Source organism: Rhinolophus sinicus, linkage group LG01 (genome assembly GCF_036562045.2).
Source record: "Rhinolophus sinicus isolate RSC01 linkage group LG01, ASM3656204v1, whole genome shotgun sequence".
NCBI lineage: Eukaryota > Metazoa > Chordata > Mammalia > Chiroptera > Rhinolophidae > Rhinolophus > Rhinolophus sinicus.
Genome location: NC_133751.1, coordinates 17,984,756 through 18,128,934, shown reverse-complemented (window position 1 = coordinate 18,128,934; position 144,179 = coordinate 17,984,756).

Genomic DNA, 144,179 nt, shown 5'->3' with positions numbered 1-144,179 from the left:
TGTGCTTTACTTATAAAATTTTGATATGTCACTGTTTTTTAAAGAACGTAACAGTCTGAATATTAGACTACATATTATATCGATGTATCTATCAGTCCTATTATTATTTTTGTTATTTATATAATGATAATAACATGAATTTCTGATAAACTGGCATCTATATAATACACTTGGCATGTATTAATAATGTTCTCAAATATTTGTAAGAAACACAGTGCCATAATACAGAGTTAACACATAGCACAAAGATAGATGTTCACCTTTTAAATTTTATTAAGCATTACATATGTCAAAAGCTTTTAATTCAACAAAATCTGCATTATCTAAAGGTATTAACATATAATACCTAAATTCAGAATTTTAAAATAAATTATCATCTTGAGATTTAAAAATTATAGAGAAAAGGCAAAGTATTTGAATGCCTTGATACCACGTAAAATTATTATAGATTGTATTATAGCTAAAAATAAGAAGAATTTTACTAGCAATATTTATCACGTCCTACTACATCATTTTCTTTTTATTTGAAATGCAACACAGATAAACCAAGGTTATAAGATACATCAACTAGAAATATAGAAACATTTAAAGTTCAAAGTGCCTATTAACTTTTCAATTTCAGTTTCCAAAATTGTTGCTTCTTTCATTTCACTTGGTCACTACAGAGTTAGTTCTCAACTTACAGCCCCCACTAAATGACAGATTTTTCAATTTTTATCACGTATACCAAGTAAAACCAAAGCATCATTGCCTGATATTCCTAGAACTAAAGATAGTCTAATAAGAAAAAGAGATGTCAATTAGACTATCAAAATGGAACCACCACTTGACACAATATAAAATATCACTTAGACATGTCAGCATTTTGAAATATTACATGTGATATTTTAAAAAAGGAGAAAAATTTTGTACCTTTTAAAATGAAAATTACATTATTGTTAAAAGGTATATGTATTTGTGGAGTTTAAAAAAAAAATAGTCTAGCTGTTTTGCTCCAGTTAGATTTCAGAATTTGGAGTAAAAAAAATTTAATTTGGTAATTTCAAAGTAGGTTATATTTGTTTTTATGTACAATTTTTCATGTTTCTTTAGACATGTATTATTTATGCACATGCATATTTTGTCTGATATGTCATTGTTATATAAATGTTAATATAGAAAGGGATAGCTGCAATCAGTAACAGTAATTACAATATCCTTTTTTTTTTTTTTTGCACTGTGTATACATCAATGCTTTGTGAAAAGAAACAAGAACTCAACCAAATATCTGCATAATTTCTTGGCAAAACAGAAGCAATATGGATAACCAGTTTATTAATTAAAAAGATAATGACTATCTTGATAATGATATAATGATATGTTTCCTTTTGAATTGCAAATTTAGAAATTTGTAATCCAAAAATACGTGTTAAATGAAATTATCAGCTTTATGGTAATGATTCCTCCTCCCACCTTTGGTCAACTACAACTTGTGTGTATTTCCTATTAAAATTATATAATTCTAAATGTGCTTTCAAATGTATTTTTCAAATTAATACATTCATGACCTTTTTACATATTTTCTTTCTGAAAGTGAGTAAGAAAAATTCCTTTTACATTTCATCCTAATAAATCTTCAGGATGTATATAAATATAGAATAATTTCCTATAGGAAATACATTGTTTATCAGTGATTTTTAAATATCTGTGGTAGTTTTAGACACTCTTAAACAATCTCATGAAAATTCTGAACACTATCCTTGGATAAAGAATATACTCATAAACACAGAGGGTGCCAAAAAAATGTATACAAGCGGACACTTTGGTCAACATTGCTCAAGCAGTAATTTGCCATAATCACAAGTATCTGGATGCTGATAGTAACCATTTTGAGCACCTCTTGTAATTGCAGAAGTCAAACGTGACTTGTATTCATCTTTTGTTATCGGTATATATTGAGTATTACAATTTTAATATAGTTTTATTTTGTTTGTTTCTTAAAGTGTGTGTACATTTTTTGACATCCTCTGTATGTTTTATAGTATCTTAAATTGGTTTTCAAAAATCCCTCTAATGATTATTATGCTGTATACTATAAATTATTCTGAAGTGATCCTTTCAACAGATCATTAATGTTAACAATATTCATAAGCATTTTATTCTGTATGGTATTAACTATGAATGGAAATGATTGATGATTATAGTGTATTCTGCTTAAGTCAGAAGAAATTATCTGTTAGCCATAAACACAGATGGTACAAAAGAAAATCGGAAAGCCATATAAACATCTCTGAAGTCCAAATAAAAATATCAAAACAACAACCACAAAAAAACAGATCAGGGCAACCAGTCTTGTCTAAAAAAAAATGTAAGTTATTCTGTAAATTATGTTGTTAAGCTATTTTGTTAAGGGAGAATCAAGTTGCCCAATATGGGAGATCTTATGGATGGGCTCCTTTAGCATCTAGTCCAAACTCTGTTTATATGTCTTCCAAAGGACGCCTGCTAAAAAGAAGTATGCTAAGAGAAGACAATGATATTGCCAAGTTTGGAAATATAAACTGCATTTCAAAGTGCTTTTGTAGTTGGGGTATTGGATGTGAATTGAGTTCTGCTGTTAGTGTGAAACTTGAATTCACTTGGTAGTAATTAGGCCAGACTTGTGGGTGTGGTCATCTTGTGGATGTGGACTACTGCAGGGAAGGTGGTTTTGGAAATTGTAGTTGTATTGGCTGAAGGGAGCAGCAAATATGGTTTGGGGAGTGATTGCTGTAAGTTCACTATGAATCTATCTGCTCACCCCTTTTACTGATTCTGAGAGTGATTTTCATACCCAGTACACATTCACTCTCTGTTTCACTGAGCTATGATATCATATATCATCTGCCTTGAAACTTAACCCTGACCACTGCACTCATCGTGGTTATTTTTACTGTTGTTTTCTGGTATTTGTTCACATACAATATTTTTAGTGCATCATATAGACCCTGACTGTTTTTATCTTCTCATCCTCACTTTATACCTCAAGTTTTGGGGGATGCTTCTCCCCCAACTGTGTCCTATTTCCCTTTCAATCAGTGGCCACATTCGCTGCCACCAACCTTTCCATTATAGGAATAAGGTAATGACCTGTCTACAAATATGAATATTAAATCTCTGGACAAAGTAATTGGTTCAAGCAGTGTATAAAAGTCTCAATGTTAACCAGTTATTCACTAGGTTTGTTATATAAATACTGAATGACTTTCTTACTCTACAATGCAGAGAATTGTTAGTTAGCAGTGAAGGGACCTGAGGAGAGAATGAAGCAGGGATGGGCTATGAATAAATGTCATCAAGAAAGACTGGCCAGATGAGTCCTCACCTCCACTCCTAGGGTCCGAGTAATCACAAAGCATCTTTCCATTCTGTGAGAATCTCAAAAGCCCCTCACCCAAATTACTGCTGGATTGGATAGTGTTGTTTTTGTTTCTAAAATAAATGAGTTCTTTGAGCATTAATAATAACACTGACTTGCTCTTTTAATTTATAATTTGAAGTCAATCATGTTCTGCATGAAGTAGGCTATTAAAATTTTGATGGAAGTGACTCCCTAACTTCCATCTCTAATATTTTTAGTGCTTTGTTCTCTGATGAAAAGACTACTGTTCCTTTGCATGACATTTTAAGGAAAAAACAAATTTTTTGTATTTTAATTCCTCATATGTATATTAAATGTCAAAGGGAGTAATAGCACTATTTTTTTTATTGTATTACCTGTCCTATAGAGGTGGTTTATTCACATTTCTTGAATTACTGAAACAGCAAATTTCACCAAGATGATGATTTGTTTCTCACATTTCAAAGGCTTAGGAGAATTTCCTCTTAACTCCTTTTTAAGTAATTGGACATGACTGTGGTATTGTCTTGCCTACATTTTCAATTGTAAATCAGATTTGGTTTATTTACAAATATTTTCTCTGAAATATTTATTTTCAGCTCTAGTACTATCTTTTGTAGAAAATTTCACTCCGCATATTATAGATGTGAGCATTTAATAACTACAATATTGATTACCTCAAATTTATTCAGCCATGAATTATTTAATTATATTATTTAATATGGTAAGGGAAAAGTGGTCTTAATCTGTATTACTTAAGAATACATTGCTATTAAATAGTGACACAGTTTTGGCTAAAAATACTCTTTTACCTATATAAGTTTATAATATATATTGATAAGAATAAATTAGACTGATTATAATTTTAAAATTAATCACTTTCATATAAATAAGTATACATTAAATATCAAGGAAAGTGATCAATAAACGTGTATATAATGATTCTGATGCCTTTTTTCTTAAAATCAGATTTTTTTTGTTCCTTTGGTTGTTTTTTTTTTTTTTTACAAAATAGTAAATATAGAATGCTGATAGAGCATTTGCTTATGTTCCATAAAATGTATTTAATGAATACATCATCAAAAATATATATTTTGCTTCTTAACGAACATTTTCTAGTTGAAAATCCATGAAAGTAAATAAGAAAGTTAGATGACAGAAAGAGATTGATTGATATGTATCATATCAACAGATCTGGACTTTTTCTTCATGTAACTTTTATTTTCTCCTCTCAATCAGTCAACGACCAAGTATTGATAAATGACCCAACTATATGTTTCTTAAATTCTGTGCAATTATTTATCCTGTAGGAGTTCAGAAAAAGTCACCCTGATATGTGGTACGTGGACTATTTGGGGCTAAAGACAATTGAGACCTTGCAGCCTCATGAGAAAGTTATCTGTCCTTAAAGAATTTAAATTAGGGGCCTTGCCCATAATAAGAATTATTACCAGAAATAACTTTTTATGACCTATCTATAGGACAGAGCCAAATTCTACTTACTGAATATTTGCTCTTCTTATTCTGCAAATGAACCTATTCTCTCTGAAGCCCCAAGGTGCCTTACCTCATCCTTAGCTCAGAATGTCACATATATCTCATTTTCCCTTTTTGTCTCTGAACTTCTCATGAATGTGGGGTATCTGACTCTCTCACATATGTGAGATTCCCATACATACACATGGAATTAAATGTGGGCACTATCTCTTATTAAAATGTCTCATGTAGATATAATTATTAGATCACCTGAAAGAACCTAGGAGGGTAAAGTTTCTTCCTCCCTCACAATCCCCACTGTTGATACAGGCCAAACGAAGGGGCTGCTCACAATAGTGTCTTAGCTCCCTAGCACCTAGTTATAATCATTTTTCAAATCAATTACTTAATCATAAACAATAGATTGTTTTTAACCTGAATTATAGAAATATCCTACCCCTTGCTTTAGATAATTACCCTAAAGCTTATGATTTATGCTTGTCAATTATAGTCATTGTAGCACAGCATTCTTTCCAGGCCTACTTTCCAGGTAAACAATAACTGAATGGCCTGTTAAACCAAAAGAAAGGCCACAGGCTCCATGAAGCTGAACAAATTTTTCATCACACTGTCACCCTGTGTCAATGGCTTTGAGTCATGCTTCTTGGACCAACACTTTTAATTCTATTAACTAAAATCTATCTCTCCTCATATAGGGACCATTAGGATACAAGTGATGCCCCACCAAAACTTCCAGTACATCCTGACCACAGAGATCTACATGGTCCTCCAAGCGGATCTCAAGACCCCCACCCCTCATCTAAGATCAGATAGGGTGAGAGTCTAGTGAATCTCCAATAAGCAGGGACAATGGGCACATTTAGCAGGAAGCAGATACAGAAGAAGAGATCTCCTGTCCCTCTACTTCCCATAGAGGTTTATGGGGATCAAATCTCCCAAGGGGGACGTAAGACAGACATTTAGAGACAGGAATTGGGTCTCCGAGATGCCTCGATATGTCAGGTTACATTCCTGCAGGTCCAACATTACCTACAAGAAATAACCACCCAAAAGACCTCCCCTCTCTACCCAAACTTTCCCTTGTTTACCATAACCATTAGCCATTACAAGGAAGCTAAAGAATACAGAATACCTAACTATATAGATTAGACCAGTCACTCTCACATCTGCGCAATCTAAAAAGATGAGGTTAATCACAGGTATTAATCAAATAGCCCCATAATTAGAAAGGAGTAACCCATTGTAGAAAATAAAGGGATAAAAACCACCAGGGCTTCATTAGTTGGGGTCCTTGAGCCACAACCTTCTGCTTGGGCCCACGCCCACATCTTTGGAGTATACTTTTGCTTCTGATAAACTGCTTTTTCACCACTGTATTACTGTATCTCATTCAATTCTTTGCTAGAGATTCCAAGAACTTGGACACCACACCAAGAAGGGCCTGCTCTCTGGTAACACTATCAAAGTCTTAAATCAAGATTTTAGTGTATTTTCTCAGTGACATTCTTACAATTCAGCATAGCCACTGTGAAGGAAGAACAAACTTTCCTCGAGGTCCTTCTGGCTGGTTTAATAATCAAATAGACATGAGACAGAGAAAATAACCAAATTTAATACGTACATATGTGTGGAAGACCTCTCCCCCCCATACGCGACAGAGTCAGAGACCCCACATGTAGGAGAGGATTAGAGACAGAAAGAGGGATTAAGAGATAAGGTAATGCTCATTGAGGCTTCAATAGGTCACTGAAGGGAGAGTTCATGTTCAGTTTTATAATACACACGTTTTATAAATGGTTACCTAATGAACTCTCACATTATAGTATGCTCAAAAGATTCTTAAAAATAAATGAAGGCATATAAAGTTGCAATGTAAACTTTAAGAAATCACATGAAATATTAAAGAACAAAGGTGCTATCTTTGATATACATGTAAAACAGATGGACAATGATTTTAAATTCACTTGCCGTTCTGCTATCCTATTAAAGTGTTTTCAAATGGAAGGCTTCATTCGTGATTGAAAGAGAAAGTATTTATGCAAGGCACACTCATTGTTCGACAATTAATTGCTTTGCATATAAGTGAGGTCAGAAGGTTCTCAAATGGAAATCAATGCAATTTCCCATATCCATCACCAAACTTCATTATGTTAAGAATGGCATATGTATGGTAATAGTTTTAGATTCTCATTGTATTCAACAGTAACACTCAATGATCGTTAATGATAAGGCATCCAGTTGGGATTCTAAACAGTGAAGTTTGTCTTACCTTAGCAAATATAGATACAAATTATACAATTAACTTTTAAAAATAGATTTTTTTTTTTATTGCATCCAAGTTCTACTAAAGAAAAAAACAGAGGTGGTCTTGTATATTGGTTTGATATGGTTCAGATCCATTTGACTAAGACAAAAATGAAGTTGTTTTTAAGGGTAAAGTTGTTTTGATATACAAGTGAAGTAAGATGTGTCAGGATGTCATCCTTTCATCAGTTATCCTTAATAAGCCCTCAGCAGCTCAGCTGCTGAGGAGTATAGCTGGGTCCTTATCAATTAAAAAGCAACTGAAGAAGCAAGGATAGCAAGAGGACATTTAGACTATAAACACTGAGAGTTTGTTAAGACTATTGGAGAGTTTCAGCTTGAGCAAGTTGACTCTTTGCTGACATAAATAACTCTGAAGACTTTTGGGGAATTAGCTTCTGCCCATGGTAAGGTTACTATTTTACCTACAGTGGTGAAAGCCTTTGTGGCTGGAAAAGGGGACATATGCTAAACCTGACAAGCTCAGGGGAGGCCTGCATGGTGGGCCCTATAAACTCAGAGACAAAAGTAACTACACAGGATGGTCTGAACATAAAAATTCCTAACTAAAAGAGAGTCATAGCAGGTATTCACAACCTAGACCTGTAGCTTCCTTGACAAAGGTCAATCTTTAAGTGAGTCTGTCTGTGGTCTTTTGTATCTAAGATAACATACCCTTGGAATGTAAGAGTAATCCCTTTTTCTGGACCCCTAAGGGCCCACCCACCTCACCAGAGCAGGAGAACACAGAACACCTCATTGTTATCTGGTTACCCAAATATCATCTCTATGTATAAGGGTGAAACTCAGGGAACTAATAAAGTAGCTAGTTTGCAGTTTGATCCACCCTGAGAGTCAGCAGTTTTCTCTTTGTTTCTCCCTTCACTGATTGATTTAAGAACTCTGTTTTGTTCCCTTTCTACACATACCGTATTTCCCCAAAAATAAGACCCAGCCGGACAATCAGCTCTAATGTGTCTTTTGGAGCAAAAATTAATATAAGACCCAGTCTTATAGCAAAATAAGACCCGATATCATATCATGTCATATCATATCTTATCATCATATCATACCATATCATATCATATATCATATCATATCATAAAGACCTGGTCTTATATTATATAAGATCCGGTCTTATATTATTGTAAAATAAGACTGCGTCTTATATCATGTTTTTCTCCAAAAGACACATTAGAGATGATTGTCCAGCTAGATCTTATTTTCGGGGAAAGACAGTACCTCATTAATACATCTAATCAGCAGAATCCTAACCAGAAAAGACTATTTTCTTAATCCTCAGGTACCTGGACATAGGATTGCATTTTGCTCCCTTGCAGTTTTTGCTGGTAACACATAAAGCCTCAGGTCACCGTGGCTGAGTCCAGAGATGACATTATCTTAAAACAAACCAGACCCTAGGAAGCCACATCAGCCCTAGGACCTGCCTGACCAACTCCTCTTTTCCTTTGTTCTACTTCTTCCCGTGTACCCATAAATCCTTCTGTGCCTTCTAGGAACTGGGAGATGGGCTTTGGACAGGACTCTGTCACCCTCCCAAAATTCCAGCACTCTGAATAAACTTGCTTTTTTAAAAACAACCTTGCCTCTCAATTTAAAAATTTTTTCAAGTGGCAGGCAGCCAGATCTTAGCACGGTAACATATATGAAATAAATGTTAATTATTAATTATCCTGTACTCACCAATATAACATAAGTATATATCCCCGTTTTACTTTTTATTGAATCCCAGAGTTTTCCTCATTTTGCTTTCTCCCAACACCTTAATCTACCACAAATGCATTTCATGTAACCCTTCTTACATCTCCTTTGATTCCAATGTATAAAGTAAACTGCAAAACTGCCACTCCCTGGAGCATTTGCCTAATCCACTCATATTCTGCTTCATGGCAATATTGTCTGTTTGGCTAAAAGAAACATAAAGATTCTCTGCAGGTTTGGAAGTTTCTTATGTCAACACCTTGCAGTGGCCCTGCAAAGATCAGCATGTCCATCAATACTGGTGTCTTTATCCCCCAGCAAGAAGCTTTACGGAAACAACAGACTTTTACTTTTGCTCTGGCAGCTGGACATAAGCTCTTGGTTGGCTAAGGTGTGTCTGTCTCTTGAGTACCAACTGCTCTGAAGGTACACCTTTATTCAATTTGTATTTTATTCCTTTTATCTCCCCTTGCCTAGAAAAATAGTGTGATTAACACATCATTCTTTGAAGTATTCTATTTTTATTGGCTTATTAAGAGACATTATACTATATGCTATTGGCTTGTGAAATGATTATAATTCCCACAGTAAACTTCTGTTAAATAAAATATTGGCAAAACAATCTTAGTCTTTGAACATAAGTTTGCCAACCAACACAGAACATGTGGGGACATACATTTATAGGATTTACAAAATCAGTTGATTTTTGTAAATAGGCTTTTATTCCACTGGTGGCAAGCAGAATCTGTCACCCAAAAATATGCCTTTTTGGCATATGGATTATTTTAGGTTGATTAATTTAAAAAAATAGCAGATATAGGAAAAGCTCTGAAAAGCCAGACGTTATCTTTTTTGTAAGAGAACATGACATTTGTAAGGGAATTCTTCGTTTGTAAGGTGGTCTCCCTCTGTACCAGAAAGAGTAACTAGATCTCTAGGAATTTATCAATGGAGAAGGAATGGACTTAAATCTGCATAACCATACCCTTGTTTACTGTGCTTTTCCTGATAATCTCATAATTGGCTCCCCCTGCCCAATTTATTTTGTCATTAGCTGGAGAAAGGGTTTAAGGTGATGGTTTGGACCATTTGAGAGAGTTACTCAGTTTTCCTGGGTATTTCCATGTATACAGGAGGTACATGTGTTACTAAACTTCTGCTTGTTTTTCTCCTCTTATTCTGTATTTTTATTATTGGGGTAGGAGTGGGTCTCAGCCATGAACCTAGTAGGGTACTGGGAAAATTATTTTTCCATCTCTACAGCATTCAGCAAGTAGTTCGTAACGGAAATCTCAATGAAATTTGAATGTTGAAAATTCCAATATATGTACAAGAAGTAAAAAAAAAAAATCCTCCAACTTAGAAGCAATAGGAACTTTTGTTACACACACACACACACACACACACACACACACACACGCACACACACATACACACATTTTCAGACAAAATATTTAATTTCATCTTCTGTTTTGCTAATGTTATCACTGAAAGCCCAATGAGGAATTTCAAGGTACACATTTTCACATCAAAAATGACAGTTTTTAATGTCTAATTTAAAACATAAAATAATGTACTCAGATATGTATATATGAAAGAGAGACACATATACTGAATAAAATATAATTCATTGTTCATTGTACTTAATTGTAATTAATAATTACAATTCAGAACCCACCAGTATATTAGAACAGGTCTCTATTAATGTGATATAATTTGCCAAATAACACTTTAATGATTACTTTCAAGATTGTAAACATATTCTCATTGTAAATCAATTTTACATGTATAAAGCATTACGTATTGTCTCTCACTCTGCTCTACCATCTCCATAGATAATAATGAATTGTGCATTTACTTTCCTCCTGTATACCTACAAATATATTTTATTTAATGTCCATTTATTTGCTATTTTAAGCTATAAGTTTGTTAAAGAACATAAAGAAGTCCTTCCCTTCTGATTAATTAAAAAAAAAAAAAAATCACATCCTGCATTTCACACCCTGCAAAAGTTGTAGGTTCATCCTGTGCTGAATTCACCCAATTGTGGGATTTCTGTTGAAAGTGAGAAAATTTATTTAGGATAGTAGACCATTGTATACTTTCTAGCACTGTGCCTGGCACAAATTAGATGGGCATGCATATTATCTTGTTTAAATCACACATTTATAAGTTCCTGTTATTCAGCTATTTGATCTAGTCTACTATATAGTTACTAGGCCGTATATAAAATAGTAAATATATACGGTAGCATCTGAGCTTATTCTATTTTCTAAAATAAAATCACCAAACTATCCACTTAGGTATAGAAATGTTGCCTGCTGCATCCTGCTTACACAGGAAAATATATAACCAAACAAACACAAACACTAATACCCAACTAATTACCTAATGTGTTTTATATACCTTTCAGTATAAATAAAACACATTGCTTTCATGCACAAAAATATATATATATATATATATATATATATATATATATATATATATAAATTAAAAATTAAACAGAAATATATTATTGAATTTTTATTAACAAATATCACATGTGCCTATTCACTGAAGTTGGAAGATAGTATCTGGGATTTATTATTGAAACTCATTTAAGTTAAAAGTATAGTCTATTTATGAGTCTATTATGTTGTAGTGGCTAGATGGGAGGGATTTGGGGGACTGTGTGGAAAAGGTGAAGGGATTAAAAAGCACAAATTGGCAGTTGCAAAATAGTCCTGGGGATGTAAAGTATAGCATTGATTAAAACATAATCAATAATATTGTAATAACTACAAATGGTGCCAGGTGGGTACTAGACTTACGAGCACATCATTTCATTAATTATATAACGTTTAACTACTATGCTGTACACCAGAAACTAACATAATGTTGAATGTCAACTGTAATTAAAAAAAATAAAATATAATTTTTAAAAAAAGAAGTAATGTCCCAGTTTAAAAAAAGAAAAAAAAGTATAGCATGAATAATATTGAGATTCCATATTTATCTATAAATTGAAATGTGAATGTGTATATAATTTTAAAATATTAATTAACCATACCCTATTATGCCATTTAAGACTATCTACTTAATGGGGAAACTATTAGGGACAGTGGGTTTTTAAGAAAGAAATTATGGGTCTAAAATATTCATTGCAAAAAAAAAAAAAAATGTCACCTGAATGAATGTCCAGACATGTTGTTCAACTGAACATTATAGCACAAAAATTACGGCTAGAAGATCATTTTATGTGTCTAATTTTATGTGTCAACTTGGCTGGGCCACAGTGTTCAAAAATCAGTTCAAACATTATTCTGGGTGTTTCTGTGAAGGATTTTTTTTGGTTTTTTTTGAGATTAGTATTTAAATTGGCGAACTTTAAGAAAGCAGATTATCCTCCATAATATGGATGGGCCTTCAATTAGTTAAAGATTTAACTTGTCAGACCAAGAAGGATTTCTGCAGAAGACTGCCTTCAGATTTGAGCTACAACTCGTCCCGGGGTCTCCAGATTACCGGTCAACCCTGCAGATTATGAATATACCAAGCACACAAAATCAAATAAAACAATTTTTTAACATAAATCTCCCTCTATCCATCTACACATTCTGTTAGTTCCATTTCTCTGGAGAACCGTGACTCATACAATGATTTAGTCTAGGAGTAAATGGGTTATATGTGTAGACGAGCTGATACAAAACTATAGTAAAACTGTCTTCCAAGAAAGAGGCCAATATTCAAAATCACCTTAACACCCGCTCACTTCTTTGGGGGGGACTGGAGGGTACCATTACCAGGTTTGTCATTATTACATCATATTTTTGGTGAAATTTGACTAACTAGATTAGCTTTAAAAAATACTGGATACATATAAAGAGATTTGGGTAAATGTAGAGACGCATTTTAAATTCCAACACATATAATTATGCAAATAATAAAACCAAAACTATAAATAATTCTTAAATGTTATGGTTTTTTGCACACGAGTTGATGTCTCCCAGAATGATTAATAATAAAAACTTGCAATTAGTGATATAATGTCTAGCATTTATTGAGTGTTAATTGTGTACTGGGACTTAAGCTATACATTTTGTATTCATTAGCAATGAAAACCACTCTACCAGGTAAATATTATTGGTGATATATTTGAGAGACAGGCTAAGAGAGGAAAAATAAATTGTTTAGGCTTGCAACAAGTGATTAGACTGGGAAGGAACCCAGGTCTCTTATTCCAGAGACTCAGAGTGAGTCATCAATCCCTTGAATAATAGCCTACCTTAAGTTGTTTAGAGTAAATGGCCCCTTTATAATTATTCAGCATCACCATTTTATTTAAATCTCCATCCACTTCAATACATTTGGAAATATCCAAGTACCATTTTTATTTTCAATTATACTGGAATATTCATCTGCCAAATTACTGTAACTTAGGTTTGTCAAATGTTGTATGCTATTTCATATGATATCAGGGTCTTGCATTTCTAAGATATTAAAAATTTAGGTCATTGTTATAAAGAGCATGCACATACTGTCCTGTTTGATCTTTTATGGATGAAACATCATCTGATATTGTTTTACTACATTTTACTAATGATTGATTCAGAAAACTGTACATTGGGAAGTTTAAGGGCATAGTCTTTAGAGCCAGAATGTCTGGGAAAAAAATCTTAGCCCCTCCCACATCTAGCTGTGTGAACTATGACAAATCACTCAAATCTCTGGGTCTTAGTTCCTTCATGAGTAAAAATAGACATGGTAAAGTTTTCACCTCGGAGAGCTTGTGTGGGGTTTATACGAGTTCATATTTGTAAAGCTTTTAGAGAACAGTATGTGGCAAGACATAAACATGGTATGAGTTTTTGGTAATATTACATTTATTTTAAGTAATAGTTTCACACATATATAACCAAATGGAATTGTGTATTTTGAGATAAAATTGCAATCATTTTATACTATTAAGTAATAGTTCACTTATTGTTGTTGTGGTGATATTTTGTAAGCTATAAACTTTTCTTACTTTGATTTCATTTAGCTTACAATGCTTGCTTGCTTAGTCAGCCTTATAAGTCAAGCCCAATTCCAATCAGAGACTCAGCCATCCATTATGCTAGCTCTGTTATTTAGGATCAGTGGTTAATGGATTTCTGAGGTAGATGGAAGTTTTTGTGTAACTGAGATATCACTTTGACAGATGAGGTCACAATAGCTTTAACTGATGCTCTTTCAAGTCTGAGGAGTGCTTGCTTATGTAGGTTCAGCTGAAGCATTTCAGAAGCAATGCATGGTACCAAGCAGTCTAGATTATTCTTTACAGACACATATTATTATTTTTTCAACTTTTTGTTTCAAGACTTTTAATAAGCTTTACAAATTGATAAAGGAAAATTTTTAATTAATTATTCATAATCTTTTTAATGGATAGTTTGATAGGGCTAGACGTGCTCAGTACAATGGAATGCTATATTTGATAGCATTTTCATTAATTTAAATTTAAATTCAAAGATATTAAATTGAGTGTCTTTTTTTCTTAACCTTTACTATGTCATTTATATCACTGTATTTTCTGAGTAGAGGTGCTCAAACAGGAGCAGTTACAGTAATAGAACTTTATTTAAATGTTGATTTTTTTTTTTTTTATTAACCACTGCTATCATCACAATAATATTAAGGTGCCATGTAAAATCTGTTAGGATACTAAGACATTCAATTTCTTAGGTTATTTTCGTTATTAAGAAAAGAGCAAACACAACTGGAAAATTACCTTTAGAATTTTTTTCATCCTACCTTAAGCAGTCAAATGTCACTTTATAGTTCAAATGAGGCCAATTTAACATTTTTATACATTTCAAAGAATAAATATAAATATATATGTCTGTGTGTTGATACTAATAGCATAAAGTATTTTCATATAAATTGATAAAAAGAAAAAAGAAATTACACATAATGTATAGAGAGCCAATAAATTTAAAGACATATTGTTCTCAGTAGCATTCATAATTATAACTTCAAACACTGATAAATTAACTAAAAAATTTACGTAGGTTTTGTATTTATATAACTTAGTTGATTTACATGACTTATTTGATTTAAATGATTCTATTTCATTCTGTCAATATCGGGAAATAAAATAACTGAATGTTCTCTATACTTTCTCTTTCTCAAACTCACTTGACGCATTTCCTAGAAATAGAGATTTGTGTGGAGATGTTGATTTCATATGCACATTTGCTCATGAATGTTTTTAATTGGGATCACAGACAACTGCATAACTACCTAAAATTAGAAAATTAAAATTTAATTTATTAAAGAGTATTTGGTTCCTTTTATGTAAGAAGTGTACTAGGTAATACCAGAGTTGAAAAAAAACAACATAGCCATTTATCCTAATTATGGGACACATAACACTTATATAAGCATTAACAAACAAAATTTCAAATACAATATAATTATAATGCAAAGCAGTCAGTCAAAACTGATACATATGTTATAATATATAAAGCATTTAGAGGAAACATTTCACTATAGATAATAAATGATCACAGAACAAAGGAATAAAGCCTTACTTCAGGTTTGAAATATTTCGTTTCAATTTTTTAGATTGGAATACCAGACATTTGAGAGGAAGGACAAGTATGCATTATATGTAGAGAATTGCCTCAGTGACGGCAAGGAGGGGAGGATGCAATGTATCTTTAGAAAATAGCAGTTAGATCTCACGGACACTATTTTCTTATAATCCAGAATAGGAAATAAGACAGTTTTAGGATATTTTCATACATTGGCTATACGTTCATTACTTCAGAGGTGCAAAGCAGAAATAATAACAAGGAGTAAACATTGAAAATAATAAGATCCATCTTCCAGGAGCTTATAGTTTTATGTGGAGAAAAGAAGTTAAACTACAAAGTGATTTACATGACAGGAAGGTAAAGCAGAGCATCCTATGGGAGAATATAAAGAATCACCTTCTAAAGTTGGAGGTGGGATCAGGTAGGTAAGGCAGGATTTAGGACAGGCTTTCCTACTGATTTACATATAAGTTGGAAGCTGAGGTGATAACTTGAAGTAGTATGTGGATTAAGTATGTACGCACATGTGCGGGGTGTATGTGTGTGTACCTACATATCTGTGAGTACTGGACTGGGTTTTCTATGTAGAGTAAGCTTGACCCAATCCAGCACTCACAGATGTATGATGATGGCATAACCATATTTTTGTTTCAAAACCTGATTTTTTTTTATTAAATCAGACTGAAATATCAAAGAATGAATTAAGAGAGCCAAATCTAGAAGGCAAAAACAGTAATAAACAAATTAAATGAAACAATAGAAAAGTATTGAAGTAATTCAAGAAAATTTGTTCAATAATTATTTGCTGAACTACAGCTGCTTCCAAGGTATTTTCCCAGGAACCAGAATATGAGGTCTGACAATTTTGTTTGTGAACTTGCCACTATGCACTTACGTTAGCAGCACTATATACACAGCTTGGTAAGGTTTCATAACCTTGGTATATCAATGTCTCACAGCTGTATTCTTGTCGACGTGTGATGGTATCTTGCTGAGTGGCATTCATTACTGTTGTGTGTTTCTGTGTGCTGTCATGAGAATGTCTGAGCTTGAATTAGAGCAATAAACAAACATTAAATTTCTTGTTAAACTTGGCAAGAGTGGAAGTGAAATCAAGCACATGTTAGTACAAGTTTATGGGGATAATGCCGTGAAGAAAATGGCAGTGCAGTGTACAAATGGATTAAATGTTTTTTTCTGAGGGGAGAACACATGTCCCTGATGAAGAGTGGTCAGGTTGGCCAGTAACAAGCAGAACTGATGAAAACATTGCAAAAATTTATCAACTTGTGAGTCAAAATTATCGGCTGACTGTGAGAATCATAGAAGACCAAGTAAACATTGATAGAAAAATAGTTAAGAAAATCTTAACTGAAAGTCTTGTCATGAGAAAGATATGTACAAAAATGGTCCTGAAGGAGCCATGTACCAGCCCGCTGTCTATGAGGGAGTTTTTAGCCAATAAACAAGTAATTGTATTGGGACACCCTCCCTACTCACCTGAACTGGCCCCAATGACTTCTTTCTTTACCCGAAGATAAAGGAAATATTGAAAGGAAGACATTTTGATGACATTCAGGACATCAAGTGTAAAACAATGACAGCTCTGCTGGTCATTCCAGAACAATAGTTCCAAAATCCGTTTAAAAGGCAGATTAGGTGCTAGCAACAGTGCATACTCCCAAGGGGATTACTTCAAATGTGACTGTAATGATATTTAGCAATGAGGTATGTAGCACTTTTTCTAGGATGAATCTGTGAACTTAATTGCCAAACCTTCATATAACTTCTCACAACACATTTCATGAAGAGGGTATAGTATAGAATTTTGTTTCAGACTCTGTGTTTTTACATAGCACATTTCTAGATTCAGGGATATTCTTTTATTCACCTTTCTAAGCTTCTTAAATGATTGTTTTAAATTTCCTTTTCCAATGATTTATATATTGTTGATATAGAAAAGCAAATATAAGAAAGAGAAGAGAAACAAATTTTCTTTATCAGTATGCTGGTATGTACTTTGAACATCAGCAGTCTTAACCGAAAACTAGCAATTCTTAAGGGAATGACTGTATTTTATTTAGAACACAATTGAATGTAGAAAAATATAGTTTTGTAAAGTGATGACTTGCATAAATTGTTTAAAGAAAGCATGGGAGATTGATTTCATAGGCATTTACCTGGCAACCAGATGTCATGTATCCGTATCTGAAATGCCTAAAATTGTGGTCACACTGAGTTATGTCAGCAGTCTTGTCATCTGATAAATGAACATTATGAGTGGATTAAAGGAAAGTCATGTTATGAGAATTGCTATTGCAATTACATTCTTTGCTCATCCTAGTAACTATTACTTTGCCAAATAGAATGAGACAGTATTTTTTGAGGTTTATAATGAGTTTTTAAATATAAGTAAACAAATTTTATATCCATTTTCTTCATCTGGAATGTTTTTTAGAGATCCTAGGATTGTTACTGAAAAAATGTTATTTCTCTATCTCACTGCCACATCTTCCCAGGCATCTGGGGACTACCTCTCTCATCTCATTTCAATTTTTTAAGATATGTTCATAAATATAAGCGTCCATGAGTGCCTGGGACACTCTCCAGGTAATATTTTCCAATTTTAACATCCAGAAAATAGGTGAGTAGTTTATTAAGGGAAATTTTTCTTCTCGTCAGTATGCTGGTATGTACTTTGAACATGGTATGTACTTTTCCTTTCAATATTGAGACTACCTTCTAAATAATACACTAGTAGATCCTTTGCGATTGCCTTTAGCTAATTCAAAGGCTTGGTTTTAATTTTGGTTAAAACAAACATACTAAGCTCTTCTAAAATATGTATTGTGCTATTTTTCAAGAGCTCATACCTTGTGATTACAAATTTTGCACATAATCTATATTATATATTTTGAATAATATATATTTCCAGCTTTAATAAAAATGAGTGTAATAAAACCCATAGAAGCAAACCATCATATTCAAGTTTATCATTGAGAATTATTACTTGATGAGTAAAACCAAGTTCCTGGGGTAGATTTTGGAATCAATATACACTGTGAATGAATCTGAACAACTGAATTGATTGTCTCTGGATTTTTAAATAATTCAACATTTTTAACTTAAATTTTACCTGAATAAATCATATTGTGTCATTAACCTTAGGGTCTTAATGCTGTATCCAACATTTTATATAATTTAATGTATGTATTTTTTTTAAATTCATTGTAACAACCAAATATTAGTTACTGTCAAGATATATTCAGAGTGTGACATCAGCAAGAGGAAAGCTTGGACTATTTTTCCACCCGTGGACATGTTGGTTCAACAATTTTACACAGAACAATTCCCTTTGTAAGAATTGCAGAAAATATTTGAGTGGTTCCTGCATCCTGAGCAATTAAGAAATCAGCCACAAGGAAGCCAGTAGAAAAATTTGAGACACCTTTATTCTATAATCCCTAACTCTGGCACCGTGTCATACAATGAGGAAGAAATTCCCATCTCCCAGTTTGTCTCTGGGGAGGGAAGAAAGAACTGGACCATATGTCCAATATTATGATTTTTCTGTGAGGGATAATATGTATGTGATTGCAGTTGTTATCAGCTTAAAATAGACTGCTGTAATCATAAGATGCCTTATATAAGCTCCATGGTAACCACAAAGACAATACCTAAATAATATACATAGAATAAAATAAGAAAGGAATCAAAGTATGTAAACTGCAAAAAACAAAAACAAAAACAAAAAACAAACAAATCAACAACAACAAAACATCAATGAAATACAAAGGAAGACAGCAATAGAGCAAAAGAGGTACAAAAGAGGTACTACATCAACAGAAACCAATGAACAAATTGGCAATACTAAGTCCTTCCTTATCAATAATTACTTTAAACATAAATGGATCAAACGTCTTAATTAAAAGATATGAAGTGGCTGAATGAATATTTTTTCAAAGCCAACTATGCACTGTCAGTAAGAGATTCATTTTAGATTGAAGGACAGACATGGGCTGAAAGTTCACTGGAAGAAGACATTCCATATACATGGTAATGAACAGAGAGCAGGGGTGGTCATACTTATAAAAAAAAAAAATCAGACTTTAACTCAAAAACTTTGAGAGACAAAGAATATAATTATACAATAATAAAATGGTCAATTCACCAAAAGGATATAATGGTTACAAATATATATACATCTTAAATCAAAGCAGCTAAATATATAAAGCAAACTGAAAGAACTGAAGTGAGAATAGATAGAAATACAACTATACTAGGAGATTTTGATAATTACTTTCATAATGGATAGAAATCACAAACAGAAAATCAATAAGGACACAGTGGAATCCGACAACTCTAGAACATTTGGACCTAATAGACATACATAGAACATTCCACCCCAAAAGAGCAGAATACATATTATTTTCAAGTGCACACAAATCATTCTCCAGGATAAATCACTTTAGGCAACAAAATCATTTCTAACAATTGTAAGAAGGTTGAAATGACACCAAATATCTTTGCCAACAACAATGGAATAAAATTAGAAATCAACAGGGGTTAGGTCATAAGAACGGCAGCAGTGAGGTAGGCTTCTTGAATTTTCCCCTGGAAGTTACCACAAATTAAACATCTATAACCTATTAAAGGATTCTCTGCTCATCACACAGAATAGCTAAGAGACTCGCACAAGGATTGTCTGAAGGTGGACAAATTGGGCAAGCAGGGGAAGAGGGATGGGAGTGGTAAAGAGATGTGTCCTACATCCACAGCTGCGGGGATGTGGGGCCCCAGGACACAGACCAGAAATCGCAAAAGCCAGGCCATTGCGCCCCACGGTCTGGCTGAGAGATCAGCACAGGGGACAGCATTGTCCAGTGTTTGAGGCAGAAACCTTAGCTGAGAACTGAGGCTGGGCTCTCTCAGCCCATACCTGGAGATGAAACTCCATACCTGGACCTCTCCCCCCATTCTCCCATAGCTCTCCCATCCCAGCCCTTCCAGAGTCCTAAGCTGTTCCCTGAACTGAGGAGTAATGTCAGATTACAGAGGAGCTGTAGCCCTGAAGAACTGTAAAAACCAAGTTTGTAGCTGTGACTTAGGGAAGAGGCTGGGAAGAGTATGAGACTCTTGAGCTGGACAGGCAATTCCCTACCCAGCCTCCACCCGAAAACCCAGACCACACACAGGTAAGAAACCCACCTCCAGGTGACTGGCTGTGGTGCTCTCAGTGCCCATTTAGGCAGGTGAGAGCAGAAACTGCACTGACATGTAAAAACTACCAATCACACCCCATAGCCCTACCCATCAAGAACTGCATTGCCAAGGTCACTCTGGGCACCAGGTGGCCAGTGCTGTCTCTACAAGATGCAGAGGAGTTTTTGTACAGCAGAAGACAACCTGGAGATAGCTTGGTGGGCTTAAGCCTAGACTGGATTTAAACCAAACCAAAACTGGTTTTCTTGGTATATATATATATATATCCTTTCTCTCTTTCTTCTTTTCTTTTTTCTTTTCCTTGCTCTACTTTTCCTTGTTCTTTCCATTTTTCTGTATTGATTTTTTTTTTTGGGGGGGCGGGAGCTGTTGCTATTTTTTGTTTTGTTTCTTTTTTTTTCTTTTATTCTATTTTTGATATTTTTGTTTATGTTGATTATCAGTTGTTTTTTACATGTGAGTGCATTTGTGTTTGTTTGTTTGTTTGTTTTTTGTTGTTGTCACTGTGCTTGTAAATTTGTTTTGTTCTGAAATTGTCCTGCACCAGGGCCCAGCCCAAGAGGCACAAGAATCAACACACCCAGAGGCCAACTCCAGACCAAACCAGAGCATTACTGGGTTTGACCTACAAGTGACACACCCGAAGGGAATTCTTTACAAGCACAAGATCCCATAGGGCCCAAGACTCATCTGAGTGGTCAACCCTCACATAGCAGCTCATACACTGTGGGCATAGACAATTCTTACAGCTAGTCAGCCTGGGAGTCAATCCCACCTACTGACAAGCCAAAAGCAAGTAAAGCTCAACTTCAACAGAAGACACACAACAAATGGGACACCTCTGGAGCACACACACAGAAGAAAACGTAAATGGTGCAAGTCAAATGTAAAGGACACATATTTCATAACACCACTTTGCAAAGACTGTTAGAACTAGAAGATTTACCAAATAGTTTGAAACAAAACACAGAGAGACAGCCAGAATGAGGAAACAAAGAAAAATGTCCCAAATAAAAGAACAGAAGAAACCTCCAGAATTGGAAAAAAATGAAATAGAGGTAACCAACTTATCAGAGACAGAGTTTAGAACACCAATGATAAGAATGGTTATGGAACTTAGTAAGAACATAAAGAAGGATAGAGAAAATGTAAAAAAAAACAACTCAGAACTAAAGAATACAATAGTTGAACTAAAGAACATATTTGAAGGAATTACCAGCAGATTAGATGAAGCAGAGGATCAAATCAGTGATTTAGAAGACAAGATAGCAGAGATCACCCAAGCAGAACAAGCAAAAGAAAAAAGAATAATAAAAAAAAAAAAAAATAGTTTAAGAGACCTATGGGATAACATCAAACGCAACAACATATGCATCATAGGAATACCAGAAGGAGAAGAGAGAGAGCAAGGGACTGAGAACATGTATGAAGTAATACTGACCGAAAAATTCCCTAACCTGGTGAAGGAAATTGACATACAAGCCCAGGAAGTGCCGAGAGTTCCAAAAAAACGAACCAAAACTGGCCCACACCAAGACATATTATAGTTAAAATGGCAAATGTTAGAGACAAAGAGGGAATCTTAGAAGCAGCAAGAGATAGACAGCAAGGTACTTACAAGGGTTCTCCCATATGACTATCAACTGACTTTTCTATAAAAATTTTGCAGGCCAGAAGGGAGTGGCAGGAGGTATTCAAAGTGTTGAAAAACAAAGGCCTACAACCTAGATTGTTTTATCCAAAAAGGTTATCATTTAAAATCGAAGGAGAGATACAGAACTTCCCAGAAAAGAATAAGCTAAAGGAATTCATTACCACTAAGCCAGCAATGCAGGAAATGTTAAAAGTGCTTCTGTTAATAGAAGAAAGATGAACACAATGTAACTAATGAAGACCAGAAATATAAATAACAAAATGGCAAAAACTACGCACCTATCAATAATCACTTTAAATGTAAATGGATTAACAGCTCAACCAAAATACATAGGGTGGCTGAGTGGATAAGAAAACAAGATCCTTGCATATACTGTATACAAGAGACACACTACAGATCAAAAGACACGCACAGGCTGAAAGTAAAGGGCTGGAGTAAGATATTTCATGCAAATGGAAATAAGAAGAAAGCTGGAGAAGCAATACTTATATCTGACAAAAGAGACTTTAAAATGAAGAATATAATACAAGACAAAGAAAGGCACTATAATAAAGGGATCAATCCAACAAGAAGACATAACCCCAGTAAACATATATACACCCAACATAGGAGCACCTAAATATATAAAGCAGATATTGACCAAAATAAAGACAGAAGTCAGCAGTAACACTATCATAGTAGGGGACTTCAACACACCAGTGACAACAAAGGGCAGATTCTCTAGACAGAAAATCAATATGGAAACAGCAGCCTTAAATGACACATTGGACCAATGGATTTAATTGATATTTTTAGAGCATTTCACCCCACAGCTGCAGAATATACATTCTTCTCGAGCACACTTGGAACATTTTCCAAGAAACACTACATTTTACGCCACAAAACAAGTCTCAATAGATTTAAGAAAATTGAAATCATGTCAAGTGTCTTCTCTGACCACAGTGCTATGAAATTAGAAATCAATTATAAGAAAGAAACTTGAAAACACACAAATAGGTAGAGACTGAATAACATGTTACTAAATAATGAATGGGTTAAAAATAAGATCAAGGAAGAAGTCAAAAGATACCTCAAGACAAATGAAAATGAAAATACAATGACAGAAAAACTATGGGATGCAGCAAAAGCAGTCTTTAGAGGGAAATTCATAGCAATGCAGGCCTACCTAAAGAAACAAGAAAAATGTCAAATCAACAGATTATCCTTACACCTAAGGGAACTGGAAAAGGAACAGCAAAATAAGCCCAAAGGGAGTAAAAGGAAGGATATAATAAAGATCAGAATGGAAATAAATGAAATGGAGACCAAAAAAAAAAAACGAACGATCAATGAAACCAAGAGCTAGTTTTTGTGAGAAGATAAATAAAGACAACAAACCTTTAGCCAATCTCATAAAATAAAAAAAGAGAGAGAGAGAAACCAGATTAATAAAATCAGAAATGAAATAGGAGAACTGACAACAGACACCACAGAAATACAAAATAAATAAATAAATAAAATACTATAAGCAACTATACGTCAACAAATTAGACAATCTGGAAGAAATGGATAAATTCTAGAAGCACACAACCTTCCAAGGCTAACTCAAGAAGAAATGGAAACTGAATAGACTGATTATTACCAGTGAAATTGAATCAGTAATCAACAAGCTTCCAACAAACAAAAGCCCTGGACCAGATGGCTTTACAGGTGAATTTTACAAAATATTAAAAAATGTCCTCCTCAAACTATTCCAAAATATCTAGAAGGAGGGAAGCTCCCAAACACTTTTTACGAGGCCACTATCACCCTGATTCAAAAATCAGACAAAGACATTACAAAAAAAGAAAACTATAGGCAGATCAGAGATGGAAAAATCCTCAACAAAATATTAGCAAACAGAATTCAGCGATACATTAAGAAGATCATACACTATGATCAAGTAGGATTCATTCCTGGTATGCAAGTTTGGTTCAATATTTACGAATCAATTAATGTGATATGCCACATTAATAAAATGAGAAATAAAAATCATGTGGTAATATCAGTGGATGCGGGAAAAGCATTTGACACAATCTAGTAGCAATTTATGATAAAAACTCTTTAAAAAGAGGGAATAGAGGGATTACATCACAACATAATAGAGGCCATGTATGATAAACCCACAGCTAACATCATACTCAATGGGGAAAAGCTTAAACGATTCCCCTTAAGATCAGGAACAATACAAGCTTGCCCACTTTCTCCACATGTATTCTACATAATTCTGGAAGTTCTAGCCACAGCAATCAGACAAGAAAAAGAAATAAAAAGCATCCAAATTGGTAAGGAGGAAGTAAAATTGTCATTATATGCAGATGACATGATACTATATATAGAGAACCTCAAAGACTCCACAAAAAAACAAAAACAAAACAAAACAAAACAAAAAAACAAACAAAGAAAATGATTAGAACTGATATATGAATTTAATAAAGTAGCAGGATACAAAATTAATATTCAGAAATCAGTGGCATTTGTATACACCAATAAACTATCAGACGGAGAAACTAAGAAAACAGTCCCACTTACAATTGCTTCAATAACTATAAAATAGTTAGAAATAAATTTAACCAAAGAAGTAAAAGACCTCTACTCAGAAAATTATAAGACACTGAAAAGATAAATTAAAGAAGATACAAATAAATGGAAACACATCCCATGCTCATGGATAGGAAGAATTAATATAGTTAAAATGTGCACACTGCCTAAGGCACTATATAGATTCAACGCAATTCCTGTCAAACTACCAATGACATTTTTCACAAAAATAGAACATACGATACTAAAATTTATATAGAACCATAAAAGACCCCAAATAGCCATGACAATCTTGAGAAATAAGAACTAAATGGGAGGCATCACAATACCTGACATCAAATCATAGTACAAGGCTATAGTAATCAAAACAGCATGGTACTGGCATAAAAAACAGACACATAGATCAATGGAACAGAACAGAGAGCCCAGAAATAAATCCATGCCTATATAGTCATTTAATCTATGACAATGGAAGCAAGAATTTACATTGGGGTAAAGATAGTCTGTTCAATAAATGGTGCTGGGAAACCTGGACAGACACATGCAAAAAAATGAAGCTGGACCACCTCCATACACCATATTAAAGAATAAATTCAAAATGGATTAAAGACTTAGAAACCACAAAGCTCCTAGGAAAAAAACATAAGAAGTAAATTTTCAGGCATTACCATTAGTAATATTTTTACTGCTATTTCTCCTTGGGTAAGGGAAGTAAGAGAAGAAAATAAACATATGGGATTACATCAAACTAAAAAGTGTTTTCACAGCAAAGGAAACCATCAATAAAACAGAAATGCATCCTACTGAATGGGAGAAGATATTTGTTAATGATACATCTTATAAGGGGTTAATATCCAAAATTTATAAAAAACTAATTCAACTCACACCAACAAAAAAAACAACCCAATTAAAAAATGGGCAGAGGACATAGAGAGACATTTTTCTAAAGAGGACATACAGATAGCAAATAGACACATAGAATAATGTTAAACCTCACAAATCATTAGAGAAATGCAAATAAAAACCACAATGGGATACAACCTCACTCTAGTCAGAATGGCAATAAATCTACAAACAACAAGTGCCTGCAAGGATGTGGAGAAAAGGGATCCCTTGTACACTACTGGTGGGATTGTAGATTGGTGCAGCCACTATGGAAATCAGTATGGAGAAATCTAAAAAAACTGGGAATGGAACTACCTTAAGACCCAGCAATTCCACTCCTAGATATCTATCCATAGAAATCCAAAACACTATATTATTTCGAAAAAAAAATGTATGCACCCCTATATTTATTGCAGCATTATTCACTATAGCCAGATTATGGAAACAACTGAAAATGCCCATTGGTAGACGATTGGATTAAATAAACTGTGGTTCATTTATGCAATGGAGTATTGCTCGCCCATAAAGAAGAATGTAATCATACCATTTACAGCGATATGGATAGACCTTGAGAACATTATGCTAAGTGAAATAAGTCAGACAGAGAAAGATAAATACCATATGATAAATACCTCTCTTATATGTGGAATCTAAAGAATAGAATAAATGAACAAACTAATCAGAAATAGTCTCAGAGATACAGAGGACAAACTGAGGGTTGCTAGATGGGAGGAGGGGGGGGATGAGGGAGAAGGTGATGGGATTAGAAAGCACAATAGGTAAACACAGGATTGCCACAGTTTGGGGAATGTAATCAATAATGAAAATATTTTTTAGGGTATCCAATGGGCATTTGTCTTATTAGCTTATTAGGGAGACCATTTCATGGACAGTGTAGGTGCCTGACCAGTGCACTGCACACCTGAAGTTGAAGCTGGATAATAATGAATGTCAACTATAATTTTACATATATATATATATATATATATATATATATATATATATATATGATGTGGAGTACACCATAAGGAATAGAGTCAGTGGAAATGTAACAGCTGTATGCGATATCAGAGGGGTAGTGTATTGGGGGAAGAGGGTTATCACGTTGTGAGGGGTATAAATGTCTAACTATTATATTATTTTATACATCTGAAAACTAATAAACAAACAAACAAATAAACAAAAAACTAGAAATCAACAGCAGAGGAAAAACTGTTAAACACATTATATGGAAATTAAACACACTCTTGAGTAACCAATGAGCAGAAGAAGGAATAAAATAAAAATAAAAAAAGCAAACATTTTGATACAAATATAAACAAAATAAAAACCTACCAAACTTATGTGATGCCGAAAAAAATAAAATAAAAAACTGTACTAAGAGAGAAGTTTATTGCAATTAACGTCCTCATTTAAAAAGAAAGAAACACCTCAAATAAACAACTAACTTTACACTTCAAGTAGGTATAAAGAGAAGAACAAATCAAGGCCAAAGTTAGCAGAAGAAAGGATACAATGAAGATCAAATCATAAATAAACAAAATAGAAAATAGAAAAACAATAGAAAAAATAAACAAAACTGAATTGTTTTGTTGGAAAAGATACTCAAAATCAAGAAACTCTTAGTTAACCAAACTAACAAAAAAGAGAGAACTAAAAATAAGTCATGAAAGAGGAGACGTTACAATTGATAACACATAAATGCTAAGCACTATAAAAGACTACTATGAACAATTATACACCAACAAAATGGACAACCTATAAAAAATTGAATAAATGTCCAGAAACACATACCCTACCCAAGACTAAATCATGAATAGATAGTTTGAATAGACTTATAGACAATGTATAGACAATGAATATAGACAATGAATCAGTAATTAAAACTTCCCCAAGAAAGAAAAGGCCAGGACCAGATGGTTCCACTGGTAAATTTAACCAGATATTTAAATTAGAATTAAGGTGAATCCTTTTTAAAATCTTTCATAAAATGGGGCAAGGGGGACATTTGCAAAATCATTTCATGAGGGCAGTATTGCCCAGTTACTAAAGCGAGACATGGACACTGTAAGAAAAAACAACAACAACAACAACAACAAACAAACAAAAAAACCAAACAAACAAACAAAAAAAACTGCAGGCCAAAATCATGACAAATTTAAATGCAAAAATCCTCAACAGGATACTAGCAAACAGCACATTATAAGGATCATACACCATGACAAAGTTGATTTATCTCTGGGATGCAAGGGTGGTTCAACATATGCAAATCAACTAATATTAGTTTGGTGCAAATGTAATTGCAGTTTTATCAATTAATTTTAACCTTTTAAGCCTCAATTACATTTGCACCAATTTATACACTACAGCACATTAACAGAATAAAGGATTGAAAACATGTCCATTCAACAGATACAGAAATAAGTCATGTAACAAAATTCAACACTCTTTTGTGATAAAAGATATATATATATATATATATATATATATATATATATATATATATATATATATATATATCAAACTTGTCATGGAAGGAATGTACCTCAACGTAGTAAAGGTCAAAAGCCCACAGCTATAATCATACTCAATGGTGAAAACCTGAAAGTTTTTCCTAAGATCAGGAAACAGGCAAGGATACCCACTCTTTCCACTTCTATTCATCATAGTACTAGAAGTACCATGTTTCTCCGAAAATAAGACCTAGCCGGACCATCAGCTCTAATGCATCTTTTGGAGCAAAAATTAATACAAAACCCAGTCTTATTTTACTGTAAGTAAAATACATACTTGTATAGTATAATATAAGACTGGATCTTTAATATGATATGATATCATATGATAATGTAATATAATACTGGGTCTTATATTAATTTTTGCTCTAAAAGATGCATTAGAGCTGATGGTCCGGCTAGGTCTTATTTTCAGGGAAACACAGTAGTAGCTAGAGCTAGTAGGTAAAGAAAAAGAAGTAGAAGCATCTATACTATAAAGGCAGAAGAAAAATTCATTGACAGAATTTTTCATATGAAAAACCCAAAGAAGCTACAGAAATACTGTTTGAGACTAGTCAATAAATTTAGCAAAGCTACAGGATATAAAATCAACATACACAAATCAGTAGTATTTCTATAAGGTATCAATGAACTACTTGAAAAGGACATCAAATAAAAATCCCAGTTATAATAACATCAAGAAAAATACTCAGAAATACACTTAACCAAAGACATAAATAACTTGTACACTGAAAACCACAAAGTATTGATAAAAGAAATTATCAAAGACATATATGTCTGCACTCCCATGTTCATTACAGCATTATTCACAACAACCAAGACAGAGAAACAATCTAAGTACCCATCAATGGATGTATAGAGAAAGAAAATATCATACACACACACAGGAATGTTTTTCAGCCATAAAAGGGGAGAAATCCTGCTATATGCAACCACACGTATGGACCTTGAAGGCATTATGATAAGTGAAATAAGTCAGACAGAAAAATACAAATACTATATGTTCTGACCTGTATATAGAATCTAAAAATACTCTATTCATAGAAGCAGAGCAAAACGACAGTCGTCAGGCTGGCTATTCAAAGGTATAAAGTTGCAGTAATGAAACATGATTAAGTTCTAGATATCTGTACGACATTGTCCCTATAGTTAACAAATACTGAACTGTGCCCTTAAATATTTGTGGGAGGTAGATCTTATGTTAAATGTCCTTACCACACACACAAAAGCTTTCTTCAGTGACACTCAAATAACTCCCCATTTTCTCCTACTTGCACAAATGGAAAGCAAATGTATTTTATTTTGAAACAATGCATTAGAATATTACAGTTCAGTAATGTCATTTGGATGAAATACAAGATTCACTATCTATTCTTGTTCAACCTGTTTGAAAAATACACACAATACAAGATGTCAGCAATAATTATTGAAACCAATGAATGATATTCATGCCATGGGATAATTAGATAACTAAACAGGAGCATGACTATACTGTGGTTAAAGGTCAATTATAGCACTGGGACTGCTGCTTTATGTCAAGCTGTAACAAGCAATCAGGAAGGTAGACGTTGATGAGGGCTGCTCAGAGAGAGATTAGCAATGACATTTCAATGTGCTTGATTCAAACAGCTCCCAATTCTAAGTTCGATGGTCTTATGAATTTGCATAAGCAAGCTAGGATAATAAGTAGAATTCGTAATCCTGTAACTATAGTCTTAAGTCATATTTCATTGTATCCATCTCATTTTTATATCACAGTAAACAGCATATCTTAGATTTGATGAATGAAGCCCAAATTAACTTCATAAAGTTTGAAATAAATTTATCCTTATGCAGAATACTGGGAATTTTTAATAGTAAGAATAAATTTAATAGTAACTTCTAAAAGATATCCATTCTAATTACAACTTTCGTTAAAAATAAAACTTGTGATAACATTACATATTACACATATGTGTATGATGCTCATACACACATATATCATAACTTAAATATTTTAAAATAAATTCTAAAATATAAACATATATTTTCCACCATTTAAAATTATTCAACCCTTTCATCTCTGGCAAGATTTATACACATTAATATTATATCTAGGACACTAGACAGACAGCTTTATAAAATATATGACTAAGTGGAAATATCAGTATTTTAAAAATTCATCAGTGATTCTCATATGCCACCAAATTTGAGAACCAACATTCTACAGCAACATATAAATCACTTCAAGGACTACAGAATAAATAGCTACCACTTATTCTTCTAAGAATCACTTTCCTAATTATTTCTGCATTCAAAGAGAGATTGTGGATTTAAAACAGATATACTTGTGTGCCAAATTAGTGTGCATGTCTATATTTTATACAGTCAGTGTGCTATAGTAAGCTTATGTTGTATTTGAAGGGACTGGAGTGATCAATGAAAAATGAGGTTAGTCTGTAAATGGTTTCTTGAACTAAACTAAGGCAACTTTTTTCATGGAGCAATAGGATATATCTTGATAAAGACGAAGTCAGATGCAGTATGTTACTGAAGGCATGCTGACATATTTAACACATTGGTAGTATAGCAAGAGCTTGTCAAATTGTCAGAACTCCCATTATTAGAATTCACAAGTAAAGGTTCCTGAAGCTCTAAAAAGGTCACGATTCTGGGCACAGGGTGGGCCACTGAATGATGTATACCAATTTTACAATTTCAAGAGGAGAAACAAATGTGGGTAAAACGACATTCTCCTCCCCTTATTTATTCTCAAAATATTACTTTCAGTTTAATGTATGCTTGCATGGATGGACGGATGGATTTTGAATTTTATGGCTCCTATTAACAAGGATCTGCTGGAATTCAAACACAATATAAAACCAAATGACCCTTGTATTACCCAACCAGCCTCCAGCTCACACTGTTTAAAAAGTGAGTGTATCGATACAATTGATGCAATCATTCAGTGGTCCTTTTTTCTCCAACACACTGTGGCAAATTTCACAAAGATTTAGAGTTACAGGTCCCAAACCCTGTGTAATTTACTTTACTCTCATGTATTTCTCAGAACAAACACTATAATTACTATCTGTGGTTCAAATACAATAAAATGAGTAGAGACCTAGAAAAAACCATTCCTTATATATTTTTCTAAAAAATTGTCAATTGTCCTTTATACTGCAGAGTTTTCATAATGCTTCAGAGAAACTTTAAAAGTTTACTTTAATCAATGTTCATTTATTAAATTAGTACTCATTAATTTTTATATTTAACTATGAAATGTATATGTGAATTATGAGGAAATAATGCAGCTTTTACCTCTTTGTGGAAGCACATTATTCTACTGCAATATACTTTGAAACATATTGTTCTAGTCTTAAATTTACTTTATTAACACACATCTATAATGCTATATTTATAAACAGATGTATATAATTGTAATTTTACCGTCACTATTTTTGTGTATATATCTTGATGGTTAATTAACATCCCAAGAGTCCATTATAGTCTCTTCAGAAAAGGATCTTTTGTTTGCATCTTTATCTGTAGAGCATGCAGGCTTTCCTGAGTGTACATTATGCTCACCACTCCCCTCTTACTTTCTGATACCTTCTCTTGGGTATCCAAGTGTGTTCTCTATTCTCTGTGTTAGTCTTACATTTTCAATTGCTTGGTGATATTTTTACATAAAGATTTTCCAGAGTAAGTATATTTCAGACAAGTTAGACAGAAAGGGCAGAAATGATAAGGTTTCAGGTTGTAAATCTAGAAATTTTATAGTTGATTCTACGGTGATGAATGTTCAGAGGACTGTTCCTGAAATAATCACTTCAGTGTTGGATCTGTAAATAATTTTAAGGATGATGACATCATTATGACAGGGATATGTCAAAAAAAAGTTCATTTACCAGGACGAAACACATGTTCTTTCTGATACTAATTATGCATTTAGTCTACCTTCCTATTCTACGATAAGTGACATGAGCATACAAGGATCACTGTTTTATCCTTTGCTATATAATGCAAAATTATGAAATTTATATTGCATGACTATTACATTACTTTATACAGGAACTGTTTATACAAACATGTTTCTATAAAAATATTTACTTTGAAACATTTCTGTCTCATAATTTTAGCATGATGCTCTAACCAACTGAGCAACCAGCCACCCCCCAGCTGTCTCAGAATTTTATATGTTAAACTTCGTTCTTTTCAAATTCACTGTGACATAAAAATGCTTATGTTTTAATTTCACTGTCTGTGCTAACTGTCTTCTCAATCTGGAATTCTTTTCCCCATGTGTCTTCTGTCAACTCCCTTTCCAACCTCAAATTTGTTCAGATACCACCTTGAAAAGATGAGGCTAACCCTGGTAATCGTGTTTAACATATAGACTTGCCCACCAGAATCTTTATATTCTCTATTTTTTAAATATAAATAGTGCCAGTTATCATACTATGTAATTCATTTTTATGTTATAATCTTTGTTTGTCCTTTTCTATCCACTAGAATGTAAACAGCATGAGGAAAAATATGTTTGCCTGCTTTGTTCTCTGACATATCTCATGATCCTAGTGCAGCACCAGCATCAGAATAAGTACTCGGTATATATTTGTTGAATAAATGCATGCAGGTGTGTCACATTGGCTTAGGAGCAAAAAAAGGAGGGTTCTAGGTGCCACAGATAGCATCATTATTGTCATTGTTTTTATTAGCACTAAATGCATGCAGGTAAAGTTCTTTGCTGGCCATATTTTTATTATAAAGACATGGATGACTCCAAGACAAAGCCATCTGTCTCAGTGTAAAGGGGGGGGGGGGGCTATTGATCAGTAAGTTGCATTTAATTCCTTTTGGAAGTAATGAAACTGTATAACACTAATAGGAGGCATATATAAACATGACAGGAATTTTAGACCTTACTGGAAATCATTTGAGATGAAACAGTAGCACATTCAAAACCATGTATATATGAGCTAGAATTGCAATATGTTCAATCAATGTATATTTATAGAGATACCTTGACAGAGACAAGAAGGGGGTGAAATAAGAGTCTGCTTCCAAAGAGAATGATTTATTGTTTTTGTGTGCCAAAACTGAAATACTACTATTTAAAATTTATTTTCCAATGATCTCTAATGTAAAAGACTTACACCTGAATGGAAATTCATAAATTTAAGTCTTACTGTATTTGAAGAATTTAGATTAGGAATCAGAAGAGCAAATGTCATCTGAGGCACCTAGTTAAAATGTTTTAGTTTTATAATGAGACTAAGCTTTAAGCACAGAAAGTAGTTCAGAATACAAGCTATCCTTGTTATGAATAACAGTGGAATTTTAAATGCCCATTCTCCAGTTAAGATAGCCATTTCACAAAGCATTAAGATCTCACTGATCTCTGCTCTAGACCACTGAAGTCTTATGAATAAGTGATTTATTACAGATCAAAAGCATTCACCATTGTTTGAAATTAGATGTCTCTAAAATAAATTATATAATGATAAATGATTCATATTTAGTTGAAAATATTAGGTAGGGTTAATTTCCATTTTTTTTTAGTGCATGTTCAAGTCCTCATTTTTTGTTTTCTGCTAATGTTTCCTGACATGTCATACTTTGTTGATTGTGAGAAGCTAAAGTTTCTGTAGTCTCAACAGGTACTGACAAGGGACTTAATTACCATTGCAATCTGGATTAATTTAATTCCATTCAAATGAGCATTGATTGGCATTAGGATTACAATTAGGACATTATTCAAAACATACCCAGCTTCAAATATTTCCTTGGTTTATCTGCCCTGTATTTAACCTTCTCATGAAATTAGACAAATTGAAATAAAAAATAAGCACTTGTTTACATAAAGTTAGATATTTTTTATAATCTTTATTATGTAGCAGATTGTAAAGAAGAAAATTCAAAAGAGTTATGTCATTTTCTTAAGAGTTATGTAAATTTTCTTTGTGTAAACCAGCAGAATTTGGTAAGAACCATGGCTGTTATTGGTCTGCAAATTAAGTTAAAAACATACCATAAAATTAAATTTCTGTCAATCTTGTACTGACTATAATATCAAGACAGAGAAACACTTGGTTATAATGGTCAAAAATATATCTTAACTAGCAGGACTAAGAGGTAGACAACTTCCTGTCTAACTTTCCAGACTTTTTATGCTTGTTAAGTTCATAAGAAAAAAAATCTGGAAATGTGGAATATTCATAAAAATATTGTATCATGGCTCCATCTAACCCATTTTCTATCCCTGACATTTTATGTGAGGAAGATATGTTGATAAATTTGGCAATTCCTTTTCCAGATATCAATGCAGTATATCTGATTAAGGTTACGGCGCTGGTAAATCTAACTTTATCTCCATTATCTATTATGAACTGTAATAGCTATTGTGCTGTGTTTCCAAATATTTTCATCTGTCTGCCTTCCTATTCAATGGCATTTTACCATTTATTTCTCTGTCTTTGCTTTGGCCATCTAACTGGTTGAGGTCAATTAATTGCAAGAGGCAGTGGTGTGAGTCACTGCCAGACAGGAGAATTTAACTGCCAATAGAGGAGTCTAGGGCAATCTCTTTAGCTCTGCCATAGTGACATGCAAATGTCAACTTAGTGGCCTTTCTAATCAACTGGATCCCTGGAGTGAGGGAATATGGAATATAGCCTGTAGTTTGTTTGAAATGGACATGTTAAGAAGAGGGAGACATTAATTCTTGTTGTGTAAGATCACTTTTGTTCAAAGATTGTCTTTATACCTTCATGTAACCTAATCTTATATGTGAAATATTTTTATAACTCTTTTAGAGGACCATCTATGTATATGTTCTAGGCACACTGAATATACCTATGAGCACGACTGACATACTTCATGAAATAAGGGTTAAGATGATAAACATAAAAAATAAAGTTATATATTTTCAATGACATATAAGTACTATGAAGGAATTAAAACAGAGTAATTATAAGGAACATGTAAAGGATGTGTCTGAAATAGTGAGATTTGAACTGAGAAGATAAACAAAGAGGTAACACTATGAAAATCTGGAGAAAGTGCATATTAGATATAAGAAAACAGTTTCCAACAATAACCGTCATTTAAATTGAGGAGACAGAACAAAAAGTCCTATATGTCTTAAGATGACAGAGAGAGGAGTCTGAAATTAGACTGGGGTGAGAAATGGGAACAGTTGGTATATAGCATGGAAAGATGTTTGCTATAACAGTTTATTAAAATGTTAAAATGAACAAGGGAGGGACCTGATCAAATCTACATTTTGAGGAGATTATATGCCACACTGCGAAAAATTAACTTTGGCTGGGTAAAAATAGAAGGGAGAAGTACAGTTAGGACCTTCCATCAGGATGCAATGTGTAAGAGCCTATTGACACTAAATAGATTTTTATGACGGGAAATAGTAGAAAAATAATAGGAAGAATCTGAGCTATATTTGAAGGTAGCACAGAAAGTACATTCCATTGCTTGGAAAAAGTGGTGTTAAAAAACAGAGATAGAAGGATCAACCTTAGGGTTTTCACCTAAGCAAATGTGTGTATGGTGGTGTAATTATGGAGAATGGCAAGAAAGGTGGAAATTTGCTATTATCATACATTTCCTCAAAAAATCATGTTCTTTACATTCTAATTATAATAGATATATCCATTTTTTGGACAGGGAAAATGGTATCACTTTTCTCCTTCTAAGTACATATCAGATACCTCTGGTAGCACAATCCATGAAAGGTCTACTGAAGAAATCCCATGCTGCTAGAATGTTTTCAATATACTAAGGACTGACATAAACTAACAGCATTTATGAGATGCATCAATATGATAACTATAAATACATTCAAATAAACACCATTAAGAGTAATGTTAAAATTCAATAACTCTATTATTAAAATAAAATCTTCAGTAATACGAATAATTATCAATTAAATATTAATTTATTTTAGGTCAAATTATTTTGAATACTTTTATACACTTTATTTTACTAGCCTTTCAAATCTACCATTAGGTAGGGATGATTAGCTTCATATGACAGTTGAGAAAAGACCATCAGATAATTTTAAATGACTTGCTAATAAACAATAGGTTGGTGGCAGAAACGCTATAAAAATTAAAAAGTGGTGACTATTAAACTAGTATGTTTGTTTGGTAGCATAATGCACTGTAGTTTACTAAAATTTCTTCCATGGAAATTTGTCACACATTTGAGAACAGAAGGCAAGGTTAAAAGAAAAGAAAGATGAGTCCCATCTATCAAAAAAGTGTCCCATTTGATTTCTTATTTGCAGATAAAACTATACAGGTAACATAATTCTAGAAGATAAATAAATATCAAAATCTCAGAGGAGAAAGAAAATGACCAGAAAAGTATCATGAAGGTTTTTTTAGAGGCTATTCGACAATGTGACACTCCTTAACATTTCTATTTTACTGAAATCAGACACAGCACGTTGAAAACTAGCTCTTAATTTTTATTTTTTTAAATTATTATTATTTTTTAAACTGAATATGTTACCCAGGGTAGTCTGTACACAGTAAGAAGTTATCTCACTTTATTTACACTTGGGTGGAGGGGGAGAAAGGTTTTATGTGAGGTAAAATAAGATGAAATTGTTTCCCATCTATTCCTAATTCCCCCAAACAAAGGGTTTGGAGGCTTTCTCAATCCCACATCCTTAAAGCGATTTATTTCCATGACTTGTTTCATTGAATCACAGTTCAATATATGTGAAGAATTTAAAGCACCATTTCCCAGGATAATATGTATATGTATTTGCAAATGGTAATAATACTGGTCATAGCCTTTGAGGTTTCACAGCTGTCAGAATATAGAAATATTATGATGCCAAATGTCTGTTCAGCATCTAATCTTTATTGAAGGCAAAACAATATTTTTGTCAAGCTAGTTTAAAATTCAATTTCTGTCAGTTACTACCAAAGAGTTCTGACTAATTGAAGAGAATTAAATAGAACAAGTGTTTTTATTTCCAACAGCGAAAGGTCTGTTGTCTAGGAAGTCAAGTGGACTATCATTAACCTTTAGAACTTAATATTAAATATATGATTGTAAATAAAAGTACTTGAACAAAAGTAAATTTGATTATGTAACCTAGAATCAGGAGCTCCTGATCAAACATTTAACTCTATGATGCAACCTGAGTAATATTTTCATGTATTTATTTATTTATTTATTTACTTACTTACTTACTTATTTATTTACTTATTTATTTATTTATTTATTATTTTCAGTGAGGCTATCCAATTGCTCCAAGGAAACTTGATTGAGAAAATCAGTCATTTCCCAAAATTGCAGTGGCAATAACATTAAAAATAAAGTGACAGTGCACACGTCCAGTCTGTTCTTTTGGCCACTTTATCTACCTTCCTTGACCTTCATTCAATTCCAATGACTCTAGTTTTACCAAAATTTTAAATCTGGTAGTATCTTGGTCTTCTACATTTCCATTACAAACTTTAAAATCAGACTATAAATTTCCCCCTAAAAGAAAAACAAAATTGCCGTCTGATGATTTGAGCTTTTATTGAATTTGTAAATCAATAAAATGTTTGAAAAATTAAGCAAAATAATTAACTAAATAACTAAGCATATTATGCCTTTCAATGCTTAAACATGGCATATTTCTTTAGATTTTTAAATGTTTTATATATAGTTTTTAATGCACATTCTTATTTGACATAGGAATTATTTAAATTATCTTGCTTAATTTGCAAATATTTGGTGATTTTCAGTTATCTTTATGTTATTTATTTCTAGTTTAAATCCATTGTGATCAGAAGATATGCTGCATGAAGGCAATTTGTTGAGTTTTTCTTTTATTTTCCATACCCAGCATATGATCAATTTTAATAAGTGAAGGTAGAGCTTTCTGCATGCTTTTAATGTAATGTTCAAAACCTGTAAACTAAGTAAATTCATTAGTCATGATTTCAAATAGTATATATTAATATTTTTTTCTGCTGCATTTCAGTTACTGATAAAGACAGGTTCAAATTTTAATTATGTGTCATTTTCAGATGTCTCTTTTTAACACAATATCTTTGTTCATTTTACAGAATTCCCGCCTTATTAGGAGGATCAAATATTAAGAATGGCATGGGCTTCTGCTGTTTGAATCTTAAATCATTATCTCTTTTCCCCAAAATAATACATTTGTTCTTAAGATACATGTGTTTGTTATTAATAGAATCATAGAACACTTCCATTCATTAGTGTTTACAATATAAAACTTCATATATATATACATATATATATATATATATATATTTTTTCTTTCCTTTCAGTTTTAATATTTGTTCTTATATTTATAGTATTTCTTGTAACCAGTATACAGCTAGGTGAGGTTTTTTGTTTGTTTGTTTTTGTTTTTTTAATCACATTTGGGAATTGCTGACTTTTGTAAAAAATGTCTGTCTTTAGATAAATTTAGACTGACAGAAGAAATGGAAATAAAGAGAGTTGTTGTTTTCCTTTCCCATTTCCCCTCATATGTACATTGTACATTTCTCAAAGAAATGGCTAGAGAGCCAGCTGACCAAGGAAATTATCTTTCCTGTCATGAACCTTAGTTTCTCTACACATTGCTTCTTCCACAGCCCTCTAATGTCTTAAAAAATATGACATATTTCAATATTTTCATTTATTTCTATTATAGCTATTGAAGAAGGAACTATGGCTTGCTGCCTATGACACCCTATCAGAAAACAAAATTTATTCAAATTTAAACTATTTGTGATTCAGAAATACTTTTATATTATCTACTAATTAAGTAACAGTATAGGGGAAACATCTTAGATTTTTTTCACATATTTCCCAATATGTAATAATTCAAAGGATAGATTATTTTAGATGATTAAATCTACTAATGTTGTACTTCTCAAAGATACCTACTGACTTTATTAGTTGGTATATATTGAAGTGTTATTTCCAACTGTGAGTGTAGATTTATATGTAGTTATTTTCTCACTCCTTTATTAGGTTTCCCTAGCAATCAATAGCTGGATATGAAACATAGATTGACAAGGATAGGACTGCTTTTGTAACCACTAAACAAACCAACCTCAATTAGTTTACATAGTGATCACAAGGAGTAAATAGAGGAAGTTATTCCTAATTTAATAAAATTTCTTGTCTGTTCTAAATATCCTATACATGCTAAGTCCCTCCCATGCTTCTTCACATTCTGCAAGATGTGTTAAATTCTATTGAAAAGTTTTGTTCATTTATATTCAATATATTGCATTTTTAATGTGAAGATACCACTAATATCAAAGCAATATAGTTTGTGGTAAAAAGATGGGTTGTAAACAGTTGTGGGTGGAAAGACTGGGCAGAAGACAGAGACAAAGTTTGAAAGTAAAGGGAAAGAAAAACTCATAAAAGAGAATGGTCTCTAGAGCAAAACTTCCTCATTGTCCAAAGTGATAGCAACCTGGCTTTTATTGGAAAACTCATCTGCCACTAGCTAAATTTGCAATTGTTCTAAAATACTTAAGCTACCTGGGATGATAAATGTAAAATATTAACAAGAAATCCAAAGCATAATAATAGATAAAATCTTTACTATCAATGATTTTAGAACAAATGGAAACAATTTTATAACAAGCACAGAATATTAGTGCAAAGCCAGATATGTTTCATGTTACAGAGGTTTCCAGATGTACTGAATATATGCTGAAATAAGTGAATTTGCTGGAGGTAGTATTAATCATGAAAAATAAAGGGAGAAAGAAGTGAAACTGACAGAGAAATACATTTCTAACCTGAAATGTTAAATAACTCTTTATTCTTGATAGCATTTTGTGTTATGTTTCTGCTTTATGTTTCCCTAAAATAATATACTGTTATCATTAAACACAATAAATATTTTTTTAATTATAGCTTTTTTACAGTGCAAAATTTTGCATGGGAAGAATTTTATACTTCAAATTAAATGGATCAAAAGTCTCTATGAAGAGATTTAGTAGCGAAATTGCTGTCACCTTAAAAATAACTTGATATTCATTAATGCCAATTTTAAGTCATTTGCTTTCTCAGCTGGCTTTCTTTTCCTTTTCTGTGAAATCACAACTAGTTGAGCCACACTGTGATCTTCTCATTAACACTTCAGAAACATATAATTAGCACATTATTATTTTTTTTTTTATCTAATTGCCTATGCAAAAAGATTAACACTTTATATTCTGTTGTAGTAACCGAAGATTGTTAAACATGTGCTTTTTGACTTTTCTATTTTTCAGGATAGCAGCTTATCTGGGGGCAATCAATATACCAAATTTGATTTGTAGCTGTATGGGACTTTCCATAGTTTGAGGCATATGAGAATATACTTTCTAAAATTATATATTTGTAAATCCGTTTCTCTCTCTCTCTCTCTCTCTCTTCACCTTTATTAAATTGTTGCCTTCAAAAGCTTAACTTCACTAGCTATAAAGAAAATGCAAACCAAAACCACAATGAGAAGTCACCTCACACCTGTTAGAATAGCTATTATCAATTAGAAAAATAGCAGCTGTTGAAGAGGATGTGGGGAAAATGGAACCCTTCTACACTGACCATGGAAATGGAGATTGGTACAACCTCTGTGGAAAACAGTATGAAGGTTCCTCAGAAAATTGAGCATAGAGCTACCATATGACCCAGCAATTCCTCTTCTGGGTATGTACCCCCAAAATTTGAAAACATACATTCATAATGCTATATGTACCAATAGTTCATTACAGCATTATTCATTGTGGTCAAGCCATGAAAACAACCTAAATGTCCTTCAATGGATGATTGGATAAAGAAGATGTGATACATATATATAATAGAATACCACTCAGCCATGAAAAGGGTTGAAATATTGTCGATTATGACAACATGGATGGATCTTGAGAGTATCGTGCTAAGTGAAATAAGTCATATGGAAAAGGAACCACACCAATTCACTCATATGTGGGATATAAAATGGGAAGAAACAAAGGAAGAAATTAAAAAAAAAAGAAACTCATAGACACAGAAAACAGTATGGTGGTTAACAGAGGCGAGGTGAGGGAGGATGAAGAGGGTCAAATATATGGTAATGTAAAGACACTAGTCTTTGGGTGGTGAGTACATAATGTAATATACAGATGATGCATTATAGAAATGTACACTTGAAACATATAATGTTATCAACCCATATTATACCAATTAATCAAAAAAAAAACTTCATGTGGCTTCATAATACAAAGGAAATTTCTAAGAAAAGGCAAATCCAGGGGAAAAGTTTAATGTATTTTTATCTTTCAGATATTTCTTATCATTATTAGCAAATGATAGGCTCTGAAGAGTTATATAAGTTAAATCTTGCTTAAAAGACTATTTCTTATGCTAGTTTGCTGAAGACCCTTTGTTTACACATTAATATATAAGGATAATCCTTTGAACTAATGTTCCATCAACCACACTTTCATAAACACCTGAGTGTATTTTTGGAAATTTGGCATATGTTTATTTTTATATAAAGAAAATTGCATAGAATAACATCTTATTTTACTTAAATTTAAAGCATAATTCAAATATCTTTTCAATTATCACTATATGAGGGTTTTTCTGTATTTAGCACTAATACTGAAGACATATCACTCCTATGTTATGCATAGCTTCCCATTAACAATTTTTACTATTGTTAGTTTTTAACAAAAAAAGTAATTTAAAATTTGCTTTCTGTGTGTTTTACAAGGTGTTTGTCAATATAAACGAAAATAAATGTAAGAAAGAAGGAGACAATCTATAAAATAATTGAAAGGTATTGTTTTTATTTAGAGAACACTTTGAAAGAATGGATTCCATATAGACAACTTTGGTTTAAATGAAAAGGGTGTTTTTATGATTCTTTCTTGGAATATCTGTTAAAATAGATAGAATTTAGTTTTCTTTCTGGCTATCCTCTATTCACAAGATCAATGAGACAGACAGAGAAAGATGAGAAAGAAGGAAAATAAAAGTGAGGCCTATATTTTAAAAATAGCAATATTTTCTAAGAAAAAAATTGCCTTCATCTAAGTGAAGCTGGTCTTCAAGAGACAGTTGTTCTACTCTATTAAATAATAGCTCCTAGAGATCATGGATATAGTGTATTCAACGCTCATCTTTGTTTTTAGCAGCAATAACATATTCCAAGTTAATGGCATATTCCAAGTTAAATAAATTTTCATATACCATAATCTAGAGAGAATAAAATGTTGTGTGTGTGTGTGTTTGTGTGTCAGTGTCTGTGTAGAGAAGAAGAAAGGGAAACACTTTGGGCGTAAAATTTTCTAATTCTCTATTTCTGGTTCAGATAAAAAAAGTAACTAAGAAATTTTGGATAATACAAGGAAAGGTAAGAATGAAGATGAGGATATTTCAGTGTTGGATATTGTTGTTGCCTCCCTCTCCCTAGCAAATTTTGGCTATTCTCTTTGGAACATTCACTTAGAAATATATTCTAGATTGAAATTATACAGAGTTGCAGAAAATTTTGTGTTATAGTACGTGAGAAGAAAAATATTGTTTCCAAATCTGTTCTCTGATTAAAAATACCACTTTCACAACTTTGGAAAACATTATACAGTGAGAGTTTAACTCTGTGATAGGACAAAACATAATAAGGAAGCTCAGCCATATCTGATATCAGCCATATTATTTGATACACTAAGCAGCACTAGCTTTGAGATCCAACATCCACTTCTAGTTCCACATACCATGTTTCCCCAAAATAAGACCTAACCGGAAAACAAGCCCTAACAGATTTTTCAGGATGACATCCCCTGAACAAGAGCCCTAATGTATCTTTTGGAGCACGACTTAATATATATAAGATCCAGTCTTATTTTGGGGGAAACATGGTAGAACAAGCAAAATAATAGCTCGGAATCAAAGAATATCCAATACTTGTTTGAAGTGAGATCATGCTCCCGAGAAGGAATGTTCAGATGATGAGACTCTTTTCTTTTTGGAACATTAGACGACTGGGTGATGAGAAGCATTTAACACGATTGCCTTAAAAATTGGTATTTTAAAAATTACTTACTTTCATTTCATATTGCCTGGTGCTAAAGAGTGTTTGTTTTGGATCAATTGTTTTAGTAGACTAAAATTTTAAAATTATTTGTGGATAAATTAATTTAGCTCACAAAAAAGGGGGGGGAAAAGGAATTTGTGAATATCGCACCTAAAAATGAACCTATGTCTGTCTGATATCAAATGTACTGGGTATGATGAAAGATTATCATTTTTTTTCTTAAGTATTATCATCTTGTTTCTTCACTTTTTATTAATTAATACATATGAGGATATTTTATAAAATGGATTTCAGCAATCATTTAACCATATGACTCTTCTTTTTCCTCTTTCTCTCTTTCCCTCTCTCATTATAACTTAACTTATGTTTACATCCCACTCTCAAAAAAAGTAATTTTCTATACATCATTTTTACTAAATTATGAATAGAAAAGTAAACATCCACTTAGTGCCCTTCATAAAAGGTAATCATTCACAGAGGGATTATCTATGAATCCGTATGTTTTAAATCATAAACCACCGAAACAGATTCAGGATTTACAGAGTGATGTTATTAAACAAAAAAACAAACAAACAAAAAAAACCAGAAAAAACCATAGACCAGCTAAAGAAGCCTTGAATGATATTCTCCAAGGCTTTTTTTGTTAGTGATCTTTATTACAGTTTCTGCATTTCAAAGTTCTGGGAAGCATATAGACAAAATGTGTTAGCCCAGATAATTAGCAAGAATGGTGGCTAAGCCTCAGCAAATCATATCATATGTATTCTGCAGGCATGTTGTTTTTTTCCTCATAACACTGAAATTTGTGGAGTGGGTCTAACTCAAGTATAGATGTATGTGTAGGATGAGAAAGAGAGAGAGAGAGAGAGAGAGAGAGGAGGTATGGTGCAGCTATGTTTCCAGAAGTAAGAATGTGAGCTTCACTCACTTTTGTTTAATTTTCGTCTATATGTTCTCATCTGGCTGAATATTTTAGTATCCATAAACTTTCACTCCATATCTGGCATTTTAAAATGTTATGGATTTTAGTATATTTTTAAAAATACTATCTTTCCTAAATATCTTTTTAATCTATTATTTCCAATTGATCCTATGATTTCTCATGTGAACAATTGTAATAATCTTAAATTATTATAATTTTATCTCTGTGGAAATATTTATATTGTAGCTAGATTAACTGTACTCTATAACTTAATATTAAAATGTTGTTCCTTATAGTTTGAAATGGAAATAAACAAAAGGATTTAACTTATCTACTTTCTCCTCCAAATCTTTGACTGACTCATAGTAACATCTGCATCTAAACATCCTGTCAATTCACATGGTTCCTGTGAAAAGATTGACACTATCAGGAGTGACAGATTCTGAAGAATCCATATAATATTATAATAGCCATGCAAGACAGAAATCAGGTGAGCAGGTGGTAAGAAACAACTGCTAAGCATGCATGTTAAACTCATTAAGAACATCATGATGGAGAGGCCGAATCAAGAGAAAAGTTATAGATGCTCAACAAAAATAGAAGCAAGGCCATCAGATGTAGCTCTTGTCAAAGGCCAAACTCTTTTCTGTATTATAGAAAAAATTTTGCTGTATGCAATCAAAGATATCATGTTGTTAAATGATTCTTAAAATGTACTAATTGTAAAGTAAATCAATAATGTCTATTTTCCCATTAAAATACACAGGTACAAAAAATAAACTTATATGTTCAATATTTTTAGAAGTGGATAATTGTGGCTTTTACAATTCATTTGTTCAAAAAATGCTGAAGTTAGTCAAGTTTCCATTTTATTTTAATTCAAAATAGCAATTGTTAAAATAATTGTGGCCTCAATTAACTATATATCACTGGTAGCCATATAATAGTATTGTCACTATGGGTTAAAATAAAGTCATTGGAATTTTTCATGTGGCAGTTTTCCACACAATGGTAATTATTACTAAGCATATGGTTAAAGTTGGTTAGATTAAATCTTACTAAATTTGTATGGTATAAGTTATTTCAATGCTTTGTAGCATTATTCCTTAAAAGGAGGACACTAATAATTATTTGATAGGGACCTTGTGAACATTACATGGAAATGTATAAAGGGTTTAGTAAAGTAAGTGGCAAAAAGACTAAAAATATTGGTTAAACAAATAAGCCATATTGGTCAATTAAAGCATGTATTTAAAGTTATTCCTCAGATTCTACATTTGTAAATTTCTGTAACTCATTACTTAATGAACACGATCTATTCTTAAATAGTTGCATTTTTTTTACCTTAATCTTTTTTGTTTGATTTATTTGTATACATGTAATTTTTGCTTTTATTGAATACTTACACATGAATTCTTGCCTAACTTGAAAATTGTTTTCTCTACTTCAGAAACTCTGAATTAAAGTCTGTTACTTATATTACACATATTCTTGAAGTATTCTGCTCCAAACATTATTTTTTTTTGCCTGTACTTGGAATATTTTGTATTTTTAATATTATTTTGAAACAATTTTATACTTACTGAAGAAAACTTGCAAGAATATAAAAAAGAGGGGTCACATACTCTTCACTCAGAGATTCCACTCAAATTGTGCCAGATGCCCCAACAGTGTCCACAGCAAAAGGATCTAATCTGGGATCAAGTACTGTATTCAGTTGTATTTCTCCAGTATCCTTCAGTCTGGAACAGTCTTCAGTCTGTCCTTGCCCCCTACTGATGATTGCAGACTAGTCATTGTAGAATGTCCCTCAATTTGGATTTTTTTGCTGTCTCCCTACAATTAGACCCAAAGTATGCATTTCTGGCAGAGTGGCACAAAACATTGCCAACTTCCATTTCTGATGCTATTAACACTAGCTTTGATTGATAATATTTTCCAGATTTCTCTGCTGCATAGTTACTTTTTCCTCCCTTTAAAAAAACCTTTTGTAAGACTTTATGTTCTTAGAGCAATTTAGATTTACAACAATATTGAGAGGGAAGTACAGCTATTTCCCATACATACCCTGCCCTCATGCATGCATAGCCTTGTCTGCTATCAACGTCACTTACCAGAATAGTATTTTTTTGTTTGTATTTAACCATGGATGAACCTACATTGACACATCACAATCACCCAAAGTCTACAATACTTTACCTTAGAGTTTACTTTTGGTATTCACTTTATGGGTTTGGACAAATGTAAAGTGACATATATAAATCATTATAATATCATACAGAATACTTTCAGTGCCCTAATAATTCTTTGTGCTCTGCATATTACAACACTATCTCCATATCCGTGATTTCAGTTACCTACAGTCAACCATGGTTCAAAAATAGTAATGGACAATTCCAGAAGAAAAAAAAGAAGATGCTTTAAATTACAAGCCATTATGAGTAGTCTGATGAAATCTAGCACTATCCAACTCCATCACCTCCAGGGCATGAGTCATTCCTTTGCCCAGCATCCTCACACTGTATAGCTCCCTGCTCATTAGTCACTTAGTAGCCCTCTAGGTTATCAGATCACCTGTCAGGGTATTGCCATGCTTGTAGTCAGATACCACTTATTTTACTTAATAATGACCCCAAAGTGCAAGAGTAATGATGCTAGCAGGTTGGATATGTCAAAGAGGAGACATAAAATGTTTCCTTTAAGGGAAGAGGCAAGGATAGTATATAAGGTATTTTGGAAAAGAGAGACTACATATAATAGTATACTATAACAAAAGTTACATGTAATTGTTCTATTTCATTATTTATTTTTTTAAATATTTTACTGTGCCACATTTATAAAATAAGCTTTATCATAGTCATACATGTATAGGAAAAAAGAGAGTATGTATAGGTAATTTCCACAGTTTTAGGCATCCCTTGGGGGGTCGTAGAAGGTATCCTTTGTGGATAAAGGGGGACTATTTTAATATGTAACCCCCTCACTCCTCTCCTCTGCAGCCACTGAATGTTTTTATTTTCTCCATAGTTTTTGTCTTTTCAGAATGTCTTACAGTTGGAATCATGCAGTATGCAGCCTTTTCAGATTTGCTTTTGTCATTTAGTAATATGCACTAAAGCGTTCTCTACGTCTTTCCATGGGTGATAGCTCATTTGTTTTTAGTACTGAATAATATTCCATTGTCAGAATGCATCAGTTTATTTATCCACTCATCTACTGAAGGACAACTTGGTGCTTCCAAATTATGAATAAAGCTGTTATAAACACCTGTGGGCAGATTAGTGTTTGGACATGCACTTTCAAATCCTTGGGATGAAAAACAGCCAGCATGATTACAGGATCATATGATAAAAGTATGTTCAGTTTTGTAAGAAACTGCCGCACTATGTTCCATAGGGGCTGCACCCCTTTTCATTCCCACTAGCAATGAAGGCGAGTCCCTGTCACTCCACATCCTCACCAGCATCTGGTGTTGTCAGTGTTCTGGATTTTGGCCATTCAATATGAGTGTGGTAGTATCTCATCGTTGTTTTCATTTGCATTTCCCTGATGACCTATGATATGGAGTAACTTTTTCATATACCTATTTTCCATATGCATACCTTTTTTGATGAACTGTCTGTGAAGGTCTTTGGCCCATTTTTTAATGGGATTGTTTTGTTATTTTGAAATTTAAGAGTTCTTTGTGCATATTGGATTAACAGTCCTTTATCAGATGTGCCCTTTGCAAATATTTTCTCCCAAATCTATGGCGTGTCCTCTAACTCTCTTGATAATCTTTGCAGAACAGAAGTTTCTAATTTTAATTAAAGTGCAATTTATAAATTCTTTATTTCATGGATCATGCCTTTGGTGGTATATTTAAAAAGTCATTGGCAAATACAAGATCCTGCAGATTTCCTTCTAAATTATCTTCTAGAAGTTCTAGTGCTGCATTTTACACTAAGGTCTGTAATCCATTTTGAGTTAATTGTTGGGAAATATGTAAGATCTAGCCTAATAAAACATATGCAAAATATGTTAATACCAGTCTATTTCAAAATATGTGTTAATGTTATTATTTCTAAACAGATGCTTCAATATAAAATTAAATATATATCATCATTTTTTGTAGGAGAGAAATGCAAAAACTATAATACAACAACCTAAATAATATTGATGTAATGGTGTCTACAGGACAATATAGATATTCATGATACATTTTCAAATGCATAATTAATTCATGAAACAGTTCGCATAAAATACTCTTTTGTAAATGTATTTATATGGATTTGCAAAGAAAAACGTCTAGAGAATATGTACCAATGGCTTTTTAAAGTTATTTCTGCATAATTGAATTATACTGCCTTTCTACTTTTTAATTTCTAATTTTCCATAACAGAACTAATTGAATAATAGTATTTATTAAAATAAAGCAAATTGCAGAATCATATTATTTCCAAATTTCAAATCAGCATTTTTTGAAAAAGTTATAATGACTTATTACAGGCTATTTAGTTTGGGAGGCCAGAGGAAATCATGGAAATCTAAAGAAAATATATCAACCTCTGACTGTTCCTCTTCCTGTAGCTATTCTGGAATCATATTTTCTTCTTATGCTACTTGACTTTAAGAAATAGGCTTAGAGGAAACATTGGTCTCCTGCAGCTAAAGCATTAAGAGATATCTATGCATTTTATAGATGATGCTAGCAGCTATTGGAAGAATTTCTTCCAGTTATCTCTAAATGGTGACACAAGATAGCTAGGAAAGCCACTTGCCTTGGTGGGGTGTTATAACAAGTTGTCTCTTTTGAGTACACCTGCCTCTGACTTTTAAGTCCCAGCAACTAAGTGAGTGAAATTTTCTGAGGCTCAAGAAATATGGTAGAAAAGAAAATAATGAAATAAAAAATAAACAATAGTCAAAAAAGTTTTGCATGTAAATATGGTATATATATTTTTAAATATGACATATGAAAATAGTTTAAAGTATTTCTGGAACATAAGGTTGAAAACTACCTAAAGTCTTTTTTATTTTCATTCCTCAGTTTAATGTAACTGTCTATATTATTACTATTTTTCAGACTAAGGAACTTTTAATAAAAGAATATGTGTTTACTATAATATAAACAATTTGTAAAATTAAAGACAGTATATTATTTAATAATATACTTCACTATCACAAATAATTTGTAAACAAAGTAAATAAAAATATTCTGAAATTTTAGCCTTTTGTCCAATTTATAGGGTTAATAAATCTTTAACTCACTTCCGAGGAGGAATTGAAGAGTTATAGATACAAAATGAACAAGACAAGACAATGGCGGCTACATAATCGATTCCCAGTTATTTAGTGTATGGTACCCCTTTACCTGTTTGCTGAGGCTAACATAGGGCAAGTAAGTATTCCACTACTGTTTGAATAATACCCTTAAGGGAATCTTTTAAGAGAAAAGAGACCTCAAACTAAGAAAACAGCAATAATCACTAAGATATTTAAGAATGTCCGAAAACCTCCTGCGAGAAAACACGTATTTTAGATTAACAAAATGGAATTGTTAGTTGGTGGTAGTAGTTCCAATTAATGTGTGGTTAAGTCGATTTAAATGAAGGTAACAAAACATAAATCTATTTCAATGTCTAAAAGTGCTCTGAACATCTATGAACATCAAATCATAGAAAGTTAGGCTGCTAATTATACTTGAAAGAACATAATGTTACCTAATTCTACCTCTTTTATACACTAAGGAAATAAGGACCAGTGAATTAATTATTTCTCCCTGTTTAGAAAAAGAGAATTAAAATCTATAGTATCTAATTCCAATTTGGTGCTCTCTTCAAAACACCTGTAAATGGTTTTCAATTCTACCTAGCTTAATCTGACTGACAAATTGCATGTTTAACATATAGGAAATATAAATAATAAGTCTATCTTCCTGGAAATAAAACTTTCTCCTTTATCTATTCTGTGTTTAAAGGAAAGGAAAAAAAACCCAAACAAACAAACAAACAAACAAGCAAACAAACAAAAAACTTCCCTAAATAATAACTTCGTTTTTAGCCTTTAAATCATCTGGGTTTAGTGAAATGGATTCAGTATTTTGCTCCCAACATAAACTGCATAATATTTCTCATCTCTGTTTTATTCTTCATTGCCCAAATGTAATTGACTAAAATAAAATTAGTTCAGCAGATTTTTCTTCAGATTGTTGAAGCTGCAAACATTGATTTCTGAACTAACAGCATTTTTTATAATAATGATACAGATAAAGATCAGCATCATTAGATTAGGGAGTACAATTGCCTGAATATTCTTGGAGAAAATAAATTGAAAATGATTATTGAGACTATCTTCAGCATAGTAACTTGAAAACACACAGAATATCTATTGCAAACTTGGATACAAACCATTACTTTGCTATTAAACAATTTTAGTCTAAACGTCTATAGTTTAGCACAATTATTATCTCATTACACAGGATGTTTATTTTATGTAGTGTAGAGTTCAACTCACTTTCTTTCTTAAAAATGAAACATAAATTACAACTTCAATAGACAAAATGTACACTAAATTAAAGGAATTAAATCTTTGAAAAAGTGAAAGTTAATTTGATAAAGGCCTTTATGATGCTATTAAAATAGCTAAAATCATCAAAATAATTAAAATAACTAGCCTCGGCATAGAACCAAGAGTTAGTTCAGAAAGCATTGACTACGAATAAAACACTTTAAAATATCAGCATGTTTGTTGTGATCACCAGTGAATCATTTGAAGTATTTATCGTCTCTAACAGAAAATCCTCAATTTAGTTGAGACACTAAATTATGAATATACTGAACAGAAACATGAAGACTGTATTATAGTTTTTCTTATACTCAGGCACATTGCTGCAATTTGTGGCATAATTAAAATGATTTTACAAGCAGTTAGTCATTAAGTTATTTTAATTTTACATGTCTAATAAAAGAGTAAAGGCTCTGTGGCGGATGTATGATGTGACCATCAAAACAAGTCTAAATCTTCAAAACTGCCTGAAGGCTTTCTTGCAAAAATGGTCCTTGAAAATTAATACAAAGATGAAACAATTTCTTCCCATACCTTATTATACATTTCATTGAAAAAATGGTATCTTATTTCAAGTGTGACTAGTGTTTTGGTTTAAACTGTGTCTCCAGAGAAAGGACATGTTGAATTTTGAATCTCCATTACCTCAGAATGTGACCTGATTTGGTCATTACAAGGGTAATTGGTTAAGTTTAAGTTTAAATGAGATCATAGTAGAGTAGAGTGGGTCTCTAATCCAATGGGACTGGTGTCCTTACAAGAAGAGGCCTGTGAAGACAGACAGACTGGGAGGACATCATGTGAAGACAAAAAGATAAGCCAAGAAATGTCAGAGATTTCTAGCACACCTCCGAGGAGCTAGGGAGAGGCAAGGAAGGATTCCTCTAAAGGGTTCAGAGGGAACATGGCCTGGAAGACACCTTGATTCTGGACTTCTAGTCTCCAGACCTGTGAGACAATAAATTTGAATCGTTTTAAGCCACCTACTTTGTTTCTGCAACCATAGGAAACTGATATAACTGGTATTTTCATATTTCATCTCTCAAGGTGACAACTTGAAAAAAGAAAAGTGATTTCAAATTCTCATTAGTGATAAATATACAAAATACAAGTATAAAAATATGTATTTGGATGCTTTCATATGAGTATGTGTCAGCAATGAATACATTTATTTATTATTTTCCTTGGGTTGGCATTCATGCACGGTATGTGCCCAATGAGAAATCTAAAAAGACGTAAGTTCAACCTACAATTTCTATAACAAGTCACAGCCCCAAGAATAGCTAAAACAATCTTGAAAAAGAACAAAAGTGGGGGAGGGGAATCACTGTACCTGATATTAATATCCCTTACAGAGCTACCGTGATCAAGACATTGTCATTAGTGGCAGGACAGACACCTAGGTCACACACGAGACTGAAAAGAGGGCTCATCAATAGAGCCACACAAGTATGCCCAACTGATTCTTCACAAAGGTGCAAAGCAATTCTATAGAAAAAAGATAGCCTTTTCAAGATGGTACGGGAACATTTGGACATCCATATGTTTAAAATAAATAAAATAACTTTGACTTAAACCTCATATTTACATAAAAGTCAACTGAAAATATACAATGACCAAATGGCCTTAAATGTAAAATGTAAAATTGTAGGTGTATTAGACAGAAAAAAAAAAAAAAAAAGGAGACAAACCTTTGGCATCTAGAACTATGTGAAGTACCTCAGATTTGATACCAAAATACTATACATAAAAATAAAAATAAAAAAGTTGGTAAGTTAGACATCATTTAAATTAAACAACAGAAAAAAGTTTGCTTTGCCTAAAATTCTGAGCAAGGAAGGTAATTAAATGCTAAGAGTTGGAGACACTATTTGCAAACTACTATCTGACGAAGGACTAGTAACAAAATGAATAATGAACTCTTAAAACTCAAGGAAAAAACAAACAATTCAATTAGTAAATGAGCCAAAGACATGAATAGACATTTCACTACAGAGGAAGTATAGATGGCAAATAAGCATATGAAAATATATTCAACATCATTATTTTCAGGGGAATGAGAATTAAAAGCAAAATGAAATATTATTATACAACTATCATAATGGATAAAATAAAAAGTAGTGACAACACCAAATAATAGTAAAGATGAGAAAAACTGGATCACTTGTACATTGTTAGTAAAGGTACGGTTACTGTAGAAAATATTTTGGCATTTTATTATAATAAAACTAAACATGCAAAACTAAACCATATGCCTCAACAACTGCACTCTGGTATTTATCCCACAGAAATGAAAACGTATGTTCACATGAAAATCTGAATAATCATCAAAAACTTAAGTCAACTCAATGTACTTCAATGGCTGAATGATGAAGCAAAACGTAGTGCTGTAAATATTACTCCTCAATGAAAGCTAATAAGCTATCGATACACAACAGTATGGAGGAAACAATACCGTGCGGAAAAAGTGAATTTCAGTGGTTACATATATTGTCTGATTTCATTTATATAACCTTCTTGAATTGACAAAAGTATAGGACTAGAGAACGGATCAGTAGTTACCAAAGGTTAAGGACTATGGCAACATGAGAGATACTTATGGAGCTGTTTATGCTTTGTATTCAAAGTCAATATCCTGGATTGTGATATTATGCTGTATTTTTTACAAGATTTCACCACTGGGGGAAACTGGGTTAAGGATACATGGGCTCTTTCTGTATTATTTCTTACAATTGCATATGAATATACAATTAGTTAAAAAAGTTTAATTTTTAAAAAAATATAAGAAAGAAAAAGTCATTCCTTGGCTTAAAACTTCACAGTGGGTCCCTATTTCACAGGGTGAAGAAGCTATTTTTTTATATATATATAACAATCTGAACACCCTACGTGATTTGGCCCCACCGTACTTAACTGACAATCTTTTAAAAAGTCAATATTTATATAAATTCCATTCAATTACTTAGGGTTATTTCAGCACTCCTAAAGGCCTACCTATAGTTAAACATGATATATTTTTTCCAGCACTCTTAAAACAGTACATTGTTTAAGTTTAAATACTTAAAACTACAAAATTTGACTTACAATATTTATTCATTCTTTCTCAGAAATGTATTAAATACATTTATAATAAATGGAATATTATTGAATTAGATTTTTCACACAGTAGCACTTTCACATAAAGATGTTAAATATCCACAGATCAGTATTTTGAATTTGTGGCCATTTCAGACATTACACATGCAAAAATATATCAATCCAGGAAGTTTATTCTCCATGATTATAAGATCTTTTTTAATTTACTATACAGTTAGAGAAACCATATAGTTCATTGATAAAACCAGTACACATTTTTGAGTAGAGGACTTATGATGTGACTCTGATATAAACCTGGATTGTTGTAGTCAAACTAAGACATATGCATGTGTTCACTCTAAGGTCACATATGATTTGCTTTCTGTTTGACATTCTAGCTGACATCATGGCACATTTCCATTTACTTTCTAGTCACCAGGTGTGTTAGTTTTCTAAAAGTCCTTGAGTACATCAAGCTTGTGCAGAAATGTTCTAGGTGCTTACAACATCCCATTGTATGTAACCATCCTGGACGCCCTTGCAGTTAGTTTGGATCATGTTATTTCATTGGTAGTTGCACTTCCAGGCGGCCCATAAAGCTACGAGTATGATGTCTGCCATAGTCTCCCTCTTTGATCTTTGTTCTCAGATAGATAAACGTAGACTTTCCAGCAAATGAGTCTCGGAGCCCCTACTTAGATGAGCATCACCCAAAAGAGCTATGAACCACTTTTCCAATCCTAGGATCTCTTCCTTTGCCACACCACTTGCCTGAAAATCTCCTCATTCAGTGGTCACTTATCTACTACTGTTCCTCCATTATGAGTCCTTGCTCAAATGCCAGTTGCTCAAAACAAACAAACAAACAAAAAAAAAAACACATTCCTTACTAACTCTATGGAACATTGTATATCTAGTCTTATCACACCTTGAACTTTATTCATAGCACTTATCAAATATACAATATATGCTTATCTGTATAGTGGGTTTTTAAAATATGTGTCTTCTCACAAGTCTACATACTTTATACTGATTTATTCCTCACTCATAACTTTTCCCAGTAATAGCAAATAGATGTTAAGGTGGGCAAACAGGGGACCTTGCTTTACCAACATTTGCACATAATGTAGTAAACAAGCATATCTGAATAGTGAGGCGCGCTAGTGTGAAAGAGAAACTTTTAAAAATGTATGATGACGAGGAAGAGTTGCTTCAAACAACCGTTATTAACTAAGTAAAATGAGTATTGATGTTTTTGCTAAAGGAAAACCATGGATCTTTATAAAAATAAATATGGTAGTATATTTTTCTCCAGCAACACTCAAAGGTTGAGGAAAAAATGTGTAGTCAGGTGGTTTGGATGACCAAAGGTCAATAATTTTAGGGAGGAAACATGAAAAAAAATACAATAGTGAAAGACTAAATCAAGCAATTTTGAGGATGTTCTGGTAATATGAGGAAAGTTAAATACTGTGGAATGAAAGGACTGGAGGTCTCAATAAGTAAGGAGGTCTAGAGATAATAAGAAGTGATAATCCTTAATATTGTTCTACAAATTATACTAAGTAACATTGCACAATCAGTGGTTTTGTTCAAATACACAGATTCAAAGATCATAAATAAGACAACAAATTTCATTACAGAAAGAAGAAAGAAATTGCTGAGCAGAGATTAAATAAATAAAAAAACTGTTGGTGTTTTCATGAGAAGTATGAGGCCATTTGGTATGAAGTATCATTGGCAATATATTTTTAAATGAATATATAGAAAATATTTCGTATTTTAAAAATATTTATATAGGCAAACATATATTTATTGTACAGTGATAAGAATAATTTTAAGAAATGATACAGGTGCCTGATATTCATAGAAATCTCTTAGAGTTTTAAAATTCTAAGGGCTTCTACAGATTCTGAAGTTCCTCCTTCCTCGTTATTTTGATTTGGAAATGGAAGTTCAGTAAAGTTGAGATCTTCCTAGATTGTAAAATATTTTGTGCCTAGGCCATCTTCTGCAATTCTGCGTTATTATTTATTACATAAGTGAACCAAATAATTTAGTGATTAAATCTGGATTATCTTCAAAAACAAGCTACGTAAGGGACCTGAGCAAAATTTAAATGTATATTTAATTTAACTAATATTCAATATTTATATATCTAAATAATTAAAAACATGAACCATGAATAATCATGATTCATATTTTGTGTCATTTTTTTTCTTTTTCATACTAGTATACTCAGTCACTTAAATGACTATCATATGGGAAAGAAATGTGCTATTAGCACTAAACAAAGGATTTGAACACTTTCACATTCATTTTTAATCTTTTTCCTAGCAGAATGCATTGTCACCAGAATTGTGCTTATTTACATAAATCTGCAAGTCTAGATGTAGCACTTTGAGTATCAATGGATTCATGATAAATATTTTAGAAAATCCCATCTGCTATCAAATTTGTGACCTTATTAAATCATAAAATGTCAATTAGAAATATTGTTATAAATATAAATGTAGTAGGGATCAGATACTTGATTTTCTCTGCAAAGAAAATCATTAACAGTATAAGCTTAATGGAATTTGTGAAGAAACCTTGCTACTTTGGTAATTATTAATTAACACTGATTACATTAAAACCTATATAAAGAATACTGGGTAGTTTTGCACATATAATCAATGAACTTCATCAAATTTATATTCAGTTGAAGACAAAAGTGCTTTGCAAAGACTCATAAATTAATTAGTACTTAACACTTAATTGACATGAACACATAGAAACTCACATTTCAATTCCAGAAAATAAGCTTAACTACCATGGATCATTTAGTCTGTTCTTCACTCTCCATGTTACTACTAAAACGCTTATTAGAACTTAAGTCTACAAGCAAAAATAGCCACTCAACACACAGTCTTATTCTCCTATTCACGTTATTTACCCTCAAAGTTATTTCTCACTCAAAGCTATGGTCATGTCTCAGTTTCTTTGAATAAAAATATGAAAATTCATCCTAAATTCTCCTAACTACTGTTTGTGCATACATTTGGGGAGAGCCTGCTATCGGATTTTTAACTGATATACTTTGACTGATAGTCTTGTAAATTTTTTGTTTCTAAGACAATATGAATATTTTCACCATTAACATCAAAATCTGTCCTCTATCCACAGTAGCTACAATTATCTGCAAAATTAGAATTCAGGAGATGATTAATTCACTGTACTAATTGACATAATAATGGACACTGGATATGTAGACAGAGAGTGCAACATTGTCATACTCATGTTCAAACACAGTTTCATCCCTCACAAGCCATACCCTCTTGGCTGGAATCAGACCACACAGAAAGTCTAGAGCCTCTGGGGTTACCAGAATTTACCAAGGTATAGTCCCAGCTTATTAAGCAATGTTTATTTGTATACATGGTGTAGAACTGTGTTTTAATAGCCATTTCAATACATACAGAGCTTTCATAATGGCAATATAATTTGAGAGGCATCACCACTAAACACGAGAATACTGGGAAAACACAGGAAATCAAGAAATTCAGCTTCCAGTTAGGACACAGAAACAAAATTAACATGGAATCTAATCCTATTGCTTAGGTTTTCAGAGCCTTAGGTTTTTCATCTGTACAATGAAAATATGTTCTTGATTATCATTATGATCTTCTCCAAAATCATCACTCCTTCTAAACTTTAGGTCAGTGACTTTTAACCTAATATACAGAGAGTGCCAACAAATGTATACACATTTTGAAAAAGGCAAACTGTATTAAAATTGTAGTAATATATTCCAATAACAAAAGATGAATACAAGTTATGTGTATACATTAATTTGGTAACCTTGGTATTTATCATGCCACACAGTGGCGTGTATCAATGTTAGTGATATAGCTATACAGTTGCAAATTTCCAAATTGAAAATCAACTCTATTTATTGGAAGAGATGACACAGCATAAACTAGAATATTTTGCATTAAAGAATGTTTATTTTAGACTTGCTAATTCCTTTCTGGTTTTAAATACCTATAAGATACTTGTACATATAAACATTCCCAATATTGGTTTAAGCGCTCACAATCATCACACTTTCAAGTGGTGATTTTTTTTTTGTAATGAAGCATCTTAGTTTTATTTCTCATTGAGGCACACAGCACATCACATTTTACAAATAGTGAGGTGAATATTGGAGGAGTTTTTAGCTTGATAACTATAGTTCCTATCATTCCCTGTCATCTGAAACTGAGACTAACAGGCTGCCTTATGAAAAAGACTGCTTATTGATTTTGCAAAATTGGAACAGAAGAGGCTGTACTCTTTTCAGTAACTGTAACAAGCACAACCTGACTATATTGATTACTTACTTTTCAGTGTTATTGTAAATTGCTATTGTGGAAACATAATGATGCTGAACATTTATTTGTAGCCCAAATGATAGGGTAATGTTTAATCACTGTGTGCCCTGTTCTTTGTAGATTTACTAATAACCTCTTTAATCATTTCTGTTCAAAATACCATGGATTCTGAAGCAAAATCAGCCTAATGATACAAATAATATATGGAGCATAACATTTAATAATTTCAAAATAAATCACATCAATTATTTTTCCACGCTTTAGACAGTATGCCAAATTCTTCTAATACTATTCCTAATTAACTCAAAAATAAACTCATAAGAAACTTTACTTCTATTCCTCCTCTTTTGTTCTTAAACCAAAGTTGGAAAGGGTAATTGTTCCTGTTTTATAATATGAGCTACTACATGTTCAAAGAATATTTCCTGTAAAAATAATATAAATATTTAAAAAATAAGCACACTTTAGAGATCTGTGGGTCCACACATAGTGGAATGAAGTTTCACCTAATATAAGCTCAATGTGAGAGATAAAGGAAGTTTATCATGAAAGATATTGCATCCTATTGTGACAAAATGCACTTATATAAATGTCCCTCTTTCAAAAGGACGCCAATATCTCATCTATTACAACAGTTGAGCTAGTTCAAATAAGAGTAATTACTGAGGATAAGCATCATCATATAATATTATTCTTGTGGCTATGAAATATGACTGAGATGTACTTGAATAAAATAATAACATAAAACTGACAGCTGATTCCTCAACAGAAACTTTGCAGGGAAGAAGAGAGTGGTGGGAAATATTCCAAGTGTTGAAAAGCAAAGACATACAACCAAGATTGTTCTACCCAGCAAGGCTGTCATTTAGAATTGAAGGACAGATAAGGAGCTTCCCAGACAAGAAAAAGGTGAAGGAGTTCATCACCACTAAACCAGTATTACAAGGAATCTTAGAGGGATTTCTTTAAGATGGGAAAGGGGTTAAGGATGGCTGAAGGGGGAAGGGATTAAGAACAACAAATTGGGTGTGATACAGTAGTCATGGGGATGTAGGGTGTAGCATACGGAATACAGACAATAATACTGTAATAACTAGGTATGGTGCCAGATAGGTACTAAATCTATCAGGGAGATAGATGGGAATGGAGTTGGGGGCAGGGTGAAAAGGGTGAAGGTATTAAGAAATACAAGTTGGTAGTTAATACAGTATGGGGAATGTAATTAACAATGTTGTAAAGATCATGTAAGGTTCCAGGTGGGCCCTGGACTTATAATGGGGATCACTTCATAGACTATCCAATGCACTATACACATGAAGTTGAAATAAAATAATATTGAATGTCAACTATAACTAAATACATAGGTATATATAGTAATGAGATATGGAGTACAATACAAGGAATTTAGTCAATGGTACTGTGACAGCTATATAAGATGTCAGAGGGGTAGTAGCTTGGGGGGTGGGTTATCACTTTATGAGGGATTCATATATCTAACTATTACATTGCTTTGTACACCCGAAACTAATAAAAACATTTAAAAAAGAATATTAATAAAACAAAACCTGTAAACATCTTGAAAGCATATGTGAACAATAAAAAATGGGATAAGCATATTTTAAAAATTAGAATTCTTAACATATGTATTCATTTCTATCTTTAAAAAAAACAACAACAAACAAACAAACAAAAAAAACTCTAGTTCATTTTTTTCTAGAAGGAGAGCCAGTAGAATTAGGTAATTTTTTGTTCATTATTAATTTTATATTAATTTTCTATTGAATTAATCTATTTAGAACCAAAATAATGACCATCATCATTACTGTGGAACCCAAAATAACCAGGTCTAACCTAACACCAACAAAACTATTTTTGAATCAGATTTGTTGTCATCAGTCTTGTATTCACTCTTTCAAAATAATTATTAATTCTCTAATATATTTCAAGTACGGGGAATCGTTGGCTAAATGATGATCAGAACAACATACAGTATATCAATTTCAGAAAACAAAAATTCCCTAACAGAAACATAAAGGGAAGAATCTATAGGAACAAAAAGGATCCATAGGGATGAATTTAAGTTTATCTGGAGAATTAAGATCAGGCTTCCAAGGTGGAGTGTTATTTAAGCTGATTCTCACTATGTTTTTTAATTTATAAATGATTGAATTTTTATAATTAAGCTAAGTGTTTGATCTGATCAAAGTCATACAGAGTAATTTTAAACTGATGGCTTTTGTGCAAACACTTTACAAATCATCAATAGAAAGTGTTGCACATATATAACCTGTTTTAATATATCTGTTAACATATACATATATATACTTAAATTTTTGTATAAAATTTGAATATACAATAGTGTGTATAAATATTGAACATATAATATACATAAAACCATTCTTAAAAATATAGGGAAGTTAGTTTTTCAGTTGTATACTTTGTGACAATTGTCTAAAGTTTTCCTTTTTCTAAGATATTGTTTATGTGATATTCAGCTGTGTGTCTACTAATGGAAAACTATTCAGTTTTATAGGTCCTTTTAACAGCATGTAATACATCCATTTTTAACTTACTGTGAGAGCACGATGATATTGCCTTATTTTATTGATTGCTAAGTTAATAATTGTTTGTTTTGTTTTTTAGAGCAGTTTTGGGTTCACAGCATAAATTAGAAAGTTCAGAGTTTTCATAAATTCTTGTTCCCCCATACACAGCCTCCTCCAGTATCTACTGGTTTTATCACTTTTCAATAAGATATTCAATGCCTTAAATATTAATTTTTGAAAACTAGATTTTCCTAAATGATTTGAAAGAAATATGTATATATAAGAATCTATGCTAAATAATATCTATTGCAGTGTATATGAATACAATTTGCAAAGTTGGGTGATTATTACAGCCAAGGTAAGTTTATTTAAATTGATGTCAATAGCTTTACATAAAATATTAAAATGCATGCACTATTATATTTTTAAGACTATACATGCATATATATATTCATAATTTGATAGTTTTCTGTTCTTTTTTACTGTATATATCTTTTCACACATTATCTGTGTATTTCCTAAGAAATTGAAATATCAATAATCTATAGTATTTTTAATATTTTCAGAAACAAATATAAAATTTGTTTTCCAGATGCTTTAATTCATGAGTCAGTTAAATGGTAAATGAGTTTTTTTTAACTAATCTCAAAGCATTTGCTTTCTATCAAATCTGTGCTCTTTGTTCAACATCTATTCAATGACATAGCTATTTTTGAAACTGCGGATTTATAAAAATCTGCAAAATTTTAGGTACCATTTATTCTATTCTTAACAGAGTTTCCTTGTTTAAACTGATACTCTTCTCATCTAAATTTTTAAAAGGCTCAGATTTCATCCCTTGAAAAATACTGAATTTAACCTTACTATGCTGTATTATCATCTTCACATACCGTTAGTCATAATATCTACTACCTCAGTTCCCAGTCACATCTCAATCCATTGCAATCCCCATCTGCTTGCAATATGCCACTGACGTAGTTCTCACAAAGGTCACTAACAAATGCCAGGGTTCCGGTCTTTTAAATTTTAAGCAGATGCTCTGTCATGAGCAGACCTCTCTATTTTCAAATTGTCTCTTCCTTTGCCTTTCACATCAATGGTAACAACGCTTTTGTTGATTTGGATTCTTAGGGCTTTGGCCTACAGTATAGAAATCCAGACTAATATACAGAGGGTGCCAAAAAAATGTATACACATTTTAAGAAAGGAAAACTATATTAAAATTGAAATATTCAACATATACTGATAACAAAAGATGACTACAAGTCATGTTTGACTTCTACAATTACAAGAGGTGCTCAGAGTGGTTACCATCACCATCCAGACACTCACTTCTGATTATGGAAAATTACTGCTTGACCAAAGTGTCCACTTGTATATATGTTATTGGCACCCCTGGTATATTTAATTAACCACATATCTTATTCAGTATAAGTAGGGTGGACCATATCTAAAGCTTGATTCTAAAAAGAAAATCTACATAAAATGTTTGTTACAGAAGCCTCAGCCCATGATTACCCTGTTGATGATTTGTTGATGACCTTCCAATTTAGCCCTTTTTGAGTATCAAGATAATGAACAGTTAAGAGTCATCAAGGCATTTGTTTTTATATTCTTATGATGTTGGCAAAGGGTTAGCAAAATCGTTTCTCTTCTGCATAAGAATTTTAACTTCAGTTCAGTTCCTTACCTTTGTTTTCCTAGAAACAGGTAAGGATGCTATTTGTCAACTATATTACTAAGCAACATTGCTTATGGTAAAATGATTCCTTAGTTGTAGGCTGGATTAAACTAGTGGACAGTAAATACATGTTAGAAGTTCTATCGTGAGGTTTCTAAGTGTGGAGGCTTTCATAATTGGGCATGTACCTTGTGGGGTCTGTGAAAAGTTTCTCTATTGAGTTCATACAAATAATATGGCTCCTGTGGGATATGAGGCTTTTTACTCAATGGTGTTTTCCACACCTGTGGATTGTGTATGTTATCTCCTTACACCTGAGCTGTTTCCTGGGGACAAAAGAGCTCACCATGGCTTTATGGATGGCTATAAGAACTACTGAAACACTCCCACTGAGAGTAACACCTGCTGTGACCCTCCTGCATGCTGATGTTCCCGTCCTATATCGTTTTGCGTAGGCAGTTGCCAGATCTCACCTTTATTGTCTTGTGAGTCTGAATGTTTAGTTGAGTTTAAGCACCACCCTTTTTTGATGAGCAATATCTAACAACTGCAGTATTGATTCAATTTTTAGATGCCTCAATGTTTCCAGATTTTTAGTATCTATATAATTTTCATTTCAGTTCATTCTTCTCAATGTGCAGTGTCTGTGTGCTAAATTTCTAGATTATGAAAACCCTTAACGATAGAGTAGGGCTAATATACATTTGGACTCAATCATATACAATAATGACAATATGTGGTTATTCTTGCCTTTTCCTTCTCTAATAACTATTATAAGGGGATTTATAGAGCTCTCTACTATGGAAACATATAATGTTTCATACAGATTCTGAGATGGCACTTAGAGAAAGTAGGAAAGAGGACAGATACAAAGATATATATTTTACCTTATTTTATGTGTGTGTGTGTATGTGTATATACATGCAGCATATAACATGGTACATGAGGTCTGACAATTAAGTTTGTGAACTTAATTTTGATACCAGAAGGAATATTCGTTATGAATTTGTACCAATTGGACAAACAGTTAAAGTTTACTATTTGAAAGTGCTGAAAAGGCTGTGTGAAAAAGTTGGACAACCTGAACTTTTCGCCAACAATTCATGGTTTTTACATCATGACAATGCAGCAGCTCACAGGACACTGTCCATGAGGGAAGTTTTAGCCAGTAAACAAATAACTGTTTGGAACACCCTCCCTACTGACTTGATCTGGCCCCCAGTGATTTCTTTCTTTACCCAAAGTTAAAGAAATATTGAAAGGAAGACATTTTGATGAAATTCAGGACATCAAGGGTAATACGACGACAGCTCGGATGGCCGTTCAGAAAAAGAGCTCCAAAATTGCTTTGAAGGGTGGACTAGGCACTGGTGTTGGTGCAAAGCTTCCCAAGGGAAGTACTTTGAAGGTGACAATAGTGATATTCAGCAGAGGTATGTAGCACTCTCTAGGATGAATTCACAAACATAATTGTCCTATCTTGTGTGTGTGTGTGTGTGTGTGTGTGTGTGTGTGTGTGTGTATAATAGAAATGGAATCAGATTTTTATTTTTCACAACATACCCTTTTTTGCCAAATCTTACACTAGGATAGCAAACCCAACTCATCTCAAGAGGAGATTACATAAGGGTGAGAATACCAAGAGAAAGGGATTGTTGAGGGCCAGTTTAAGTAAACCTAATATAGCTTGTCTAGACTTCTAAACATAGGGAAAAAAATCAAGTTTGGTTATTACAGAAAGCATGTTTTCACTCATCCATGCATTTTCTGATCACTGACTTTGTGATATGTTTCCTTTATGATACGAGTTAGGATGAAAACACAACTATGAAATTACCTCCTGTTCTAAATCAATTTGAATATCCTAGATGAATGGCAACAAGTAAATATTTTCCATTAGCAATTATAATAACATGCTCTGCATACATGGTGAAATGATGTATCAAGTTAACTAAGATAACTGGTGAGGTGACACTAGAATCAAATCCTGGAGAACTGGGGAGCATTAGTGTGGTTAAAAGTGTATTTGAAAAATGAAGATTGTCATGTAATGGGACTAGTAGAAGCAGATTCACAGAAGTATGAAATAACTTGAAACTTTCTGGAAATTGCAAGCCACTGGTCTGTATCAAGGAACGGGTTTTAAAAGTTAGGAAGGGTCCAGATCACGAAGGGATGCATTTGCTAAAAGAAGCTATTTAATCTTTTTAACTGAAAGTTATTGAAAATTTTATTCCTAATTTTAAGTTGTACTTTTACAATATTTTCAATCAATCCATTTACTATAATATTTAGGGATACAATGCTGGGAAAAATGGGGTGAAATGATTTGGGGAGTTTAGACTATCAGGTGCACAAAATGTAGAAGTCTCCTATAATTATCCAAGTGAGAAATTTAGAAGATTCCAAGGATATATTTCTGGAAAATAGACAAAGTATCACATAAGAAAGATATTCAGAAAGTGGGCTCTATTAATCGACAGCATTATATTTGAAAGCATGATAGGTCAGTGTAGACATTTTTCCTCTCTTAACCCCAAGTTAATGTACATCTAATTCATGTGTGGTTTTAAATATAATTTGATTTTATAGGGCTGGAGTGGGGCGTTTATTTTTAGTAAGCTCCTAGGTGATGCTTATGCTGCAGGTCATCAAACCATATTTTGAGTAACACAGGACAAAATTAGTAAAGGTTTCATTATTAGAAAATGGCAGGGGAGTTTAAGACAAAGCATGTAGGACAAACACATACTCACACACTCACTTATATGTAAAGGGAATACAAGTAGCTAAAGGAATGGATGGATTATACTACCATAACTAAAAGCAAGACTGATAGTGATAAATAAAATTACAGCTATTTTTATCTGGAGAGGAAGATTCTCAGAGTGGTCTTATCAGTTGTAGAATGATTTTAAGGTAACTTCAATGATATGCCATCTATTTTACTACTTCCTAGACTTTTGGTTCAACAAAACGAAGTACTCATCAATTTCTATACCTGACAAGGAACAGGTTAATTTTGGAGGGTGTATTGGAAAGGGAGAAATTATGTATGTAGCAAATGACCATCACATTTTTGATTAATACTGTTCTACCTCATTTCTACATTTTCTATAAAGCAGGATTCAAATAAAACTCCAAAGAGAATGCTAATGGTGGGGTAAGTGTAAGGAAAGATTTAAACGTTAGCCTCCCTCTGAGGAGAATGGGGGGAAAAGTTAACTAAAAATACAAATGTGACTAGACAGAAATGACAAGTACATTTGAGCTGTAGATCAACTTGTAGTAAAACTAAAGTACACAGCTGCTTAAGGGTTTCTTTGTCTCCCATTCAGAACAAATACTGTTTTGTTGTTTTACTTATCTATCCTTCTTCTGGAGGAGCAGTACTCTTTTCAGTGCGGTAGTTGTACATTCTTTCTGCTCCAAATATGTTTCCTACATGATCTGCTAATTTCTAATATAAGTCACTGTTTATTGGGCAAAGTTGATTATCGAAAAAAGGTGGGAATCCTTTCCTGAAAACTTTTAAACTGAAGCTGAAATTCTCTGTTGTTCTGTTGGAATTTCTAATATGTCAAATTTGGAGAGTATAGGTAGCAGTGAATCTCCTCGGTCACCAAAGCTATTTGGAAATGAGACAGAATGGAGCCAAAAATCAAAGAAAAGTAAGCATATGAAATGGAAAAAAAAATATATTGGAATTGGAGTCTCTTGTTTTAACTGATGCTGCTACTTGCTGGTTTTCCTAATCTCTAAGAGTTTTTGTTCATTCAACATTCCATAAATACTGCAGACATACTCGTATAATCACCACTACCTCCTTGAGGTTGTATTTTATTTTATTTTTTGCAGCAAAAGAGACATGGCGAATTCATCCTCAAAATAGCATTACTCACAGCAAATTACTCACAGCAAAAATACAAAATAAGAAAGAAATACATTTTCCATTCCTTTCCTTTCCTGAATTTTGTCATACGCACTACTCTGTAGGGTTCAATAAAGTTCATTTTATGTCAACCAAACTATATTGATTCAGTTCAGCTTCATGGGTTGGCACTGAAATGTTGCTCACCCTAAGAGAATGCTAATCAAGTAATTCCATGACATCTATATAACCTTGCAGTAAAAAGCACACCAGTGTAAAGGTAGGTGAATTACAGTCTATTTGATGCTTGATTTACTCTACAGCTGTCTCCAGCAATGAAATACAGCAGCCTGGAACTAAAGCTTGGGTGGTTTTCAAACAGATTGGAATTATTTGGTGAAGAGAGCAGATCTCTATGGGAACACTAAGAATGAATTGGATTATTTTAAAACTCTTGGTTTTGTGAGGATCTGGTTTACATTTGGATTTGCTTCTGACTGAAATAAGTTCGAATTTGGCACCATCACACACATTTATCTTTCTTTGCTAATATACTTAGGATCACTAAGAAGTATTTCATCAAAGGTATTGTAGAAAAGGTTAATACTTAAAAATCCCTACTGATGTAAAAGAAATATAAGATACACTTCAAGTCAGGGGAGACCCTGTTTCTCCATATGTCACTCCCACTTAACAGGGCCACTTAAGCATCATTCCAATACCCCTGAGCATATATCGCTCTGAATATTTACTAAAACGTGAGTCTGAATATCATACTTTTGAAAAATGAATGATGTTGTCAGATTATTATAAAAAAAAAGAGATTAACTTCCTTTATCTTAAGGTCAAGTTTAGAAAATTTAGGAGTGGTCTAATATTCTGACATATTTCTATACTGATATGTAACAATGATAAAGTCTCCATATATTTGAAAAGTACTTTTAGACATATTGTTTTATTTGTAAACCTTAAATAGCAACTTACACCTTGAGGAAATTGACAACTGTCCTAATTAATGTTCATGCTGGACAGAAACAACACTTTATCATGTTCTCACTGGAGATATTTAAATATTAATCAATAAAAACTCTGATACTTCCAATTCTTATGCAGTAAAATATAGGTATGTAATATCTCCCTTAAAATGAGATACATAATTAAATAATTGAATTGTATATAGAATGATGAGACCATATATAGTTGCAAACAAAAATAAAACATTTTTTAAATAATTTAATCTAAAAACAAATGATTTTTTCTCCTCAAAGGTATCAATTTAGAGTTAATATTTGTAGTGTTTTTATAAAGTTCACAATTATATGCATATACATGGAGTAACAGAATATCTGATAATTTTGATAAAGTATAAGGAATTCATAAAACAAAAGACACATATTTAAACATATATTGCATGATTTAAAAAATGAAAAAAGCTCAGTTTTAATCTTTGTCTTTCTACGACGTATCTAACAACAATATTGTATATGTAAAATATATGAATGTTGTTATAGCCTATAATTCATCCTTCAATAAGAATATTATTCTAAAAAGAAATATATTTAATATTAGTGTAAGAAAACCTGGTAAAACATTCAGAGATGAAGAAATAAAGGATATGTCAATTTTTAATGCACTGTAATTTACAACAGTCTGATGTTAGACACATTACTTGGCCTGCCCCTTCTCCTCTCCCTTCCTTTGGTCACATCTCTACTGTTGTCTGTGGGAAAACACCTAAAATTATTTCCATTTTTCTTTTTCTATTAACCAAGCAAGAGATGAAACATTTCTTTTTATTTTTTAAGTGGTTCACAAATGCTTTTAACTTAGTAAAATTAATTTCTCTTCCTTTAGATGTTACTAACATTATTGTTATACATAATTAGTTATTCTACTTTATAATTATTTAAATTAGTTTTATGATCCAAAATTAACTTTTTGCTAGTAGATTTCCTTTGCCTTTATTCGGAATAGTTCTGAATTGTAAGATGTGTTTCAATTCAAATTTCTGATTTCACAATCTCTATTGGTCAATTTGGTTGTGAAAATCAATGTTTTATTTAAAATGATCCTAATGCAAAAGCACATGTAACTACTGTATACCTAAAACATAATGTACATGAATTAAAAATCCTCTGAAAAAAATAATATTTTTACTATAGAGCCAAAGCAGATCCTTGATAATACTGATTTTTCTAACCATTTCAAAATCAATATGCTTATGTGAATCTTTGGTTAGTTCAATCAAAAATCTACATAGACTGTTTTGTTAGAATAAATAAAATGAAACAATTTATGGATAATCCTGAGGAATGATTTTATATCTACCTAAGTTATTTAGGGTTATCTCAAAAATCTCCCCGTAAACAAATTGTGGTATAGCCATACCACAGAATATTCCTCAGAAGTAAAAACGATTGAAAGATTGATACATGTACAACATGGATGATTCCTAACATACTTATGCTGAGTGAAAGGATGTATGCAAAATGAGTACATATGGTATGAAAATTCAAATGGATCTATAGTGGCAGAAATCAGATCAGTGGCTATCTGGATTACAAGAGAACATGAGCTATTTTTTATAGCTGATTGACACGTCCGCTATATTAATTTTTTGATTCTGGTGGTTTCCCAGGGTCACAGATATTTACAAATATATCAAATTACAAATTTTATACATGTGCAGTGTAGCTCAAAACTGTTCAAATAATTTATGATGAAAACGATGTTATTTAAGAGTGGGCAGAATTTTAAGAAAATAAAATACATGTGGAAGATGGCAATAATTCCGTGAATAGGAGTTAAGGATCTTGTTAATATTCTACTGAACAAATAAACAAATCGGAGATCTCAAGCTATTTCCACACCCGCACCTTGGAGGGTGTGGCAATTATTTTGCCATATTCATCAAAATCGATTTCAAATTAATACTGACCTATTTGCTGTAAAATCTGTATTTCAACCACTATAGCTCCATATATCAATTTCTTTGTATTGGTGATGTGACATGCAGTGCGTATAAACCCAATCACGGAGTGTTATAATTTTTATTTTAAAAATCACATGTGTTTTAATAAATGATCTAATTATCTTTTTTTTTTATTAACTTACTTATTAACTTCCTCCCCCCACCCCACACATATATAACTTTCATTTTTCATGTCCAGTAATCTGGTTTGGAAATTGGGCAGAGTGTATACTAGATTGTAGCAGCTCTGGAATTGATTTTGTTCTTCTAATGGTTCTTGTTTTGTTTAGTTAAAGAGATAATTAACTTGATTGCAATCAAACCATAAAATCATCCTGCATGGTGAGCAAACATTCATTTTAATTTCTCTGCTCAGTTTGTCTGTACATCTGACTGTCTGTGTCCTTATAGATGCCTTTATCTTCTATCAATCAGTTGCCTGGCTCACTGGAGGTTTTCTCTGTGCTTTTATAGTGTAACTATCAGCCCATGTTTATGTGTAGGAGCCTCAAAACATTAATACTGTATATGTGTCTACCTCTCCAATGAGTTGAGAAATATGTTCAAAGCTGTAGCAAGTTCACAACTACCTTCAGACCTCATATTTTTCACTGGGGTCTGGGCTCTTCCATAAACATGTAATACCTGTCAATAGTTAGTGACTATATCAACCCTTTTATGACTCTCTAAATTCCAAAATCTACTCTTTAAATTTCCAGCTGCTCTGCAGCTTTTTGAGCCTGGCTAGTAAACTTTTCACCACTCATACTGGGGAAGGAGATGGGAAGAAAATGACAAATGTGCCATATTTATCAGAGGCAGTAGCAGATTTTTATCAGTAAATAATTCTCTACTATTATCCAGTACACCGAAATGGTTGTTTTAAATCGTTGCTTAAATGGCTGATTTCCATTTTTACATGCTTTTTTTATACAGAGGAATTGCCTAATCTTATGCCACCATTACCAGAAACAGAGCTCCATGAGTTTTATTTCTACAAATATAGTAATTATAAATATTCCTTTAATTCACTATCAATGTATGAAATATTGTATAAAATTGTAAAATTATATTTGTTCTTTTTGAAAGCTCTATCTACCCAACTATCTCTAACATACTTGGTTATAATTTATAAATTAATTTGCATCTGGTCTCTGAAGGAAGAAGTGCAATACTCTTTGGAAAAACTAACACACAAAACATCAGAAATATTCAGTCTTTCTGTTGGTTACATGGCTAAAGGGTGTCAAAGACCGAATTTGATCATAGGTCCTCTTTTGAACATCCTTGAAAGGTTGCCTAAATAACATTAAAGCTATGATCATTTAGAACAGACAGTGACAAATAGTTAATTCTCTGCAAATGGTTGTTTTAAGAGTCTTAGCTTGGCACGGCAAGTTCTATAAATCAAAACATTTGAATAGATATAAAAATTTATCGAGACTTTTTATAGAAAATGAGAGTGTATATATTTTTAACAAATAATGAATGATTGTGTTATAAATAAATGTATCTTAAAAAGAAAGATAACATGGGAAAAGATGACATTACATGTGCATGGTAAGACCTTAATACAATATATTCATTTAAAGTCTCCCAGATAGTCCGTAACCCTACTCAGAGAGTAAGCTAAATTTTCTATCTGGAAGAATAAATTGAAAACCAAAATTTGTTAGAATTTCCCGAGACGAAGTTTGGATAACCAGGTTTGGAACCAAAAAATCATGTACAGGAAATTCAATATGTAAGAGCGTGGTATGATATATTTAACGGTAATAGCATCCATGGGAAAAAATAGAAACCAACCAACCAACCAACTGTTACCAAAGTATTTTGCTTCTAGGACTATCAAAAAGAAGAATTAATCAGAAAATTAAACAGAAGAAGCCTAAAGACATATGTATATGGATATATATATATATTTTAATAAAGTATTTTTAATATATTTTAATAAAGTATTTTTAATAAAGATGGAGACTGAATAGAAAACATTACACTTTATTCTTCTTTAGAAAAGATACTTCTAAGATAGAGTAATAGATAAAGCATAATAAACTAAAAAAGGGTGGACATTGGAAACTTCTAAGCTGTTTCAGAAAAACAAACAAAAAAAGACTAACCATAAAGAAAGTATAAAAACAAAATATTGAGAGTGGTACTTTTGTTTATAAATGACAGATAATTTATATAGTATTTACCGCATTACAACAGTCATAGAATATTAATGATTATCGCATCACGAATATTATATTTTGTATAACCTCATTTTCTTCTCAAGTCTACTCCAACAAAGTGGTGCAACCTTGACAGTTATTTTTCATATTTCAAATGTTCTTCCCTTAAAACAATATTAAAAGTAATATCCTATATGTGATGCTATGTATTAGACTATAATGAAATTGCTCAGTATTATTATAACATTAATTTTGCCATGTTTATATCACTTGAGAAAGTTTATAATTTTACTAAGTTAATTGTAATTAAAATATATAATTTTACATCAGTTAAATTTTCATTTCCTTAATCACAATATCTTCTTGTGGCACTCTCTCCAGAACTTGTTCTTTCCCATGATAAAGAAGTATTGTGGAAAATTTCTCCAAGTTCAACTTTATAGACATTCTGAGTTATGTCCATCTGTATTATTATTATTATTTTTCCTCTTCATGAAAGTTATATTATAACCCATTCAAAATAAAGACTAAAAGGTACATAGTAAACCTTTTGCCTTAAGTATGTTTCTAACATATCATCTTTTTTCGCCCTGTGCTTCAGAAGTTTGAAGAAATCAATTTTAGACATTATAATATAGTCCTATTTGAAAATATTAATATTTTAAACTGATTCTTATTGCTATTGATTCTTATTTCACCTTAGAGTCACATTCAAAAGGTAATTCCACAATTTTAACTTTCTATGAAGTTTATATTTTACCCAATGTTTATTATGTTAATTTTTAAAAGATCTTTGACAAAAATTAAAAAATAAATAAATCTAACATCAATAAACATTTTGATAGTATATCAAAATACTTATTATTCACTGTAGCAACTCCAGAAACTTTCGAAAACAGCAGAAAGGCAAAAATAAGCACAAATGTTAACTTATTTTTTACAATCCAATATAAAAATGTGAAACAATGGAAGAATTTACAAGAGATAAAAATAGTGTGGAAGAATAAAAAATACTATTTTTGTGTCTTGGATAGTGAAATAAATAGTATCCCTACACTCATTTTGAAGTTCTAAATGGGGTAACCATCAGCTGAGTAACTTAAGGAGGAATGGGAAGCACTTCTACAAAAAGAGAAAGGCAAATGAAAGCATGGAGTAAACACCATGTCTACATAGATTAAACTGGATACTCTGTTTGCCTCCCCAGATATGTTTACCCCTAATAGTTCTGAGCCCTTGAGGCTGTAGCTCTAACTATACTTATAAACTCTAAGGCAAGTTTTAATGAAGGATTGCCTAGATGCATCTCAGCTATGGGTCTTCATAAAGGAAATGGCTAAATCTGTCTGCTTCAAGGTTCCAATACCTACCTTCTTCCTTGTCTTTTCAAGTCTCCAAGGGAAGTAATGCTCTGTTTCCTCCTACAGTTGCTAGCTGCAGGTTTCAGTATGCCTCCTAGTTTCTACTTAAGCCTGCTTACACAATTGTCAATAACCCCTGTGGAAAACTCTACTCAATTACTTTATTTGAATGAACTTCTTGCTTCTGTCAGGATCCTGATGATAAAAGGGACAATGATTCATTTTACATTTCTAGAATGCAAACTGACAAAAACATTGGGAAAAAAAAAAAAAAAGATAAACTGAAAAATCATACAGAGTACACAGAAAAGACAGTTTTGTTTGCTGTGACAAGGAAATCATGAAATCTCTAAAATACTTTAAAACCTGGTATGATCTGTATACATTAACATTTCCTAGACACATTGAAGAATAGGTGCACCATTTTTAAAACTGAAGACAAGGAGATCAATAAGAACATAAAATCCAAGGTTCATAAGAATATGAGCTAAAGTTATGGCCATAACAGTGGAAAAGGTAATGACTCTGAAATATATTTACTAACAAAAAAAAGTAATCATGCCACATTCAGTTTGTCTAGGATAGTTGTAAAAAATACCACTGCCATATTATTATTAGTAGGATTCCTATCAGAATTACCATGGATCAATGAATCTGACTCACAAAATGTATTTTTTGAGGATACTTTTATTAATACATAAGGCAAGAGTATAATATGCTCTTGAACAATATAAAATGTAAAATTTGTGACAGTCAAAATAGACAATGCCTTTTGCTAATAAGAGTTCTTGTGAAATCCACATATATATAAAACACCAGGAAAGGACATCAAATTCTAATTTCAAATCCACCATTTAAGTCTGAACATCCCACCAATATAGAAGGCATGGTATTATCATTAAATAAGTCAGACATTAGCCTCAATGGACAGATAACAAATGTCTAAATATGTTTCCTCTCAAAATTATTTCTAGATAGAAAATTTTCAAAACCTGAAATAGAATAGAAAATCTTGATTTCTAGTCAAGATGGCAGAATAGGTAAATGCTGGGCTCACCTCCTCTCAAAACCACATCAGTAACAGCTAAACTATAGAACAACCATCGCTGAGAATCACCTGAAGTCTTGTTGAACCGAAGTCCTACATCTACAGACATACAAAAGAAGCCACCTCAAGACTGGTAGGAGGAGTAGAGACACAGAACAAGCTGGTCCCACACCCGAGTATGATTATTAAAAATCAAGAGGCATAGCTCAGCTGCAGAGGTCCCATCCCTGAGGAGTGAGAGGTTCCATTCCAGGGTTTTATTGCCAGAGAGGGAAGACCCCTTAACTTCTGCTGTGTAAACCAGCAGATATTGTGCCTGAGTGAGACGTAGGGTGGTCCTCTTAAAGGGACCACACACTGACTTACTCATTAACGGACTCACTTGTTTTGAGCTCCAGCACTGGGGGAGCAACTAGAAAGGTGACAGGGACACACAGGGAATAATTGAATTGACTAACTTCAGGGTGAGAACTGGAGGGGCAGCTTTCTCCCAGAAGGAGGAGCTGGCAGAAGCCATTGTTTCTTTGTTTAGATCCCTCCCATGGATCTGAGGCAGGCAGACACTGTATCTGAATCTTCATCAAACTGGTTATCACTGTTCATCTGCCCCACCATACTGATTCCCTGAGACACCTCCCCACCCAACTTTTGGGCACACCCAAGCTGCTTCCAGTGGCTTTTCTGTACCCACAAGATAGCTTATGCTGTAAACTTTCACTAAATCTCTCAAGTTTCATAAAACCCAAACAGGCAGCATCTGGCTTTGGTGTGCCTGTACCTCTGGATGAGCAGCCCTAAACCAGGTACTAGTGACAGCTGGCCTTGCTTCAAAGTTTGGTTTCTTAAGGCACTTCCAAGCCCAGTGCAGGTGGTGTCTGTCTGTGGATTGCTTTGTGGCTCATACCAGGTGACCCCAGGCAGAAAACAGACTGTGGCTAAACTTCACCTGCTGTGGGTCCTCTCCCTGTAGGCTCCAGGGATGGCAAGCCTGGTGGCCAGCTTTGGCCCAAGTCAGAGCTTCTCCCAGCTGTCTCCAAAGATGACCCACACAAAAGGCAGGCTGGGCAGGCATCACAGACACACTAAAGCAAATCCTGCTTTGTAGGGTCAACCCTTGCACTATAGCTCTTCCACTGTAGTCATAACTAACCCTCATAACCAATCAGCCTCAGGGTCAATCCCTTCCACTAATATGCAAATAACAAATAAGGCTGAGCTAGAACAGGAGAGCTCACACTACCCACAGAAGGGACATACCTGGAGCTCCGGTGACCAGGGATACTGAACCCCTGGGTCCCACAGGACTCCTACTACATAAGGCTATTCTACTAAGACTAGAAGGCATAGCAACTCTACCTAATCATAGAAAGAAACAAAGGGAGGCAGTCAAAACGGAGAGACAAAGAAACATGTAGATAAGAAAAAGACAGGAAGGAAGGAAGGAAGGAAGGAAGGAAGGAAGGAAGGAAGGAAGGAAGGAAGGAAGGAAGGTCCACAAAAAGAACTAAACAAAATGGAGACAAGCAATCTACCTGATGCAGACACTGGTTATAAGGATGCTCAATGATCGCACAGGGAACTTCAACAAAGAGATAGAAAACATTAAAATGGAGATTGAAAACAAAAAAGAACCAGTTACAAATAAAGAATATAATAACTGAAATTAAGAATATGCATACATTAGAGGGAATCAAATGTAAATTAGATGAAACAGAGGATCAAATCAGCAATATAGAAGGTAAAATAGCAAAAAAAAACCCAATCAGAACATTAAAAAAAAAAAAAAAATCCAAAAATATGAGGAGTGTTTAGGGGGTCTCTGGGACAATGTCAAGCACACCAACATTCATATCATAGGGGTACCAGAAGGAGAAGAGAGAGTGCAAGGAATTGAAAACCAATTTGAAGAAATAATGACAGAAAAGTTGCCTCACCTGGCAAAGAAAATAGATTTACAAGCCTAGAAAGTGCAGCGATCCAAACAAGACGAACACAAAGAGGCCCACACAAGACACATCATAATTAAAATGCCAAAGCTTAAAGACAAAGAAATAACCTTAAAATCAGCAAGAGAAAAATAGTTGCCTACAAGGGAGATCCCATAAAACTGTCAGCTGCTTTCTCAACAGAAACGCTGCAGGTCAGAAGGGAGCCGCGCGAAATATTCAAAATGATGAAGAGCTAGGACCTACAGCAAAGATTACTCTACCCAGTAAGGGTATCATTTAGAATTGAAGGACAGATAAAGAGCTTCCCAGACAAAAAAGAGCTAAAGGAGTAAATGACCACCAAATCAGTATTACAAGGAATGTTAGAGGCACTACTTTAAGGGAAAAAAACAAACAAACAAACAAAAAAACAATAATAATAATATTAGTAAAATGGCAATGACTACATATATCTCAACAATTATTTTGAATATAAATGGTTTAAATGCTCTAAGCAAAAGACAGGGTTGCTGAATGGATAATAAAGCAAGGCCCTTAAACATGCTGCCTACCAAAGATTCACTTCAGATCAGAAGACACATACAGGCTGAAAGGAAAGGGATAGAAAGAGATAGATATTTCATGAAAATGGAAATTTAAGAAAGCTGTGGTAGCAATACTTTTACTACACAAAATAAGCTTTAAAACAAAGTCTATAACAAAAGGTAAAAAAGGACCCAGTAATCCCACTTCATGGTATTTATCTGAGGAAACCCAAATGCTACTTTGATGGGACATGTACATCCATATGTTCACTGTGGCATTGTTTACAATGGCCAAGATGTAGAGGCAGCCTGGGTGGCCATTGATGGGTGAATGGATAAAGAGGAGGTGGTACATATATACAATGGAATATTGCTCGATGATGGATGGGAATCGGTTCTTGCCATCTGCAGTGACATGAATGGACCTGGAGGATAATGTGCTAAGTGGAGTATGTGAGACAGAGAAAGACAAATGCAATGTGATTTTGCTTATATGTGAAATCTAAAGAACAAAATAAACAAACAAAATAGAAACAAAGTCATAGATACAGAAAATAGTTTAATGGTTGCCTGATGGGAGGATGTTGGGGCATGAGTGGAAAAGGGTAAGGGATTAAAAAGTACAAATTGGTTGTTACACAGTAGTCATGGGAATGTAGGGTATAGCATAAGGAATATAGTCAATGATATTGTAATAACTGTATGGTGTCACATGGGTACTAGATTTATTGGGGTGATAGAGCGGAGGGTAGTTGGGGGGCATAGCAAAAAACATGAAGGGATTAAGAAGTACAAATGGTAGCTACAAAATAGTCATGGGAATGTAAAGTAAAACACAGAGAATATAGTCAATAATATGGTAATAACTATGTATAGTGCCAGGTGGGTACTAGACTAGTCAGGGAGCTCACTTTTTAAATTATATAAATGTCTAACCACTATACTGTATACCTGAAATTAATATAAAATAACATTGAATGCCAAAATAAATAAAGTTTTAAAAATAACAAAACAGGAAAAAAGGAAAGTCTTTTATTCCATGAGTCTTATAAACCAAAACATCCAGGGATCATTTACTTATAATCTCTAATAAACTATACTACTAGATTTTGTAACACTAGAATCTCAAGTTTTACCTTTACCAGATAACTATAAATATTTAAAATGAAGATGATGGAAGGTGATGAACCAAGGAAGGTGGGTAAGCTCTAAAACCTGGAAAAGGCAAGGAAATGACTTCTCCCCTAGAACTTTTCTCCTAGAAAGAAATATAGCCCTGTCAACACCTTGGTTTTAACCCAATGATAATCTATTTCAAACTTCTGACATACAGAAGATGATATAATTGTGTTTTTGGTTTGTCTGCGTTAAATGTTGTATTATTAATACTAATATTAATAATAATGTTATTATTAATATTAGAGCAGTGTTAGGTTCACAGCAAAGAGGAAGGTACAGAGATTTCTTTTATGCCCCATTCCCCCTTACATACATAACTTACCCCATTGTCAACATTCCCACCAAAGTGGTACATTTGTTATAATTGATGAACCAACATTGACTTATCATTCTCTTGAAGTCCTTAGTTTACATTATAATTCACTCTTGCTGGCTTCACCCTATGGATTTGGACAAATGTATAATAACACGTGTCCATCATTATAGTATCATACAGAGCATTTCACTGACCAAAATTTTTCTGGTTTCTGTGTATCTACCCCTTCTCCCCCTCTGCATTTGTGTCATTTTAATCCATTGTTTATAGTAATTTCTTACAGGAGCAGTAATAACTAATAGGACGTGGTGATGATGGTGATGATGATGATGAGAAGGGGGATATTACTATATGAAATAGATTCTATCTGAAATCAGAGTAAACTATGGTTGTCTTCAATGATTTCAGATTATTTTTTCATAATATGATTCATTTTTACTTTTAAAAAATTTGTAAAAACATATCAATTTTTAATATTATTCCATACATGTTGCGTCTACTAGAACATCCTAAAATATTTTTAATGCATAGATGATACCTTGGTACAATTTTTAGTTGTGATGTATTTTTTTTTTGTTATGTTTCATTTTATAGATTACCCAAAGAGAGAGCGGTAAATGACTGTCCATATTCATAGATATTAAGGTTATTAAGGCTTTATAACAAAATAAAAATTTCTAAATTGTAACCCAGGAAATTTATACCAATTTACATTTCCACCAGCAATGTATCACTGCCAGCTCTTTCATATTTAAGTCAATTACCATGAATTTCAATTAGTAAGATTCATTCTTTTTTTAAATTTTGCCAATTTTCAAATTAAAAAATAACTTTAAGTACAAATCTTTAATTCTGATTGATGTTGGACATTTATAACTTTGATTATTTGAAAACATCATTTTTATTGTTTTTTAGCAGTAATTCACCCCAAGTGACAAGATTGTAAACACTGCATTCAAGGCAGTTTTTGATTGAAACACGCAAATTGTCAAATAAAGCTATAAAATACATAAATGGTCAACAGAAAAAATATATATTTAATCACTCTTTGCCTGTTTAAATTGCAGCATTAATGAAAGACTATATGAAACAAGAAAAAGTGAAGTAGAATGAGAAAGCTAATCCATAAAATTACATTCTTCTCAGGAACATTCTCTGAAAACCACAATTACAGCAACTTTTCACATGGTTACATAAGATCCATAAGAATATATAAATAAATAATAAAGCAATTGAGATACAGTCATTAATTAATACCGTAATATTAAACTCAGTAATTTTAACTTGCAGCTGTGTTTTACCTGTGGCTGAAAAAAGACATAGAATGATTATAGTTATCACTGTAATCATGGATAAATTAATTAATTATGCTACAGTCTACTTTTTCACATAAATAAACATGTTATTGGTTATGGTCAAATGCACACCATGTCCCATAGGCTGCATAGATAAGTAAATAATTCAAACAATTAATTCCTAATCACACTAGCAACCATGAAATGCTCAAGAAAAGCCAAGGAGTAGTAATCACCTCCTTAAGATAGATATTTAATTTATCATGGTGGCATTACAAAATTTAAGTCTCTACAAAGACTCTCAGTAAAACAGCATATAAAGCATGGGCAGTAATAATCTACGAGGTCTAACAATTAAGTGCAAGAACTGATGGCAATGATGTTACTAACCTTTTTTGTTATCAGAGGGATTATTCATTATGAATTGGACAAACTGGACAAACAGTTTACCAACTTTACTATTTGGACGTGCTGAAAAGGCTGCATGAAAACGTTAGAAGGTGTGAACTTTTCACCAATTTATGGCTCTTGCATCACAACAATGCACCAGCTTACATGGCACTATCTGTGAGGGAGCTTTTAGCCAGTAAACAAATAACTGTATTGGAATACTCTCCCTACTCATCTCATCTGGCCCCCGATGACTTCTTTCTTTACCCGAAGATAAAGGAAATACTGAAAAGAAGACATTTTGATGACATCCAGTATATCAAGAGTAATACGATGACAGCTCTGATGGCCATTCCAGAAAAATAGTTCCAAAATTGCTTTGAAGGTTGGACTAGGCACTAGTGATGGTGTATAGCTTCCTAAGGGGAGTACTTCGAAGATGACCATAATGATATTCAGAGATGAGGTATGTAGAACTTTTTCTAGGATGAATTCGCAAATTTAATTGTCTGACCTCGTATGATTAGTAGAATAATGCAATGAGAAAAATTTTCAAAGTACAATTGAAATATTTAAGAACTATTGATGATTAATTGTGTATATTATAGTAGTATAACAAGTTGTTTATGTTTTAAATGAAGGTATCTGTGATTCAAAATATAGATAGCTAGGATGTATGATTGGTATAAAAATAAAATTTAATTAAAATTAACTCCACGTCTCATGGAGTTGGCTTTCTTCAGAATCACTCTAGTAAGATTAATATGGGCAAGTTTACACATATCTGGCACACTCTCCCCATCAGATATTATCTTGAAATAAAAGTCTGGAAAAACCTGCAAGCATCCTGGAAATGTTTTATAAGATTCAGAAACATTCCATGTATGAGGAATCTTTACTATTAACATGAGCGTGGAACCTATTTAAATACTATGCACAAGTTCACTATCTAATTTAAAAAAAATGATGAAAGATGACCTCTTGAGGGAATTTTTGAGGATCCCACAACAGACACGCTATGAAGATGTGGGGGAACTAAACTAAAACGATCTTACATATCTATAAACATTTAAATTTACTAGTAGGACTCTGAAGTGAAAGAAAGTACCAGGCTGCAGTATTCAAACTCAGGGGGGAGAAAAAAAAGCAAAAAAAAAAAAAAAAACATAAAAAAAACAAACGAAAAAAAGCATACATTACAGGGAAGGGAAGGGAATGGTAAATAAATACCTATAATCTAAACAAAATCTTACTTTGTGAAAATACAGTATAAAATGTTTTCCTCCATTCCCAAGCTAGTGGACTCTAAAATGTAAAAAGTATTGTGTATATAAATGAGACTGTTTCCTTTAAATGGGACATATACAGATATTTTGATACTTTCAAGTAATAGCTATACTGAATTCTGACTGATCCTACATCTAATTTAGATGAATTCAGAACAATTATGAATGCATAGACCACCTCAAAAACAGTTAATCAAATAGAAAAAGTTTCAAAAATTGAATATATTGAATTAACAGTGAAAAAAAAAAAAACACATAAAATTCACTGTGAAAGTTTTAATGGTAATAAAAATAATTAGTTTTGAAAATTTTGAGTCATATTTTCACTGGGCACATGGCTTCTGTGATTTTATTCATTTTAATTAAAAAGCCTGAAACTGTTTCCTTCTTAGCAAAAGTTATCATCTTCTAATTAACCCTTATATTACATAATTAAGTAGAAGATATTTTAAAATCTTATCACAACTTAGAGACAGACTAGAGATGCAGGACCAAACCAGTAGATTCAAAATGTGAACTATATAAGAAAAAAGTTTTAAAAAATATTTTTTTAAAAAATGTAAAAGAAGTTATAAAATAATTACCAGGGTAACTGAATTTTCCAAATAATTTGGAATGCAACAGAATTTTCTAAACAATTGTTTAAAATGTGGTTGACATTAAATGGCATAAAGAATATGGGCACTGGATGGCTTGACAGATGTTTATGTTATTTATTTAACACATGGTTTTAGGAAATTGAAAAACTAAGCACACTTTTATCAAAATGGACAAAAATAAAATGGGGAACTATATGAAGAATATTTGAAGAATATAAACTAGAATATTTGTTTTAAAATTATTATGCAGCAAAAAGCAATTAAGAAAATAGTGCGATACCATGTTATATTAAAACCTAAAGGACATTATGATAAATGAAATAAGGCAGACAAAGAAAGACACATTCCACATGACTTCTTATATATGTGGGATCTAAAAAAATAAAATAAAATAAAAATTGAAAAACAAACTCATAAACACAGAGAACAGATCGGTGGTTGCCAGCAACATGGGATGGGTGTTGAGAGAAATGGTAGTTTATTTTTATTTTTTAAATTTTCTTTTAGTTTAAATGAATTGAATAAAAAATGTTTTAATGTTTTTAAAATTAAAACATTTAAAATTTAATGTTTTATTTTTTTAGTTTAAATGAATTGAATACATAAAATGAATATTGACAAGATATAGTGAAATGGAAAAGTTCAGACACCGATACTATGAGCATGAAAAGATATAGACATTTTGAGGTACAGTTTCTCATTATTCTGCTCCTGAGAGTATACTTTATAAAACTCGTAGTTATGAAAAAAGGACATGTGTGAGAATATTCATTACAGTATTTGGTGTGATAGCAAAGCCTTGCAAGAACATAAATGTTCATCAATTCTTGAAATTGGATACATAAAACTGTGCCATAGGCAAACTGTAATATTATAACTTCTAAAATAAAGTGATTAGTTTTTCACAAAGTAATTTTGAATGGTCTAAGGAAATGTTAAGTAAAACACATAAAAAGTTGAAAAAGTGGTTCAGCACAAGTCAGTAATGTATATCAATTCATCTCATACAAATATATAATGCATATTATATATAGATTTATAATTATGCAAATACCTTTATGGCAGATTAAACATAAAAGCATAAAATGATATGAAAGTGGTTCCTATTGAGAAGTAGGCATATTCATGTGGAAATGTATGCATATTGACAATTATTGATTAAAATGTTAGGAACTAATTTTTATTTGGAGTAATTATTCTGTAAAATGGAATTATAATCTTACATCATTGGAAACTGAGTTTCATCTTGAACTTTTGGGAAATGATTTTTTTTTTTTTTATTTATTTTTTTATTTAGGAGGATGGGCAGGATACCTCTAAGTGGCAAAAGAAAGAAAAATTTTTAAATGTTAGAATATGGTATCACATGGCCAATGCCTTGGGTGAAGTGAATGTGGATCTCAACTCTTAAAAGGAACGTGAGGAAAATGAGTATTTGAATTCCTGTGGATGAATGCAAAACAATCAAAGATATATGAAAATTTTAGTAGCTTTGAAAAGTGATTGCTATTGTGAAGCCTGCTGTTTTCTTTTAAAACATGGCAATAATGTGTAAATTAAATTGCAACAGGAAGTGTATATTATAGAATAACATCCTAGCTGCTTTTCATGCAGAGGCAGATAAATGGAAAATATATGATAATTATACAGCAAAAAGGATTAAAACGAGATTAATCAGCTTCAACCATTTACAATTAGCCCCTTGCAGAATAAAGACAATTTTTTTTTTAACCTAATTAAAAGTAGTTGCTTTGAAGATAATAGACATTCAAAAAATATATATTGGCCTATAATATAAATTTTAATAAAATTAAAGGATATGTTATTATTCATAAATATATTTCTTATACATTAGAAAGAGATTAGAATAGCCAATTTAATACGTCTAAGCTTAATGAACTAAGTGAACATATGGTAAACTAGTTTTTCCTTATAAAATGGATATTGAAGAATTGTATTATTTGTGTGAAATATGCTAAGATGAAGTTTATTTCTTCTCTGAAATGCATAAAAATTTGATAGCCGAACTCTGTTGTAAAACTATTCCAAAAATGATATTCCTTGATTTAAAATAAATTTGTTTGTATAAAGTATTAGTCTTTAATGTTGACACTACTGTACAATAGTTTGTTGTTATAGTCCCAATTTTTAGGTAGTTGATTGAAGATTAAAGTGATTAAAGAAGTTGGCTGTTATTCTTGAGAAAATATAAAGAGTAGATATAAAAGTACATTAGAGATCAAAATGTAACAATAAAGGCAAATTTCCCTAGGAACAATATTCAATGTCTAATTTTTTTTCTTGCTGTTGTCAGGTCAGAACTGAAAATTACATCACTCTTGATTAATGCCTACTTAAGTACTTGTGTACTTCCTCACAGCAGCTGATCTCTAGCATACCTTGTGTTCTCACACCTGTTACCGTAGGTGTTCATTCAGCTTTATCTTCCATTGTGTTCAAGATGATGTTTTTGAACACAGCTTCCAAAAAAATGAAGCTCCGCCCCATAGTCAGGACTTACTGCAGTACTTTACCTGAGGGACTCTAGCTTAACTTGGCAGGCTCCCTTATTGACCCACTTATAATTAGAAACCAGATTGAGCATTTTATAGCTACTTTGGGATACTGTTGATGAAGGTGGCCCTTTAGAATAAACAGTTCAAGGTTTGATGAAGTACAGATTGTGAGACTAGAGTCAGGCTGATCATGGGACTGAGAGAAGATTAAAAAAAAAGTGATTATCCTTAGATATCTAGATCAGCAGGAGTCTATGATACCAAATCTACTTCATAACAAAACTGAAATGTCATTTGTATTATTTGCCTCATCTCTACGTTGACATTTGGTTTGATGATGCAAAAGCAATGGGGGGCAAAACTGCTGGTGCCCAAAGTAAGGTAATCACAAGTTGAATGAGTAGTTCTGATCTTCATTAGTAAGTGCAGGAAAAAAGAAAATTTAAAAGGCTATTTCAGTGATAAATGTCCCCAATGAAGCAGTAAATATTAATTTCCTTAAATCTCAATGTTTTTTAAAACCCCATGTGATGAAATGAGAAATATAACTCAAGCAGTTTTGTTTCATACTGATATTATGAGCGTTGTATCAAGGAAAAGCACTTTTGAAATAATGACTAAGAGACAAACTGTGATTATATAGATTTGCATATTTGGCAGACATGTTCTTGAAAATGAAAAAAAATTGAGCCTGTCATTGAAAGGAAAACAACAAATTTGTTGCCAATGATAAGATGTGAACTTTCAGTACAAATTAGGATTTTGGAAAACTTGCATCTACCATCTTAAGCTTGACGTGTTCTCAACACTTAAAGGATTTTCTGATGACATTGAACACGGATTAATGAATGGTATCTTGATGTTGTTTAATGAAATATGTCAAATAATCTACACTGAATTTAGTTATTTGGATGCTGCAGTGAGTTTTTTGACTGTTTGTTTTAAGATATTTATGTTCCTAGCCCAGGCATCTAGTATTAGTCACGTCCGCTTAGAGAGAAAGTTATCATGGCAGAATGATAGAAACAGAGAAAAAATAGGGTGGAGGAGGATCTGGAATGTTACTGCTGAAAATCGACCATGGCTAATCACTTCCCCCAAATGACCAAATCAGGTAAAGAACCCCTGCTGTAGGAAGCGTGAAAGAAACTTGATGTGGAAAGGAAGCAAGAATCTCTGAGCAAGAGGCCCTCCTCCTGATGATCAAGTTATCGTCTAGGAGAATGAATGGCACAGGTACAGCAGACAATTTTGGGGACATTAATATAGAAGAGACCAACATCACAGTCCGCCCCTGAGCGGCCACAGTGCAGCATATGGTTTACCACAGGGTGAAAAAGTGGTGAAGTAGAGTCAACTTTCTGGAATAAAGGAAGTGAAGTGATCCTTATATTCTTCCCTAAGCCTTAAAGGAAAAAAAAAAAAGTAGAGGGTGAGTAAAGTTTCCTGTGCCCATTAAATGGTGAGAGAGGTAGCTAAGGGAGGACACTACAGCCTGAGAGATCTTTTACTTTTTGTAGCATGCTCCAGGTGGAACTGTTTTAACCATTTATTCAGACAGCCATCCTAGTAGTAAGTCCTTTACCAGCTACAAAACGGAGATATGGTAGTAAGAGAAAAAGAGGGACACCTAAATATCTCATTAGTAGCCACTCCAGGACACATTAGGACATAGAAGTAGGTACTTCCTCTCCAATGATGCTATGTGACATGATAAGCTTTCAGTGTTTAGACTAATCCTAGGGAGAAGGTATGGGAAATGCTTAAAATGGCTGAGTTTTATGGAGATTATACAATTACATTTTGTTCCTCCTGGTATAATTACATTCATTAATTTGAAATACAGAAAAATGACTTTCCTTTTTATTTATACTTCAGGTTTTATTTTTTTTAATGTTATAGTCACAAAACTAGTATTTGTCTTTTTATCCATGAAAACCTATGCTATAAAAGTAAATTATTTATGACAGTAAGAACAAGAAGGTAATATATTAAACTGATTTTTGATATTATATATAATGGGATGTTTTATTTTTATAAACGTAATTACCTAATATATTGTTACTATTATATAATTTACTTTAAATTACTGAGTACAAATGGTTTATCATATTGTGACAGATTCATATACTTTATTAATACAAATCGATTTTAAAACAATTCTAAATGACATATTAGGTAAACACTTTTCAACCTCAGGGCAACAAGTTTTCACATTATTTTCTTTTTCTGTGTTTCACTCTATTTTGATTCTCTTATGACAAGGGCAAATAATAAAACATTTGCTATTTTTATCTGTTTTCAGTTTTATTAAGCCTATTTTGAAGAGACTCAAAGGTTTAGTGTATTAAATGATCATGTTCTAAAATAAATCAAAACTATAGAATGTTGTGAAGGAAAAAATAATTCTGTGTGATTGATATATGTTCAAATCATCAATGCACATTGATCTTCTGCTGATTTGTCCTATAAATTCAGTAAAAATAGCACGTGTCTGTCACAGAATCCTTCCACAATTCTGAATTTGGAATAAATTCTTTAAAGTAGTCAATCATCCATACATAAATTAACCTTATTACCCATGAATAGGTTAATGTATTAATTAAAGTTACAGATAGTTCCTATATTAGTTTGTAAGGACAGGTATAACTAAGTTTCACAAACTGTGAGACTTAGCAGAAGTTAGTGTCTCACAGCTTTGGAAGCTAGAAGTCTGAGATCAAAGGTTGGCTCCTTCTGGAGTCTGTGTGGGAGAATCTGTCCCATTCCTCTCCCTAGCTAAATGTTCACAAAGCATTCTTGTGTAGTTGTCTCTGCGCCCAAATTTCCCCTTTTTATAAGGACACTGACTCATGTTGAATATGGGCCCATAACAATGACCACATCTTAGTCTGATCATCTGCAAAGACACTATTTCCAAATAAGATCACAATCGCAGGTACTGGGGATTAGGACTTCAGCATCTTTTGGGGAGACAAAACTCAACTCATAATAGTTTATTTTTCAAATATAATGTGCTTCTAGTTGTTTAGTACCTGTATGGCTTTTAATTTTTCATTATCATACATTTTATATTTTTCTCCTATATTATTTAGTATTTTTTTTGAAATTCTATTTTGTGTAATAAAATATTCCTATTTTTTCTTTTGATTGACTTCATATCTTTTGCCCATGATTTCATATAAATACTTTCTTTACCAGTTTAAGTTTGTATTTTACATGCATAATAGACTTGAGATTTGCTTTTGAATCTTCTAGAAAAACTCTATTTTAATTTAGATTTTAATTAGAGAGCACTTAGTGTAATGATGGGCATGTTTTGATGCCTTCGTTAATTATTTAAAATGAATAGGGGGTAATTGAGCAAGCAAAAGGGAACAAAAGTCACTTCAGATATAAATTTGAGTTTCTAGATTATTTTACTGAGAAGAATAGAAGTGTCAGGGAATGATAAGGTCTAGGGTATGGTTTTAAATAGATCATTAAGATGATATGGAGACAAATATCACTGGACATAAAGAGCTCAAGAAACTGAGGATTCAAGGTGATTGTTTATTTATCTATGTGGACAATAAAGTCTCCCAGGGACAATGGAACAGTGAGTATAGGAGCAAAAACTCTGAATCAAGTTCCAATGAATAAAGGGTGAATACAGGTTAGGGATCTTGAATAGTTGAACTTATAAACGTTACAGTTCAACTACAAAAGTCATCATTATTATTTTTTTGTGTATACTTTGGCTGGTATCATGTTATGGTTACAATATTTAACTGTGTTTTCCATGTCTAATGCATCAGATCAAGTCAATTTACAGTTCCAGAAAATAATTGCACATTTAATAGAAAAGTTACTTATTTTACTTATAGTGATGGCTTATCCTAGGTTGGCCTGAAAGGTAATTTGCTATTTTATAATCCTTAGTATGTCAAACAGGAGAGGTTACATAATTTTTAGGGTCTATTCAAAGTGAAAATGTGAAGCCCCTTTTTCCAAATTACTAAGAATTTCAGGACAGTGAGAGCAGAGCATCAAACCAAGTGTGGAGTCCTTCTGATCAAAGCATCCTACACGACTACACGAGTGGCATGCCTGAGAAGCCATCCTGGTGCCAATATAAATATGTCAAATAATCTACACTGAATTTAGTTATTTGGATGCTTCAGTGAGTTTTTTGACTGTTTGTTTTAAGATATTTATGTTCCTAGCCCAGGCATCTAGTATTAGTCACGTCCGCTTAGAGAGAAAGTTATCATGGCAGAATGATAGAAACAGAGAAAAAATAGGGTGGAGGAGGATCTGGAATGTTACTGCTGAAAATCGACCATGGCTAATCACTTCCCCCAAATGACCAAATCAGGTAAAGAACCCCTGCTGTAGGAATCGTGAAAGAAAATTGATGTGGAAAGAAAGCAAGAATCTCTGAGCAAGAGGCCCTCCTCCTGATGATCAAGTTATCGTCTAGGAGAATGAATATCACAGGTACAGCAGACAATTTTGGGGACATTAATATAGAAGAGACCAACATCACAGTCCGCCCCTGAGCGGCCACAGCGCAGCACATGGTTTACCACAGGGTGAAAAAGTGGTGAAGTAGAGTCAACTTTCTGGAATAAAGGAAGTGGAGTGATCTGTGTATTCTTCCCTAAGCCTTAAAGGGAAAAAAAAAAGTAGAGGGTGAGTAAAGTTTCCTGTGCCCATTAAATGGTGAGAGAGGTAGCTTAAGGGAGGACACTACAGCCTGAGAGATCTTTTACTTTTTGTAGCAAGCTCCAGGTGGAACTGTTTTAACCATTTATTCAGACAGCCATCCTAGTAGTAAGTCCTTTACCAGCTACAAAACGGAGATATGGTAGTAAGAGAAAAAGAGGGACACCTAAATATCTCACTAGTAGCCACTCCAGGACACATTAGGACATAGAAGTAGGTACCTCCTCTCCAATGATGCTACGTGACATGATAAGCTTTCAGTGTTTAGACTAATCCTAGGGAGAAGGTATGGAAAATGCTTAAAATGGTTGAGTTTTATGGAGATTATACAATTACATTTTGTTCCTCCTGGTATAATTACATTCATTAATTTGAAATACAGAAAAATGACTTTCCTTTTTATTTATACTTCAGGTTTTATTTTTTTTTAATGTTATAGTCACTAAACTAGTATTTGTCTTTTTATCCATGAAAACCTATGCTATAAAAGTAAATTATTTATGACAGTAAGAACAAGAAGGTAATATATTAAATTGATTTTTGATATTATATATAATGGGATATTTTATTTTTATAAACTTAATTACCTAATATATTGTTACTATTATATAATTTACTTTAAATTACTAAGTACAAATGGTTTATCATATTGTGACAGATTCATATACTTTATTAATACAAATCGATTTTAAAACAATTCTAAATGACATATTAGGTAAACACTTTTCAACCTCAGGGCAACAAGTTTTCACATTCTTTTCTTTTTCTGTGTTTCACTCTATTTTGATTCTCTTATGACAAGGGCAAATAATAAAACATTTGCTATTTTTATCTGTTTTCAGTTTTATTAAGCCTATTTTGAAGAGACTCAAAGGTTTAGTGTATTAAATGATCATGTTCTAAAATAAATCAAAACTATAGAATGTTGTGAAGAAAAAAATAATTCTATGTGATTGATATATGTTCAAATCATCAATGCACATTGATCTTCTGCTGATTTGTCCTATAAATTCAGTAAGAGTAGCATGTGTCTGTCACAGAATCCTTCCACAATTCTGAATTTGGAATAAATTATTTAAAATAGTCAATCATCCATACATAAATTAACCTTATTACCCATGAATAGGTTAATGCATTAATTAAAGTTACAGATAGTTCCTATATTAATTTGTAAGGACTGGTATATCCTATATTAATTTGTAAGGGCTGGTATAACTAAGTTTCACAAACTGTGAGACTTAACAGAAGTTAGTGTCTCACAGCTTTGGAAGCTAGAAGTCTGAGATCAAAGGTTGGCTCCTTCTGGAGGCTTGTGGGAGAATCTGTCCCATTCCTCTCCCTAGCTAAATGGTCAGGAAGCATTCTTGTGTAGTTGCCTCTGTGCCCAAATTTCCCCTTTTTATAAGGACACTGACTCATGTTGAATATGGGCCCACAACAATGACCACATCTTAGTCTGATCATCTGCAAAGACACTATTTCCAAATAAGATCACAATCACAGGTATTGGGGATTAGGACTTCAGCATCTTTTGGGGAGACAAAACTCAACTCATAATAGTTTATTTTTCAAATATAATGTGCTTCAGGCATTTAGTTAATGGCAGATTTCCAAAGCTGGAAATAGTTGACCCATTATAACTTTTCTTCTTTACCTCCAGTTATTAGTTGATTTTAAGATTATGATTCAAGGTAAAGAAAGAGGTTTTCTTGGTGCCTCAACCTAACCTGGTATCCAAGCTTAGTTTCCAGTAAGTACTGCTTTGGGAATATCAGCATGAGTCTGGAAGTTATTGTCATTTCCCATTTACTAGTCTTATGGGAGCCCAGGAGGGAAGAGATGCGATTATCAGGTGTGATTGATAAGTAATTATATTATTTCTGGGGCCCTCCAAAAATCTGATCCAATAACATCTGAATCTTTACCATGACCTTTAAGAAGAGCTCTCTCTTTGAAATGCCCAATTACAGTCCATTAACTTGAAATAACTTCAAAAGTTTGCTGGTTAACTACAGAATTATCCACGTCTCTGACATAAAGAAACCGTATATGAAAACATTTATTTTCCATGCCAAGTTTAGAGGCAAAGAGCTTTACAAATGATACCATCTGTCTTATTAAGAGATACACATCCCAAGGACAGTATGCGAGCCTGGTTGAAATCAAGCATACAATATTAGTTCTTAGGTACCTGACATTTCATCAGAGGACACTGTTAATTGAGATGAAGATGTTGGTAGTGTTAGTTAATTCTGAAGACTGTGAGGAAAAATCTGCTCCATGCCTCTCCCTGTTTTTAGTGATTTGGCATTCCTTGGTTTGTGAAAGCATCACACCAATCTCTCCCTTCATCTCCATGTAACATTCTCCCCACGAGAATGTCTGTGTACAAATTTCTCCTTTTTATAAATACAGCATTCATTTTGGATTAAGGGCCCTTGTCATTACAGTGTGACTTTATCTTAGCTAATGATGTCTACAAGTACTTAATGCCAAATAAAGTCAAAGTCTGAGAGCCTGAGAGTTAAGACTTGAACGTATGAATTTGGGGGGACACAATCCAACCTACAAACTCCACACTTTTAAAAATTATATTTAAATTGCACTTTATGTTCTTTTTACAGATGGTCTTTGTTTCACATTTTATATAAAAACTTAGCCCAAGGTTAACTCTATATACAAAAACTATTGTATTTTCACATTACTTCGACAAATCAAAATAAGAATAGCTAACATATAATGAAAGCTATTTTTGTATGTTAGAACTTAAGTTGAGCATATTTCAAGGACTTCTTTGGAAAATGGTCAATACACTCATTCTATTCTCCATTATTGTTGCAAGACAATTGTCTCACAACAACTGAAGCCTCAAGTGGTTAATTCAGCTTCCCTGTCTATCATTATCCAGTGGCAGAATTTGTACATCAAATTCTATGTTCTTAACTATGGTCAACTGTCTATAGCTTCCCCAAATCAACCCATGAATGAAGTAAAAAAAATGTTGAGGTAAAAATCACCATTACCTGAAAACTTGCAAAGCACATTATCAAGAACAATTATTTTTAAATAAAATAATATTGCTTAGGGTCTATTTGAGTAGAAAGTGTTTATCCATTTTCAACATCTTTACCCATGTTAACTTTTCTTCACCTAAACATATGTGAAGGCATGATATTTAAAAATAATACTCATCTACTGCTTTTTAAAGCTGAGGTGAGGGTCCAGAGCCCCTCCACCTTTTTCTCCAAAGTGGTAGGCTCTGATATCTTTGGAATTTACAGAAAATCATATTAAATTAACTCAAAGAAATGACCTCTTAAGTAACTTTTCTTCCACTTGATTCATTTAGTAAGAAAATTAAGTTCAAAATATATTTTCTTCAAAGAATGTATTTGGGATTTTATCTAAATATGTCTTGATCAATTAACAAAATTAGAACCTAATTATAGTTAGGACTACCAGATTAGTAGTTATCATGTAACTTTCTAGTTTTTTGGAGTATAGCACATTTATAATATAGAACAATACCTATTCAATATTAATTATAGTAACTTTTTTATATTCCTTTATATTGACTGATAGCCAAAAAAAAAATCTCTCTCAAAAGAAACCATCTATTAATATGTTACCTGAAATTCTAAATGCTACCGAAACAAATCAAATACAAAATGTTACAAACATCAAAATTCAATAGCATTATTCTTTCTCAGTTCTAATATTCATCTTTTTTATGTAATCTGTTACAAGCTATACAGAAAATTCTGGTCACACAAAATCATGCTATTGTCGTTGATATAATCTCACATGCCAGGTGATCTGAAATTGAAAACAATTATAACCATACATAAACATGCCTATAAGTAAAGAAGAACACGATAATATCATTGTTCATTGTCTCCAGAGATTGGGACCAAGATAAAAAATAACACTGACCATCACTATAGGTCTACTATGCAATGGGCATTTCTTTTATTGTTCCTTTGTATGATTCAGCTCATGTAATACCACAATAATCCTATGAAGTAAATATAATTATCATTCCCATTTTTATGTAAGAAACTGAGATACACAAAGTGCAGTAACATGCACAAAGTTACTAAACTGGTGTATTTCATACCTTAGGTGTGAACCAAAAGATCTGGTTCCAAAGCATGTGGTTTTACTCATTACTCCACTCCAGGAAATTGTGGTAAATTAGGAGATGTTGTGAAAGGTAGATGTATCTCATAATATAATGCAATGCCAATTTTGAAGGAATAACAATAGCACATGTACAGTAAGTCCTCACTTAATGTCATCAATATGTTCTGTGACTTTATGCAAAGCTACATACAACAAAAGCAATTTTACCATAGGCTAAATTATATAAACAAGAGTGAAGTTCCTACAGCATCTCATCAGTATTACAATGAAACAACTTTGAAACATTATTCAAGGCCATGCTGTAATTTTTAGAGCATAAAGACTTTTACTTTAATTTTTTTTATGTTTGGCTTATATTTTCCGTAAATTAGAGGCAACATATTTAGTATTGGTAAGAGAAAAATAAAAGTGAGGAAAAAAGAGGCAATGATTATGACAGCAAAAAACACCTGATCACAGATTTGTGACAGAAGATCAAATCTGTGGCAAGAAAAGTATGAGGTTTCTTTATATTTCCTAAATAAAAAGTTTATATCCACTTTTGTATTTTTATTGTTTTATCTTAAAGTCAGGCAAGTGGAAATATGAATAAAGAAGCTTTATGATTTCTATGCTTTTTGTAACTTGGCAATTTTCTTTAGAAATATACCTATATTTTCCTAAATTTAAAATAATACATATTTTAATAAATTTATTAAAATTTAATAAATGTTATTAACTGTATAAATTTTATTTTTGCAACTGTAGTTTAATGTTTATATTTTATAAAAATATATTGACAATATATTCAGTATTCTGTCAGTTAAATTTGTAAAAAATATTAAATTTCAGTTGCAATTTTCTAACTTTTCTCAACTAGAGTCACTTATTTGAAAACAACATGTCTTGCAAATCAATATTTATGTTTTAGTTTCTTGCGAATATTTTCATGCTTATCACAAAGCTTGTAATGCTCACACTCTCCATTTTACTTAATGGCTTCTGTGAAATGTTTCTTTTAAATTGGTGGTGGGGGGAGCTGCTTCTTCAATCTAGATGTTTACAGCAATCATAAAAGAAAAATCAACTTGTATTAAATTGGTTCTACAAGAAATGTATTAACTGCAACAGAGTTTGATGCCTGTGAAAAATGGTAGATGGAACCTAAAACTTGATATTTTTTTAAATAAAAAAGGTTCATTCATTTTGTGTTTATCAGCACAATAACCCAAATACATCAACCAAATAATTGTGTCATTATCATTAAACTGTCTGTGGATCTGTAAATAAACATCAGTAAACAGGTTTCCCTCTTTTACCTTTTATCCTTTTTGCTCTGCCCTCCCCCCCACATGAATAGAGAACTTCTCTTTAAACTCTGCGAAAGACTGAAAAAAATAGCAATTTCTTAGTTTACTGTTTGTAAATCTAGAAAGGATGAACTTTGTGCAAATTAAGAACTTTCTACAGGTATGAGATTTAGCACCCGGAAGAACCATCCTAGTTAAAAATATTGATATGGAAAATTACATTATTTTAAGCTACAAACTGTCATCATGTGAAATTCACTTTTTTTTTTTTAGGTTTACATGGATATTGGGAGAGCATATTTAATTATTAATTTATATACATGTGTTTCTAGGTGATTTTTGGAGAGAAGGGACCAAGAGAGTGAGCTAAGGGAGATGGTGGGAGATAGAAGAATAATACAATCGGTTCTACAGATTAAATGAGAACTAAACTGTCCTCCTCCCATAGCAGCTTAGTGCCCATAAAGAAAAATCCTCTACTGAGTTAAAGGATTAAATAAAATTACCCCCAAAAGATAAAATCAATGTTTATTTTAAGGGTTCATGGAGAAAAGAAAATTACATGTATTCTCAAAAGATACAATTACTCATAAAAAATTTTCCTAAAATATAAAAATATTGAAGAAACGGCTATATAACTATATATACTAAAATAAAATGTCAATAATATAACCAGATAAGAAAAAAGTAAGTTAAAAATCATTATTATATAACAACACTGAAAACCGTATTAGTCATTCATGGTTCATATTAATACAAGAATATATAGAACATACACATACTAAAACTTTAAATATCAGTCTTAATGGGATATAGAAAAACCTACTATAGAATAAGAGTAACAGTATTAAATGACTTTGCAAATTAAAAAAAAAAAAGAAAGAAAGAAATGTATGAGTTTAAATACTTAACAAAGGAAAAGAAGAACAAAAACAACTACAACATATGGAATAATAGGGAAGAAACAAAAAATAAAGATTAAAAATAGCAAGTCATAAAACAAGAATCTGATGTAAATAACGTATTAATTGAAATGCAATTATCTGAAATTAATAAAATAACTAAATGTTAATTAACCAATAAATGTATAAAAAACTAAAACACTAAAACAAAATATAGTTATAGGAAATTATAATCTACATAGATAATTACATTATTAGAAACTCATTTGGCCAGTGATATTAAATACATTTAAATTAAATTAAAGGATGAAAATCCTATAAACATCTCAATAAATTTAGATAAAAACCCTTAGAAAACTGCTTGTAGAGGGAACAGATCTCAACATAATATTGGCCATTATGACAAACCCATAGCTAACACCAACTCAATGGTGAAAAGCTAAAAATTCTTCCCTTAAGATCATGAACAAGACAAGGATGCCAACTCTCGTTATATTACACAGTATAGGAATTCTAGCCAAATCAATTAGGCAAAATAAGTAAGTAAGTAAATAAATAAATAAATGGCATCCAAATTGGAAAGGAAGACGTAAAACGCTGTATTTGTAGACGACATGATATTATCCATAGAGAACCCTAAGGATTCTACCAAAAACCAGTTAGAACTAATTAATGAATTCAATAATGTTGCAAAATACAAACTGATATTGAAGAATCAGTTGTGTGTGTATACACCAATAATGAACTAACAGAAAGATAAATAAATAAAGCAATTCCACTTATAATTGTATTGAAACAAATGAAATACTTCAGAATAAATTTACCAAGGAGGTGAGAGCTCTTTGCAATGAAAACTAAGATATTGATGAAAGAAATTGAAGACACAAATAAATAGAAAGATATTGTGTTTTCATGGATTGGAAGAAATCGTATTGTTAAATTGTCCATATTATCCACATATTCAATGCAATCCCTATCACAATCCCAATGGCAGTTTTCACAGAAGTAGAGCAAACAATTCTAAAATTTGTATGGAGCCAGAAAAGATGCCAAATAGTCAAAGCAATTGTAAGAAGGAAGAACAAAACTGGAGGCATCACACGTCCTATTTCAACCTATATTACAAAGCTATGGTAATCAAAAAGCATTGTATTGCCATAAAAACAGAAATGTAGATCAGTGAAACCGAACAGAGAGCTCCCAAACAAAACCCCTGCACATTTGGCCAAATAAAACCCTGCATATTTGATTTATGACAAAGGAAACAAGATATACAATGGGGAAAAATGATGTTGGGAAAACTGGAAGGGCACATAAAAAAGAATAAAACTGGACCTCTATCTTATACGACATGCACACAAAAAAACTCAAAATGGATTAAAGGCTTGAACACAAGAATTGCAATAGTAAAAGTCCAAGAAGAAGAAATAGGGATGAGCTCCTTGACATCCATCTTGGCAACGATTTTTTGAACTAGAATCCAGAAGCAAAGGCAACAAAAACAAAAATAAATAAGTGGCACTACATCTAACTAAAAAGCTTCTGCCCAGTAAAGGGAAGTATCAACAAAATAAAAAGGCACCCTACAGAATGGGAGAAAATATTTGTAAACCATCTGTCTGATAACATGTTCATATCCAAAACATATGGAGAACTCACACAACTCAAAAGCTACAGATATGTATGTATGTATGTATATATGCATATATATATATATATACACACACACATATATATACACACACATATATATATATTACATATATATATATATATATAACATACACAACTCAATAGCTATGTGTAATATATATATGTATGTAATATATATATATACACATATATATATATATATATATATATATATATATATATATATATATATATATATATCCAATTACAAAATGGACAGAGGAACTGAATATACATTTTCTAAAGACATACAAACTGCCAGCAGGTATATGAAAATGTGCTCAACATCAATAATAGTCAGGGAAATGCAAATCAAAACCCCAAGTTATTGCCTCACCCCTGTAAGAATGCTGATTATCAAAATGATAAGTGTTGGTGAAGATGAAGAGAAAAGGGAACCCTTGTGCACTCCTGGTGGGAATGTAAATTAGTGCAGCCACTATGGAAAACATTACGGGGTTCCTCAACTTAGAAATAGAGGTAGCATGTGATCCAGCAATTCCTCCCCTGGGTATATATCCAAAGGAAATTAAAACATGATACTGAAGAGATGCCTTTACACCCATATTCATTGCACCATTATTCATAGTAGCCAAGATATGGAAACAACTTAATTGTCCTTCAACAGATGAATGGATAAAAAATATATGATGGAATATAAATTAGGCCTTGAGAAAGAAGAAAATCCTGCCATTTGTGACATGGATGGATTTTGAAGTCATTATGCTAAATGAAGCAAGGCAGAAAAATTAAACACTACATGTGTCACTTATATGTAGAATCTAAAAAAAAAAAAAAGAAGTCCAACATATCAGAAACAGAAAGTAGAACAGTGCTTGCCAAGGACTTGTGAGTAGGGAAAGTAAGGAGAAAGCAGTAAAAGGGCATAAAGTTTCAGCTATAGGGTGAATAAAGTGTGAGGATATAATGTAAAACATGGTCACTAAGTTGATACCACTGAACTGTATAATTAATTTACTGAGACAACTTAAATGTTCTCAACAATAACAAGATATTATAAATAGGTGATGATTGTGTTAATTAACTAGCTGGGGAATCCTTACACAATGAAAATAAATAGATAGATTTAAGGATAAGACAAAAATGTTTACATTTCTAGGAAAATAGAAATTAACAAATGGAAATTTGATAAATTCAAATATAGAATGTTCTAACTAAACCACAGCACAACAAGTCATGACATTAACTTAATTAATTTTGACAGGCAAATACAGTACAATAAATAACTTTTTTTCCCCTTTTTTTTTTTTTTTTTTTTTTTTTTACAATAGTTGCACCACTCAACAGAGTAGCCACAAACCATATGTGGCTATTTAAATTTTAATTAAAATTAAGTAAAATTGAAAATGTTGTCTCTCTGTCACACAGCTTCATTCCAGATGCTCAATACCCACATGGGGCTAGTTGCTATCTTTTGCACAGTGGATTGTACAAAATAGTCCCATCATCCCAGAAAGTTCAATTAGACAACTCTGCTCTCTAATTTAGGGCATTATTGTGCTTTAAAAATCTTCTACAGGGCATTTTAAAAAATAGCTCTCTAGGCCGCAAAGTTTTTTATGTAGTAGATATAAAGTAGAGATGGAGAACTCATTTCTAGTAGTTCTCAGGTGCTGCTGGTCATGGTCCACAGTTTGATAACCACTGCTTTAGGGGTTCACATCTCAGGTTACTGAGACAAAAATGTCTGAGTTTGAATCTTAAACTCACTTCTTATCAACTGTATGATGCTAAATAACCTCTGATCATCAGTTGTCTCGCCTGCAAAGCGGGAATAATGACAGTGATAACCAATGAGATGATGTAAATATCGTGCTTGGCACACTTGTGCTCAATAAATGTTAATTATTATACTTATCTGTATTTGCCTAGAGCTTTCTTATTACTTAACAAGTGCCCACACAAAGAACACGACTAGTGGAAATCAGTCAAAACATGGGTAGATTTTGCTGGATCCGTGGGAACAAGTATTAGCAAAAAGTGTTCTCAGACTGTTCCCTAAGGAAAGTGCCGTCATGTGTAAGATTCTGGATTCTTGGGGTAATGTCTATATCACTGAGTAAAGAATGTCGAAGGAGCCCAAGAACATTAGGGGAGGACGGCAACACTGAACACAAACTGTACAAGTCTCATCCCTTTCTAAGGATGTCCCCATCGCTCAACCTTAATAAAATTGAGGATACCTGCTCCACTCTGAGACTTTGCCTGATGAATTGGAAAGCTATGTTTTCCTTTCTTCTCATTGGCCTTAATCCACACTCTGAACAAAAAGGGAAGATCTTTCACCCTACTGCACCATCATTAATGTTTTACATAAATTAAATCTCTTTTTAGTGTAGTTTGATTGTCAAGTGGTACTAAAATACTCTTAGGTAAGGAAATACTTTATTTTAAAATATAGTCTCAACACAGAAGACAGTGGCTAATTCTTTTTTTTTTTTCTCCTTAGTTATAAAAGTAATACACGCAAGTTGCAAAAATTTCAAATATTACAGAAATGTCTGCCATAGAAAATAACAATGCCCAGTAATTCCTTCCCCCATTCTCAACATTATCACCGTACAAAATGATGTCACTGCATATACATTGCTCTGAAATTTGCTTTTTTAATTAAAAATACATGTTTTATTTCCTATGCAAGAGTGCGTTGCTCTACCTCATGATTTTTAGTAGCTAGAAAGCATTGTATTTTATAACTGAATTACAAAGTCACCTAACCAGTTATCTAGGGCTGGACATTTGGGCCATTTTAAGTTTTTCAGTATTTCATATGTTCTAAAGAAATATCATATTTTTAAACATTTTCATATAGTCTAGGTTGTATTTTCTTTCAGTGAAACTTTGATTCACTTAAATTTTATTATATTTTACATCTTAGTGATAGATTAAAAATACACTAATGTTTGTTAAAATATTATGTATTTAAGACTCTTCATTCAATTGAACTAATATTACTGAATAATTCTGCATGAATGCATGTGAACACAGATGAGAGAAAGCGGAAGGACTGCAGGCACCTGCCACAGGTGGACCTCTTCTGTCACAGAATTCTAGGGTCTCCTACTCCAGCTTACAAGGCTGGAAATCTAAGCTCTTCATCTTTACATGAATAATCTTTGTAAGCAATCTTACAGGAAACAGAGTTGTAAAAAAGAACAATGCCAATTTACAAGGACTAATGTAATTGTCAAGAGAATCATATAATCACTTTCATTCTCTCTCCAGTCAATGTTCATAGTTAGACAACTTCTAATTGGAATGTCATTTGGTGAGTAAGGAAACAGAACCTGAAGAGTTAGTTGGAGGTTCTCCATGGCTCCCGTCATTAGGCCCTAACAGTAGACTTCACCTATCTTTCCCTTGCTGCACAGACTGGACCATGTTGGACAGTTGGACAGCAAAATACTCAGGACTCAGGAAATTGCATAATTGTAATATTCAACTAATTTTCAATGTGCTCATGATAAAAAGTCAAATAATACAGAAACACATAAAGTTAACATGGAACACTTAGTCCTTACCTTTCTCTTTTTCCCATGTGTTTCTCTCCTATGCTTCCATGTTTATATACCTCTCTGAAATTCTTGCACTTTGTGCTGCTTTTCTTTTCCTACTTTGTCTTTGTTTCTCTTGCTGTCCCCACCCCTCCTATTCCCTCCCATTCAACAACAACCAATTCTCCAACACTAGCTGGGTGTCCAACAATTTAACTCAATTCTGACACTATCTTTTCAAAGATAGCATCGTATCCAGGAGGTTAAGAGCTCAGTTCTACAAAACTTCTACAAGTGGGGGGGATGCCCAGCTCCATCCGCACTTCAGATACCAGTAGTAAGTCCAAGTTGTCACTTGTTGCTTCTCACCCACAAGCTATAGATTGGAGGTTCCAATGATTTCCTCCTTAGATTCAGTTACTGTGCTACAGTGGCTCTCAGAACTCAGAGAAACATTTTACTTACTAGATCACTGGTTTACTGTAAAAGAATATAACACAGGAACAGCAAGTTGGAGGAGATGCACAAAGCAAGGTATGGGAAAATGATATGGAGCTTCTCTGCCCTCTTCAAGTATGCCAGTCACCAAACACCGTCCACATGTTCAGCAGCGGAAGCCCTCAAAACCCCATCATTCTAGGTTTTTATGAAGCATAAATGTCTTAATGTTATTGCATATTCAGAAAAAAACTAGTATTTCAAACAAAATATTTTCTATATTTCACTTTTTAAAAACTTCTTTCATGCAATTTAAATATTCCATACAAATTTTCTATTTGAAAAAAAAAGTTATTATTCCATGCCAAAATGTGCTTACAATGCTTTATATTTCCAGAAAACAGACTGCTATGGGCTGAATTGTATTCCCTCAAGCTCATATGGTGAAGCTCTACCCACAGTGTGACTATATCTGGAGACTGGACCTTAAAAGGTAATTAAGGTTAAATGAGGCAATAAATGTAGGGCCTTAGTCCCAAATGACTGGTGTCCTCCCTCATAAGAAGTGGAAGAAATACCTGGGATGCAAAAAGAAAAGACCACGTGAGAAGGCAGCCATCCACAAGCCAAATAGAGAGGCCGCAAGAGGAAACCAAGCCTGCCAGAACCTTAGCCTTGGACTTTCAGCTTCCAGAACTGTGAGAAATGATTATCTGTTGTTTAAGCCATACAGTCTATGGTAATCGGTTATGGCAGCCCTAGCCAACTAGTAATATACTTCTGATGGAGTTTATCACAAAGTGACATGCATTGGAAAAGGTTGATTTTTAACCAGTCATAATCAATTACCACTGGCCTTATTTCCTTAGGTAGAAATAAAATGTCCAAGCACTAAATATGAATGCATTTTACTAACACAGTGAGAAAATATTGAGGTGTCTTTTTTAAATTAAAGTTTATTGGGGAGACAATGGTTAGTAAAGTTACATAGGTTTCAGGTGTACAATACTGTAATACATCATCTATATATCACATTGTGTGTTCACCACCCAGTCAGTTCTACTTCCATCACCACATATTTGATTCAGTTTACCCTCATCTATCACGCCCTCCCCCCTTACCCTCAGGTAACCACTAAATTATTATCTATGAGTTTTTGTTTCTTTGTTTGTTTGTCTTGTTCCTTTTTTGCTTTCAGTTTTACATCCCACATATCAGTGAAATCATATGATTCTCCACTTTTTCTGTCTAACTTATTTCACTTTTTATTTTCATAAGACAATACAGGACTCTTTCTCTAGTTGTTCAAAACTATCCTTTCCAAGTTCAGTCATTTCAATCTTAGGCAAACCATTTGAAACTGCAGTAATATTTTAGATTTCCAGGATTTTTTTTTTTTTTCAAAACAGAAAAAGAAGAAAACTTAAGGTGCTTTCATCTGACAATGTTTACTGATGCCTTTTACATATCAGACTTTGTTCTAACACTGATGACAAAGAGGTGACTGAAACTGAACAAGTTTCTGCTCCAATGGAGCTTATATGTAGTGAGGGAGACAGACAATGACAATTATATGCTATGTCAGCTGGTTCATAGATGTTAAGAAAAAAATAAAGTAAGAAAAAGGAGACATTTGGGAGTGCTACATTATAGTTTATGAAAAACTCCTTAGAGGAGGTAGCATCTGAGCAGAAAAGTGATTTTCTTTATATGGTGCCATCACTTCAATTGAAGTATATTTTTGTCATTGGAGATGATGACACAACCAGTCAGAATATTCAAATTTCCTGGAATGCTTTTCCAAATTATGACAGAGACTGAGCCAAGAGTTGTCAGATTCATCAGTTGCTACTCACATTGCCATTATGACTTGAATAAAGAAAAATTAAGATCAGGTGTTTTATGTTCTTAGATGTCCAGGACAGAAGAGAAACGCCCTGAGGCTAGAGGTTGTAGTTTCATCTTGTTCTAGTTTAAGTTTCTTCCTCTTGAAGACATAAGAGGGCATGAGGACTAAAACAATTTCATTAAATGGACGATGAAGCACATGATACAAATTTCTGAATGAAGTTTTCTAACAATTTTTAAAAATCTTATGAATCGTTTCAAGATGTATTTCAGAGTGAAGACATACTTAAGAAAGGGGACACATAAGAAAAGGAGCAACGGGTTTGGTGAAAAGAGAATTTCTGCACTGGGAATGAGGTTGGGTTAGATGATTTGTAAGAGATAATCATCCTTTAAAAGTCATTAAATCTTTCTCTCTAAACTTTACGTATTGTCAGATCTCAAGGGCAAAAGGGTGAGCAGATGGAGGGCCCCTGCCTGTTCCATCTCCTGTGGACAGGAGCTAGGCCCTATGCACTGCTGGGCACAGTGTGAGTCTATGCCCAGCAGACCCTTCCCCACTGCGGCTTTCCCTTCTTAAAATACCAAGTGGGGGGTGACCTTGTCATTGGGTGTCAACTATTTTGAGCTTGGTTGCCAAAATGTCTACACTTACAAGTTACCTGTTTAGACTGTTAGAAATGCCTGGAGACCTTGGAGCAGATTGAGATCAACTGCAGCTCTGATGCTGAATATCATGTCCATATGTTAGAAGCAAGTAGAGTCTGGATTGCGTATTTCTTAAAATTATATATATATATATATATATATATATATATATGTTTGTTTTATATAAATTTGTTATATATATATAATTAAATGTATAGAAAAAAATGAACTGAAAATCGCAGCCATGCTAAGAAATAGGATTGTGGTTTTTTAAAGAGAGTTACTTGCTGGGATTTAATCATAAATGGAATTTACAAGATGAAAGTTTTGTTACAAATTAGTATGTTCTTTGGATGTTCAATTCCCTCTCCTATATCATCCTTGCATTTGCCATATTGTGGCTGAGAAATATTACTCCAGTCCTTCCCTGATGGACAAATATTTTAGACAATACGCTTTGGAAGGAAAACACAGAAAAACAACAACAACCAGAAAAGCCACAATTTAGTGACAAAGGAAACCTTAGTGAAATGTTAAAAGGTGTAGTCAAAAAAATTAAATAAAGGACTTAAACACTAAGTCATATAATGTGCAGTAAAGAGCTGGACTTAAAGACATGTTGGCTTCTATAGGCTTGTTTCTATCTCTAATCTATGTTGTATATATTTGACTTCATTGTTTCCTACTGCATATTTGCCTCCTAGATGTGTTGGTGAATATAAGCACCAACAGGTATCAAGATGAACCATTTCATTCCTACCATCACAGAAGGATTGGATGATATTGTTATTCATAATAAACTATTCCAGTGGAAATAAATCTGTTGGCTTGTATAATTTAAAACCCACACAGGAACCCTGAATTGTGATAGGTTCGGTAAGCGAACAGTAGCAGAGATTAGGTCAATTTGTGCAGACAGGGAAGTGGTACAACCCATTTGCACCATGTGTTTGGAGCAAAGTGAAGAATCATTCCAAGAAGAGAAGGGCACTGGTCAAAAGACCACATGGATGTCTTCCACAATGTTTCACAAATAATGTTTAACCGACTCATTATTGAACAGTTACAAACTTTATATTACTGAAGTACATTTTAATTTTCAGCAAAAACCTACCAATTAGTATTAGTTCTGAATCCTTGAGCTATACCAGGAAATCTTTCAGTACATGAAAATTAACGTCTTCAAGCATTTGAAAATATTTTCCACGTTACTAACTGTATTTTTTTGTTATTGCATTTATACCTCAAAACCCTGCTTATTTTCTTCCTGAGCATACTCTGGCTTAATATTGTATCCATTAAAATCAACACCTAAAATTGAACAAAATTTTCAGCTATGGAAAATAGGTATGAATTAGAATGGAAGAATGTATCTAATATTTCTGAAATGACACTATTTCTTTTTTACAGTTTGATTTCACTTTTCTTTGTAGCCTTATCAGTTTTCATTCTTAAAGCTGTATTAAATTAGCACATATCATGATATCAAAATGTATTCTCTAAACTTATCATATGAAATACTATCAAGATAAACCTACATAATTAACTGGAGGTATTTTTCCTCAAATAAAGAATTTTGCACCAATTCATTTTAATTGTTTGGATTCACTACACAAATTTTTGGAGGTTTTTATATATTCATTTATTTTTAATTTTATTCTTTTATCATTTAATATTTTTCTCTTTTTATTTTCAAATTTATGAATAAGAATTCTGTGAGTTCACATTTGTGAGTGTGGCTAAGTAAGATAGATATAGTTCAAGTTTATATTTTTCTATATAATATTTAACTATTACCAACTTTATTACCAAATCCAACTTTAATTGAACTTAATTTTATTTACTATAGCATGTTAAATATTTTGAAGTATCTTATAAAATTAATGTGTAAATTCATATCTATGTATATGTGATGTATACACAGATATTAATATAAAATTGCACAAATGTAACCATTTTATAATAGTATGTGATAAAAGTATGTGCATATTTTAGTGAATCTCTGTTGAATCCTAGTGACCACCTCTTTCTCTAAGTATTTAAACAATGTATTTCATCATATATATGTAGTTAAAAAAACCTATCACATTGAGCCATAATTTAAATAATTTGCTGTGTCCTGCCTTCTGTGAATCAATCATTTTCCACTTTATATTTTGGCGATCTATGAAGCACTTCTCAATTATTAATACTAATACTAGTATATTACAAAGAGGCATTCTGCAATCACATGTGCAAGTTATTTGATATTTGGGAAGTGGATTTAATTTTAACTTGGAAACATCATTTAAAATAGTGAAGTAATCTATTACTGAATTCTTCCTTGAATACTTCTTGACTTAATCATGATGTTAATGTCATTCTCTGCAGATTTCAAATACTTTATGTCTGTAGGGTAAATGGCGTTACCCATTTCAATAGTAGTGGAGAGTTTTCACAATAGTTATGTCCTCTGTGGATACAGAATAGTCTTCTCAAACACAAACATAAATTTATTAAACAAATTATTTTGTCAAAGGGACTGTGCTATCTTTATATCACAAATCTATTAATCATAAAATGGTTTTTTTTGTACCTAGTATATTTTCTGGTCATTCTTGTCTCTGGGTTTTCTAAAATTTATAAACTCATATAAATAATTCATATGTATTCAGTAATTCCTCTTTTAAACATCTCAGGTCATTAGTCACTTTCTTTTGCCATGCTGAACATTACATTGCTGAATCTTGGAAAGACTTAGGAAACCCTAAATGTAATTCTTAGTTGAATGGTCAGAATTTTGTAAGGAGAAATCAAGTTTCATATTTGTATTACTACCACTGCTCCTACTTTGGTTCTATATTACATTCTCAATATATACTTATTGGATAGTTGAAGGGCAAAAACATAAAGAGCAGATTGACAAAACATAATTGCTACAAACATACACATGCTGCACACACACACACACACACACACACACACAGTTGCTTCCAATCTGGTGATGAATGGTAAGGTACAAAAATGTAGTAGTTTTTTTTTTTTTTTTTTTTTTTTTTTGTGTGTGTGTGTGTGTTTGAAGGATCTATATGGAACATTTTAGAAATTTCCTGGTTATATTTATAAAATTTTGTGAGACTTTTAGAATACTGAAAAGGGGCACATTGATATGAATTATTTTCTCCTTTGTAGTGTTTCTTATTTCCTAGGTTCCAAGTCTTTTTTTTCAACTTTTTTCATGTTATTTTAATCACTAATTATATTCCGACAGTGCTGTAGTACATTTTTACTTGCCAAATTGATTCTGCTTTTAAGGGATCTTTAGAATTCAAATCAAATTTGCTATTCTGCTGAGCCTGGCTAAATGTTATTCTTTATGTATCAGTCAAATGCATTTATAAACCATGTAAAAGGAAGTACCTCTACTTTCTTCAGTTGCTAAAAGTCCCATCATCAGTGACCATTAATCGTGTCATTTTAGATGACTTATCTTAAGGAGGTTATTTTTTTTTTGGCTATAGTTTATTTTGGCATTTAAACTTTTATAGGGCCAAATGCGTGCCATTTAAGTAAAATTTACTAAGTATCAAGAAATGGCTCTATTTTAGGTGAGAGAAATCATGTGTCTCTGCCATGATGTTTTTAACATGTATGGCATGTTAAAATATGCCATTGTCACCCACGTGTTCTTTGGAATAAGAGCTTATAACAGATTTGTATAGGAAGGCATTTTCATTTGAAAGATATGTTCAAATATTTTCTCTGTCATTTATTAGCTCTGTGATATAGTTACCCATTTAATTCATCATTAAATGAAGCTGTGTCTTGCTCACTAAATTATGAGAATTAAATGAGATGTAAATTCAAAGCTTGGTATTTAGTGCACTTCAAATAAATGACACTTTAGTTCTTATTTTCTAGATACAAATGGAGAAACTTTTTCCTCTATGGGTCACAGAGACGTGAAAATCCATTTCCTTTTCTGTATTAGTTTCCTACGGCTGCCTTTAACAAAGTACTACAAACTGAGTAGCTTAAAACAAGTGAAGTCAACTTTCTCAAACTTCTGGAGGCTAGAAATTTGAAATCAAGGTACTGGCAGGGCCAAAGCTTCTAGGGGAGAAATGTTTCATGCTTTTCTGTTGGCTTCTAGTGTTTCTGGCCATCCTGGACATTCTTTGGCTTGCAGCTACTACATAACTCCAAGCTCTGTCTAGATAGTCACGTGCCATGTTCCCTCTGTGTCAGTGTCTCTTTGTTTTCACACAGCCTTGTCTTGTTTAAAACCACCAATCAATATGGACTAGTAACAATGATATCCCAACTTGATTACATCTGCAAAAACCCTACTGGCAAATAAGGTCACATTCACCAAGACTGGTGATGAGGACTTCAAGGTATTTCTTTGGGGGACACAATTCAATCCATCACCCTTTTTATTAAAACCAAAACAAACAAACAAACAAAAAACATATTTCTTTCCCAGCTAACACTGCAATCTTTTTTTTTTTTCTCCTCAATTTATGTACTCTATACATGCTGATTTAAAAATTGGGTACACCTCCAAAACAATGATATAAATGCTACATTTCCTATTGTATTATTATGTAGAAAGTTTTCTGCTTTATTCAGTCTTTGAAGCACGCATGTAATTATTATAGACAAAAAAGAAAATCTGAACAATGTAATTTCCATGTGGTTTATTAAACAGCAATGTATATAAGATTATGTTAAGTATTATAGAAACTAAAACCTTGGCCCTTTCCATCAACTCTAGATGGGAAAAATAACAAAACATTCTTCCTGCTTTGATATATTGTGTCCTTTGAAGCAACAGTGAATTGAACCATTAAAAAGTAAAACACTCCATTGAACTGAAAAACAAACTGATTGGGAAAGCAAATGCCTTGGGGAAAAAGCAGGTTTTGTAATCTCTGCCTTCATGTCTCCTTGTGTCTTTGATGGATAATAAAAACAAGCTAAACTCTAAACAAAAATGCCACAGTGACTGCAATTCTTCTGTTTTGCATATCAAGAGAAATTTTAAAGAATCCCCCAAATTGCTAACCAAATGAAAAGTGACAGGACAGTGAGAAAAACTACCATATCAAATTTACCATTTTATAGTTCATTTCCTAATGACAAATGAGACTTATCTATTTCATGGTCCTTCAATTTACTTGATGAAAGAGAAAAAAAAATGCTCTTGGATTGCTTATAACTTGATTGTTTTCCAAGTTTTCAAACATAAAATTAATTTCACAATAATTCACATTTAATATACTTTTCCAATTTGTCTATTTGTTTTGTGTCATGTTAACAGAAATTGATATGATGTTCACAGAGGAAAAGTTACCTTTCTGAGGAAGGTCACATATTAATAAAGCAAAGAGGCCTCTTGGAATGTGTTGGCTGTGAAAAATAAACTCACAGCCAATCTTAATTTGAAAGGCAGATACATTCCTAGAATATCTATTCATGACCCAAAATGTGTGACTTACTTAACCATGAAATCAATAAAAGAATTAGAGCAAGGTAATGGGCATTAGAAGTTCCAAATAGAACAGAAACAGGTGAGAATATAAACAGGGTAAATAAGGCAAACCTCACGTCTGTGGAGAAAAAATTTGAGCAAAGGTATGAAGAAGGTTAGACGATTGGCCAGAGATCTAATGCAAGGGCTTTCCAGGAAGAATGACCAGCTAGAGTAAATGTCCTATAACAGGAGTGCCTGATACATATGAAGGAGAGAACAGTAGCTACAGGAGGAAAAGTAAGAGAGAGAGAAATAGAGAGACTACCAGAGAGATGACATGTACAGGTATTCCGTAGAGTCTCATAGCCTCTTGGCTATAACTTTGAAAAGCCACGGCAGAATGGGGGTGGTGATGGGAAGTAGCATACTCTGCTTCTTGCTGATAAACACTAATTTTGGTTTCTATGAGGAGAACATATTATAGGGTCATGGGCAAAAAAGCAGAGAAACCTGTTAGATGCTATTGAAATCATCCTTGAAAACAATTATGGTTGATTGGACTAGATAGTATTAACAATGGAGATAGGGAAAACAGGGCATATTTGAATATGTTTGAATTTTAAAATAAAATATTTTCCAGTTTATATCTTGCCAAGCTCAAATTGTCAAATCACTTAAATGTGTATTACATGTTTATTAATTATAGTAAAAAATATAAAAGGCATGCAATCACATCTATGAAAGTATACAGAACTATCAAAATGAATTTTGTCATCTAGAGTCAAGAAAATAATAGAATTTAATAATTGTATTTGTGTGCATCAAGACATAATTAAGATACATTAAAATATGTTTGATGAGAGGTGTGTAGTTTATTGCGATGGAATAAACTGATTAAAAATATTACAAATAAGGCTGAAAATATAAATTATGGGAATATTTTATATGGGTGGGATAGCAAAATGGGTTTCATAAATACAATAATAAGGAGCAAGGATGACATTTTATGTGATTGGGGACATATCCTTTTTTAATGCAGAATGATATTTGTTTACTAACAAGATACATATTAAAATGTAGTTTTGTATGTTTTCAAAACCATGATTTTTTTTTTTTTCATTTTTAACAATATACCACATGAGATTTGCAGAGAAACATCTCCTAGTAAAGTAAGTACACGTACAAAGGCTGTATTAATTGTTGAGGGGACATATTTTTTAAGCATGTGTAAGGCTTAAGAGAGAACAAAAGAACTAATCAGACACTAGAAAAAAGCAAAGCAAAGCAAAGAAACATTATTGCTGAGGGTTGGGGGTACACTAAAGTAGTAAAAGTTGGAAGGATGGATCAATGAATTTAAAAGACAAAAACACCCATGGAGGAAAGCAACATCAATGGGTAACTAGGGGACTAAAAGGCCAAAACACACCAGCAAATAAACAAACATAACCAACAGAAAATTATTTGTATGCTTTGAACAGGAAAAAAAATAAAAATAAAAAATAAAAAGAAAGAGAAAAGAAAAACTAAAAAGGTTCTCCTCAGAAATCCTGTCTCCAATTCCTATCCTTGAATTTGGGTTGCACTCAAAGTGAAGCCTAAGTCCACAGGCCTGTATGGTGTCAAAACAAAAAAGCAAAAACAAAACCAAAAATGACTTAGCATATGAAGATCCATTGTTGTTTGTGCTATCAGAACCCTGGCAGAATCCAGTGCAAATGCTCATAGGAAAAATTAATTTTAAAAAGTATTCTCAAATGAAAGCCATAGTAATAGTTTCAAGAAATATGAACTCACAACTACATACCACTGAAAAAACATTGAGAAAACAAGCCAAGGTAGGTTAGATATAAACCTGAAGAGTCAGATATAGAATTTAAGTTTGTTTAATAAGAAAGTAAGGAATTTTAACATGAGGAAGAAGAGGTGAACAAGGAAGATTTGGAGAGAAACAAAAAATTTCTATAGTTAAACAAATACACAGACCTCCATGCTCACGCACGTGCGCACATACACATACACACACACACACACACATACACACAAAATGGAATGGAGTTCAATTGTGTTCAATTTCTGGTTATGACATAGAAGGATGTGAGAAAACTCCATTCTTATTAAAAAAGAAAATAATAAAATGAAACAAGAAATCACTAAATAAATCAAAAGATTATTTCCTATAGACTGAATGTTGTTGTCCCCCCAAATGCTTATGTTGAAACCTATTCCCTGATGTGATGGTATTTGGAGGTGGCACCATTGGGACGTGATCAGGTCATGCTAGGGAGCCCTTATAAAAGAGGCTCTGAAGACCTCCCTTGCTACTTTCTCCATGTGAGGGCACAGTGAGAAGAAGTTCATCCATAATCAGGCAGCAGGTCTTTATCAGACACTGAATATGCTAATGCCTTGATGATGGACTACCCGGCCTTCAGAACTAGTAGAATAAATTTCTGTCGTTTATTAGTCACCTAGTTTATAATATTGGTACAGTATCCTGGATAAATGGAGACAGTATTATTTAAAGCTATCAAAGTGTTATCAACTCAACACGATCAAATTACTAAACTTTGAGATGCTGCAACACTCTAAGGAAGCAAGCTATGGAGGACATTTTTTATACCTGGTGACAGTTGCTGAAGTATCAGGCAGGGCAGGTAGTAGAAAAAGCTTGCCAGAGGAAGACAGTCTTTATTCAGGTAAAGAGAAACCTTAAAATTTTAGGTAAACCTGTGTGCTAGAGCACTGACTTTGATTTTGGAGGAGAAATTCACAAAAATGGCATGTTTTTCAATAAGCACTTACATAGTATGGTTAAGAAAAATAAAATGAGAGGCAGTGGGGAAAGCATATTGAGAATTTACCATCTCATAATCTCGCAGGGATGGGCTCTATGGTCCTAAGTTTTGTTTCTCAGTTTCCTGACTGCAACAGCTTTCCAGGGGTGAAGTTTCATCATCTCCAGCTTAGGCAGTCTCAAAATCTCAGTCAGGTGACCCAAAGAACTCACAAAATTGCTATCTGAAAGTGTAGTAGTCTCTAGATGATATAGTAGTATTGATGTCACAGAATCAAAGCCCAATGGACTCAAAGATTGGTGATTCTTAGTACTTGTTAGGCTCAATGGTGGTCCTGGAAACCCCCACCCCCCAACCCATCCCAGGAAAAGATGCCCGATTCTATCTTCAAAGTAGTGTAAGTCTGAGGGGAAGTAAATCTAACTATAGATGGAAATAAACCTTCACCAAACTTCAATATTGATAAGATAAAGATCTGAGCCTAGTGACAGCAGAGGAAGTCAGGGCCTACACTGAGAAGCAAAAAATGTCTCCTTCGACTCTTAGTGGTTACATCCCAATTCCCTATTAGAGCTGTTAAACTAACCCCAGCTACAAACCCGGTTGGTCTTCTGGAAAACTTTTTTCCCCTGCTTACCCAGCAGAGGGAAGGATACATTCCTTGTCCCTGGAACAAAGGAAGTGGTGAGATATACCTACTCGGGTTTCAGAGTAACTACACGTATGTACCAGTTCCTATAAGTTATGTGCCTCTCATTTCTCCCTTCCCCTTTTCAATGGGAATGTCTGCTTTGACTGTCCTGTGCTTTACTCACAAGTGTATGTTGGGTCTCTAATGGGAAATGACAGAGGAGTTGAGAACCATATTTGTTACTTTACAGGTATTTGAATCTAAAACATTTCAGTAGGAAGCCACACCCAAGGGTTTCATCCTCATCTGGACCTAATTTAGATGATGAGACCCTGAACTTCAAGCCAGAGTCCATGTTATAATGAGATGAAACTTTGGGAATCTTGGGAAAACATGAGTTTGCATGTGAGAGCAAGGTACACATTCAACTTCCACTAAATGTGTACCTTGCTCTCACATGCAAATTCATGTGTTTTTGTTTGTTTTTGTTGCTTTTTTATGGAAGCTGAATAATTGGCAATTCAAAATATCAACAACATATTTGCTTCCTTCTCACCCCTCTAGCCATAGAAAAATCGTTTCTTTCCCTTTCCTTTGAATCTTCTCTAACCTTGTGATGAGTTTGTCCAGCAGTGAGAGCAACACTGTGCCAGTACTGGACCTGCATTTTAAGATCCTGGCAGTTTCTCCTTCACCTTCTTGGACTTGTGCTTTACTTGTGAAGAGTGTTGTCTTCCCTGGGGGAGAGGACAAGAGAGGAGGAGGATGTAGAAGTACCCAGGCTTTCCGGTAGAGGCAGCCGACATACCAGTATGTTAACAGGGATTTCAAATCTGAGTCGTTCTTCAAGATGACTGTAACCACAGGTTGACTCAAGCGAAGACCAGCAGAATATAGCTTTACCCGAACCCAGCCCATAGTGCAGAATCGTTAGCAAATAAATGGTGGGTTTGTAAGCCACGGAATGTGGGGATACATTTTTATGTCTTTTGACAACTCCAACATTGCCTTTGCAGAGATATAAAAGCCTGTAGACCCTGAACCTTTCATTGTTATCACAAAAAGGTTTGATGATTTCTCGTACCTCTGATGTTTCCACATTGTCTTTCTATATTTCAAAACTCTGATTCTCTAAAGCTATGCATATTATTTCTGAACTTTTCCCTTTATTATTGTAATGCTAGGTTCAATAATAACTAACAATGTAAGATAACTTTGTATCTCTTACCTGACACAGGCGGAAGTTTACTACTCTAGCATCTTAGTCAATCAGAACCAGAAGTGGGTACTACTGCTTCAGGAGAAGTGCCGGTGGCACCACAAGGCCTACGTGTTTATCAAGGCTTGTTTTATTCTTTCAAAGAGTTGCTTTTTCTTTCTTTCTTTTTTTTTTTTTTCCCTTTTGGTTTATATATATTAATTCTAGACCCCATGAACATCTTCGGAGCATACATTTGGAATATCTTTAAGAGATCTCAGGCAAGGTCAAGAGTCCAGCTGTGATTAGTATTATGGCTACAATTTTCGCCATTCTCTTGTCAAGTTTCCTGACATTGGGGATGTCAGAAAATATCTACATGCTTAACTCAAGGGTGATCTGTGGGCAGACAATCTTTTGAGTCCTTTCGGCTTCACCTCAGATTTTAAGGATTTTTAAAAATACCTTTGAGGTATTTTGAGTTTCATGGAGAAATATTATAAAGGTATGATATTCCCTCTGGCTAAGGAGTTTCTGCAACAGGGCCAATACAGGTGGGCTCCTGTTAAAAGTTTTGAAACTAGACTATGTAATAAAGGAAACTTGTTTGATTTCAAAGTACGCAATTTGCTAGGGTATAACCCACAATTTCAATATCAGCACACACAGAAATTCTTCCCTTTAGACTTATTTCCTAATTTCAAAACAACTGGATAGTAGAGAGGAATTCAGATTATTTCAATGAAATCCAACTCAAGTTTGAGCTGGCAGAAGCCATGGTGTAATGACACTTCAGGCTAATTGCTAATTTACATATGTCTTTTTTGCATGTCAGTCTTTACTCAGGGTCCAAAGAAACTCAGGAAACATACTGAGAGAATCAGTCAAGGTAACATCCTAACTCCCACAGAACATTAAACCTGTCTATGCATTTATTCCCAAGAGGTGGCTTTTCTTTTGAGGAGAGTTGGCAGGGCTTGCCCAAGGGATCCTATTAGATGACTTAGGAGACTATTTCAGTCCACAAATAATTTTACAAGTCCCCAGGGAGGCATCATAACTCAGCTCTCACACATAACCCACTCAAACTGAATTATTCTTGACTCTCAAGAATCCCTAAGGAGGTCATGCCTGTTTGTTTGTTTGTTTTTGTTTTTTTTGTTTTGTTTTTTTGTTTTTACTCCTTAATTCATGCATGGAAAAGTATCCATTTACTCTATCTGAAATGAGAACAACTTATCTCCTTCTAATTTCTTGATTATCCTTACCCAGTATAGAACAAAGAATAATTGACTTTTTGGCCTCTGACTTTTCCTATACACTGTTCCCTTTTATTTCACATTGTAATGAAAAAAGTGAATTTGAAATGCATTCAGGCTAGCAGACCCAGGCAACCCCCTACCAAAAATCATGCTTAAAGAAAATAATGTCCTCTTATATCAATGTTGATGAAATCTATAGTTAGCAGATCATGCATAATCCCTTTGTTGAGAAATATGTGGCAAGATACCAAGGTATCAAATTGTGGAAGAAAACAAACAAAGAAACAACTGATTTGCATGTCCCCTTTATTACCAGCATGGGGAGGTAACGCTGGGGAGATGTGTGTAAAAATTGGAGGAAAAGTGCATACATTTTACATACATATTAAAAGCTAAGCTTAAAAATACTCTATATGCTTTGAAAAAGGTGTGGGAAATTTCAAAAAAGTGAGATGTACATGATGGAGATTAAAGCATGTCTGAAGTAACATTTTTCTGGTAATAATTGTGTAGTAGGATTATTAATGTAGTTATTTAAAATACATTTTATAACTTTCAGAGTGCATAGGTCATGTAATTGGAATCTAAACAAGTAAATATCAACTTTATACATTTTCTTCAATAATAAGTAAGCTGTCAGATTTAAATTTTCCTTAGACCTCTGCTTCAGCACTATTTGGTAACTAACAAGGTCTGTGAATGTTTGTTTGTTATTTGTTTAGTTTGTTTGTTTTTAGATCAATGTATCACAGATAATCATTTTTCCACTTATATAAATAAACAGTATCTGGATAAATACATCACTGCTCAGTATCTGAATAAATACATCACTTTTCATCCAGGGAGTATTTGAAAAGCTGATTTAAGTTAATCATCCCAGATCAGAGTGGCCATCATCAGAATTTTAGAAGGAAGGGTAAATAGTTTGAGGCAAAAGTACAATGAAATATTTTACGGGATTTGAAGGAAGCGAAACCGTTTAAATTAGTTTGGGTTACATATAGATATGCACAACTCCAAAAGTGACTATTAATATAAATAATTATAGCCTCTAGTAGAATTAGACGTATTATTTATTAATACCTTTAAACCAATGAAAAAACTGTTACTTTGACAAGATACAGATAGTTCCATTTAGTTAGCCATAAACAAACAAACTAAAAATAATCGGAAAAAATAAACCAGTGACTATATACTATAGATGAGAAGTACTATTTCAAATATATAAACATAAAAGTAATATATATTCAACTGTCTCCCCTGATAAAAGATTTGTGTCTAATGTTTGAGAGGGAATGTAAAATTCAAAAAAAGGCAGTTCCTATTTTGCACATATCATGTCAACTGGAACTTGGACATGCTGGAACTGTATCCTCCAAAAATGCTCAAGTTCCAATTACTATGGTTCTTTGTAATATAGGCACTGTCTGTATTGTTTTTATATGTGAGCCTCTGAATAAAAATAAAGGCATGTGAATTTTAAAACTAAGCATTTAAAAATGTATTCCTGGTAAATACTTAGGTAACAATATTAATTAATTAATATGAAAACACATGTAACAATAGTAACAGCATCCAAAATACTATTTTGACCAAATGTCAGGGCCTGCTTAGAGGCATCGTGCTATTTATAGTCACAAGCATTTATCTGGTAAACACTATAGTAGCTAAGTATGAAAGACACAAGATAAGCAAGGGAGAATTGACAGATATATTACTATTTGGTCTTTGTCATATAATTTAAATTAAGTAATCTATAATTGTATGCCTAAACAGAATGATATATCTATAAGGTTGATTGAAGTGCCATCCATAGAAATCTCCTATGAAGACAATAAAGTCAATTATCTTATTAAGCCAATAATCTTATTAAGTTAATAATCTTATTAAGTCAATAAAATCCTAAAATAAACTGTCATGTGAAAGACTCTTTATAATCATTAAAATCAAGACAACCAAACCATACAGGAGTTGAGTTATCAGTATTATGAAAGAGAAAACTGATAAAGTTTTAAGCAACAACGACAAAAAAAATGTTATTAATAAATGTGAAATGATATAAAATAAGATTAATCAACCATTTTGTTAAAAAATAAAACAAATCTCCAGAAAGCTCTAGAAGTTCTAAGCTTAAGTTCTGCTCAGAACTGAAAATTATTATTGAGATAAAAGCATTGAGTATTTTAAAAATCCAAGGATAACATAAAGAAAGAAAGAAAGAAAGCAGGCGGCTTAAGTTGTTAAAATACGTTACAGAATTAACTGAAATAAGGGAGTTGGAATTAAATTGACATATAGATAAGATGTGTGCACTATAAAACAATTATATTTTAATAGTAAATCCAATGATGGACTTTTAAATTTTAAGACTGAAAAATCTCTAGAAATATACTTTCCTTCATCAACAACTTATGTTTATCCTTATATAAGTTTGGGGATTAAAGGATGTTCTAAATTTAAAACAAAGTTTTTTTTAAATTTTTGAGTATGTATGTATGTAAATATTTATTTATTTATTCTGGCAGCATGAGTTCCAGAAAATGTATTATTTCTGAGCAATTTATTTCTACTTAGTTCTATTCAACACCCAAAGTTATTTCCTACCCATCAAAGTACTGTAGGCCGTGATTCATTTTTGTTTCTTTGATTCCAATTGGTACAGACTGAATGTTTGTGTCCCCCCAAAATACATATACTGAAATTTAATTCTCAATGTGATGGTGTTTGAAGGTGGGACCCTTGGGAGCTGATTAGGTCATGATGGTGGCGCCCTCATCAGTGAGGTCAGTGCCCTGATAAAAGAGACCTCAGAGAGAGCACACTTGTTCCTTCTGCCACGTGAGGACACAAGAAATGATCTAGTTCAGCTGTTTCTGAACTAGAAAGTAGGCCCACATCAGACACTGAAACTACAGGTGCCTTGATCTTGGACTTCCCAGCCCCCAGAACTAGTATGAGAAATAAATTGCTGTTGTTTATAAACTCTCCATTCTATGGTATTTTGTTAAGAGCAGTCTGAATGGACTAAGACACTAAGACACCACCACGCCCCCACCCGCCACACACACTTAAACAAATGATGGTAATCTTAAAGCTAAGTGAATGGAAGAGAAAGGCTACAATTTTAATCTTATTTTTGTTGCAGGGCTGAATATAACTGGGCTTCTGCCATTCAAAGTTTTTGAAATGGCATTTCTATTTGAAGTCTGAACAAAGTAGGCTTTACCAACCCTTTCCATCAAATTCCTTGATATTTTTGTCTTTTTGTAAATTATTATTACAAAAAGCCAATTCTCCTCTCCCACTCTTTGGGTTCTAGAAAAAAAAAAACTTTTTCATATGTTTTAGCCTCCAAATATCTTAGCATGCTCTATTTTCAGTTCTTTCAGTTTGCAAATAAACCTATTATTGTCTGAGCTCACCGCTTTCTACTTTAGTTAAAAGCAGCCAGTAATAAACAGCTGATATTTTTAACATCCTGTTTCCCAACCTCATTTTCAAGTCTCCAAACTCAATAAAGCCTTAGTTGATTTTCCAAGGGATAATGTTACCAAGTATTTTGCTATCGCATAGCATGGCTCTATTAAGCTTTATATATTCATACAAAGACAGAAAGCACACATCTCTGGACAAAGGAACAGACAGTTTAGAAAACACTATGTGTTGGTTTTCCATGTATATTTCTGCAGGGTGCTGTGCTAGGAGACAGATGTTCACCTTTATATGCAATAGGAGAACACAACAGTATTGGATCCCTAAAATTAGGAAACGGTACATATATAGAGCTGCTAGCATATCTTCCCCTCTAGAAATAGAGTTACTTTATTTTTCGCTCTGGAAAGTAAGTCAATTCTCCCTAGAGAGAGAGAAAATAAAAAGGCATCTGTAGATTTATTACTCTGGAATGTGAGCAAATGTCTCCAAGGTGAGAGGATGAGAGCAGATGAGGACAAGTAACAGATATTCTCTGTGTTGCAGCTTGTCCATTGCCTTTTCTCAGAAGGCCCAGACAATGCAGAAACATTGAGAAATACTCTAAGGATACTCTTCTATTAGGTTCTCCATCTTTTCAGGAGCCCCTATCATTTTCCTCACTGACCACTACCTGACATTCTTCGTGGCCATTTGATCTCACAAGGAAAACAAAACAAAACAAAACAAAAACAAAACAAAATGTGTTCATATTAATACAAACAAAAAGAGATGCTTCCTTCTTTATTTAACCTTGTGTGATATACTGCAAAAGTGACCACAAATCCTTTCACTCTTATCAAGAAGTGGAGTCTATTTCCCCAGTGTTTAAATCTGGGATGGTTATGTGAAATGTTTTGGCCAATGGAAGATGAGCAAATATGATAAAAGCAGAGACTTGGCAAGTACTTGAGCTCTGAGGTTTACCTTATCTTTCAATGTTTTTAACCTTACAACTACCATGTGAAGAAGCCCAGACTAACCTCCTGGATAATAAGAGACGCATGACCCAGCACTCTCCAATTTGGCAAAAGCCTGCCAAGTACTAGTCATGTGAGCTAGTCCATCACAAACCATACACAAATCACCCATCTCTTAGCTGACCTGACAGCTGCCAATTGACACATAAGCTAGCCCAGCAGAGAAAAGCCAGGAGGCCCCCGTCAGGAAAAACTCCCCTGTCAAACCACAGAATTAGGAGACAAATATATGATTATTGGTTTAAGACACTGACATTTTGGGGGGTGGTTTGTTATACAGCAATAGATAATAGAGATATTGTACATATAAGCATCACTAATTTGGGGAATGAGAGATAGTGATGAATGGAAAAGGCAATAAACAAACAATTAAGTGAGGCTGGAAAATAGTGAGTTATCTGCTCATGGAAGCTAGAACAGTCAATCAGAAAATTGCAGAGTAAGCTGGGAAAAGGGTGACCTATAATTTGTAGTAGAACAACTGGGGGAACTGTTATCTGCTCTAGTTTGAAAGTCTGAAGCATGTGTCTAATGAATACTTCTAGCACATTTTTGTAAATATTATATCTGTGGTGGGGATGAATGCAAGTAAACATATCCAAAGCTGTGTTTTAGACTTCATTATAAATCAGAAGATTTTGGACTTCAACACTAAGGACAGAATTATATGAGACATTTTGGGTCCTTGGAACAAAGATGAACATATTTTCCATGTGATCAAAATGTAAATAAATTGTAGGCAGTGGATGGTGATTACCAAATTCCCATAAATTCCTTCCTTTCTATGAATAGTATGAATAAGTGGGGCACATTACTCCATCTCTTGAACCCAGAATGGCAATATGACTTTTTTGGCCAAAAGACTTTACCAATAAATATGACAGAAGCAAAGGATTACCAGAGATTTGTAGACTCTGGATAGCTTCTCTTGCAGATTGTGTAATCATGCATTCACTTGTTGAATAAATCTAGGCTAGCTTGCCAGGTTATAAGAGAAAAAGTCAGGTGCTTCCGTCACCCCATACAATGGCCTGCAAAAGTCATACATGTGAATGAGGAGACCCTTGATCATCCAGACATAAGCTGATTGGCTATTTGACAATAGCTGTATGGACAAGTTCAACAGTTATCAGTTGAGCTCTCCCAGACCAAAAGAATCAGCCAACAGACTCATAAACATGAGCTGACTAAATGGTTAATGCTTAAACCACTAAATTTTGGGATGCTTCCATAAGCACAAAGAATCACTTTAGTGCCAGTGGGCTTTGAAACCACCACCATATTTAATCCACCAGCTATCATATAAGAACATTCTCATAATGTAGTAATGACATCAATGTCACTTTAATTTACCATGATCATATACATTTAAAAGTTAAATATAAAATGATTTCATAAATATGTTATTAAACTTATGAGAAATATTCAAGAACCAAATCCTTTCCAGCCCTCCTCTGTTTTTCAAAGTTTTATTTTTTGTGTGAAAATTGTCTTAAGTCTGTATAAGCTTCTAAGATCTGATTATACACATAATAATTACAGGTTTACTGTACATTTCCTTTTTACCACATTCACAGTCTATATTCTTAAAAATAAACTTTATCCAAGAAAATAATGAATAGAACCATTATGTGTCATAATTAAGAAGGGCTTAAAACCAATTGAAATTATTTAAATTATTGTGTTTATGCCTATAATTTTATCAGTGTGTATAAGAAAAAGACAGCATGTTCATTCTTGTTGTTCAGTTGGGCATGTATTTTATTATAAATTGGTATGGGCAACAGTACACATGTGTGTTGCTTTATCAACCAAAGGATTAAAAGTATATATTTAACAGATTCACTAAAACTTACTGGTTTAAAAACCTAACAAATAGACTTTGAATAGTCAGGGAGAATATATCTCTTCTCCATTTTCGGCAGTATTGACAGGATATGTTATCCATTTCCTGTCATTCTCTTTCTCTGAAGATACTGACATTATTTTGATTTTATATTGAAAATAAAAGAGGCACATTGGAAAATATAAAATGGGTTTTGACTTTTTTTCTTCTCCAGAATTCAAACATTAACAGCACTATTATCAGAGCAATTTCCTGTAGAAGGCTAAAGACTGAAACTAGTTCAGGTTTTGTAAACTCTATAAGGAAACTACTAAATATTCCTTTGCTATGCCATGCATGCTTTCACCTGCATATCTGCCCTGGTTTTAACTCACTGCAGTATAAATAGTAAGAGATCTATAAAACAAGTTGTTAAAAATCAGAGACTCTGCTACTATCTTTCAGTTCTACTAAAACTATTAAACCAATTTTATTTACTTATACTGTTATAAATTAGACACCAGGCTTTAGAAACCTGGCTCAAACTGAAAACAGAGGAAAAAGAAAATTGGACATATCTTTTATATTTTAGTCCCCAACTTCTGTATGTGCATTCATTCTGCACACTCCATTTTGAACTATGGAGACACATTTGATTTTCATAATTGGCCACATAAAAAGAGCCTAAGGAAACTCAAATAGTGGAAGATTGTGATGAAGTTAATATTGATCAAAGAATATACCTTGAATTGAATATGGGAAGGGCAAGGCATTAATTAATGTTAGCTAACTGAAATAGAAGTTGAATTAGTAAATTAGTAAATTAAGTGGAAACAGCCAGGGTAACCCAGACCTTGCCAAAGAAAGGAGACTAAACAAGAAATCTAGTATAAGTTTGGAATAATTTATGTTATTTTAATCACAGGCAGTCAAAATTGCCTTATTATTCTTACTAGCTGGAGATAAGTGTCGAGGTCAAAGCTGTTACTATCCACATTCGCATTCCAATTTCCCTGGTGTTAGGAAGTTCAAATTATAGCATCGGTATTGAATGCATGTGAAGTTAAATATTAATTAGCGTGAGAAACTCAAATGAATCCACTATCACCATCTTGGAGGAAGGTGCATGGGGGAATTTTTTAGTATGATTTGCCACACAGAACAAGAATAAAGCCTAGAAGGGATGGATTATGACACTGGGTGACTTAAGTCTGACTATACAAAATAAGTATTTTTCTGAGCACAGCTGACTTTTTTTTTATCTCCAGCAAACTTCAATCAAAATCAATGTTAACTGACCAGCAAACTTTAATCAAAGGCAATATTAAGTACTGATAATGTAATCTATATCTAGCGTGTCATTAAAATCTACCTTTTGTGTGTGTGTGTGTGTGTGTGTGTGTGTGTGTGTGTGTGTGTGGATGGCATCCAGAAACTAGGACTAAGTTAAGGAGAAATACTCGTATTTCAGATGCTTTCTCTAAGGATTCCTTGAATCAAGGAGTAGATTGCCGGGTTTGTTCTCTACCTTGGCCATCATCTCAGAGATATGGGCTCTGCTGCTACACCAATTTCAGGAGCAGGTTAGAAGTCAACAGTTTCTAAACTCCGATGCAATTTGCAGTCGATGTGAGCTTTCATTCACATACATTTAAGGCCAAAGATAGCAATATATAAATTCTAGATTATTTGTTGCCATTTACATGAACTATATACCTCCACAGACAACAAATATGAATTCAGCATCCTTTGAATGAATAAGGTAACTCTGTTCTCAGTTCCTACTTAGGTAAAGTATCCTATCAGTGTTTTCCAAATATTTGGGTCTTCTCTGAATGTACTCATGAAGCAAGAGTAGGTTTGTGATACTAGGCAATAAAAACAGTGGAAACAGGAATGGAATAGTCCAAGGGAACACCGAGGGCTGTGGTTTTTTTAAATTTTTTTTAATCTTCTATTTCAGTTCTAAACAAACGATATATGTATAATCCTTAAATTTCACTAGACGTTGTAATGTAATCTCTATAACCATTCTGATTCCTAGATTTCAGAACTCCTTCCTACAGTCTCCTTGTAAGTTGTGACTTAACTACATTCACTGAGGAATGCAGAAAACTGAGATCAGAAGCCAGATTTAAAAACACTGCAGAAGGCACAGATAAGGATAATACATGAAGTCAGAACATACATTTAAGTCTTAAATAACGAAAGTAATGTAAAAACCTTAATAAAATTTAAACAGATGAAAAAGACTCTCTTTAGAAAATTATAATTTTTTTAGATTTGAAACACTATAAAATATATGAAAAGAACATCCAAGCCATAGTGGGAAAAAAAAAGAAAGAAAAAACAATAACAATAAAATATGCCTCATACTAGAGAAGGACATAATTGTGGGTGACTTAAGGACTGTATTTTACAAAACCTTCAATAATAAATCATTCCAATCTCATCACAATCAACAGGATGGCTCAACATAATAAAAGCCAATAATATAATCTAGCCATTAACCAGTGTAAAGAAAAATAGCATGCTATTTATTTACAACAAATAGGGAAACTACTTTTATAAAATATAACAATAATCAAAACCTGTCAACCTTTTAACGAGTATCGATTGGATAGCTTAATAAACATGATATACAGAGTCAAAATTTTAGGGATAATCCATTAAACTCAAAAATTCATCCTACCAACATTTTTCTGGAGGTACAAGCCAATAAAAAACTAAGGCACAATAAGTGTTTTTATAATGAAGACACAAAACCTTCATAATTTCTTAAAAGTATAATTATTGTCATAGTAAATATAAGATACTTAAGATTTGAACAAAACAAAAAAAACATAACATGTCAGGGTATAAAATAAACTTAGAAAAATTAATAGCATACCCTCAATAATGATGTATGCTACAAAACAGAAAAGGTTCCATGCACGATATTAGTAAAACTTTAAAAAATCAAGAATCTTATGGCAAATATAATAGAAGTTCATTGCAGTAAAGTAAAACTCAGAGAAATAGAAGAAAAGTATTCTAAGCAGTAAAGCCAATAAAGACAAGCTAAAGTCTGCCAACTGATATACAACTCCAATTTAATTTCAATAAGTCTGACATTAAAATCTAATTAGAATGTATATTTTGAATGCTAAGTCTCCTGTAATACTCAAGATAATCTGTTATAAGAGAACAACAAAGTACTATTCTCCCACGGGTTATCAAGATATTTTCAATTATAGAGCAATTACAAATATTGTGGCATTGACACACACACACAAAGAAATACATGAGGAAACAAAATGGTGTTAATACAAAAATTTGGCATGAAAGTGGCATTGGACATTGGATTGAAGATGTAATACACATAATTATAATTTAGCAGCAAAAACAATGATATAATATGTAGAAAACAAAATACAAGTAGTATTTTCATATCATACAAAAAATCATTCATAATTAAAGGCTACAAAAATGCAAACACACACACACACACGAGGATTTGTGTCACATGAGAGTTTAGGATGATGAAAATAATTCTCACTTCATCTTAGCTGCAATAAATCCCCAGACATTTCCTAATACACATCACTTTTTTTTCTTTAAAGCCATTTGAAAAACAGATCACAAACAAAGCTGTAAGAAATTAAAATAAAATCTAATCTCCAGAATAAATGTCCCTTCCTAAGTGAGCAAAGTATGCAAAGGATGTTGATGCTCGTATTCCCAGTACCAGCTGCTGAGGTTCAAGGTTGAACTGATGAATGAACAAGTCTGCCAAACATGAAGTCTTTGGGGACAAAGAGAAATCATGTGAACATTTGGCAAACATTGACTTTTTCCCAGTTTTGATTATTTTCATCTGCTTGTCACACATATAAACGCTATATTCTCCCACTTCCCTAAAAATGCCTCAAATATATGATCCAAAGAGAAGTGTCTGAGAACAAACTGCAAATGGAAAAGTAATTGTTAAGTACCATCCCTAGAGTCCTCTAATTTTTTTGTGCCAACTCATACTATTTATTGTGTAAAAAATAAAATATACAATGAGAGGTAGTTTTTCTTGATGGGGAAATGGAGGGGTATATACTCATATATAGTTTTACACTTCATCTAGGTTAGAAAGAAAATTATGAATCTGCTTGAAGAATAATCTTCAAGTTGCTCATTTATCAGAGAAAACTCAGCATTTATGTGTGTGTGTGTGTATTTATGGTGAGTGATATGGGCACTTATTTTTTTCTCCCATAACCGTTAGTGTTCATATGAACACTGGTGTTCATAAGCTGCTAATAAAGAGCCTACAACACACAGGGACTTGAAGAAGCTGCAAGCTCATATTTCCATCATTCAGAGGTGTTCAGTATCAGCTTAGGCCCTACCATCCTCAACTCTTATTTTCCAAGATAAAAAGAGGAGAAACATATCTAGGCAAGCTTATTTCTCAATACAGAAGTTGCTTCCACCATTTCTAATCACATAATAGTGTCCAGACTTGTTGTCACGCAGCAGCCTACCCATGTCTCCTTGTACGTGCCCCTAAAGAAAGGAGAGTCTGTGAGAGGGATCCTTTCAGGGACTTTGCTTCACCTTTGTGCTTGCACCTTATGTCTCCCTGTTTGGCCCCAGAAAGATGGCTGGTCAACCAATGACGAGTAAGATTCCCCACGGGGGGGACAACTCAAGCCAGGCGGAGCCACATGGGGACCAATAGGAGAATCCACAGGCTTCATAGAAGTGGGCACAACCCCCCACCTTCCCCCTGCTCAGGAGAGCCTCTGCCTCTGTGGGTGCATTCCTTCCCACAACCTGCAGGGGAAGAGATTCAATGATGTGCTCTCCATCTATTCATATGCATGAAGGTTTTGTCCTTTGGGGAAGTACATACATCCTGAGACTTAAGGTTCAGCTCCCTGCAGGTAAGGGTGATTGGCTTGAATCAGTTTCCTATTATGATGTATAGGATTCACAGATCTTGAGATTGACAGCTTTATCTCCTTTACTTTCACATCTAAGTAATAAAAACTATGTTTAGGCCCAATTCGGGGCCCAGTCCTTGAGACTGGAGTCCCTTGGCCCTGCTGGCACTCTATTCATGGCTACTGTTTTTTCTTAAATCCTGTGCTGTGACCTCCTCGTTCCCCACAACCCTCCTCATGTGGCACAGGACACAGGCTTACTGGTATGGCCCCTAAAGTATTTAAAAGAGACTAAAATGTATTTTCTGGTAGTGTGGCCTCATGCTCATCAAGAATTATGGATTGGAAGTGTTATTTTACTAAAAAAATAAGATACTGGATACTGAAGGATAGTTAGCATTCTCTGATGCAATTAATTTTATTTCTACTTTGTTTTCCCCAGAGATGTAATATTGGATACTGCCCGTTTTTTAAAAATTATTTAATTCTCAGGAAACTATATAAAGCACTTGATTATCATTAATAGAATCACCAGCCTTTATCAGTATCAGCTAAATAAACTTAAGTCACCAATTATTTCTTCAATAGCCTTATGTAAAAGCCTCAGTTACAAAGTATCTTCCTAAAGCTCACACACTGTCAGATTGTCTGATCATACACTGACTAATAACATTAGAAACTCCTTGATCACTGAGTATCTGTAATATAAGCATAACCAAGTACAACATAATATTAATATGTAAGAAAATATTTTTCAAAAATGCAAGGTTATAGCGCAAAAACTAGACTTTGAAGTGTATTAGTACTATTTGGAAAATTATAAAGAATCTGGTTAAGTTTAATATAAATGAGTTTTCTGACTTAATGTGGGTCAGAAATATTAGACTGTATTAGAACAAATTATTTTCATCATGTTGAATAAATCTGATGGTGACATGAATTATTAAAGGTGGTCATTTGGGAATTACAGCCTTCTAAATGTGGCATACATATGCATGTGTGTGTCTATGACTTTATCCAAATATATAAAAAACAATAGTGAATTGTTTTTTTCCTGAAAGACTTACAAGTAAACATTTATATAACATTTGGGTGAAACAATCTTTTATTAAGAAAATTAGGTAATTATATCTCTGATTATAATTTTATTTTTTTAATGACAGGTATTTTCTGCAAACCTAGGATAAATTTAAACCAATACATTTTTTTTTTGTATAAACAAAAAAGGAACCGTAAATCAGTGCCATCTTGTGATAAAAGGGGTATGACTATGTAACTATGTGAGAAACATGAAACTCAATTAACCTTTGTGCAATGTAATGATTCCAAAAAAAGTATTTCATATACTTTGCCTCAATTTAAATAACAATTTTCACAAAATATGTAAAATCTTCACTGATTATACTTTTAAATATAATTCAGCCTTATTATAGTTCAACCATTAAAAAAAAGAGATTCTGCCATTCACAACAACATGAACAAACCTAAAGGACATTATACTAAGTGAAATAAGCCAGACACAGAAAAATACTGCAAGGTCTCATGATTTTTTATGTACATTCTAAAAAAGATTAACTACATAGAAACAGAGCAGAAGAGTGGTAGGGTTTCCAGGTGGGAATTCCCACCCATCCTCAGGAATTTTTTTCTCTTTCCCGTTCCTGAATCCCAAGATATAAACTGTTTTCTGTTCTCCAAATCTTTTTCACAAAGTGACTGTTGATACTACCAACCACCTGGGTTCAAGGAGCCTATTTTCTCGATTCCCCGACCAACTTTTCTTGTGATTCGGGAATGGAAAAGTGAAAAAACTTCCTGAGAACGGATGGGAATTCTTGCCCGGGAACCCTAGCGATAAATAGGAAAAATGTCTAAGAGATACATTGTGAGTTGTACCTTTATTTCCCATTGTGGGTATTACTGGGTTCAAGGAGCCTATTTTCCCAATTTCCCAACCAACTTTTCTCAGTATTCGGAAACTGGAAAGCAAAAAAAAATTCCAGAGAATGGGAAGGAATTCCCGCCTGGAAACCCTAGTGGTAACCAATGGTGGGAAAATAGAAATGTTGGTCAAAGGGTAGAAAATTGCAGTTATGCAGAATGAGTAAGTTTATTGATCTAGTGTACAGTATGACGACTATAAATATTTTTATCTTACTACAGATCCAACCCTTCCAATTGATCTTTCCTTGAATGTTTTCTGATATACTCACAAAAAGTATGTCAACCACCACAAAAACTTCAACAATCCTACCACCCTAGTCACCTCTCGTTGATTTTTATTCTCTATTGCTTTTATCACTATATTATTTGTTCATGTTTAACTCATAATAACATGACTTACAATAATGTAAGATCAATTAAGTCAGAGTATTGATCTGTTTTGTTTATCCAAGTGCTGGGTATGTAGTATATACTCAAATATTTGTTGAGGGAATAGATAAATGAACTTGAAGGAAATATCCAAAGTAACCTCAGAATTTTCATTACAAAAGATGCCTAGATAAACACGATTCTTTATGGATTAATTATACAGTATTGATGATTGAAGTACTTTAACAAAACACACACACTGTAACTACGTTAACTTATTTTGTTGTTTGGAAAGAAAAAAGTATTCAGGCAGGGCAATAAAATCTGCTTTTTTTTTTTCTTTTTTTAAGAGAAAGAGAACTGACATCTTAGTAATGATGTCAGAAAAACGCCCATTGCAATTTTAATAGGCCTGTGACACCTTTGATAATTTGACCTATTCTTCGACTCTGGGTAAGAATGTAACAAGCATTTTCAACAATAATATTTGGTCAGGATGGAGAATAATTTTGTCTTCAGAGATAATGGGAATACAAGGACAAGGTGAAATTGAAAATACTGAAGGTGAATAAAAGCTGATGTTATTCAATATAATGCAAACTTTAAGTATCTACTCTATCACATTTATAAAAATATAGCCTTTATCATTGTCATTGTGAATAACAATATAAAATTAGTTCAGAAATATATGACATAAACTGCTGGCTTGCAGAAATCTACTGTTTTTTGTTTTTATGTTATTTTGTGTGTTTTTTCCATTTTACTGAGGTTAACCCAAATTAATGAAGGTCCATAAAGAGATTCATTTAGTTAAGGGTTCGGAAAGGCAATGCACAGTATTTAACGTAACCCAAAGCATAGCAAGGATATAACTGACAAAACTGTGCTCCAAGTTTTTCCCCATAAGAAAAAAATACCTGCAAACAGTTATGTTCTCTTTAGTGGAAGGTAATACAAAACTCTTATTGAGACCATCCAGACCCTCATTTATTACTCTGTTGGCTGAAGAGGGTTAAAGGTGAATGTCTTTCCTTTGTAACAATGTCCTTGTAAATTTTCCTGTTTCCCAGTGGCTCCCGTTCCTATACCTGTGCTTTGTGTAATAAAGTGAAATTCATCCTGAACCCTGCTGAAAAACGGTGGAAATCCCAAAGAGAAACCCCAACAAGAACAAATAAGCTTTAATTTAGCAACTCAAGAACTCTAGACTATAAACAAAAAGCTTAAAGCTCACATTAAATGTAATTCTAATTAAGGTAAAGAGAATAACTATGGAATACTTGAAAAACAAATAATGTGATGTATAGATGATGTATTACAGAATTGTACACTTGAAACCTGTGGAATTTTACTAACCATTGTCACCCCAATAAACTTTAATGAAAAAAAAAAAAAGAAAACAGAAACACACAAGAAATGAAATAATATCAGGAAAAAAGAAAAAATATACATTAAATTCATTGGGGTGACATTGGTTAACAAAATTGTATAGGTTTCAAGTGTACAGCTCTATAACACATTGTGTGTTCACCACCCAAAGTCAAATCTTCTGCCATCACCATACATTTGATTCCCTTTCCCCTCTCGTATTACTTCCCTTCCCCCTAATCCTCTGGTAACCACTAAACTGTTGTCTGTGTCTCTGAGTTTTTGTCTGTCTGTCTTGTTCATTTGCTGCTTTCAGTTTTATATCCCACATGAATGAAAGCATATGATTCCCAACTTTTTCTGTCTGACTTATTTCGCTTAGCATGATAATCTCAAAATACATCCATGTTGTCACAAATTTGGTAACATAAAGATTAACCAAAAAAAAAAAAAAAAAAGGATATTATGAGCATGATATTGGATAGAGCTAAAAGGTTTATTGCTGAACCAGGAGTTACATTTCTCAGGAAATTATACAAAATTAAATACAGATAAATGACATAAAAAGATTACTTGTGTTTCTGGGTAAGATGCTATAGTATGCAGCAGAACATCACCTTTCCTGAGATTAAATAAAAATGTATATATTTTTAAATATATATATATATATATATATGTTTAAATATATAGGGGACCTCCAGAAACAATTAGGGCTAGTGGCTAAAATTACAAAGGGAATACCACAAAAGAAGCAAAGATTGACATTTCTAGGAGAAACATAATGTTAATCTGAACTTACCTTGCTTTTAAATAATAAACTAAATTCAATAACAATATATTGAATTTAAGACCAGAACTTATTTCAAAATAAATAAGTAAAAAAAATAAGAGAAAAACTAGACTATAAAAACAAATTATAAACTATCTAAATATTCGAATAAGTATATACACATACATGCAGAAATGCATAACTTTAAAAATAACTGTAACTGCTACCTTAAATAAAATTAAGCAGTGGTTTTCAATAAGGAGTGATTTCCCCCTTTCTGGGCACATTTAACAGTTTCTGGAGAGTTTTATTGTCATTTTCCTTGAAGTTGGCAACTGCAAAAACTGTTCAGTTCTTTTATTCTCCCAGCTGTCATTAGGGGGAACTTTGGGGTTTTCTTCAAAGATACATCTTACTGGGGTCAAACAGCAATTTAGAGAAAGCTCATCAAGAAATTTTGGGGCTCTCCCTTTCTGGGATCTCCCCTTTCTGGGATCTCACTTTCCATTTTGTGACTGCTCCGTTTGCCTCTAAGTTTATCCTTTGACTTCTCAAGCAAATAACATTAACTTGCTTTTTGAGTTCAACAATACTCATTCTGTGTATTATTCTGTGACGAAAAGACATATATGTTAATTTTACACAGTATACTTTTCTTTCAATATTGACTTCTTAGAGATATAAACATATTTTGTTTTTCCATGCCTTAAAATCCCTTTTATTTTTATTATTTTATTAATGTTATTCAGAAAATTGTCAAAGTTGCTCTCTCATTGCTAGATACAAAATCCTATTTCTTGACATTTCATAATTTTATTATTATATAAGTATCAGAAATAAGCTTTAGAAATTTTGTGTTCCCTAGGATATGTGTATATGTTTGAATAGAAATGCTCTTAAAAGACAGTGACACAGAGTATGATTTTTTTTTCTTTAAAATGATTGGTTATGTGATTCACTATTAATTAAAAAAAAAGGGGAGTAGAAGTATTCTTGTATTGTTATAAAATAATCTTTTCAGAATCAGAAAATATCTTCAAGTATAACTTCTTCACTTTCTGACGGTATAACCGGAATTAAGTTATTGAACTTCTGAGTCCAATTTTCACCTCTGTAAATGAGGATAATAAGTATCTGCCATATTTGACTCATAAGCTTTTATGGAGGTCAAGTAACATAAGAAAAGTAAACACTATGTGCATTAACAACATACTAAAGTAAATCTATTGCAATTTTTGTTTTGGAAGAGATCCAAAATCAACATGTCAACTCCTCCAAATTTTCAAATTCAGCCATGACACTGCCACACTTGACCTGCCAAAGGTGAATGAAAGCTTTTCTGGCTGTTACCTGAACCATATAGAATGTGTAAAATGGTCCTCATGAAGAGTAGATGCAGAAAGGTTTCTATAAGTGGATTACGTATACCCCACACTCTCTAGTAAAGGTGAGTATTGATAGGGTTTTTATACTCATTTTACAAAATTGAATCAGACTTTAAGGAGACAATATAGAGAGTTTTAGTTGTGGTTTCCTAAAGACTTTGGGAGGGAAAAAAAGTTCCAGTTCATTCTGGAGAATAGTAACTATAAACACCGTGGATGGAAAATCCTGCCTATAGCAGAATATTGATTGATAGCTTTGTTCACAAAGTAACTAAACCCACCCCCAAGGAATAATCTAAAGTTATTTTTTTCCACGTCTGACGCCTTGGTTTTGTGACAGTTTTGTGAAATACAGAGACTCCACAGGGTTGCTTAAGCAATCACCACATTAGCCTCCAGCACTTCATCAGCTCAAGTCCAGAAAGGGCTCCTCCTTCTTAAGGCCTCCTGGCTTCCCAAGCCAGATTCAAGAAGGAGCCACATAGCCCTGAGTGTTCCCAGTGAAATGCCTGCCTTGGCCTCCACCCCATCATTCTAGAAGTTAGGAATATCTCCTATGACTCTGTGTCCCTTCTACAAATACTCCCCACAACCTAAATACCTGTTCATCCCTGTCTGACTTGAAAACATTAACATCAGTCCGTGGATGCTTGTCCCTTCACAGTTTCTATACATCTCAGTTTACAGCAACTTTATTCATCCAATCGCTCAGGCCAAAAACAACTTGAAGTCATCCTGAACTCCTTTCTTTTCAATCTTACCATGTATCAGAAGATCCAAAATATCCCATCAGGTCTACTGTTAGAACATACTAAACAACTTCACCCCACTTCTCCACTGTCATCTTCATCCAACACACCTTGATCTCTGTGGCATTTTGCCATAGCCATTTACCTGGTCTCACTGTTCTGCCCTCCATCCCCTAGTGCCTTTCATCAAAACAAAAACAGGAGATACTTTAAAAATATAACTTAGAGTAGTTCACTTCAGTGATTTCCAATTTGCTGAGAGTAAAAATAGCTGGCGGATCCACCAACAGTGGCACTCAGAGTTGGCTGTGTAGTAAACTAACTGAAGGTTTTATAGTTAATAATAATTTTGTAGTGTCAGATGGTTGCTAGACTTATTGTGGTAATAGCATCATAAGGCATTTAAATGCCAAATCACTATGTTGCACACCTAAAACTAATGGACTATTGTGTCCCAACTACACTTTAATCATTTTTCTTTAATAACAAAGAAAAAAAGACTTGGGGTTTTAGGCTTTTTCAAGTGCAAGTCTCCATTTCTAATAAAATCATCATCTATGAGGGATGTGGCCAGTCACTATTTTATTTATTTTTTTCTTCTATGTATCCCATATGCAATATGAGCTCAGTTAACTCTGTGTCATCTCACTCAAGCTCACTCAGCTCCAACCACACCAGCATCCTCACTATGCCTGGAAATCCTAGGCACACTTTAGAACGTGGTGTGCTGTCCTCTGTTCCTCTTGTTTTACGGCAGGATATCTAGACCCTAGAATAGCTAAGTGCTCAAAAAATATTTGTTTTTAATGAAAACATCTGCAAGGTCTTTCAAGATGGGGTTCATAAAAATTCATGAATGCTCCCATGAGAGTCGGCTTTAAATATCTGCCAATTCCACAGAAATCAGTGTCCAGTCAACCCCACTGTTCACAGTTTCAAGTTATTTTTCTTGTCTTCTTCCCTCCCTCGTCTCTCCATGCTCCAATGTTAAGGAAATCAAAAGCTGGAGCTAGGGAAGTTGTGTTGAAGTGAGAAGGACCTGACAAGTTAAAGACAAGAGACACCCATATGCCGCCATCTGTTTGAAGTGGAGGAAAGAGGGAACATTCAAATCTTAATGAACTTTAGGATTCTGATTGTTATCCTACAGTGGACATGATAATTACTAAACTGGTTGTTTCTTGGAATTAAATGGCTCAAGAAAATTTTATTACATTTAAGTAATGATAAATCTCACAGGGTCTACTATAGATTTTATCCAATGGGACAGAATCAGGTTGCAGGAGCAGTTGTAATAAAAGAATACAGTTGTTTTCTAATTCAAACTCCAAGTCCCATAAGAGAAATAGAATATTTAATAGTTAATATTAATTATTAAAGATGGTATATTTGAAACTTGGGTTAAAAATAACGTAAAAATAAACAGATATTATTTACTTAGTCTATTATAAAACATTTTCACAAAGCTATTTTTTTTTTATCTCTTTGCTTAGCATGAGCAAAAAACACTAAAATTCTCACACCATATGTACCCAAGTATAACCCAAGGTAGATAAATGATATGTAATTGTGGTACAATTATAACCTGATATTTGTGAAAAGAAAGTAGAGTTTTGGGAAGAGTTGTTTTATTATTATAGTTTACTAAGTAACTTTTTCCTATTACTGGTTTTTCCTCTTACCCCAAATTTTTATTCCTCCTCATAAAATGGCTTTTCAATTTTACTTTCAATACTGCAAAAGCAATTCCTGGCATAAAGGGTGATTTCATGGCTAAAGTTCTCATCTACTGGTAGTTTCTCCTTTCCTCTTCAATGATAAATTCTATGTCTCCATTTAATACTTTTCTAGGAAGCAATAGGCCAACTTCTTATATCTTAACTACTGTAAACATTAAGTCACCATAGGTTTTTCTGACTGTGAATAGGAACATTTTATACTCAGAGACTTTTACTTACTTCAATGTTTTTTTTGTTTGTCTGCTTGTTTTTTTAACTTTAATTACACAGCCACCACCACACAACATGTCTACTTTTATACTGGTATAGAATAATACTTCCCATGTGGGTAATGATGTGATGTGATAATCCAACAAAATATTGGTTTCATGAACTAATTTATGTGGAGCTGTGGGAAAAACAAGTCAGGACTGTTTTCCTTTTATTTGATTTGGTTAGAGAATGATTTGATTTGACGGATGTGTGTTTTACATGTCCTATTAATGTCCAGCTCACGCTAGCTATGATTTTTATTAACACAAGTGCTCATGATGATATAGAATCTCACCTTACAGATCTCGGTAAACACATGGCACATCTGCATGTGTGATATAGGGAGCTTGGAACCCCCACTCTAACTAATACAGGCAGATACTAGAAGGCTCTGTAGGGCAACATACATGATCTGAATCGTATTTCACAGTGGATTCATCATCTACATACATGTATTTAGAGGGGAGGTTAGAATGCATCCACTTTTCCCCCCAGAAAGTCTCATGTAAAAATGAATTTAAAAAAAGTTTCTTCTTGGTATTGGTTATGAATATTAAAACATGTGATGTGTCCATAATGAATTGCCAACAGCAGTTTACAATTCTGTAGTTTCAGCCAATTTTTATGTCCGAATCATGGGCCTAGCGTTTGAGATTTCTAGTCGTCTGAGCAGGGTTCACACATTTATATTGTTTCCAGTTTCCTACAGCAGGTGCATTCCTCCTCACTTACGCCGTTTGGCAGGCATCTGAGAATTTATAAATTTTCAACAGATGTCTCCAATCAGAAGCACATATTGTGTAGTCAAAGATGAGTCTGGGGAAGCTGGTCAGGACACAGGGACTATCATTTGTTTTGTGAAAGAAAAAAAAGTGTGAAATTTAAGTTTCCCTTGTGAAAGTTTTGCTTTTTACACACAGGTGAACAATTCAAGTAAAATAAACAAACAGATGATGCTATAAACACATTCAACTGAAAAATCTATTTCAAAAATTTTAAATTTTGATATATATACTCTTTCAATGTAGTGAATCTTTATTGGTGGGATCAAGAAGAATATTGATCTCCAAGTCATTTTTCTTTCTTGCATGAGGAATACAAACTCCTAAGATACTCTGATGTATTCTCATTGAAAATGGCTCATTAGATTGCTATTATTTCTATACCTCAGAAGCTCATGAAACTAGATTGCCACTGGGAAAAGGGATAATTGGAGTGATTAGCTAGTTAAATTATATTTTTAAGCAGTTATTTTTGTCTAAATTAGGTTAGCGTTCTATGTTGATTTGGTGATTCAAACCAAATGCCCACAATGAAGTAACTGCTACATGAGCCGAGGTGGCCTGGGCATTGCTCTAGCATGTTCTGTAGTGTTGTTTTCACACCACTCGTGCCCATACAACCTAACGTCTGTCCTTTACTGATTTCCATGGTTTTAGATTGTCCATCTGCTGCCTGTTTCTTAGTCTGACAGGAACATAGTGACCTTTCTCTGTGTACTCCCCATGTTTTAATATCTTTCTTTATACTTGTCCTATACTGCGTTACTCAATCTATTCCTACATAAAAATTAATCGCAATTTATACATAAATTTACCTCCCACAAATATACACTTCTACATATCATACACAAAATAATAAACATATACACAAATAATTCACCTACACAGTAAAATAATATAATACATATTAGCTTTAACCGAAAATTAGTTTTACTAGACTTTCCTTTAATTCACTTTTGTCCCTACTCCATGTTGACAACCTGTTTGCATTCTACCAGGATAATTTCTTGCTAATATCATACATACGATTGTATATATTGTCTATAACACATATATAAAGACCATATATATGACTATACTATGTTATAAAGGAACAGCTTAGAAAAAAAATTGTAACCAAAAAAAAATGTTTCTCTATTACTTAGAGAATTTTTATACTGAGAGAAAAACAACAACATTCTTTTTGTAGTTAGATTTGCTTCCAAATATAACATCTATTTCCAGTTGCTTCTTTGACAGCAATCTTCAGCTGTTTGTACATCTGGCTGGACACAAAATGAGCAGGTAGCACTCACTAAATCCTAAAGTATAGTTATTGATGCCAGTATTATACTATCATTAGCATATTAATTACAGGATAGTGGCAAAGAAAATTCAAATCATTTGGTTTGGCATAAGTCCCAAAAGATCAGATGGTTTGTATTATTTTATCAAATCTATCTTTTATTATTTTTGCCATTTTATTATATTTATGACTCATTTCCTTAACCAAACCATCAAGAAACTTTTGCAAATTAAGGGTTGTTTTCTTTCTTTATTTATTTATTTTTAATGTAAAAATCACTTTTACTATTTGGAGTTTAACTTTTGACTCAAATTCTTTCACATATTAACTTAAGCTTCCATACTTTGTTACTGCGTATTCTGGTGGTATGTCATGCCAAGTCATTTCACTGAAGTTGCTGATATATATATATATATATATATATATATATATATATATATATATATATAAATATTAGATAAATCAAAATAAAAAGTTAGATTATGTTTTCTGGAAAATCATGGAGCTCTCTTTGAAAATTCAAACAACTTTAGAGTTCTTAACTATTATAGACTTTCCCCATTACCTTGAGCAGCAACTTAAATATGAGTCCCCAAAACAACCCTCCGTTTTGAGTGTCCCACAGTCAGTTTGCAATTTCTGAAGTGAGATTAAAAAAAAACAAAATTCCAAAAGACTGTAGAACCTCATGTAGGGAAGTAAAAGACTGGAAGGAAAATGGGGCTTTGGAGGGGAGAGAAGAATTAACTGTTTCTTTAATTTAGAGGCAAAAATGAAGGTAAGCTATCTGAGCTGAATGGAAGTAACTATCAACTCTTGAAAACCTACTACATGACAGCCTTGTTAGCTAACGTTTTTGCTTAACAGTGTACCTGATTGGCTTTAATCTTACTAAAAAATCATAGGCTTAAGATATAAAGTATCCACAGGAAAAGCACTAGGATCCTCGTCAGCTAGAATCTGAAGTGACTTTTAAAGCTCAAAATCTCTGACACAGCTTAACTATCTCAAAAACAGTAATTCTGTTATAAAGATTTTATAGGTTTTATTTAATTAATAATTGGTTATTAGGGGAAAATAATACATTGTTATCGCTGAAACATAGCCATAAAGACTTAACAGATTTGATTTAGGAAAGATAAATCCCCTGAAGAAATGTGGCACAAGGCATGAGAGTGTGATTAGGATTGAAGGAATTTAAGGAGATCAGGCCCAAGTAAGAATATGATGCCACAGAAATTTTTTATTTTCATATGCAAATGCTGTCCTCTCCTGTTGGTGGCTATGGACATACTATTTATGTTTACATTTATATGCAAATTATCTTTGGAATTATTTATTTGATAGCCAAAAAACAAACAAATTTGAGACAAATTGGGACTCAGGTCAGGAAATATGAACACTCCAAATAAACTCAATTAAAAATACTACTAACCACACAGACATAGTACATGTAGCATATTTCCATTCATTTCTCATGTAAAGGGAATCACATTTTGACTTTTAACTCTTTAGTAAAAACAGTTTAGTTGTAATTATCCACATTGTTAATAACAGAAAGTTAAGATTTATAAAATTTTAGTAAAGTAGAAAAAGCTGAGAACCAATGAACAGATTCAGTTTGAGGGCAGTAGAACTAAGATGGCTTCAAAAATAATAGGTATTTACAATTTCACAGAGATTTAGCTAACTTTTTTTTAAAAATATACACTTTTCCACTAAAATATTTTTGGAGACACATAACAAGCTGAAATATAATAAAGTGAAATACTACAGGTCAAAATTTTACCCAACATTTCCACTGATAAAAGAAATTCCAACTGATAAAAAAAATCCCTTGCATTAAATTAATGGATATAATGAGACATGAACACATATTTCATTGAAAGAGATACAAATATGTGTGTGTGTGTACACACACACACACACAAAGTGCAAGACAGAAAGATCACAGGGTGGTAATGCTTTATGTTTCTATGAAGTCTTTACCTATAGTTCTATTATGTTGGCTTTTTTCTTTTATTATGAATCCTATTTTTTCCAACTCTCCCAATAGTTCTTATAATACAATTCACATATGAAATGGGAAGTATATAAAGGGCTCAGTGTGCAGAAGTTGGGATTAGAATTGTGTGAAGGGATTTCTAATCCAAACAATTATTTCTATTATATGAGTATAAAGAACAGAAGAGCTATTTTTAGTAGGGCAAACACTAACTGTAATTTTATAGAATACTTTTTAAAATAAGAGTATCAGAGAATACAGCAGTAAAGTTAGAAAATACTACCTCAATCTATGAGATAATTACAGTGAATTTAGGCTAGAACCTATATATTAGGCAAATAATTTTACAGACCAGTCTGATTTTTACCTATATCTCTGAATATAATCCAATAATAAAGATCAAAGCCATCCTCTATGATTATGTCTATAATAATTTGACATGGATTATTGCACTTAATTGTAACACATAAAAGAAAGTACTATATGAGAAATATAGTACTCTTTTATAGATGAAGATTTTGAGTTCTGTGTGCAAAATAATAGAAATGCCAGAAAATGCAGATAAATTAGTACTTCAAGTAAAATTTACATCCTTAAAATTCTTACAATAAAAAAGGAAGGAGGGAGGAGAGAGAGAGAAGGAGGTTAGAAAGGGAGGGAAAATCAAAGAAAGAACAGTTCAAAGTTAAGGAGCTAAGAATCTAATGTAAAAGACTACAAACAGATAAAAGTTAAGAAATTATAAAAACAATAATTATTAATTTTAAATGCTAAAATAGAAAGAAATAACACTGTAAATAGTTGAAACTTCAAAAAGAATAATGCTACACATTTCTAAAAATGTATCAATAAAAATTACGAAAAGTAAATATATATAATAGGAAACAATATAAATATATATCCACTGCCATTGCCATTGCAGTGACTAAACAAAAAATGTAATGCTTCTATCTCAAATTATAACAGTAATTTTTAAAAGTCAGGAGTAGAAATTGGTATTACTAAGAAAATAGACCCCAGATAATTTTGGGAAAAAATGGAAACATCAATAGGCTTATTCCTTTAAAAAAACTGAGTCGATTAAATTTTTAAAAGAAAATTTCACAAACAAAACTCATCTAGGCCAGTTTGATATCAATGTAACATCAAAGATTCAAGGAGTAAAAATATTAATTTTAAATTTTGCGGGGAACATTAAAAGATAATATTCCAAGATTAATGTATGAGTCAATAATCCATACCAGTTTATGAATGTAATATATATATTGGGGCGACAATTGTTAGTAAAGTTACATAGATTTCAGGAGTACAATTCTGTAAGACATTATCTATATCTCACATTGCGTGTTCACCACCCAGAGTCAGTTCTCTTTCCATCACCATATATTTGATCCCGGTACCCTCTTCTCTCCCCCCTTACCCTCTGGTAACCCCTAAACTCTTGTCTATGTCTATGAGTTTTTGTTCTTTCAGTTGTTTGTCTTGTTCTTTTGTTGTTTTCGGTTTATATACCACACATCAGTGAAATCATTACAAAAACTAGGTAAGGAAATTAAGGTCCAACTTCACACATGGATGTACTTTAAATGATTCTAATTAATATATTACAGAAATAAATTCAGCATCTTACAGGAAAGATTAACACATGAAAACCAAACTTATCTATCCTATGAATACATGGTTGTTTTATAATGTTAGAAAACCAATTTATGTAATTTATCATTAAAAATAAAAGAACAAAATGCATATAATTATCTTATATATAATGTAAATATGTTTGATACTGTCTACTACAGACTAATGAAAAAGTTATTTGTATGATGGATGAAGGGAAACATCTGTGATGAAAGATTTCTAAAAAGTTATATAACTTACTTCATTATGAATTTGTGAAATGACTGCTTTTGTACATCAATGAAAAAATAGTGTTCTTAGTTATGCTACTTTGTATGTACTAAAAACAAATATGTATCTACTTAGAGAATTTAAAAATAAACAATTAATTTCTACATATACAGTCATACTTACTTCCTACACAGCATCTACTAATAAACAGAATGTGTAAAATAATTTATCAGTGGGACAAATAAAACATACACATTCACACATATATGCACACAAACACGTAAAACACATACACTCAATATGCAAAATTCAATTTTCTTTACATTGGTAACAGGATGTTGGATGATGTAATTTATTAAAATTGAAGTTTGCAATTAAAAAATATAAAATATGTAGGAAGGAGTATACAAAATATATGGAATCCTTGATTGGAGAAAATGAGATATACCATGTTCTTAGATTTAAAAAAAAAATCAACATTATAAATATACCAAATACTACAAAATTGATCCATAGATGCCTGTTAAAATCCTTATAAAAGCCAATTCTCCTTAAGAGAGCAATAATAAACATTGTAATTGATCGTGAAGAAATAGGGTAGTGTGTGAGCCTTCCCCTACCAGACTAACAAAAGTGATATTGGTGAACTTCTAGAGAAATAGAAACAAATCAATTGACCATAAGAAAGAACCCAGAAACAGAGCCACCTGTAAGTAAATGTGTGTATGTGTATCCAAGCTGCCATTGTGGAACAGAGGAAAACAGTATTTTGATAGTTATATACTTCCAAAATTACATGAATCCGTACCTCACTCTGTACACGAAAACAAAATCTAAGTTAATTGCAGACTAGTCTGAATTAAGCTAATTCTTATTTCATATCCTCTTTTACAATCAAATAATGGTATGTGACTTATTTGATGAGACCATTGTACCTGAGTTTGTATCTCTTTTGTTGATTTCTTCCAAGGTAGAGAATAAATTTTCTTTTAGTTTATGTGAGTGCCTACATTTTCACTTGAGCTTTTAAAAATTGAGCTTAAATTTCTGTAGTTTTTATATAACACATTGTCTTTCCTACAACTTAATGAGCTCTTCTGTGTTTAAATTATAGAGTAAATATCAAGGATGAATTTCAATCAGTGTAATTCTCTCTTTTGGAGCCAGAAATCCATTAGTACCCCACCCTCTTGAGTGCAAAAGTAATGGAAAATGTTCACTCCTAACAACTGACATCTTCCCTGAGAGCAGCATGATACCTCTAGTGCTAAGACTTCAGAAGCAGCAGCAATTACACATGGCTGCAGTAGAAAATAGGCAGCCAGCCATCAGCAGTCTCACACTCCAGTGTGGGTATATCTCAGTGCCCACTGGAGAACATAGCAGCCACTAAGCATATGGCTAGGTCAATACTGTCTCTTTCCAGGCTACTCTTTTCTCAAACATCCATGAGGTGGTCCTTCCTTTTTATTCCATCTAAAAAGAGATTGTATGAATGTGAAAACTCTTACTTCATGAAAACCATGTCTGAGAAAATGAAAATAATAATAATAATTTCATTTTGTTGAAAATGCAATATTTTGTCTAACCTTTTAGGCATTAAAACAAAGTACCATGCTATGTTGATAAAAAAATCCACATATCTAGCTTGATTTTAATTCTTTTGTGTATAAAGATTAGTGCTATGCTATTAAAAACAAACATTGAAGACCTGTGTGTTGCAAAGTTTTGTTGTTGTGTTTTTCCTTTTAGAAAGTAAATTAAGTAATAGTGTATTTGGCTCTGATGATTAGAAAAATAGTGATTTATTGTATCAGTAAATGAACAATTATATGAATCACATGTTAGGGTGAAAAACAACAGGGTCACAATTTATAGACTTTATTCCTGGATTTATGGATATCCGAAATGTGTTTATGGTCGAAATGAATTGTTCATTCTCTACGTTAATCCAGAGATATTAAAGCTTAGCTACAATTCTTACATGTATTGAACCTATTGTTAATGATACATAGCAATGTTAGGTTAAAATATTGAAAAGTTACGTCTTAGTTTGAAACTCAATTTTTGAAATTCAGACCTTGAAACCGGTACATTTGTCCAAATTTGTCAAAACACAATTTCAATAAAATAAAATTCTAATCAGACAAATTTCCAATTGTTTATTATTCTAATAACACACATGATTAAATCAATATTGCTTTTTGTTTTCTATTTCTATTCACATTGCAAATGAAACCTAATAGTTTTTCATCAAATAGCATTTATAAATTGAAACCCTCAAGAAGTAAAGATCACCTCCATTAACCTCTACTTTGTATTAACTAAATAGGCGGTGTGTATTTTTATTAATTTTCTAAACTTAGGTAGATATGCTGAGTTTAGGAGTAGGTAAATAATATACTAATTCTGTGGGAAGAAAACTCAGTTGGTTTTTCAGTTGAGTTTGTTTTCTAAAAATAAAATAAAACAAAAAAAAATACAATTGCATCAGAAGAATACAGCTTATGATATCAGAATCATATTGCAGCAAAACTTGTTTTCTTCTGATATCTAAAATTATAAGTGAACTAAAAATGAGTGATAAAACATTGTTATGAAGTAAACAAATGAATAGACATAATGTTATACAATGTTCTTTTAAAATTCAAACAAAAGAAGAGAACAAAGTAGAGAGGCCTATACTCAACTACTGCTTAATCCACGGAAGCTGGAAAAGCAGATCAATAGGATCCTGAGAATTCTTAATCATATACCCAGATTTTGTGGCAAACAAACATACAAACAAAAACCAAACAAACAGAAAAGCTGGCTGGGTATATGTGATTTTCTTTCAGCCTGAGAAATCATTAGAACAATTTCTAGTGAGAAAGCAGTGACTTAAAGATATGAACAATACAACCTATTTCTAACTATATAGGTAAAGTCCATGACCATTCATTCATTGAGTTAAATAAAATTATCCAAATTTCTGGCTGTCACCTATTAGTTTATTTTAAGAATGTTTGATTAAATTTCAGGAAATGAAGAAAGAGAGTTTTCTAATACATATTGCATATTTCCTTATTATTACTGTCTCCCGTCATTTATAAATGTTACAGCTTAGCCAACAATAAAAAATTACACAACAATAAATACTTAGTTCTCAAACATTAACTAGACAAAGAAGCAAGCCAAAACCATGTGGAATGTCAACAAATAACCACCACATATGAGCAAAATAAAAGGGAAAAAAAGAATGTCCAAAGCTTAAAAAAAAATGTGTGTGTGTGTGTGTGTGTGTGTATATATATATATATATATATATATATATATATATATATATATATATATATATATAATAACTCAAGACAACATCTTAATTTTTGAAACAAAACAATAAAGAAAAAGTATAAATATGGTAAAACAAAATCATAAAGGTGAAAATAATTTAAAAATAATGAGATGAAAGGAAATGTTTTAAAACCAAACAAAATATTTAGAGAAGTAATTAACAAATTTGAAATCACAATGACAATAACAATGGTCAAACATAAAAACGCAAATCTATAGTAAAGGGTGGTGATAATTACAATGAAAGAAAAAAGCAATCAAGGACTTGTAGCAACTGCATTTTAGCAAAAATATATAAAAAGATGAATTAACCCAACATAGAAAAAGAGTAAAACTGATAAAAACACGTGCTTTCAATTATTTAATGTAAGAGAATTTTACTAAAATTAAGGATAAAGTATTCAAATCAAAGGACACTATGCTGCTAGACAATAAGAAAAAAGCTTATTCAAGCATTCAATACTCTTCAGCTTTGCATTCTTTAGTTATTTTAAAATATAATTTACAAGTATTATTTTAAAATAAGGTAAATACATTTTTTATTTAAAGTACCATCATGTGAAAGCAGTCAATTGATCATGAGCAATTAACAACTCCAGATGTTTACATCCCAAGTAACAGTTTCATAAAATAAGAAACAAAACTTGATAGAACTGCACCGAGAAATAGACAAACCGCACAAAAATAGTTGAAAATTTAAATGCCTTCAAC